The sequence below is a fragment of the Enoplosus armatus genome, chromosome 14 (genome assembly GCF_043641665.1).
Source record: "Enoplosus armatus isolate fEnoArm2 chromosome 14, fEnoArm2.hap1, whole genome shotgun sequence".
In the NCBI taxonomy this organism is placed as follows: Eukaryota; Metazoa; Chordata; class Actinopteri; order Centrarchiformes; family Enoplosidae; genus Enoplosus; species Enoplosus armatus.
This window is the reverse complement of record NC_092193.1, coordinates 11,378,238-11,522,416: the sequence shown is the minus strand read 5'-3', so window position 1 is coordinate 11,522,416 and position 144,179 is coordinate 11,378,238. Positions and strand designations below refer to the sequence as shown.

Sequence of the window (144,179 nt, the reverse complement as noted above, 5' to 3'; positions counted from 1 at the left end):
TGCATCTGTTACTAGTCTATCTTCTAACCATCCATGCATCTTATCTGTTTTCCATCCATACATCATTTATGTAGATCAGCAGCTATAGAAGCAGAGTTATGTTTTCAACAGCAATACACAAAATACTCATTCATTCTTTAGTCTCTTACTCCGCTTGCTGAATTCTTTTTATTACGCTATAGGCATAATCCATGTCAAGCATTATGTGAAGTTTGTTTTTGTTTATTTGCTGATGGACATTCTACCATAGTGCCATGTACAGTACAGAGAGGAAAACAAATTCCAAACACACAAATAATCTACGTAGAACCAGCCCACCGAGACAATACAGGAAGGACTAAAGGACTGGCTCCACTTCAGCCGTCAAACTGCAACTTAAAGAGTGCCATTACTTCAGTTTTGCCTTTGAAAAGAAACCTTGGAGGTGAATCATACATTTAAATATTCAGCCTTCACAATTAGTCGCTAGTTTATGAAAAAGGTTTGTGAGGGCGTGGTTTTTAAAACCTGTTTATGACTAATGCACAGAAAAGATTAGACAGTAAGAGAGCAATATTGTATAATCTCAATGCAGTAGCCTCAGTGATCTAAATTAACATTTTCAATTTACAGTATATAGTATTCATCAGTCTAATCATTAATTAAAAAAAGATAAAATACTATAGAATGTTCACTAAGCCCAGCCCCCTTAGTTACTGTTGCTACGCCTTTCCACACATGCAGTTTACAGCAATATGGCAACACAAACACTCGAAGTACTAATAAGTATATTTTTAAATAATGGGTTCTCAATGTCAGAGAGAGGAGGACAAAAGCAGCATGTTAAAACCCTTTAAATGCCAAGTATCTGTCTTATTACAGCCCCATGCACACCACATCATGTTAAGAAATCCAAAGCTCGACAGGTGCGCTGTGCATAGCTACAGTTGTTAAGCTGTGATTGGACAATCGCTTAGGGGAGGGGGTTTTGCAAATCAAATAATACCACTCTTTATGACGTTTCAGTTTACTGGCTTTCTTGGACAGAATTCCTGAAACCCCTGAAGAAGTCTTTCACGAAACATGAAACCAAGGTCATAAATCTCCATGAGAAGGTCACTTTACTTCATAGACAGTGTGGTAGAGCTATAGTCTGTGGATTTACATTTTCTACTCTTCCTTGTTGTGGGTGTAAAGACTCAGATTGCCAGTAAAAAAAAAAAAAAAACCTAACATGCCATAAAATAGTTTTATCATAAAATAAAAAAGTTGCCCCAAGTCTTGTTTGGATTTTAGCTCTTGCAGTGTAGCTTTTTGCCTCGAGTCATAAAATAATTTACATTTATATATATTTTTTCACTATAAATTTTATTTTCACAGTTGGAGCTTGAACACTTTGTACTGTGAGCATTACCATAATGCTTAGGCAGAGCCACTGACAATTTCATGATAGATGTCTTTGTAAATAAAAGATGGTATTTTACCTAACGGTGAACATGCACTTCCAACCCCGTACATTTTGATCTGGATCAAGAGATGACATTAAAATATTTATGATGCTGATGAGACATTTTGGTTCTCGCCAAATAAAGTTATTACCATTTGCTTTAATTTGTCACATTCTCTGCTTTCAAAAGGGTGCCCCAGGGCATTCAGGGCTTGCATATCTCTTTTCCAAGGGTACATTTATAAAAAATAAATAAATCTGAAGTGCACCTTTTAGTGGGAAACCTCTTTATATTTTACAAGAGCTTTGACCAACAGCTTTATTTTATAAATCGAATTACACAGCGTCCTTGAATGTTGATGGTAGCTTTTGCAGAGTGGGACAAATTTAAAATAAATGCAAAAACCTTGCAGCATGTTAGAGTGTAGCACTCATTTAAGTGTTTGTTTGCAAAAGAAATCCATAATGAATACGTTCATTACTTTACAAAAGCAAAAAATACAATTTCCTTTCATCAGTTGTACTCTGCTATACATGCATGTGATGGTGTGCGGAAGAAATAAAATAGTGATTGGGGAGCAGGAGGAAGAGGTGATGGTGCTAGTATTATCATGACCGGCCTGTCGCTACGTGTGGACAAACTGTGTGGGGATGATGGGGGACAAAGGAGGCGATTAGTTGGACAGAGCACTCGTAATACACTCTCGGGGGACCAGTAAGTCAGGCAGCTCAATGCTGCAGCCAGGTTCACTGAGCAATTAAGAGAGCTGGGAGAGTCAAAGTGGCTTAGCCTGATGCTCTGCAGCTCTGTGCCAGTGTTGAGAGCACAGAGGGTCACTTTCAACCCCTATCAGTCCACCTGTGTGTGTCTTAATGCACCCATCCACACTGGCTAGACAAGCCGAGAACAGAGCCAAAGGGACAAGTGGGGCCAAAGCAGTACATGGGAGGAATTATTCTCCCCTTTCCCCATAATTGTGTCTGACATATCCTTTGGCTTCTCTCCCAGATCACTAGCAATATATATATTTTTCTTTATACCCTTGTTATCCCCGGCTCCTTAATGAATTATTTATAGTGGGGAGAGTTAAGGGGTAGAGAGGATTTCCCTCGGAGTAAACATACCAATAAAAGGAGAGATGACTGCAATAAAATGATATGGAAGGCATCATTTGCCCTTTTACCAAAATGGGTTTCAGAGTATTATGATTTTTTAACCATTTTTTAACTTCAAAAACAGCCAAACTCTTCAGCAACATGATTCTCGGGGAGTGAAATTGTAGAAACCTTGAATCAAAGAGCTGCATTAGTATTGCAGGGGTCTGAGTTATAAACTCCATCATAATTAATTTGTGATGCACAAACAATTGATCTTACTGTAATAATCCTGGCTGCTGCATAAACGGAATCGATTAAATCCTCTTAAATTGCATTTTCTAAGGCAGTTTGACCTCCATGGTAGAGTAAGTGCAAACATAGTCATCAAGTTGCTACTCTCGCAGCAGCTTTCTCCCAATTTTAGTGCAAGTGTCAAATATTACCCATGACTACCTGGCAATCAGAAACACCAATAAAAACCATACTGTACTGGAAGCATTTTAACAGTGAGGCCCCAGGACAATACTCAAAAGCTGTTTTTCTGATTTGTTTTTGGGGTTTTTTCTCCACCAGTCCACAAGACAAGCAAGATTACAAGAATGAAGGCAGTGATGCCTTGAGGGGAACAATTTCCAACATACCAGCCGCACATTCATGAGCACTCTCTCACCTGAAGGTCCTCAGAGAAATCTGTGCTCCAATTTACAGCTTCTGCAAGAATGTGAGAAATAACTGTCCTGAAATGAGGAATCAAGCTCTTTGTTACATTTCATTAATTTGGAGAAGGAACCATCAGCTTCATAGAAAGATTGCAGGGTCGAAATTGAACAGCACTCAATGGCTCTCCCTCTCCCTATGCATGTTCTGAAGTCTTAATTTACAGTCATTAATTTTTAAGTCCTCTCAAAGATTTTCACACATGTGAAGGTAAATTATTCTCCCATAAATGAACCTGCATGAAGTTTTTGCTCATTGAGACATACTTGCTTGCAGAGTTCTAGTGGTTCAGAATTGCAGGAGAGGGCAGAGAGCCTGTTAATTGAAGTTGTACATAATAAAAGACCATTCATTCATTAATATTTTATCAAAGAGTTGTTAAATTGATGCCACTAATAAGCCTTTTCCATCACAGCATCGTAGCAATCCTGCAGACTACACCAGTTGTGCCGAGCATAAGCCATCATTCATCATGTCTTACTGTGCTCTTAAAGCTGGCCTCAAGTCTGTGACAGAGTAATTAAAACACTATTGCCACTGAGCACTGCAGGTTTTACTCACAATTTCCTCTGAAAATTGGCTCCAGCCTATACTGTGTACAGTGTGAAACCTGATTACCATGTTTTCTACGAGTTATTGATATTCTTTGAACTTTAACAGAGTGGTGAGGCGTTCAGCAACAGTCTGCGGCGACAGTTTCAGTCCTCAAAATGTTCAGTTCAATCACTGTCAGGCGCTACAAATGCCTGGTTTGTTGAGGGGGTGGAAGCCCATTAGCAGTTTGTGAACAGTACAAATTGAATTTAAAGCAATGACTTTAAGGATGACTTAATTATAGCTCCTGGTTAGAGTCTGCATTATTATACCTCGGCATGGGTAAAAAAGGGTTACATATACAGTACTCAATTCATCTTAAACGCATCAACCAGCATGCTAAATGACCCAAATCGAACACACACCCACAATGGGATTGTGCAGCCAACAGGTGCATGCATGAATGTACAGCAGTTGCTCAAAAGAGAAAGAAAAAAAAAACATTTCAAAATGAACACAGAAAGAAGTTGCACTTGGGGCAAATTGCGGAGGACTTGGATCCTAGTTGAAATAGGTGTTTACAACAGTCTATATTTACTTGAGTCACTGCTGTGTTGCAACCCACTCTCCATAAGAGGACATCAACAGCCACTGCATTGTGTAGCAACAAAGCATTATATGTGTGTACTACACGGTGTGCAAATAAATGCGTGCGTTTGTGGGCTGCACCTGCTGTTATGTTGCTATGTTGTTGATCAGTGTTGAATTAATTGCTCATTACACTTTACCCACTGAAAAAGGTATTACCTACTCAGCAGCAAAAATAATGCATTACATTACTTGTTAGTAGTACTTACTTTCGGTACTCAGTCCAGCTCCATCAAAGATGCCTTTAAACAAATCCAAAGCTTCTGCACCCACATGTGCCATCTTTTGTATTTTACACATGTAGAAATATGAATCGAGACATTGTGGTTTAACAAGCAGCCCTGCAGTTTGGAGGTATTTACTGACCATCCAGCAGCAAGCTTAGCCCCGGAGACTGCAATCAGCTCTCCAGAGGAAACAACCTCAGCAGTGCAGTTGCACACCCTCCACCTCTAAACAAAACTAGGTGACTGCTGAGCGTAGGCGCACCCCGTGGCTAACATTAGCAAACCAGCTAAGAACACACAACATGGTGGTGTCCACAGCCTTTTTTATTTATTGTCATTTAATGGTATGAGTGCATTCAGTCTAGTGGGGTTATACTGAGGACGGCTGTGATAACTGCTTGTCTGATATATGCGTAAACTGCAAATTTCCCATCTATGTAAAATCAATTATTATTTAGTTTGGACAAATGGCCCTGCAGTGCAGTTTGCAAAGCGAGACATTGTTTATTTTGTCTACACACAGAGAGATGAACACATCAAACAGCAACGATTATTATTGTTATTATCAAATGTTCTTTCTCAATACTGCTGATCGCCATGTTTTACCTAAGTTACCTGAGGATAAGGTCATGACAAATGTGATGTTTTCCAAAGAGTCATTCATCTAATCTGCCTGAAATCAGAGCCCCCATCTTTAATTAAGATGAAAGCACTAACCAATGCCTTTTTATATTTACTACACCAGTGAATATGCAGGTTAATCCAAGAAGGGATTATCTCCGCTGACTGAGAGTGACCACTCATGTAATAAACAAGTAACAAGTAAGGTGACTCAGTTCCAGAGGGCCTGTTGAGTTGAGCCATAATAGTCAGTCCCACTAAGCCATGTTAGGAAATGTCCCCATCATCTTTATTTAAAGTTTAATATCTCCAGGCTGTGTCTCGGGCCCGTTGCTGTTGACATGAAAATGATCAATGACAGTGGATCAACCCCATGGGAAGTGTAAGATACACATCACATGATTAATGGCTTTGCCAGCTGTCATGAACTATACCGGACCAATACAGTGAAGGCTTCATAAATCATAAGTCTTCTGACACATGAAGTTTTTGTGCACTTTATAAAAGCCAACATTTGGTGTGCTTTTCTTTTTCTTTTTTTTTTATTTATGCAGTATTCTCCAGAACATAACAGGATCAATTTTGCTTCCAATTTTGGCTGTTTTTAGTTACTGTCTTCTGTTGACAGTACTGCTACTGCAAAATGCCTCCAGTCTAATGATGAATTAAACATGAAATTTAAGAGTACAAATAAGATGTCCCTCAGGAAAGTCTGTCATGCGCTGTCATACGCTAATGAATGTCTCTTAAACCTGCATTAAGTGTTTACCACTAGAGAGAAGAGAGACTCCAAAACAAATTCACAGCAACACAGCCCTGATATACCATCAGCTTATCAAGTGCTTAGGGCTAAAGTATTAGTAGAAAATTGTCTGTTTACACATCCAATAGACACAGAGCAACATGGGCATCCCATTGGAGTCTTTTTTTCTTTCTACCTGTCAAATGTAAGCCTGATATTCACTCATATTACAGCCCTGATTTGGGTCCATGAATGCTTGAGGAAAATATCACTGGGTTTTCGTGGTCTTCTCAATGCTTAGATGTAAATGAAGTGAAAGTCACTAAAAGGAGCAAAAAGTTATAGAGCTGGTTTTTAAAGATGTTATCTTTAAGATTTTACTCCGGTTGATTTGGTGACTGGAGGCAGCAAACACTCCTTGAGAAACTACTTTGTCAGAAATACAGCAGAAAAGCAACTGGTTGTATCTGTTCACAGAGCAGCCAAATAAACTCATATTGTTTTAATAAATAATAATAAAGTCATTAATAATTGCAACCACAATCTGATATCATTCTGCACATGGAGCGAGTAGTTTTCCACACACAGTACAGTAAAGTTGGCTACCTTACTGAGGAGTCGGAGCTGTGCAGCCTGTTGTCTGCAACTCTTCATCTAACAGCTCACTGTGGCTGCTCCTTCATGTTTCATCACTCCCTGCAATATTTTTGCTAAAAATGGCAACATTTTTATTCTTTTAATTTACATTTTAATTTATTTATATATAGTATATATTTACATATATATTTTGATCAACGATTGTGGTTAGTACTTACCGCTGTGACAAACATATTGCATTTCTTGTGGCTGCTTCACAATAAAGGCCACCCCGTGTTTCGCTAGTTGAACGCTTTTAATGTGAAGCAGCATCAGTAGGAAATACACTGTTTGCATTAGCAGTAACTTAAGATGGCTCTGATGTAAAGCGAGTGACAGTAAACGGTGAGGCCGTTATCAGTGCTGTAAAATTACGCCACATTACATGCTGTTTCCTGTGAATCCTTTGTGAATGTGAAGGCAATTTGAATCCAGCGAGGGAATGGCAGACTCTGCCACTAACAGTGAAAACTACTGAATAGAGAGGTAATTACTGAAAGTAAATACATTGGGTGGCTATTTCAGAAAAATTCCAACCAAAAATGGGGTTTGATACCATGAAAATGTCACAGATTCTAACTTGAAAGTGAACAGCAGTACAAGCCACCCCTTCACATTACAGGAAGTCATTTGATTCAATGTAATCAAAAATATCACTGAATGGAGCTTTAACCGGTCTATAATGTTTCATCAATAGTGCTTTATATACCTTTAAAGAGCATGGTGTTAATTCCCCAAATTTTACTGGTGATTATTGGTTTCTAGATCCATCTTTATGTTTGTGTGTTTGTGAGAGACATTTTCTTCCTCCTTGTTATAATAACAAACTTCAGATGCTATTCATTTCCATTTTTTTGCATTTGCATTCCACACGAATCATTATGCTGCCATGTGGTCACAATAACTCTCCTTAATGGGTGTATTAGTAAGACAGGTCACCAGGGGTACAACTTGGGAATGATTACATATCCACCCACCAACCACCTACACATATGTATGCACAAGTTCATTACTCAAACATGCATGTGTGCGCACCGTCTGCACAGACAGCGAGAGGACAACAACAGGAGGTTATGTAGAGAGAGGGAATGAGAAAGGAGAGAGATAGAGGTCAGAATTAATAGAACTTTGAACCTTTACTAACACTGTACAATAGTGAGGCCATTACAATTATAATTATACTCATTAGCCTAATATCTTCTCCTCCATCCTGTCCAGGATGATATGCAACTCTATTGAGATCCATCAGCTTCATACCCATTGGGACTCTGTGAGCATATGGTGCATTTAATGATGTGGAAAAAGAATTAAATAAATAAAATATAACTTCATATAAATCTAAAATAATTGTTTATCTGACCATGCCTTCGGGAATGCATGGCATTTCTATCAGCACAGAAATATAAAAGAGAGAAGTTACTCTTTTTGTATTTAATTGCTCTCATTCTCGCACAAGCCAGCAAGCCCAGTTATCACTTTCCTATATACTGTATGCCTTGATTGTATTCATTAAATCTGTAGCTTCACTAACTGAAACCACAACATTTCTTTATTATTATCATGGTTCCCATAGGGAACGCCGTGGGTGATTGTTGCAGCATGGAAACGTAGAAGTTGGAAGAAATCCTATTGATAGGATGTTTTCTTGTTTTTAGGCTTTAAATCAGAGTTTGTCAAATACCAGCTTGTGTGAGCTTACCGGGTCTTAATCTAACAGGTCAACACCCAATGAAGAGCAGTTATTATCACTGACTGGATCTGCAGAAATCTTTGCCAATGCCAAGAGGCAGAAACGGAAAAAAAAACACTGGAGAGACATCACAACTTTTAATGAAGCATGTCAAAAGATATAAATGCAGTTCTGTGACCTGGTGAATGGAACAAGATAGCTTAAAATCTGTATGTTTACCACATATTTAACATCAGTGTATCCATGTCAGATGTCCATGACTCGAGTTTGGTGAACTTGGTTGGTCCTTTTTTCAGTTCATATTTTCACCTTTATATTTTTTAGAGGCTTGTGATAGATCTGCGACTTGTACTGGGTATATGCTACTCGGCCTCTTGGCGATTGCATGTTGGGACTGAATCCGGTCCTATTGGGACCCTAAACCTAAACTGGATAGGCTCTTATAGAAAATGGATGGATGAATGGATGCAGTGGAGTCTCCCCGGAGAGAAGATGTATCTGTTACGAGAACGACATGCAATCTGTTTCCGTGCAGGACTACAGTCATTTCCAAACATAAAAGTGTGCGTGTTTGTTATATTGTTATGTTACGCAGGGATGGAAAGAGTATCAGAATATTTTACTTAAGTGTGTAAAAATGCACTTAGATAAAAGTAAAAAAAGTACCTCAGTTAAAATGCAGTCTGAGTAAACATTACTGCAATACATTTTTAAAGAGGAAAGGAGGGTGGAGTGAAGGTAAAGAAAAAAATAGTATGTGATGATGATGTTATATGATAGAACTATTATATTATCCTACACATCACACCAGAGCCCTCATGTCCAAACCAACAATACATTCCTTTTCTATAGATCTATAGATACACTTTGCTGTATCTATAGATCTGATTATCAGCCTTCCGTGTAGAGAACAAAACAAAAATGACCGACAATAAATAAAAAGAGCTATGGACACCACGGCGGGTGCAACAAGCATTATGAAGCTATAGAAATGAAACAACCTGCCACTTCTTATAGAATCAACAGCAGAATGAAACACCACCAAGGCAGACAACAACACAGAGATGTATAAACAAGAAAAAACCCACAGCAGTTACAGCAAACACACAAAAAGAGCTGCCGTGTTTGCACATGTGGTGCACACGCGCACACAACGCTACGTTGCCTAGCAACGCTGACATCGTCCTCTGCACAAAGAGTTACAACCATCACAGCGAGTTTGTTGTTGTACCCACCTGTCTGAGTGTGTCTTGTGCACCGCGAAGTCCTCCACAATCGGTGTAATATAAGCGGTCCACTCTGCCTGTCTGTCCCACTGTAACCAGTCCACAATCAGCCTGTCTGTCCCACTGTAACCAGTCCACGCAACCTTAACTGTGAACAGCAGAAAGACCTCACACAGCTCACTGAAGGTAGAAGTCACCGCTGGAGGATCCACCACGGGCAGCTTAGCATTTAGCATGTTAGCCAGACCCAGCATGCACCTGTTAGTCAGACAACATCATGGGTGTGTTTGATTTGTTTCAGGTTGCGTGCTCTTCGGGTGGTGCATTAAACCAGTGACTTATTAAGGTATGAATTACAATGTTTGAAATAAAAGATACTGAAGTGAAAGTAAAAGGCTTGCTAGTATTGGCCTTACCTGGAGTTGGCTTTTTGTAGCAGCCAGCAGATACTAACACAGACTGGTGGGAAGGCACCCAAAATCTTGAGATACCCCGACTGAGATAAAACAATACACAACAATGTTTTTCATATTTTCTAATGTCCCCCACATATGAAATGGGTTCTTGTATAAAAATATTTCACTGCAAAAGAAAAGTGGTTAACAAACAGAAGTACAATAAGCAGAACTATTAAATATGAAGGTGAATGTATTAGTTTACTTTTAGGCAGCTTTGGCTGGGATTGTATTGAACTTTACAAACCCATACAAACACAAAATGTTCCCTGGTCTATTTGTTCTTGCTCTTTTGTATGCAGCATGTCACTCATTGACATTGTCCTCGGTGACAAAATGTGTCATGTTTGGGCACTCAGGAAATGGGCACGAGCAAAACTCAGTGCACGTCAATCCCACTGAAAGGCACTGGCATTTTCTGCGGTCACTGCAGGTCCCATCACAGGTGTGTGATGTTTCTGAGCTCTTGTGGAGCAGCTGGTCTCAGGAACAATGGGGCCTCCATGGATCTGTCTTCTCTGACTGTCCAGCCTTTTCCAATGAGATTCAGAGAAGTGCCTTTGGAAGATGGCTGTGACACCACACTGCTGTCTGATACATTGCTCTCAAAATACGTTGCTTGAAAGCATCTTCAGTCGGGGGGAGTTGTGCCGTTGATGCATCGGTCGTGGATGCCAAAATGTATCTCAGCTGATCAAGGCTAGAGCATGGACTCCCTTTCTCTTTTCTGTTTTGTCCATACAGATGAAGGGAATATTGTCTTGCTACAGGCCATGCTTCTTCCAAGATGTCAGATAATCCAGAGTTTGACATTTCTTGTAAATCACTGAGGTGGGTCTTCAGCTTCAGCTTTTCCTATACAAGCTACTTGTGGTGTCATGCAGGTAGACTGAACTCAAGGTTTCTGTGAAATAGCATAGATTGGGACAAATCTTTCCCTTGGGCCATGTCCAGAGTGCATGTTGACAGTAGATGATGCAAACATCCCTTTGCTTTCATAGTAGACAAGCCAAACAAGTACATCTGTGTCATCACATTTGATGATAAGACGAGAATGTGACTGCCCAATGTGACACCAATCTCATACCAGCCTCCTCCTCATCACTGTATAGGTCTAATAAACCTTCTGCCCCTGACTGGCTGAACATCTTGACCTCTTCATCATAGTGCAGCCTTGCATTTCCTATAATAACGTATGTAGGTCTCTTGAATTGATCTGTGCGTCTTCGTTTCCTTTTAAGGTCTTTTATTGATGGGGAATGGTCGAATCTGTCAAAGACTATGTTGACACAGTTGAAGCCTTCCTTCCTTTTAAGGCAGCAAGCGTCCTCCAGATACTCTCTCCTAGGTCGCCAAATGTCGGGGAGATCCTGCAGAAGGGCCATGCCATCAATGATGTTCGCAGATGGTTCCTCTGAATTTGGTTTGCTGTATCTCCTCAAACAGCCTCTTAGCAAAGTCAGCCTCTATTGTCTTCCTCGTGCATCCATCATCATTAAACACAGGGGGGGCAGCAGCATGTTGTCGAGACATCACAGTTTCCATAGACGCCTCCCTCTGCTTGCATACAGCAAGAAGCCTTCAGAAGCCTTCAGAAGAGCACATCTGAATCCATCGTGTGCTGGCCTCAAATTACTTCTTCATTTCTATGAAAGTTGCACGGCGTTTTCTATTTTCAGGGTCTTATGAGCTCCTTGATCTTGTGGATTTCGTCAGGCGTTCCTCAATAAAGGCTGTGTTTTGATTGCACCATCTTGGAGGAAACATGAAATCTCTTTTTCAACCTTCTCAGAAAAACGCTGACCTCTGTCCATTCTGGATGCTCCGTGTTCCTGATGGGCTTTTGAACTTTTCTCATCAGTGTCACAAAGGCCTTTTCTCTCTATGTGGAAACAGAGTTTTATGGACATCATCTCTCTGTTCAGCGACAGTTAGTATTCTTTGAAGACTTTCTACCTTGGGATTCTTGACATAGGGAGCTTGTTTCTAATGGTTTGCTACAGATAATACAAACATTTGGATCCAATGCCTATCATAAATTGCAGATATTATCACATTCAAACTGCAGGTGTTTTGTTTTGATACTAGGCAATCAGTGAAGCTCATCTAACTGAATCCACCTCTTCACCTCACACCCCCAGAGAGACAGACAGCTGGCCACGCATTATACACAGACATTAAAAGCTACAGCTGTAATCCTGACTTACTTTTCTCCTTGAACCTTTCCCCATATGACAACCTCATATATTCAAAATATGACTGTCAACTTCCGATCAGTTTCTGACATAAGCTTACACATACATTACAGCCATGTAGCCTATACAGGTAAGGATATACTTGGTTTGCTTTGATGTATGAAGGTCAAGGAATTTGTTTACCACAGTTATACCATAGGTACAGATATACCATATTCTGCCAAGAAACTTCTGTGATACTACATAGCTCAAAATCTGTCCTCATATCTTACTATCAGTACACTAAACCAGACCCTTAATTGAGGCAAAAACTGTCTCCATGAAAGTTTGCTAGACATGATAATATATTCTATTTTTGGTCTACAATGGAAGATATCATGTAGAAATAGATACTGATTAATGAGACCAGAGGCTGGTTACTACTGTTCTACAAGTGAAATTATGACTGCCCTGTTCTATATCTATTCTTTGTGAAGAATGTTTCATACATTCATCAAAGACCTTCATATTTTATATTTCCGCTTATTGTACTTGTTTGTAGTACTGTATTTCCTCAATGCAATTTGCATTGTGTGTCACAATATGTGTCAATTGAATCATTTCTGTAGTAAATAAGAACATCTCAAAAACTAAAGCACTTTTGGGGGTCTTCCCTGTAGCCTAAAAGCACAGTGTCGGCACACAACAAGAACACAAACATCGCAACAGACAATGACGAGCAGGAAATAGTTTTGTGAAGTGTGCTTGGTGAGGTGAAGTAGTGATCCCTGGCATCTCAGCAGAGAACCACCTGGTAGTTGCATTGAGTTCAGATTGAGAGGAAAACTGTCTTCTGGCTTGAAGTGCATCTTTGAGGCCAAGAGCTAATATAAAGAACAACCAACAAAGGGGTGGGGGAACTCCAAGCAACGATGGCAAGCGAGAACACTATTATTCCTCCACAAAGCGCACTTATTTCATCCACAAAGCCACCATGAAGCGACATGATTGGACTCTTTCAGGTAAGCTTTCTTATGAAAAGCAACATGAGGAGAAGCAGCAAGTGTTAACTAATGAGCAGGGCATCCCAATAACCTGAAAGCTTATCCAGGATAGACCACGCTGTGGCAAATGGTGCTCTGGATGTATATTTCAGCCAGTAGAGTCATTGTGAGAGTGCAATTTAAGTTGTATGCCCAAACTGGCTTGCTCTCAATTGATATAAAACCCGAAATGGATTTTGGAAAAAGTCCAATTTGCTGTGGCGATGGGCATATTTATTTCCTGTGAGTCACCACCTGCCTTGCATTCTGTTAGTTAGCTTCATGCTGTCCACATTCAAGACATATAACCTCACCAGGAAACTGTGATCTAGATTATTCTGAACAACTGGCTTTATTGCTAAAATGGTCAGTTTATCCACAGTAGGTTGGGTGTTTTGGACACAAACTTACTCCCAATTATTTTTGAAATCCCAGCTCTTGACCACCCACAACAATCCTCCATGTGAGGAATGTCTAGGAATTTGGACTTAGCCTTCTAACAATGAGAGGTCTTACCATCAAAGGTTTGTGAAAACTGCAAAATGAAATGCTGTAATTAGCACAAATATGTGTCCAGTGGCTGACATTGAAGACAGCGTTAGTGAGGAGCCAGGACACAACATTCCCATTAAATGTCTCAGGCTGTGAACAGCAAGGCCTGACCATTTAGCCCTTTTTAATCAGAGATCCCGCAATACTGCTGTAAAGGTGGCGCCGTATCCAGGACTTATTATACATCCATGTGTCTCCCCAATTCGCAGACATTTTCGGTTGCTGTAGGTTAGCTGCTTCTTCGTCTTCCTCTTTTCTTCTTCTTCTTCTTCTTCTTCTTATTTGAGTTAACTGCTAACAGCTGCTAGCTGCTTTTTAAATCCCCCGGTGGTTGGTCGCACACACAACACGTCATCAAAACGTCACACCTCTGTCCGTCCTGCTAGCTCCCCGATTCTCCACAGACGTAAATTTGGCTCTGTTACTACCTCCGCTGCAGGCTTAACGGTGTTCATACGTTTTATACAAAACAGCGAGGCAGAATAACGGCGCAACGTTCCAGCCTTGAACAGGCTATATAAAAGGGGCTTTTGATTACACCAGAGCCAGGGACAAAGGCAATCCAAAAAACCTCCCTTGCCATTATGATTAATACTGTGGGAGCCGAGGTTCCCCTGTGCTTTTTTGATCATATCAGATAATTTCTGTCATGGTGGCTTCCAAAATAAACTAAATCAATAAAACTGAAATGGAAATATAAAAACACTGCAAGCCCCATTAGGCAACATGGGAGGAAAGAGAGTACAATCTCGAGAGATGAAACAACTCTCATGGGACACTTGACTTTGGAATCGGCAGGTAATTGGCTTACAATGTTATATAAATTCAATGAACATATATTTTACCATTAGTGTATTCCAGAAGCACTGTGCAAGTTAATCCATTTAATCAGGTATGTGTTAAAATATACTAGCACATTAATTCTAACAATCAGATGACTTTAAAACATCTAAAGAATTGTTAAAAAACAATGTTTATAAATTGAATATTAGCTTTTAAACTGACTAAAGCCACAGTTGGATATGTTTTTGTCCATGCTGTGCTTGACTCTGTTGCAGGCAGATGAATGAATGAATAGAATTATTCCTAGAAGAAGAAAAGTATAGATGGAGGTTCGGCTATAGGAGGAGATGAAAGCAGGCCTTGTTGCTTTTTCCTAAGTTAAACAAATGTCGGAACAACATGGAGTTAAATGTAACAAAGCGAAAGAGACATTTTTTTCAAAAACAACATGGATATATAGTCTATTAATGTATGTGTATATATGAATTATATATTATAAAAGATCTCACTCTCCTCAGTTCAACATTTTTGTTGAAAAATATGTACTGCTTACATTTTCTCACAAATCCATAATTAAAAACTAAATGTATGCATAATTTCCCCCCGGTATAAGTGCTCATGCTTGCTTTAGCTCTCTATAAATTATGAGCTTAATCCATTAAAAGCATAGACTGAGGCTGATGTCATGAAGCTTGACAGTTTAAGCTCTTCCTCTCATTTTACAGATCGACGCTGGAAAGCAAGTGACCACTGCAGCCTTATTGTCAAGATGATGAACACGCCGTCAAGAGATAATACTGAAGTGAGATGAAATGTGTTATGTTACTGAAAGAAGGGTTCTGGCATATCAAGTGGTGCTGTAGAAAGATTACATAAAGTCCCCACGGCAATTAAGAAACCCACAATAAAGTAAGGGGTTTGGATCAGAAATTTGGGGTAAAAACAGAACTGCAAAAACTTACTTCATTGAACAGAGTTTCACTTGTTCTCACATTGTGTGCTACAAGTGTGTTGATTGTTTTCATTTTACAGTAACAGCTCAAGATAAGAAATTATGTAGTAAAAGCTTACATTCAGTACATTCAGTCAGATGAAAATGTTCGTACTGTATTGGAACAAGCTCTTAGCCCTGAAAGCAAGTGACGTTAGGGAAAATTGTACACATTAATAATCCCTGAGCTGTAATGTTACCTGGGCAGATTTCTGTGTTAATGGACAGACCAGCAATGAAATACCGAGGTGCTACGAGCTTTGGTAAACATGTCTGTGCTCACAAAGTTGGTCTTGCACTTATCAATGCAATTCACCAAGTTATTATTATTTTACATTATTTTCCTCTGGTTTAAAGAAATATACAGCTTATATTTACATTTTGAAATGGCCTCTCACTTTTAAGTGATACTGCAAGATGTGAATTTTCCTCACCTCTAGATATGAACTGATAATGAGTAAAAAGAAGTATGATGTGTGGTTTAGTTTACTGTCATTCAGATGTCTTTTCCAGAGTTCAAAGGATGAGCAGTCATTAACAACACTGCTGGAAGTGACATCAAAAGTACAGTTTCCTGTTTTTGTCTAATTGCTTCACTTAGATGCTGATTTAGAAATACAAAGTAGTAGCCTTATTAGTGCGTCTATTAACGGTAAATAATGTAAGGTATTATGAATCTCTGAGTCTTTAATAACACAGAAGATTGCAGACATCTAAATCAACTGCCCCTTTTTCAAACTAGACTTGAAAATACAATTTATTAATTCAAAATTACAGACAAATTAAAGTTATTCCCATTATTAGTTTTCATTTTAGTTGTGTTCATTGTGTGCAAACAAATAGGACATTACTTCTCAGTTTGATTATTTAAAATATAACGTGAATTGGACTTGTGTGCAGACTGAGTAATATTAGGAAATATGGTATGTTTTTTTTTACAGGAACTTGAAAAGATGTTATTTGAAATGGCTCCCTATTGTAACAAACACATTTTTATCCTTGTTTATGGATTGTTTAGGCGGCTCCTATATTCAGTTTCTAGCTTTCACTGTGGTTTTGTGAAATGTGTGCAACTGTTTCATCATGTTTTCAAATTAAACTGCCTCAGTACTTATACCCCACCGTTGCAATTGATTATTGCTTTGTTGTCACATGCTGCATCCATACCTACTCTTTGATTACTCCATTTGCTGCCATCTTTGCTGTAAAGAGAAGCTGTGTGGTGCACTATTTGTACTGTGTATTCATCACTGACTTACACTGTAATGTACAGTCACAGACAGAGTACATGCAGGCAGCCCTGCAAGGATGTGGTCAGGTAATTTGTGTTTCACAGAGCGCGAGCCACAGGAATGAATGAGGGGGAGAAAAAACAGTTAATTGCAGTGAAAAATGATCTGTGACCATTCTTCTGAAAGCAGACACACAAAATTATGGAAGAGGTGTCAAGGCTAAAGCTTTGGATTGTTAACGCTGCTGATTTTGGTGACCATACTTCACCCACATGTGGATCTCATTATAAGAGACCTTGTGGTTTTGAAAAGCAATGACCCTAACTGCTTGAAAGCTGTTCTGAATCAGGGACGAGGAAGTATCCTTCCCCAAAATGTTTATTTTGCCTCTGCTGTGCTGCCTCCTCTAAAATATCTTAATTCGGTCATCAAGATGCTCTGAAACCCACACAGCATATACAATTACTGAATACATTAGTGTGCAACATCTGGAATCATTAAATTCCACTTTTTTTTTGCGGGGCGGGGGGGGGGGGCGTGGGGGGTTTGGTGAAAGAGCCGTTAAAGTAACCAGCGCAGTATAAAACTTGAAATAAGTTGGCAGGTGGATGTGACACGATATGTATGCTAATCACTCTTCTACTGTGAAACATGAATGAATGTGAAATATGAATATGGAGGAGTGCCATCCGCACCTGCTGTTTCAGGACACCTGGCCATTACGCTGCCACATAGCTGCTACTTAAACAAAGTTTCTTCAAGGTTGCTTCTGTGTTATACCTGTTCTTGCAGGCTGCACATCTTCATTATTGCTATTTATCATCACTAAGGCTGTTATCTTAAACAATATGGTATTGTTACCTATCAGAGGATGAAAAATCCTTATCCAACATTTCTTAAGTATAAAACACATATCATTCTCCTGATTCCATTTTCAGAGGTAAGTTCATTATACAGCACAGAAAGAAATGCTACTTTTTTGCACTGAAGCATAAGCCAGTAGCTGAACGTATTTATTTTTTTAAACGAAAAAGGAAAATAGACTTTTATATATTTTGTTTGATTAAGAATCATCCCAGGGGAGCTGTACAGCTTCTCACTGCCCATCATTAAACAGGCAAGCAGTGAGAGGATCAGAAGAGTTAGAATGAAAGCTTAAATCTTGAAATAATTATCATCAATCTGCAACTTTTAAGTTTCCACAGCGGAAGCTCACACTTGTCAGTATCTCTCCACACAAGGGCAGGTTAGTATGCAGCAGACAGCACTACTGTATGCAGTGCACTGTATAACCACCTTGTTATTCTCTGGTTTCTATAATCTCTTCTGTTTCTAAGTGCTCAAGGATGAAAGGATGGGCTTTTTTGGAGGAAAAACCATTTGATGATGATGGTGAATTATTCATTTAGAGAAAAGAAATCATTTTGGCCCTGGATTTAGACACCACAGAATTCACAGTGCACTCGCCAGGACAATAAAAGCACAGATGCACATGAATGCATTCCAAACAAACACACACACAATGCAAGATGCCGGAAACAAGGACCATGAATGCATCCAAATACCCCCCTCTCTCCCTAACCCTGGTGGAATATTTTGTCATTACTGGCTCTTGTGTGAGCGAGGATGCAGGAATGCAGCATCCAGTAAGTGGTGCCCTATAACCAATGCTGGGAGAGCCCCTGCTAGCCCAATGTGTTCTGCTGGCAATCACAGCCCAGTGAGTCACGGGCCAGTGGAAAATGTCAGATAAACATCGCACTGGGAATGAGCTTCCTCCCTCTCCCTCTCTCTCTTTCTCAATCTCCCTCTCTCTCTTATTCAATCTCTCTCTCTCTCTCTCTCTCTCTCTCTCTCTCTCTCTCTCTGGCAGAATAAGTGGTTTAAGAATAGCACTAGAGATGGAGCTGCTTATTTTAAGTGACACCATGAGAGTCAAAAGGTCAAATGGAATATACAAGGTTAGAACAGGCACATACGGTGCTGAGTAGATCAGATGACAGAGGTACATGCCAGGGTGTGCTGTGGGTTTCGCTCTGATTCAAACGCCATGCCGCATGTTATTCTGTGTCACCAACATCTCCGCTGTCATTCTCTATTATGTATTATGCAATAAAGGAGGAAAGTCTATAAGAAGCATGGAGGAACTGAAACCTGAGTCAGTGCTTAGGGTTCTGCTGCAGAAGCACTGTATTAAGACTAAGCTGAGACTTTGGCTTCTTCTCAACCATCTCAATTCACACCTTTCACAGAAACATTCACAAAAGCTTGTTGTAATTTCCTGTGAGACCTTGAAACACACAGCGAGGAACAGCTCTCACTGCAGGCTGGTATTGTAAATCACATGAGGGCACCTCAGACATTTCATTTTTTGCCGAACATTTCTCCGCTCATCGACCGGCGGGAGCAAGTAGCCTGTGAAACATCTCCCCCAGTTTCATGACGTATTACACAAACGCTGTGCTGCGCTGCAAGTAGGACTTACACCTTGCAACATTTTTGTCAGATATAATAGCTTTTTACTTGTTAAAGAAGAGGATATAAAAAATAATTCCCTGACTTCCAAGGTGTGATGCAAAGTATCTAAGTGCATTTACTCAAGTACTGTACTTTTGAGGAAGTTGTACTTCACTTGAATATTTCCATTTTATACTACTTAATATTTATACTCCACTGCATGTGGGTGAAATGTTTTAATATTTTACACACAAAACCCATATTAGCTTATTAAATATGATGTTTAGCTGCCAACAGCATATGAAGCAGTTCTTCAGCACTTCACCTCAACCATCATTTAAATGCTGCCTACACATCGATGCATCAGTAATAATAATTTATCAATATAATATATATAATATAACACTCAAGCTGACATGTTTGGGATCTTGAAAGTATGGTGGGTTCAAGGATTTAAGTAAAACATCTGTATTCTTAAAACTATACTGAATAAAAAACTTTCCCACAGCTTGAAGGTTCTGTTAATTTGGCTTAACAATTCTTACCCCTTTCCTGAACTTTAAAAGACTTTTCAAAGCTACATTACAGGTTATCCTTCTCCCTTACATGATTCTTTTTCAGTCTTAGAAAATGAAAAAGTTTTCTGTCCATTTACCACCTCATTGTTGTGCTGACAGGGTATCGTCCAGCCCTCTACTATATAGCTGCTGCTGCACAGAGCAGGGATGAGCTACTGTAGGTGCCATCCAGTTCTTCCTCCCTGGCATTCACTTGCGGTGGCAGCCAGTGATCATGGCAACGGCGGGTCTTCGGTGGGGCCAGACAGGTCTAGACTGGTCCAAGCTGCAGTAGTCGGCTGGCTGCAGTGCTAAGGCTCTGTGTTTAATTAGGCCCATCCTGCTGAGCTGCTGCTGTTTATTTCCCCTGTGACACTCCGCTGATCTCCGCTGAGCAGCCAGAGAAAGAGAGAGAGTCATTGTGCATATAATTGTGCAAAAGCACCTATACTCTAACTGCTATATAATCATAAAGTTACTCACACATACACACTCACACCCCAACGCAGCACAGCAATACTTTTGTGTGACCTGACTACTACTCTGCTACATACACTTTCATTTTCTGTCGAATTTCATTCTGTGCACACACAACCACTTTCGAAAAAGACAGTATAGCAGCTCATAGTGCTCAGCCAGCGATCCTCTGGTCTTAGCCTGCACTCCCACATTATCTCTCTATAGCATTGTGCTAGCCTCACACGCCTCTAAAAACCACCTCAAAACTACCAGAAGCTCAGCTGACAAAGTGCGTGCTCAATATTAGCTTTGTCATCATTCGGACACATCGTCAAATGATTTGTGTGTCAGGGGAGAAAGTCAATCATTAAAAGACTAGTTCGACATGTTTGGGAAATACACTTATTTGCTTTCATGCTCATGAGCTAGATGAGATGACTGATGCCACTCTCATGTCTGTACGGTAAATATGAAACTATAGCCAGCAGACGGTTACTTTAGTACTTCAGCAGACAGAAAATCTCTTCTTCTTCACCGTCTTTTTAGTTGGCATCCCAGCCAACATAATCGAAGGAGTGGGGCAGACACAGCTGACCAAATCATTATTTTACGGTTGCAACGTCACCTGAAAAAAACAACATAAATACTGATGAATATGGGCGTACTCTTGGAGCTTTTGTTACCTTTGGACAGAGCCAGGCTAGTTGTTTCCTCCTGTTTCCAGTCTTTGTGCTAAGCTAAGCAGCTGCTAAGGGTAGCTTCAAATTGACCGGATGGTATAAAAGCATATATGGGGTAAAAGAGGGGATGTTTCTGTGGCATTTGCTGCCGCACACATTTTTATTAGAATGTAATTGTGACACTTCTTAAAAATGAAAAGCGAACACACACATTCTCTGTCTCACACACACAACTGAAAATGGAGTGCATGCCATATTGGGGAAAGGGCAATAGCCTTGTCTCTCTGGTACAAAAATCAATCCAACAAAAGAAACAAAAAAAAGCAAAAGCCCTGACAGAAGTTAAGTTGGGCCTGTGAGTTTCTCTGGATCCCTGCAGGCCAGAGACTCCACTGAGTTCTTTTAAGCATTAGCTGTTTAATTTAAGTGTGGGTCCAGTGAACTGGAGGAGAATTACTGTTCATCTCTACTGGGTCTCTCCGCGGCAGAGAGAAGCATCAGGTCAGCACAACGCTGCAGCCAAACGCAGAGACAGAGATAGATGGATTGTCAGAATACCTCAGGACCAAACAGCTCATACTGCAGGACACGTTTTCCATACATGCAATTTAAGCTGCTTCACTAAACAAAACTGAGTGGAGCAAAGACACAAGGACAGAATACTGTGTCCGCACATATTTTCCTGCTTTTTACTTTCCTCATTGTGTTTCAGTGGCTGCAAATTGGGAACAATCTGAACAATTGGAACACATGGCGTGTTAGAAATCAGTGTGAGTACTCTGGCACCTACCAAACTGTGAAAGTAGGACTGGCTAAGCAACCATATGCTCTGTGCCAGACCCTTCTTGTTACACAGTAACTTCTTCACACACAATTATTTAGGGGAAACATGATTGATTTCCTGCTTTTAAATATGAACATCCACTGATTCATGCCCTCTGGTTGTAATGTCAGGCTAACCTGCAGCTTGATGTGGAATGAATGGTATCTAGGCTGCTTTCCTCACTGATAACTGTTAATTTAGATGTTTAAGTTAACACAAGTTGCATGTGAATCTATATATTCAGCTCCAGGTGTTTAATTAAACACAATACATTTTGTTTTCTAGTCTCTGGCAGGCAGTTCCCTTGGCCCGCAAGATAAGAAGAGAATATTTTCCTTGTTAAATGGAACAATTTCTCCTCTTTAGGCTAAATATATGTGAAGAATTATTCATGAGACACACTTTTATAGTATCCGCCTTGGCTTGTAATTCATTGGCCACATGGTGTCATTGTGTCTGGATGATAAAGTGACTGAAAGCAGCAAAAAGGACATCCAGGGATTCCTTTGAAGTGCACAGCTGTGCTCATATCAGTTGTATGTGAAGTATAATGAGGGACCTCCTTGTCACTGTCACCTGTGATAGACTCATCAGACTCCAAATCACAGGGCTAATGGAGAGATCGCCCAGCAGGATACAAAGGAGAGATATTGTTGTATGAGGTTACAGTGGCGCCTTAGCATTAAAATGGGATGCATAATGGAGGATTTATTTATGGTGTTAATGTATTTGAGAGGAGCTCATTTGTCTGTCACCATGTATACTTGACTGGAGAGGACGAAGATTAGCTGTGGAGTCAATGTGACCTTTCTGTCTGTCATTCCTCTTTCCTTCTCACTGTCTGCTGCACCCAGCTTTGGTATTGTTTCTCAGACCGCGCACACGGAGTGACCACAAACTCGTATTAAGGAAGGTCTTTGGCAGCAGCAGCAGCAGCGTTTCTGTGCGATGACAAAGAGCAATCTCAAAAGAGAGAGCGTTTCTTGATCCAGTGCCTTAGACGAGAACATTTGGAGAATGCCTGAAGGAAGGAGCTGATTGCTGTTGGTGTTTACTTAACCTGATTAAAAAAATGCACTTATCACTGCACACGGATATGAGAGCAGTTACCATTTGGAAAACGTGAATCCAGCCCCTTGTAGTGTTTGTTTGCTTTAGCCTGTCTTTCCCAAAATGTAATAAATACAGAGCAGATAAGAAAAAATGAGATTCATGCTGAAATGGGTTCACTGGAAACAGCTTTAAATGATCAGAAATAACAAATGATAAATAATGTAATACCCAAGGTAGTATAATGATAGTGTTTTATTACACCCAATTTATCTATGTTTACATAATGCTTGGGAAGACTCTTTGAAAGGCAAACATTTGTTTAGCGCCTTGACAGGCATCAGAATCCGAAGCCAAAACAGATTCATAGCACAAAACCTTCTTGCCAAATGTTTGTAAAGATTAGCCACAGTCTAACTGGCAGTTTAATTATTTTTGATTGCACATTATTAGCAACGCTCTCAGTACACATTTCTGTGTCTCTTGCTTGGCAAATGAGTCCCATTGTTGATTTCCTTTTTCTCCATGTCACCAGAGTTCAGAACAACACTGTTGGCATTGAGAATGATTGGAGGGGAAAAAAAGAGAGAAGTGACAGGCTTGAGCAAACAATCTCAGCATGATCAAAGCTGCTGAGTGGAAGAGAACACTGTGTACAATGATTGGAGAGGGGCGGGAGGAGGGCAGTGTAGTGAAACAGATCACCTCAACACAAAGTTTCTCTGACACTGCAGTTCATGGGATGAAATTGGGGGGGGATGCAGTTACAAACCATTAATCATGACTACCACACTAATGTCAAGCAATAGCTTTGTAGCCTATTGTGTAACTTTACAGCAAGCTATAACTGCATTATAATTAAACAGTAGCCCATATTTCTTCAGTTATCGTATTGTGACCTGAGGCGTGACAACAGCCAGTGACAATAACAACAAAACAGATGTAAGATGTCCGGTCATCGCTGTACATTGTAATCAAACTGACAACCTCCATTTTGTATCGTGTTCACAATCTGCCTACTTGCACATAATTACCACATTTCTCTCCTGCAGTGAGCATCGCTGGTAGGAGATGCATCCCTGTAGAGGGAGAAAGACGTGTGACATCCATACCCCCACCAAGCACTGTCATTAGACACTGATTGGAGGTAAAGTTCAGCAGACGACTCCTGTATTAGACTTAATGGCTGGCACATTGGGATGAGGTGCCGATGGGGAAAGGGCAGGTAAAAACATATAATGGGGTGGTGGAATAAACTGCAGGCAGTTAACGGGTGGTGATTTGGTTAGCCAAATTGTGTTGGAGGCTGTAAAGCTGTAAATAAAGGTTACTGATGTACAGTATGATGCCATCCTCTTCCTCTTAATACAGAAGCTCGAAGCTCTTCAGATTATTGCACACAGGATCTGTCTTGGTGGTGTATTTTTCACACACATCAGTTAGGGTTTGACTAATATGGTTTTGTAAAAGGCAATATTTTCTCATTTTGCTAAGTTTGTTTACATCAGTAACATTTATAAGCACTAAAATATGCCTTTATTTTGTATCGTGATCTGCTCAGAAACACAATATATATACATGTATTGTTTCATATCTACGAGTGAATCATTTCAATCATACACGTGAGTACAACTTCAATTTTTATGACCCAAAAATATGGATTTGACCTTTAATATAGAAACTCAAAACATTTGCGGATTATTATTTGTATCCTAAAACAATAGGTCAGATGAGAATTTATCATTCAGTGTATTTACCTGAAGATTCGAGTCATAGCAAGTTGAGAAAACCTTACAGCTGGGACACTAAAACTCATTGAAGCATTGAAACCTAAAATAATATCAACAACAGCAAGAGAAAAACATGAATGCATCCTCATTATTGTGCCATAAATACTGAAATAAACACTTCATCGTATGCATTATATTAGGGATATCAGTTGGGAATATGAGTATCAGTTTAATCATCAACAGAATAATGTCTATGACATAAGGATTAAACACGTTTGTTACTCTATTCTTCATTCAGTCTATGGTCTAAGTTTAAATTCAGTTGAGGATTATGCTGTGTCGTGAATGCACAGTAGGTGTGCTTTTGTGCAGATGTGTGCGTGTGTGTGTATACATCGTGCATACCAGTCTTGACATAAATGCATATAAGCTCATTTTCAGCGGACACTTCTGGGTCAGTTCCTTGGCAAGATCCTAATCCAATCTGTTCCCTCTATGTACAATTAAAAAGCCGCTGTGGAATATCGTACTGTGTCCCAATTATATTTCTCCAAATGTTCCCGGCAACATTTCTGCAGCGTACGCTCCCACTCCTCCCACTTCTAAGTTTGGGTGACAGGCATCTGAAATACCTGGTTTGTCTGTAGAGCTTTTCACAATGCCCCAGATCCATCATTGCAGGGCCATTGAGGCTCATTGTGTGCATCCATTAACTGTATCTATGGCATAGCCTTACAAAGGGCCAGCTTGAGGAGGGTCACTGGTGCGTGGGCCTCCGCCATCATAAATCTGGTGCAGTCCAGAGCTGAACCTCCCCTGTGCTCAACTAATGGCGCCCTAATCGCTGGTACCACTTCTTGGGTGGGAAGAAGGCATGTGTGTGTGGGGGGTTGGGGGCTTACGAGGGGACGGGGTGTATAAAGCACTCCTCATTTGTTTCCAAGCTCCGAGACCAATGAGCCCTAACTAATCACCCGGCTTTTTGTCTTTTCCATAAAAGTGTTTCTGAAGACACAAATTAGCCAGCCGTTTTAGAGACACTTCCTTTGTCAAGATATTGATATTAATCATTGTCTTCACACTCACTCCAGCACAGTGTTAATATCCATATGAATAAAATATAGACTGTGCTCAGGGGATGGTCAAACCCCTTCTCTCGCTTGCATTTTGGATGGATCTCATTGTTCCTCATTATTGAAGTGGGTCAGTGCCTCTTCACCTCTCTGCTCACCTGTGGAAAAACATATGGGTTTAGAGAGACCTGCAATATTAATGCCCCCATAAAGGGGGCCCCAGGGAGGACCTTTTCTGCAAACCATGCCCTGCCATAAATATAGGTTTATGTTTTGTTTCTGTACCGGAAACCAGCTCCATAAGCATTATAGTTATAGTAATTTGTTCCCCTATGCCTGCAGACAAGGTTTTAAAGGCATTACATGATTGTTTACAGCATCTACAATATTAAATCCTGTGAACATATATGTTGTTGTCAACATTCATTACAATGTGTAATGATTGCTGCCTAATACCACAGCACTAAATCTTAACACATTATAAGCATAATTTGTAGTATGTTGCAATATGATACCCTGAAGCAACTCATAATTAGAACAATGTGGAAACGTATTCATTTAGAAGACAAAGTTCAAGAAAAAAACATTTTTCAACTCTCTCTTTCACTTGCTGTGACGCTGTGTGAAAACTGGCGTTTGTACCAAAGTCACAAATTGTTAACTTGTTTAATGTGTTTCCCTGTGCTCTGAATGCTGAGCAGTATCCCTGCAAGCATTGCCATGCAGGTACAAGTGTCCCACTAATTTGCCTGCAGGGCCCTGGGAACGGCTAATTCCCCCGTGCTGTATAACATTGTCTAAATTGGGTTATTTTGAGAGAGCTAAGCAGGATATATGAGAAGATTCTTTAACACCCAGTATCCCACAGTTTGTCCTCTGTAGAGTGGGCAAATAATGTAAATTGTTTCCTTTGCTTTTTCTTTTTTCTTCTCTCCACCTCCAGCTTTGTAGGCAGCTCAGTCAGAACATCTCCCACTGGAGTCTGTGGGTGTCCTCTCAAGTAAAAGGAGCTCCTATTGGTTTTCCTACCGCAATCCTACCCACACACATCCAAAGGTTCCCCTCGCTTCGCCAATCAGTCCTTGCAAGTCTTGGCAGCCATCACAGTGTCTGAAACACAAAAGAAACGTGTCCACCTTAATGCTGTCCCTCTGGTGCAGGGAGACGCAGAATGCTGGTACTGGCAAAAAGAGAAGAGCTGCTTAAGGGCCCCCAGTCTTCCTCATTCTGTCGTATGGTGGATGATCAAACCTCAGAGGAAGATTCAAGTCAAGTGCTTAGAAGACAATGGCTTCGTCCTGCCAAACACTGCAGGGTTACTGGTGGAATGTAGCCAGTCATATTCTCACATCAATTACACCATTTAGATAATAGACCAGTGCTTGATGTCCAATCAGGTGTTTACTTATGAAGCCCTGGCAAAGTGTTCAATATTAGATAAACAGATCTGAAATAAATAACCACATGAAAAATAAAATAAGATAATAAGAAACTATTCTTTCTCAACTCATTATTTTCAGTGTTTTTTGTTTCAATTTTTGTTTCAAAATGCATAATATTTTTTCATAATGTTTTTAAAGCATTTGTCCCATTGACAGTTTTATTATATGTCACTTTTTATTTCATAACACCACTTTTCATTAGGTCCGTTTTTATTTCATAGTGTCTCGTTTCATGAAAATGGTGTTGTCACTGCCCCACATGCCCCCTATTTCGCATGGTCTTAAGCATGTGCATGGGCATGTCTCAAGCAAGTCTCAACTACTGCTACCAAATTTAGCCAATTAGGCCTGCAATTCTGAATCAACCAGTTAGAAGTTGCTGCTCTAAACAAACACAGTACACAGACACCATGACGACCCTCTGCTTTTATTTAGCTGAACAAGGCTGCACATGCAGTGCCATTTCTTGCTATATGCAGACTATGCGGTTGTATAGGGCCCCCGAAGCCACCAGGGGGCCCCCAAGCTGCCATTTAAGCCTTTTTTATTTATTTTTTTAGAAATTAAAAAAATGATCAGTCTGTCTTGGTAGCCAAATGCCCTTTTGTGTGTTGAGTGAAAGCACCTATATGCTCAAAATATAGGGTATACTTACGCGCTGCGTCTTGTGAGCAAAATAGGGCCCCCAAACAACATTTTGCATAGGGTCCCAAAAAGCTAGAAACGGCCCTGTGCACATGCTAACAACCGAGCTGTCTAACTAACTAGCTCAGGATGTCCCTCAGAAAAAGACGCACAACCCCGTGAAGAGCAGAAAGACAGGCACTGCTAACAGTGGCTCTTCACTTTGATGCACAGTAATACATCAAGCTTACACCCGAGCCTTGCAAGTTACCCAGCTAGCTAGGTAGCATGTGCAGCCTTGCTGAGCTAAAGTGGTACGTTACTGTGTGTGTACTGTGTTTACTTACAACAGCAGCATTTTTAATCAACAAATACTTTGACATTGTTATTGCTCTAGGCTCGCTAACAGGAGCTAACGTTGGTAGCAGTTGTTGATATGATTATCTTAATGATAATTTATTTCAACGCTCCGTATCTTACTTGTTTTAGAAGCAGAGATAATTCTAATCATGTCATTTCAGACCATTTAAAATATGTTGAAATGTTTATTTTGCTCTTGTAATACTATCATTAGCATAAACAATCGAAGTGACCTGTCATGATCCTTTATACCATGGGAAGTGTGTGGGTGTCTCCATATGGTCAATTGTAAGCTGTTTGGAGATACTTTAACCTAACACCTACAATTTGGGAAATGCGTTTCACTAATGCACACATAAATGAGTAGTGTTTTTACATGTAATCATAACTAAAAGTATTTTCAATGATGCACTGTGTTCCTTTCTCCTCATGACATTGTGCCAAGGGTTTAAGACATTGTTTTCTCTGGTGTAATCTACAGCAACACTTTATTGTCAGTGAAGCGTGTGTAGTAATACACCAGAGAAAGCCATATCAGATATTCATCTGAGGTAATTTCCAATGTGTAAACATGAATGTCGTCCTTGATAAGGTTGCGCCCAATAGTCCAGCAATGATGACAGATGACCAGCGATCCACCCGTGTGTTATTCAACGCTCCTCCGAACGTGCTCATCAGCTGCAGAGATTACCATTCTGCTCAGGTCCTTCTTCTTCTGTGTGCCAGGACGGAAAAGCAGAGGCTCTGCAAAATATTAAATACATATGCAAACAAGCAAGCAAATAAATAAATAAATAAATAAAGAGAGATATCCTACCTGTTGGATGTTGTTTGGTAATGATTTCAGGATCACTCATGCGTACAGTGTGCTTTATTAAATGGAATTCTTACAATGTACTTAAAGGAATTTCACTGTGTGCATTCGTTTTGAGATCAGATTATCTGTGGTGTTGTACAATGGCTCATTTTGGAGCTGTTGGAGATTTTGTCAAAAGAGATTATATGATTATATGGGTAATCCTTTTTTATGTCTCTCTTCTTTACACTAAATGTACCTAATGAAAACACGGAACAAGCAGGATCATTTCCCCAGAGAACATTTTATAAAATATTTGAACATCATTCTTTCTTTCTGAATATCCAATTTTTTTTCTACAAAATTCACTGAGCGTCCTCTTTCCTCCCAAGCTCTCATTAGCACAAAATGTAACTGACCTGCTACTGGAAGCCACAGTAGGTCTGAAGAGCTATGACAGGTCTCAAAATGACACCAGCATCTCCATAAGAAAAATCCACGTTAAACTCTGAGGGGGTAAGAAATATCGACTCACTGCTAAAAACCCACTGCAGCACAATGAAATATAAAACCAGCCGTATGTCAGAAAGCAGACAGAAAGAATAAAACAGAGATGCAGGTAAAAGAGGGAATCAGGTGAAGGACTGAGACAAGGTTCACCTCCTTCTTATTATAAGGTGTGATTGATCACAGTATCATGCCATTAATGGTGTTGGAGCTCACATCGCGGCACCGGGATAACAAGGTCATGCTACCACATTATTGTGTAGTGCTTTTCCTCAACAGGGTGGCAATATCCGCCGCTTCTGACTCTTTTTTTGTGATTGGGCTATATAAAAATTTTGACTCACACTTCAAAATCTTTTCATTCCGATTGACCTGTTTTATTGTTACAAATTTGGATCCTTTACTATATAAAAATGTGGTTAGAAATCTTTTGAAAGCCTATTTAGCATATGAATGCTCCATGACTCGCTCCCATCCAGCTACAACTAAGGAATTATTGGCTTTGCATAGTCATTTCATGACTAATGTGCCTTAATGACATCTCTATGGTTCCTGTTTAAGACACTAATGGCCAGTAACGGATCTCAAACTCTGGCGTGTTATATTAAATTAATTATTGATCTAAGCCTCATATGCAATTGATGTCTAAGTCCTTGGATACCTTGTTATTGATGTATTTTCACTAGGGTTGCACAGCGTGTCTGGAGCCAAAATGCATCAGGCTGTGGAGCTTGAAGCAGACACCCATAACATGTACAGACATTCTCAGCTGCAATGATGCAATTTGTAGTTCATATTGAAATGAGGGGGGAATCAATGAAACATACACGTAGAGTTTCATTTACAATGACCGGCTCTGGTGTCAATATGTGAGGATAATGAGCTGAAATTGTTGTGTTCTGTATAAATGGAGGGCATCATTTCCGCCATATTTTATACACTTAATTAGAATGAATTTGCGTTATTGTTACAACACTGGCAGCCTAATTGAACAAGGAATTGTTGATGTACGGGGATTCATGAGGCCATAAGACATCATTTGAACGATGACCACAAATATACTTCATTTTTAAAATGAATTAACAGATTAATAGATTGTGTCATTTGTTTATTTAACTCCATGTAACCCTACATTTAATGTTCAGGCACCTAACTCTGGAGCTCTGTTCACACACTGCACTGTACGTACTGCAAATTTGTATTTCTTGGCTGTCTTGCACTGCTGGCAGAAACAACAATATTCAAAAGGCAATATGAAAAGGCATGCTGCCGTTGTTGTTTCTTTGTCTTGTGCATTGTTATTGCTTGTGCACCTGACCAAAACCACTTCCAGTATGTTCTACATACTGAAAATAAAGTGGTTTCGGAGTTCTGAGTTCTGTGTTTGGGGCTTTAAAGCCATGGAGATGATTTATCCATCTTGGCAGGCATGCATTTCTGCTTGTTTATAAACTGAAGAGTTTATGGGGTTCTTAGCTTTGGCACTGCCGTCTTCATCTGTCTTTGGGTGCTGCTTTTCTTTCACAGAGGAAATCTCTATACGGCAGCAGGAAAACAAAACATCTAAACATTGTATCTTGAAGCCTGTCTGTGTAGGGGCTTTAAGAGACAACCGGACGGGGCTGGCAGCAGTTTTGGACAATACTTTACAATAAAACAGTTTGACCAATAAGATAATATAAAACTGCGAATATAGATAACCTACCAGAGTGGTAACCTGATTTTTCCAGGGCTGCAATCATTTCAGCTTCAGTATCATGCTGCACACCGACCTCAGCACTGTGGGAGTGGGCCTCATCTGGCCTGTCCATGTATTTGTTTGCCCATAATACAATTCTCCTGTGCTACAAACAAGTCAAGTGAGGCAGTCCTCTCACTGCTTTGGTTGAGGATCCTTCTTTGCGCTTTCAGTCAATACTGTTCTTTTTCTTTTTTAGGGTGCTAAAAATACTTGTGTGGACGAACGGAAAACAAAAGAAAAGAGAAAGAAATGCATATTCTGTTGCAAGACACAAAGCATCCAAGGAATGTTTATGAATATTGAAAACTTTGGAGCAGCCACAGTTTTATTCCCATTCTCATACTCCCTTCAGTATAGGGGTTATTAAGGTGCAATTGTAGCAAGGTAACAAAATAGAAAGGTATTTCATGGATGCAACCTAAAAAGTAATTTAGCTCTATAACGTGCAGACTGTATACCAACATAAATCTACCTCTCTGAAGATTTCATCTAGTGCAGCAGCAAAACTGGATGTATTTTTTTCTAATCTCTTCCATCCACAAGAGACATGCAGATGAGCCAAGGACTCCATGGCAATAAGGCCCAATGTGACACTTCTGAAATCTCCCCTGAGTAGAATCTGTGCTTGGACTTTGGACTTCTAAAGGACACAGCTTGTAGAAACTTTCTCTTGACAGAGAGCAAAGACGTTCCCAGTATAAGCCACCCTGCTTTTGAAGCTCCTCTCCACTTAGAATTGAGGGTAAAGGGTCAAATCGAGAGAAGAAGGCATTTGTAAAAACGATGGCCTGAAGAGAGATTAGTCAGCGTAGGGTGAAAACTCATTTAACATCATCCAGTCGCCGTGTAAATCTGTTTTTACACCTTTTGAGAGCAGCTGGGGCAACATCATATTAGCACGAAATACCAGTTTGAGCTGTTTATTATGTCATGGGAATTTTGTCAATTGAATTTGAAGTGTAAAAAGGATTAAAGGGAGCTTATAATCGCTGCGTTCATCACTACTTAGCCAATCACAGCGGATGGTTTGACATGTATATGTCAGAGTTGACTAATGATTTTCAGTGGCTAATTCATTGCTATGTTACAGCAATGAGCTGTAATTCATGTATTTAGTGCATTTTACAGATGACAGACAAATAATAGGCTGATTTGATTCTTGAATTGATGTATCACATCATAGCATTCTTTGACAATGTGTGAATGAAAGCTGATGTTCTCTAGACTGTGTTGCTGAGTTTTGTTCCTGCCTGGCTGATGGCTTGTCACTCCAGCCCTCGGCTATCCATACGAATGGGTGACTACAATAGAGTCAGTAGACAGGAAAGTCTGGCCTACCCACTGGCCTCTTTTCTCCTCCATATAGACAATAATATAACGACCCAGTTGTACAATCAGCAGCACATTGATCTCGGGGCAACCTAGCTCTCAGCACATTTATTAGCCACTGATCATGGAGGTCCCTCACTAGTCAGCAGCAAGACCACAAGAATGGCAACATATTTGTTCTCATTGGAAGAAATTATCTAGCTATTGTGTGGATGTGGCCAAGGGACATAAAGCCGTAATGACAAGAGGGTGACGGAATGTCAAGTGTTTAAAAGCATGAATAAATCTAAAAGCTCTCGAGGGAGTCTTTGTTTGCCCTCTCTCTTTCCTTGACGTTTTTTTTGTTCTCTCCATTTTTGCATGTTTTATTTCACAGGAGAATACAAAATCTAGAAGTATTTCTCTGGAGTGCGCAGTTGCCATTTGCTTTTGCTTAATGTAATTGTTCTGTTTTTTTTCAAAGTCATTTTCAGGTTGTGATAAAGAAGTTAAGTGCATGTGTGTGTGTGTGTGTGTGTGTGTGTGTGTGTGAGGAGGAGAGAGAGAGAGGGGAAAAGAAACAGAAAGAGAAAGAGATGGCCTGGGTGTCTGCATGGCTTATGATTACATGTCCTTTGTGGAGCACATCAACCATTCATGCAAAAGAAACCACAGCGAGATGAGAAATTCCTTACGTGCACTCGCAGGCAGCAGAAAGTGACATTGAACGTTCATATACAAGCTGAAAATCTCATGCTCAGCCGATATGCATCTTACGAAAGAAAGAGCGTTCATCATTTTCATCTGAGTGCGCCCCGCCCGAGCCACCTCCCCTCCTTCCCCCTCCCCACTTCTGTGACCACGGTGTCATGGCTGTGTGTGGACTGAGAATAATGGTAGGATGGGACCTGATAAATGAGAGCTGATAAATCAGTATCGCGAACAGAGGCAGAACAATATCTGCAGAAACAGAGGGAAAGCCATTCGAGGGATATCTGCCTGCAGTCAGTGAGAACACAGGGAGCTGTAGATCAAGGCTGGATATTGGTGTGATCATGGCACAAAAAAAACCTGGGACTCAAGAACAGGTCCTTTTCACTCTCTGTGGGTGAAGCAATCCAAACAAATTGATCTAATATTACACTTAGAGGGCAACAGCGTAGAAATGAAATTGATTGATTCCACACAAGTGACTAGGCCACATACACAAATACATTAAAGACGGCATGTGCCCTGTGTGTGTGTGCGCTCTCTGTCATCTAGCCTACTTACTTATTCATTCGAAGGTAGCATGCAGGGGCTGGGAAACCATAAGAAATATGCTCTTGCTGCTGCGGGCCAGAAATTTCTATCGATAGCCTGGGTAGCATCCATCTTCCCAAAGTCCACCAAAGGTCAGGAGCAGCATAACTTAGAAGCTGGTTTGCATCGGATTCTAGTCTGTATTCTGCATGTTTACTGACAGTCCCCCCACGGAGGCTGGGTGGCTCTGTGACACTTGCTCAGCCATCCACACACACTCACAGAGGAGCTGAGGATGGCTGTCTTGTAAATCTGCGATGGTGGGGGGGTGTTGGTAAAAGCATTGTTTCACAGTCAATAAAAGGGGCCCTGGGGTGCTTGTAAGAACAGCAATCTGCAGCCATTTTCCAAAGAGAATATCATGGGAGTACTCGGGGGTTATAAATTGAGTTCCTCCTCATATTTGGAGTTAATATTTCAACTAAAAACTAAAACAATAATGTTTTAGTTACTGCACATATTGCAGTATCTAATGGGATAAGATATGGAGTCACTGGAATGCAATGTGCACATGAGAGCCAGAATCCACTCCAGGATAGACAACAAAGCCCACAGTGCTAGCCAACAAATGATAGCACATTCATTATTTATTTATCGTTTTGTATTCCTGAGGTGTTTGCTTTTTTTTAAATGTGCATTTTGTATGTCAAAGACATTCGCATCAACTGGCAGATGAAACCAATGTCATTCCCATCCAACTTAATTAGCTTTGCAAATAATTTTCTGCATATTTAAATTCCCTTGAATTACTATTTTTATCCATTTGTCAGCTAGCTAAAATGTGCAAATGGGATTCTATTTTGAGCAATTATTTCACCCATCCTTGCTGGGCCATATGGCAAATAAATGATGGAAATATGCTTCTCACACAATAGTCATTTTAATTACTGCTCAGTCAGTCAATGTCAATGATTATAATCCTCAAATTACATTGTCCTTTAACTTCCCATATAATATATTCCAGCATCACTCTAACTGAAGCAGACTGGGTGTTTAACAGTCTCTAACACTACATGTCTATAAATGGTACATAACTGTATGTCTGTATGGGTGTGGATAGTGAAGGAGCTGTATAGCGGCCGCCTTTATGTCCTGGGCTCTCTTAGATTGCCAGCTTTCCTTCAGGGATAATCCATGTTGTGAAATTGAAGTGCAGTGCTGGAATATCAATTCTTTTTTTTCTCCCCTGCTGAGGGTTAAAAAATGAAACAGGACTTCACTGCTTTGTGGATATGAACCCGTTGGAGCAATCTGAAAATCAAGATGATAATACGGTGGGAGCCTGTAGAGGAGTTAAAGCTGGGGAAGAGGCAGCATTAAGAACTGGACAGATGTACACTGTAGCACCATGCTGCAACTATAGAGCTATTCATCTTTTGTGTATGATTTATAGGAATAGTTTGACATCTTGGGAACTATGCTTATTCTCTTTCTGGCTGAGAGTAAAAGATCAATACCACTCTCATATCTGTCCATTAAATGTAAGGCTAAAGCCAGCAGACCGTTAGCTTACAGAGCCGAGCTAGCTGTTTCAACCTGTTTACAGCTACAGCCACCAGTTAGCTAGTTAGTTAACAGTTAGCTTACAGAGCCAAGCTAGCTGTTTCAACCTGTTTACAGCTACAGACAGCAGTTAGCTGGTTAGTTAGCTTACAGAGCTTACCACTACAGCTGGTAAACAGGGTGAAAGAGCCACCCTCTCTGTCCGAACATACCAAAATTCACCAACCAGCACTTCTAAAGCTCACTAATAAACTTTAATTTGAACTAAAACCATGCTAGCGATAATTCTTCTCCCAGCTAAGACTGGCAATTAACCACCGTAAAAATACAGTATCTTCTGACTGAGCCAGGCTAGCTAGTTTCCCAGTGTTTTCAGTCTTTGTGCTAAGCTAAGCTAAAAGGCTGCTGGCTGAAACCTTACATTTAATGGACAGATACGAGAGTGGTATCGATCTTCCTATCGAACTCACTGCCAGAAAGCAAACCAAAATGTCTAACTACCCCTTTAATGTTGTAAAATTGTCCTCTGAAAGTATGTCCTGCTTGGCTGCACAGTTGTTAACTTCGGGCAAATGTAGGCCACAAAAAGGATTTGATGAAGCCCTTTTGAGATGCTGAGTCACTAACCACATCTGTGCCTGTCTAAGATCAAAGCAAAGAAAGTAGTTAGGCAAAGGTTTAAGTGGTGTAACGCTTCTATTAGGGAAGCAGAAACAAAAGGAAATACATTAAAACCAGCCGTCTGGTTTGAAAACCTCAAAGTTAAAGGAAGTGATTTGGCAAAGAAATCCGACTCAGTTTCAGCTGCAACAACACCTCGAGGTCAGACAGTTTGTTTAACGTTTCATCCGGCCGAGCAACGTAAAAATTTGTGTTGCTTCTGGTAAATGGAGTGCGTAGCTATGCATACTCTGAGATAAGTGATATGCACCAGACAAGGTCATTTGAAAGAATAACTCCTCGCCTCATGCAGGAGGATGTATGAAAAATACAGGTGTTCTTAAGGGGTACAGGATGCGGAACTGATTAACACAGAGCAGCTACACTGATACACCAGCTGAAAAACAAAAGGCAGGTACGGTTCACTGGTTATTCTCTAATAGACATTCATTGCGTTTTGTGTGAGGACTACAAAACCAAACTTGCTCTTGTCTAATTTGGTTGAATTAATAAGCCATGTCCACATCTATTCAACTGGGTGCAAGTGGTGGCTCTGTGAATTACAAGTCCCACAGCAATAGAGGAGAGAGGGGAAAGGAAGGGCAGGTGAAGGCTTAACGGCCACCGTTCCGCGACTTTCATCATCCAAATTCACCGTGCAACGTGACGTCTGAACAGATCGTTACCGCTGCTACCACCACATACAGTACACACACACACAAACACAAACACACTCGCCATTCTCATCTTTATCCTTCCACATGTCCCGGGAGTACAGATACATGCTGAGTCCCTAGGGGCAGTTTTGGAGGCATTCTTCATTTTGAGGTCAAGTCCAATCTGACCTACAGTACTTTACAGTACAAATCCCTGATAGCAGACAGGTGCTGGATGGATTTGGCATTTCCATGAGCTTTTGACCTTGACTTGACTTAGGAACACGCAGATAGTGTTACAGAATGAGCTCATTGTTTACTTCTTAGCCTGCAAGCCACACAACTTATCATTTATGGACGTGTATGGGCTCAAAGCTTTTTGCTTGTACACAATGTGTGCAAACAAATAAATAAGAGTATAAATGATTTATTCACCCCTCTGGTAACGTTTTTTTGTTTAAAGCTATTGTCCTTTGAGATAGATTGCACAATCGCAATCTAATTAAGCCTCTGCAACAATGCTGAGTTTGAGCAAAAACAAATAAATAAAGAGGCAGTTTTTAGCTCCAAAATTAGCATTTTATTTGGATGGTTGGGGTCAGAGATGTATAATTTGTTTTCCAGTACACATGGTTATCCACAAGGCTTAAGTCCAAAACCTTTTCCAGTCTTAAAGCTGATTCAGTAATTAGTGCCTAGCATGTCATCCCACCCCACCCCTCCCTTTTTGGTACAAATTCAACAGTTGTGCTGACAAGATCACTACTTTTCAATTTTTATCAATGTGTTTTTTTTATGTTTTATACAAAAAACTCTCTTAACTTCTACACATTTAATGTCACCCAGATTTTTATTTATTTTTTTCACTTTGTAAATAAATTTGGGAAACAACATTTTTCATTTTTGTTGTCATGAAAAGATAAAAACATGCAAAAAACTTGAATTTGTAGTCCAAATTAAACATTTACAAGTCTGGAACCTTTTGCACTTCTTCATATACTACATCAAAAGAAAAAGATAAAAGAAAAAAAAAACATTATGTACACACATCTTTTTACAGTGAAGTAAAACTTGAAAATATCAGATGATGACTAAGGCAAATGAAGTGTACATAGATTAGACCAAAACAGTTTTTTTTGTTGTTTTTGTAAAATACTACATCACCTCAGAAAGAAAAAGAAAAAAAATCTGCTACAAAAGTATGATTCATAACTCCCTTTATTTGCAACCAGCTGCATAATTTTAATTTTTTAGTGAAAAAGTCTAGAAGTCTAGCGTACTGTACAGTGCTGCTCTTAATTGTTTTTCTTTCCATCCAAGCTAACAGATGATCCTTCATTTCTTCGTCTTTGTAGTTTATTTAAATAATCTTCAACAAACAGGAGCATTGTGTAACCAAAGAAAAAAAGCATGTAGAAGCATACCAGAGTGTAACATACTTTGTTTGAAATCACTCCAAAAGTCAGTACCATTAAAGCCTTGAACATAAAACTAATCATTTAGATCCAAAAAAATGTACAAAAAGGCACATTATATCCCAGTGCTTCTGTACTGTGAAATTCAAGTGTAACTGAGCGCATTCAATACCAACAATCCAAGTGGTGACAGTCCACCAGTGTTCCCTCCCACATCCTCCATAACTGGACCACAGCCTATGCCTAAGCTTTCAACAAGCATATGTATGCGTAGACTACAACAATAAGCCTAGGTTGGTTGTTTTTGAAAAAATTTCTGAATCAATGTTTATTTTTTGTTTCTTTTCTGTCACAGTTCCGTCACTCTCTTGGGGAATATCAGAAGCTGTCCATGTCCATCAACAGGAAATCTTTCCTTTTCTTCTTCTTTTTTTTTTTTCATCTTTTCATCCTTCAAAGAGTGGCTGTGTGTCTTAGTCATCACTTCCACCGTACATGTCTGCCAGTTTTCTAAAGCGAGGCCCCCAGTCGTTGAGGTAATCGTAGTCCTGGTCGCCCCCGCTGCTGGAGGAGTTGAGGGAGCTTAGGGAGCCAGCTGTGGAGCCGCTGCCCTCGTAGTCGAACACTAGCAGGGAGTCGTAGGGAGGAGCGGTGGGGTCGTTGTCTGCTGCCTTCAGTCCCTGTACAGAAGAAAATGAAACCACGGTTGAGAAGATTATGCCATGTCTGCACACCAACACTGTCTGCAATAAGGTCACAGACTTGTAAACTCAACTCCCTCCCCCCTACTGCTGCACACAAACATACTAATCTGTCCTGAAACCAGTCAGTGGTTCCACCTCCACTTGTTCAGGAAATAAGATTAATCAGGCACTAGTGTTCCTGTGAGTTTCCTTTGTGTTGTGGTTCAGACTCTCCTGATGTTTCTGGGATGTAGGATTATCTGCTGCTTGATCAAAAGCCAAGATGGAGCATGGGCAGCAGCCTCAGATGACTGGAATCACCCCCCCCCCCCCTCCCTTTAATATATCATATTTATCTGACTCCGGCCTAAACAGTGGCAGTAAGCACTGAGCTCAACCGAGGCAGATGTGAAAGGAGAATGTGTGTGTGTGTGTGTTTCCCACTCATGCGTGTCTCTATGTGTTATCTTGAGGCTCATGGTGCTGGTGGGGGTAGTTCCATTTTGAAGATTGTGCTCGACATTCCTAGAAATCCTCATAGCGTCATGAGAGGTCCTTATGGATTGTTATTGATTTCCAGCCTCATTCCCTAACGGGACTCGGGAGACTTGATGGATTGCTAATCTAGGAGTTGAGATGTGCTTTGGCCGTGAACCACTTTGGATCCAAGCCTGGTTTCTCCCTCTCATCGCCACAACTGAGGTACCCAACAAATAATAAATGAATTAACAGAAGTGGAGCAACATAACATGGAGAAACGAGACCTCAGCTCATTGGGAACTTGTCAAAGATTTATAGTTTCCTCTATGCTGCCGTTAAAGCGCTAAAATGCTCTCAAATAAAAAGATGGATTGAATTAAAGTGCCTGGGCACTTAGCGATTATTTTCCACTTGTTAGCTTTCGTTAAGTATTTGCTCAGGGCTGTGGTGCTGATAATTTGGTGGGAAATATGACAGATGGATCGTTCATTACAATTACAACCATAATTGCTCTGCTGGTTATAGCCCCCTTCATCTACAACCAAAAACCCACTGGCAGTTTCATAAGGTTAGTCGATCACAGAACTCAGCCTCGTAATTTCATTATAACTGAGTCATCCACTGTGTTGGAGACAATCACGACTCTCAGTGAAATGGTGAGCTGACCTCACTTTTTGGAGTCGCTCTGTCCCGCAGATAACAAAAAGAGATGCGTAATAAAACCCACTGGTATCTATCTCTATTCAGAGACAACCTTGCTGGGGCTGAAACGAGGCACTATGCAAAACAATGAATGCAATCGCTTCAGCTTTGTGGGCCCGGTGTCAACCTGTGACCAACTGAGGTCATGTCAAGTTGCTGCTAATGTATCTAATGTTGCCCCCCCCCCCTCTGTGGGAAGAGACCAGGAGCTGACTAACAGACCTTTGTTTGTCCGCCTGTGAGGTTAAAGTCCTTATGCTAAAACCTATGCCTCATTTTTTTGTCCCTCTAATTTAATTAAGAGCCACAAGCTCCTGGGGCGTGTGCACATTACAGGATGGAGATCAGACCCCCCTCCCCCAACCCCTCTCTGTCTCCCTGCTCCTCTGGCAGCTAGCCCTTATCAGTTGGGTCAGATTCCAGCTCCATGTGAGTGCTGGAGCTACCATGACTGAGCTTTAGCGACAGTCAAATCTGGGACTAAAAACAGATCAGCATTGCCTGGTTGCAGTGAGCGTTTTCTGGGTCAGGACGCTCAGACTTGAAATGTCTCAAAGGTCTTGTGAGAACATTAAAATAACACGCCTGATGAAGGATGGTGTGCATTGTGAGACTGTTCTTTATTGAGCGGTGCGAAATATTAAATTTCACTCGGTATCAGCTGTTACGACAAGTGTATTAGGTGTGTTCATGACACACGGCGAGAGTGAAAATGAGCGGCGCCTGGGTAGAGGGATCTGAGAGATAGATGGTCGGGGAGCAGAGCTAAAAGAGCAAGTTCTAATCTAAAAACATGGGCACCATCCAAAAACTAGGAGAGAACTCCATTTGTAATGCTGTGAAACTCTTGTCTGTTGGAGCTTGTGAAAAATACATGACTGCTCTTTTCATTTTACATTCTCCCTTCATGCTGGAGTCAATGATGGCCTCAGGCAAACGAGGGCACTCTGAACAGTGCACTCCGATAGAAAACCAATGTATTGCCTCTCTCATCTCCTATTTCTATGCTGACACATCTATAACTCTGCTTTGGTGGAAAGTGAGGAGAAAAACAATTATATCTAAGTGAGTTAGCATCATGTACTTTTTTGGGCTTTATGCATGTCTGAGCGGATATGTGTAAGATGAGAAAAGTTTCTACTTGCTGCTGGAAAAAGATGAAAACAATTCTACTAATAATTGATTCAATTTGCGTACTTTCTTTTTCTCCCACTACAAGGCGACGCACAACTGCTTGATATCGAGTCATATGAACCAAGTTGTTTATTTAGACACAAGTTTATTATAAGAAAGTCATTCAGCTTGAAAATGAAATTCTAACTTTGTGACAGCACTGATCCTTTCATTTCGGCTCTTTTCCTGGATGCAACACAACAATCTGAGTTTTCAATAATTCTGCGGTGCTGCTGCCGGATGGTGCGTTTACCTCATTGATGAAGTCTCCGATGTCTCCAGGGTGGGGTGCTGCTGACCTCATGGGGTACTGTGGCTCAGGGTGGAGGGGTCTCTCGTCTAGACGGCGGATTCCCACCGGCTTGATGGCATCAGGCTCTATCGTGTCCGGCTGCTGGAGCTGACTGAGGTCGTAATCCTGGGGGAACACGAAAGACAGATGGGAGTTAGCTGAGCAGCGTGACGAGACCCCAAACTGAGTGTGATTATTTAAATAGGTAAACACATCCTGTGCTGTACGGAGGAAGACGAGTTCAACTGAGTGGAGAAGATTTTAAAGTTAGAATGCAGCGGAAAGAGTTGAGGGGACACGAGGGAAACTTTAATCTTCTTGTCTGTGAAGCACAAGCCCAGGGACACTTTGACACATTAAAAGAGCCAGCACTGAGGGGGTCCAGGCTGAGGACCACATCATACGCTGCTGAGTGTTTGTACTTGTGCGGCGTGCTGCAGGAAGGATGTGCAGGCGACTGTTTTGCTCTAATCAATGCCCAGACACGGGATGGTGGATATGCATAAGCCATTGCTAATCCTATTAACATTACCAAGGCAACCTGAATGGCTCGCAGTTTGTGCAAAGTCATGGGCAGGGAAGGAGGAGGAGGAAGAGTGAAGAGAGAAAAAGGAGTTAGGAGAGACAGAGGCTGTGGTGAAGAGCAGAGCTGAGCTAAATAACTGGATGGTATCACAGTGACAGGAGATATGATGGAGAAAATGCCATTTGAGAATCAGGGTGTGTGCCTAATAAGCGTGCATGATGGATTGTCCCTCTTTAGAAGATTTTCGGTAATCCATCCATCTCTAATATCCCCCTTCAAAATTGTCTTTGCTCAGTTGCACATGTATCTACACACACAGACGCTCACTCCCAGGGTAAAAAAAAAAAGAAGGAAAAAAAAGGCTGCAGACGCTCCAATGTAAAAATAAACATGAGAATAAATATAAACCCTGTGATGATGCACAAACAACCCAGATATACAAACATGATGAAGCACGTGGGCACTTGACAAACACCTACTCAACTCCACACTAATAAGTATCATCTCAAATCTAAAACAAACACATTGATTATTCATGTGTAATTTGATTTCATGGGCAATGACAGTAACCCCGAGGCTAGCTGGAGAAGAACTATGGTCGTCGCACATCACGCAACAACGCCATCCATCATCTTTGGTCCATTTCAGTCTGACTCCTGTTTGACCTTCTCTGAGGTCACGCACCGGAGGGGTCAGGAGTTGGTGACGGGAATTGCAACAGAGCTGTATAATGGCTGAACTAAGCAGGAAGGTCTAATGACATACCAGCCCCTTCAGGGAATTGACTCCTCACACGTACACAGGCCTGGTGAAATGGCTGCCCCTGGCACTCATGACCCACATTCAAACACAGGAGACTGAACACTGCTAAGCCTTATACACTTCATCTCTTGTGTGCAATTTAAAAACAAAACTGAGTTAATTATTTTCATAGTTTTTAATTCCAACAGGGCAACAAACATGAGAAGTCAGATGATCATGCAGGTTTTAAACAAACCCCAGTGCTTAGAGAGGAAGAGGAAATAGAGAAGGACATTTAACTCATTGCCCATCTATCACAGTTTACAGAGGGTACAGGTAAACGTTTGACCTTCGTACGTAGCGTAGTTGTGAGCGCACACGCGCGCACGCACGCGCACACACACACACACACACACACACACACACACGTATCCTGTGCAATGATGGATTATTACCAACATGTTGGGTGTGCTCACTTTCGGCTTCACCTCCAAATAACGCATTTTGTATTTGATAATCTGGCTCAAGTGCTGGCTTGTTTATAGCAAAGAAATAGTTTGACATTTTGGGAAATTTGCTAACTTGCATTCTTGCCAAGAATTAGATTAGAAGGTTGATACCACTCTCATGTCTGTCAGTTCAATATAAAGCTGTTATCTTAGCTTAGCACAAAAACTAGAAACAGATGTGTTACCTTTAGGCAAAGCCAGGTTACCTGCTTCCCCCCCTTTCCAGTCTTTGTACTACGTTAAGCCTCATATTTACCGCATCATCTAACGCTCTACAAGAAGGCGAATAAGCGTATTTCTCATAACTTCAAACTATTCCCTTAAATATAACCGCTCATGAGTTGCCCTGTTTGACTTAGTTCGCTGTGATCCCAAATCTTAGCAATCACTTCATTTTGTACAATGTTATAATAATTGAAATAATGGCCAAAAGTGCAAAAATAAGCCCCAAATTGTAATAAACCAGGATTGTCCCGAGATGATATTAGAGGTGTTACAGTTCCTCTGACATGTTAAAACCTTATCTCTAGTGACAAATACATGAGTAACTTATCTGCATAAACAGGTCTGATTTGTTTTGTTTCACTTACTGCATGGGATTGAAAAACAAATCAAGACACTTTTCAAAGCAGGCCTCCAAAACCACACTGTCTAAGGTTAATGTGCATCAGATTATTCTGGGGTCATTTGAAGATGCAGATGACTCATCTCCGTCTTACATTTCATTTGTTTCACCTGTGTGCAACAACTTCTCAATTTGCTATTATTTCTGCATCATTTTTTCCCATGTCCGAGGAGAGCGGCCTGATCAGCTGTCTGCCTTTTGATGAAATGAGTGCTTCACAAACCAATACAAACCAGGGCAATGGCAGCAACAACTAAAATCATATACTGTGAGAGCGCCCAATGGTCTGACACTTCAATTTCCTCCCCAGCGGGAGATAGGGAGAACAGAGGTGGGCATTATAAAGACCACATCGCTGTGAAAGTAAGGGACATTTTTTACCCAACACTGACTCCCCCGATTCCGCAGACAAGACCATTTTCTCCTGGCACCCTGCCCTCCTCAGCGCAACTCAAAATGGAAGCTTGTTTTCCCTCAATAAATTGCTGCACTCGCTTGTTTGCCTTTGAGGGGTTTTATATCATGTTTCCTTTTCAACGTGTTCTGGTCCAAAAGTTTGAGCATTTTGTGTGTGAAAGTGAGGATGTGAATACACAAGTGGGTGCACTCCCTCCTCCTAATCACTAGCTGATGTGTAATGGCTTTCCAGTCATATTGTTACCTTAGACAGAGCTTCATTATTGTGCCACAGCAGATGTCTATCTCCAAATGACATCAGCTTACCAATTACAAGTCTCCGAGGCTAATTTGGCACTGCGCTGGGTCAGACCGGGGTCTCCTGCTCTTTTCTGCTATAGCTAAGCCACTGGAGCACTTCAGCCAACAGCAAGAATACAGCCCATTTGGTATATTACTGCCTTTGTTTATGAAATGATTCCGTTCTGCTAACAAGAGGTCATTAGGACAATTGAATTTGTGTCTGTGTGTGCGTGATCAGTGCAGGGGGGTGAAGAGATGTGACTTTATTGATGCCTGTGGCATTGCATTTCTACTGTGCGTGCGTGTTTGTGTGTGTTAGGGTTGTGAAGCGGGAACCAGTTCCAGCTGAGGAAATAGTTCCAATATTTCCAGAACTGATTGGATCAAAATGTGTTTGCCTTATTGATTCCAGATTTCGATTTCCAGCTCTTTTTAGGAAAAAAGGTCTTCCAGTTTACAATGAAGACTGTTTTACTCCTCGTAGTGAGCGAATGTGGAGCAGCATAATGAGCAGGACTGAAAGTGCATGTGTGCTTGCAGGAAGAGTCCAGGAGGTCCTCTTTGTCCTTATGCTGCTTCAGTTATACAGAAACTGCTACTGTGCTGCATATTGTAGATGTGACCTGAATGTTTCTCTCTAACAAAGACCACACACTCGCCCTATGTCACCCTTTCAAAAAAAAAAACACAGTACAGCTTCAGGGTATGAAGGGCTGGGTGTTGTTGTTGTTGTTGACATTTTCCTATATTAGCACCAAAATAATACTTTTTCTGACACCTAACTACCTTTTAATAACTTAGTCCTCAAAGGTTGTCTAAACACAAGCAGGTGTGCAAGAACTTTATCTAAACAAAATAACATTTGTGACGGTGCGGGCTGTATGCACAAGGCTAGGTTTCAGAACCTCAGCACCGTTTTTGACACTCTGCTATGGAAACATTTTGGCCAGTTCTAAAAAAGTATTGAGGTTTGATACCCGGCCCTGATGATGTCTAGAAGCTAGAAGAACAAAGGTAGAAACAATAATAGTCCAGAATGTTTGAAGATTATTCCTTCTAAGTAGTGACTGGAAGTAAAATGGTTTAGGGCTATAACAGTGCATGAGATATGATGTTGTTGAGGGGGTAAACAGCCCCTGAAAACTTGGTTTCAAAGTGTTTCTCCATAACTGTAATTATTCTTGTCCAGTTACATAATACTCAAAGTTAAAGTTCTGAAAGAAAGGTATTATTTATTATGAATTAAACACTCAAAACTCCAGCTTATCTGCATTGCCAGAATTGTATGGGTTTTATCAGATTTGATTGACAATGGTCTGGCAAGATAAGCAGACTCCCCCACCACTGTTATCAGTTTCTGATTCAAATGTTGCTAAATCCCGATTGGTGCTCAGAAGTATGTGACATCTCACCCCAAACCAACGAGAAGAGCACAGACAGACCTTTAAATAACCAAAGTGTTTTTACTTTGGCAAAAAACAATGTTTGTTAATGTCTGACACCATCGCTTACAGTAAGAGGCAGACAACAACAGAATTGTCTACACTTTAGTTTATGTTTATCACATCATTCTCACCTGATCCTCCTCTCCTCCACCTTCCTCATCATACTTGAGAATGTTGTCTCTCACATCATCCTCTGGATCGATGAGGAGCTGCTTGGCCTGACGTTCTTTATCGCGGCGCTTCATCCACACCACAAACAGCAGCACGAGAACTGAGAGGCAGACAGAGAGACATCTCATATTACAAAACATAATAACTTACATATTTTCATACAAATGTAATCGGATCTGATGTTTTAGAGCTTGGACGAGGGCCTGATCAAGGCTATCTTTTTGGTAATCCTACAGTAATCTAGCAGTATCTCGGATCATGTTTAGCTGTCTTTATAATCCCTGCGTGTGTTTGTGTGATGTGCTGTTTGAGAGAGGCACTGAGACACTCACTGAGGAGGATGATGATGCAGAGGAGGATGGCGATGATGGCACCAGTACCCAGACCGGCAGCCATGATGTGCTGCTGGTCAGTGCAGTCTCCGTTGATATCGCACTGGCACACTTTAATCCGCAGATAGGAGGTGTTGGACATGGGCAGGTTGCCTGAGTCTGTGATTATGATGGGGATCTCATAGATACCACTTTCAAGGAAACCAATCTTCAGGCTCATCTGAGCATAGTCGCCTGAGAGACGAGGAGGAGAAAAGACAGAAAGAGTGAGTGAGTGATCCACGATGGCACCTTGCCAGAGCAAAGACATATGAAGTCGTGAGACCAGAAATTAAGTGTGTTTAAAAAATAAAATAACACCTCGTTTCTTTAGCAGAGGAGTCTTTCAGAGGGGATTAAATCAAAACTCTGAATAGTCGTTTGTATAGACCGTGTTCACAGTACGATTACACTCCTATTACCACAAATATGCAGCACCAATTCCTACCTGGAAATTGCATCAGCATATCTAATCCTAAACATGGTCAGGATTTAGATTTGGAGCTTATAAATTTACTGAATACCTTTTGATAATGCTGCTTAGGCTAAATTCCCAGTAGCGATAATCCAAATGCCATTATCCTATTAAGATATATTTGCTGCTTTTCAACTCACACTATCTAATAGCTAACACACAACAAATTAGTTCTTCCACTCATGTTTTTTTGTTAAAATTAGCATAAACAATTAGTGCCTGCTTGGTAATGTTAATATAATATTATACTGTCTGTCCCAGCTCTACCTGACCCCTCTGCAGTGAGCTATTTACACATGTTTCCCAAGTGTTGTTCAGAGGGACCACAGATCAAAGTCTCAAGCTTTAATTACCAAACAGACGGCTAAATGTTATATGTATATTGTTAGATATTTTACAGTTTAAATGCCACTAATTGGACAATGCTGTAAAAGGCTCATCTTCTCTCCTTTCAAATTAAGGCCAGGCCAACAAGCTGAATCAACACATCAAATATGTATATTATATATCAGGGTTACTGATGTGAGTGTGTTCTGTGTCTCACCGCTGATTCTCGTGATGGTCCAGTTTCTCCTAACATCAGAGGGCCGGTGGGCTAACTCAAAGGCGAACGGCCCAGCATTGGGGTTCAGGTCTCCATCAAGTGCAGTGATGTTGATGGCATTCGGCTCTGGCTTCTCACATACTTCTGCCTCCTGAGGGAACACCTTGGGAGCGTTGTCGTTGATATCCAGCAGGTAAATCTGGAGAGTACCTGTGCCACTTGCTGGAGGTACACCTGCATGAGCCATAAAATGACACCTACTCAGCACATACATATTTATGGGAAAAATGGGATGTTTACAAAATTTACATATGGATAGGAATATATACTATTGAAACGCCATCTCTCATTTTGCAGTCATTATGCAGTACACAGAGAAAAGCAGTATGAAGAAAAAAAAAAAGTATGGAGTTTATTCTTTGGGTCTCATGCTATAATAAGACACTCTAAACAGCTATTTACTCTAGTGGGAAAAGACCCATCCAAACTGCATACTGATCTGAGAATCTAATCTCAAGTGAGGAGGTAGACAGAAAGAGGGAGATACCAGAACATTTGGGTAGTGTGTATATGTGTATGTGTGTGCCCGAAGAACGTCTTCCTGACTAGGCACACGGGAGGGGAATACTAAAGCAGACAAACAGAGCCCACTGTCGCTCCTCTCAGGCTCCTCTATGTATTCACTCAGCTAAGAGGCTTTTTTACCATTCAGGCCACGCTCAAAGGAGCTAGTCATCCAATCCTGACCCATTAATGCTGAGAAACCTCTTTATTGGTAGAGTTTTTAAGCCTATTGGCCTAAGCTATGCTCCGCAGAACAGGGTAAACCTGAACAGAGGTAAATCCCCCCAGTGCAGAGAAGAGGTGAATATATCCACAAGCTGGATGGTTCTGGGATTGCTAGCACATTAACCTTCAACTATGGTGGTCAGCGCTCCAGACATGCCAAGTGCCTGGTACAAGGGTGACCTTCAAGGATGGAGGATGTCTTTGTGGCTGTAACTGAGACATTTCTTTTCCAACAGCTTCAGTGCGTTTGTGCACTGGCTTCAGGTGAAAAACATCACAGAGGTAGTGATGCTAGGTGGAAGATTGACCTTTGAGAGGTAGGCTGCATTAGACATCCACTAGGCTTCCTTTTGAAAAGGCAGCATTATCTCCTCCTGAATGCTCTAACAATAATGGACTGGAATAGAGTGCTTGTGTAACAGCCTGGCTAAAACACCTAGGCCGTGTAACCGGTGCATCACAGGAGCTCAACAAGATATTTTTGGCAACTGCGGTACCACTTGAATGGTTACATACCGCTGTCAGTAGCCAGGAATGTTGCATTGTACAAACTGTTCTTCACAAAGGGCGACTCTCGGTCCAAAATGGCAATTGTTGTGATTCGACCGGTGTTCGGGTCAATCCTTAGCCAGTTGGCAGGATCTGAGAGTTTGGAGTATCTGATGGGAGGAAAAAAAAAGAGGTTTACACAGTGATTCATAATCCTTACTATTCACTTTAAGCTGAATTTCAAGTCAGGAGTTTTTCTACAAGTTTTTTTAGGCAGTGGGAAAGTTGAAATAGGTTCAATTTTGTTTTCTGCAGATGGAAATCTTGTTGGTGAATTTAGTCTCCATTTCCAGTTTGGCATCTCTTTCTTCTAAAAATGCTTTTGTCTTCATTTGTTTACACAGAATAAATATTTTAGACGTCGTGCATTTTACATAATTAATCCAACTTTTGAGAGCAGCGTCACAGGGGAGACCAGCCTGGCTCGTTGTTATCAGTAGCTCAAACTCATTTGTAGGACAAACCGTGGAATTACAAAGCTAGCTTATTTCACATGGACTGTTTTCAAGCAGATAAACTCTTCCACGGCCAAACAGCTGTGAGGCAAGCCGTCTGATGATGAAAAGGAAAAAAATAGGACTTGTTCAACGAGAATGAGATGCAGACATGCTGTCTGCATAGTGTTATATGAGCAGGAATGATGCAGAAAGTGGCCAGGGTGGAGCGTCATCTTAAACTATCATGTCACTCCTGTTTCACACATGGAGTACTGTGTAATCAGTGATTAACCTACTGGCAACCTCATTGCTGTTGTTGCCAATCATTTTAGCTAAATGTGTGATAAAACGTGTGATTTCAACATCTGTGCTGTTAAAGGGAAAACAGACACCTTAGGAAATTAATCTAACTTAACAGACTGGAGTCTTTCTTCAAGTCTGTTAACTGGACTTCCTTTGAAGGTGTGTAACGTTTCAATCAGACAGCACTCGACCACCTCCTTTTTCCTTTTTACTGTAAAATCTACCTGATGCTTTGCTGCATGAAGCGATCAGGGTCCTGCGCAGTGAAGGTGGTCAGCGTCGACTCAGGCATCATCCCCTCCTCCAGTTTAATGAGTTTGGGGTTGGGCTCGAAGTAGGGACTCTCGTTGACATCTATCACTCTGATGGAGACAGTGGCGGTGGACTGACGAGGGGAGTGGATGCCTCTGGCCAGGGGAACCTCATTCCTCGCTTCCACTGTCAGCACATACGTCCTACTGATTTCATAGTCGATAGGCTGGAAAACCGTAAGAGAGTGTATATAGAGCGTGACTCATACATCAAAATGCAGGAAAAAAATCACACGAAATCACATTGCATCTTTGGTAATATGAAACTTTGTGAGAGAGCAACCCAACGAATTAAAGCTTTTTCTTCCTCTGCCTGAAAACTTATTGTGAAAGCTCACAATACGCAGTGATATGAGATAAAGAGACTGTATCCTTTTGTGACCAGTTTAAGGGTACAAAACAGCAAGAGAGCTGGCGTAAGAGTTTCATTTGAAACGTGTTCTGAATTTTTAAGTTGTGTCCTAAATTTTAATGATGTATTACTCATTTAAATTTACGCTTAATTAAAGCTGAGAATTTGTAAGTAGTGCAGCTCTTACTCATTGTAAAAAAAAAAAAAAAGTAATATATGTGACAAATCTGCTGCAGTGATCTTCAGTTTTATCAGTACTAGTCCCCTGAGTGCTTTACAAAAATGGATTATTAGCTTGCTCTCTTCATTAATAGGGAGCAACATAAGATTCATCTTCACTTTTATCAAGTTCAATGTATGTTATAAACATACCCTCACAGATCAACCAACCCCCGAAACAAAATATGCATCTCCAAGGGATTAAAGGGGCGGAGTTTGAAGAGGAGGCCTTACCTTGACGACCGTTACCAGGCCCTCGTTAGTGGTCGGATCAGTGGGCACAGAGAACCTGCCGGTGGGGTCGCCCCCGGTGATTTTGTAGACAGCATTCCAGGCGGGCGTGTTGGGCTGGTCCTTGTCAGTCACCGTCAGGTTGGCCACAATGACATTCACACGGTTTTCAGGCACCTCGCCGAAAAACTGCATGAATAAACCATGAAGGTACAGAGCAGCGAGCTGTTAGTGATACTGCTGTGGCAGCAGAAAAATACACCGGGCCCAGCCTCACACAGCACAGCAGGACCAATCTTGGGTAAATAGACATCTAAGGTAACTTATCATGTCGTCATGGTCATCTCATCCCCTGTCCTCCCCTGATAGCGCAACAGTAGCATTTCAAATTTCAGTGATTCGCGAGCACAGTAAGTGCCTCTTTCACTCAGGCAGACATCCCCGTAGTTGCATGTGTCAACATTTGGAGGGGGATGTAACACTTCACGCATGGCTGGCTACTTGTATATCTGTATGGCTTCGGAAATGCTGGGCAAGCAGAACTAGGTAAGTGAGCAGAACTGACAGTTGAGTGCATATATCCACATTGGGGTGAAATAGGGGTCCTTGTGGTGCTATCCTTCCGCTATTGCTGTGTTGATGTCTCAGATATGATATTGTTTCTTACCGTCTCAGCAGTAAACTCTGGTGGATTGTCATTAACGTCGGTGACTCTGATGACAGCGGTGGCCGTGTTGGAGAGGCCGTACATGGGGTTGCCCTCCATGTCAGTGGCCTGGATGATCAGCGTGTACTGAGGCACTTTCTAGAGGGAAAGGGAAGAGAAGCAAGAGCAGGATTAAATCACAATTCTTTGATCTTTGAACAATTGAATGAATTCTGTGGCCATATTAGGTAAACCTGTGTGATTTAGTGCACTCCGATACAATACCCTGGTAATAATAGCTATGTTACCTACCCTATCTGTTACTCTATGGTAGGATTTATTTCTGGACTATTGTTTGAGATTGCGATAGACTTGTGTCCCTACTAAGCTGGTAACATCAGTATTAATGTGTTCAACAAAAATGAAACAAATCCGATCTGGCTAGCTTCTTAATTAAAATGATTAATGGTGAGTTTTGTTTATATAAATCTCATTTATTCTCTATGGGCTATGTGTATTTGCAAGTGCATGTATGAAACTTGCACCTCTGCTATGTACACCATCATGAAGCTAACAAAAGACTCTTTTCACATTAAAAGCCACTCAGGTGACGGACCAGTTGCTAGGTAATGAGAGTCGGGCAAATTACTTTCATGGTGGCGGCTGGCGGACATAAAACGGCGGCCCCAGGGCGGAAGTGATTGAGCAGCCACCTAGCCAGATTGCCCTCACTAGAATTGCACCAACTGGCTCCAGCTTTCTATATTATTTTATTTATTTTCTCAAACAGCCATGCGATCCAATTAAATGACATGAGTAGTGGCATTTATAGCACGGGAAAGAGAGGAATAAAATGCAAGTAAAGCTTCTGCTTCAGAGACAGAAAGACGGAGAAGGCGAGAATGAAGGAAGGGAAACATTTAGCTGCTCAGTGATGCACGCGGCCTCCTTGTAAGAGTAAATAAGTGTGAAACAGCCTAAGTCCATTTCTACTTCTCATTTAGTTGGTAATCAGCAAAATTCACTTTGGCTCATTAGTTCTCAGACAGTCTGGATATTAGCAAATATACTCAAGCTGCGTTTTGTCATTATATTTTTTAAAAAAATGCACAGCCCATTTAAATTAACATGGAAAATGGATATGTATGTTATACATCTACAACAGGCAGCAAATAGACGACTAAAATGTATTTATATAATGGATGGCCGTGCTAATGAAAGTCAATCACTTTATTATAAGTCTTCATTCACAAACACTTAAAGGGAAAGGCAAAAACATTAAGGTGTATGAAATCGATAGAAAGTCATAAACTGAAGTATGAGAAGGTAAAGAGAAAGAGAGAAAAGAAAGACCACAAAGATAATGTGTCACACACCTCTCTGTCCAGGCCTGCCGCCACTGTAATGATGCCTCCTGTTTTATTGTTGATGGTGAACATGTTGGAAGTCGGACTCTCGGGATTCTGAGACAGGATCTTGTAACGCAGCATCCCATTAGCTGTTTTGGGGTCATCTTTGTCAACAGACGTGACTGTCATAACAAATGTTCCTATGGAATAGAAAGACAGAGATCAGATGCAAATACTTCATACTAAGTCATCTCTCCATTTCTTTCTTTTTTTATTGCCAATCAAAAGACAGAAGTTGAGTGCAATATTGACACTACAAGATTTATAGCTTTGCAATATAGACATCCAATATTCTTTCTTGTGATCTTAAAATACCACAGACCGCTTTAATACAGCAGAAGTAAAGTTAACAAAGCGGCCACCCCGGGAAGGCCATCAATGCTGTTTGATCTGCTAACACTGCAGCAGCATGTGAAGGCGGAGGCTCAGACTACAGGCGATCGGTTGCTCATACAGTGTGATGCTGCGCTTGGCTTTAGGTGCTACGTTACCTGGCTTGGAACCCTCTGGAACCGTGCCGTTCCAGATCTGATGAGTGAACTCGGGTCTGTTGTCGTTCATGTCGATCACATTGATCACAATGTCAATAGGGTTTTCTACCTGGTTGCCGTTCAGGTCCACTGCATGAGCTCTCAGCTGGAAACACAAACACATCTGGACTGTAGAACTGTTCAAGCAAGGACGATTCTCAACTGTGCAAACAATATATTGGGACAAACCACAAACTCGATGTCACCCATTGAACTGCTGTGATAATCAACCCTGCTAACCATCACTGAAAAGGTTGTACTGTATGTAGAAGAGCAAACAGTTCAGAAAATCCTCTTTATTCACATCAGCGTGACCAAGAGAGGAATTCCGTTTTTATAAAGAACACATTTTTCCCACAACTAGCTCCATCATGTGCAGGGCAAAAGAGAAACAAGTGATTAGATTTAGTCAGATACCTGCCAGAGTCCACAGAAACACAAGAGTTTTAGCTGCAGTTTTCTCTCTCTCTCTTTCTCTCTCTCTTGAAACAGATTCATTCTAATTTTATTCAGTTCTGTTGCCTACACTGGGTCAGCACAGGTTCAGTTCTGTTTTACGAAAACAACTCTGATCTGCTGCATTTTTTTGTACTTCAACTGCATCTTTCCTGCATACAAACAACTGCAAGGTTGAGGCCTTACCTTCGACTTACTGATACATCAACATTTTGATCCCACTCATTCCTGCTCTCAAATAAATAAAGGTAATACAGTACATTTTGAAAATACACAGGATGTGAACAGTATGCAGCTTAAATTGAACCTTTATGGACATTTGTGAGGGTTTTTTGTTGTCAAAGTCTTTTGTGACCTTCAAAGATCAAGTAAGTAGACTCTGATAGATTAATATGTTGAAGTCTGTCATTTCATTCTAACTACAACCTTGTTGCTTGATGTCTTCCAGTTTGTGTTAAAGCACATGAAAAAACAACATTAAAAACTAAGATATACAATTTAAAGACCATTGCAATTTAATGGGAGAACCACTAATGAATAAAGCAGCTCTGAGGAAGCTGGAGTTTATCATAATGTATCTAGCACACACTTCACTTCACTCAAAAACATCACATTAAATCCTTTAAATTCTCAGACGGATAAGTCAGATTTCCTGGGAGACCCCAGTCTTTATTGAGTCTGAGGAGACTGTTAAGGCTACACATGACCCTTGAGCACATGCCAACTGGCAGGAATGTACAGCACCGCCAGAGAGAACACATTTCTCTTGATAAAGCAGGCTGGAAACACCACTTGCAAATGATAAGGATATCTTTAAAGAGGGTTTTTTTCATAAACTGTTGTGTCTGACTTACATGGAAGTTGGGGATGTGCTCTCGATCCAGGGGCTTGTTGACAGATAGCTCTCCAGAGATCGGGTCGATGATGAAGATGCCGGTGGGGGGCTGGTCAGCGCCAGGACCTGTCACACTGTATCTGAGGGACCGGTTTTTGTCGTGGTCCGACCGGATCTGTGGGTGTAATGAAAGCTTCAAAACAATGCTAACAATACCCGGACTAATACTAGATTTTTGAGGTTGAGGTCATTTCTGATAATAAAATATCGACTGATATTCCTTTTCTTTACATTTACACATAACATAAAAAAACATTGCCACACAAAAAACAAGAGCCCTTAAATTTGGTGATTTATGTACTTAGAGTTTATGTGTGTGTGATTACTTACTTATTGGTGGACATATATACCTATACCGATTTATCTGCAATAAGCAGATGTGGTCCAATTGGCCAATTTATCTAGTACTAATAATTACAGAATGCATCAGAGTTACATTTTATCAATTGTTAGTTTTTAATTATAAATTGTTTAAACAGTAAAAAAAATATAAAAAAGTACCTCGAGCCACAGGAAATGTCTTAAGATGTTTTTTCCTGATCAACAGTCAAATCCAAAAGTATTCAATACCCAAATCCCACATTTGAGAAGCTACACTCTTTGTTATTCAATTATTTATTAAAGTCGCTATAAAACTTCCTGTTTACTGACTTGACTTATTGACTTATCGATTTATCTCAGCACCAATCAGTATTAGTATTAAAAATGGGTTGCTGTGTAAGTAAAAGAGTGCATATAAAGAGTGTGCGTGTCACTGTAGTATTGAAGATATGTCTCGGCTGTGCTGTCTATCTTGTTTGCCATGTAAGCCGAGACCCTCTGTGCCTACACCCTGGATCCATGCTGAGCAAACAGAGTATTTCCTCATCCTAATATCATCCACGAAAGCCCAGAAACATCTCTTCTAATATGGCCGGATTAAATATAATACACACAAATAGCCTGTACAGGACTTAACACTTTGTAAGGAACTAAGCTTAATATGCTGAAAAAGGATCTACTTCTTAGCTGTCCCGAGTATTGCTTGTCCTCTGTCAGCCACCCACACCCATCCCTGACCAGAGAATTGATGCAAATGAATTGGGCATTGTGTGTGTCCTTGAGCCATGATAAAAGGAGTATATATAATATCTCAACAGGCAACAGAGGAACAAATGTGCGGTGAGCACTTCAGATATCTCTCTGCTTCTAAATAATGCCAGGTTACATTTGTACCGACTTCCCCCTGAAACAAAAGATAAATAATACAGCAGAAAAAAGGAGCCCTGACCTTTAGCAAAGTGCTGTAAATATGAAGCATTTTGTTGAAGGCATAAGTCTCATGTCTGTGACCCTCTGAGTGGGAGCTCAGGGCAACGGGGACTTACAAGGTTGTCATATCAAGCAAAAGGCACTTTCTTTGAAGTTATGAGAGTGGTGTGTGTGTGTGTGTGTTTGTGTGTGTGTGTGTGTGTGTGTGTGTGTGTGTGTGTGTGTGCTTGGGTGGGCTACGTTACCCGGACAAGCTCTTGCGGGAATGGGCCTCGTGAGTTCTCTGGGACATTGATTGGGGGGATGACCCAGTCTCTCTTCATGCGTTTGAGTTGGCTGTATGCGTTTCGCGATGGAAACGCTATTTCCTTCAAATCCTTGGACATGACTGGAGGGACAGCAACTTCCTGGGCCTGTGAAAAGGAAATGATTGAGTTCAAGAGCTGGGTAGTGATCGTATCTAAGCAGTAAAATATGAGTACATGCATTTTAGCCACGCTAGCGCCATGGCTCTCTGGATGGCAATGCTGGTTGGTCAGGCGGTCCACCACAGACTGAAATATCTCAACAACTATTGCAGGCTGACCGATGACTCTTCCCTTTTGGTTATACAAAAGGAAATTGATGTGGTGATAAAAGGAAACAGGCTCCCATTGTCTGCAAAATCCAATAAGCTCTTCCAAATGTCATTTAATAACTATTCAAAATGTGTGTTCAATCAAACAATCCATTCTTTTGTGACTTTCTTTGTAGCTTAAAATATCTACAGTACAACATGCGATGATATGCCTTTGAAGCGCTTTGGTGTGGCAACGGCAGCAGCCGCACACCGCCAGCGCCAGTTTGCTTTAAATGGCAGACCTCTTCTTATGTCCTGATAAAATGCACCCACACAGACAGACCAGCTACCATAATGGATCTGCCATCCTCCTTCGCCTGTAATGAATGAGATTTGAAACAAAGGAGGATGGTACCTGCAAGCCAGACACTAAACACACAGATGGCTAAAATTGCCTATGCTGCTCCAGAGACTGAGGAGACTGAAGTAGTGCCAGAGAAAGTTAAAATAACCTTGAACAAAACAAGGCAGGAAGGAAAACAGAAAAACAATATGTAAAATGTGTCAATGTCAATGAATGATAGCTTGGATTTCAATGGCACTGTCATATCCCTTGAAGTATCTTCCCTACTGTTGCCTGTAATCATCTGAATGTTGATTGGTTGTGAGGTAGTCAAGTCCTACAAACTACTACAAAGTGTCCTATGCAAACACAAATTAATTACCACTTTGCCACCTTATAACGTGACCCATATCCCACACTCCTCCTCCTCTAACATCTGGGGAGCTGTCGGAGAGCTTCCACTAATCATGTTTGAAATCCGATTATACTGCTTTCACACATTGGAAATGCAGAGAGGCAAGAGGACAGATAGCAAAGGAGCATGCTTCAGAAATATCTATTACCCTATTAAAATGGGCTCGAGTGAGAGCAGTAATTATTTGCAACCTGTGTCTGGAATGATGAATGGTACGGTGGGTTTGTTCAGCCCCACACACATCTATCTCTGGTGCGCTGGTCTGCACCCATCCACCCTTTCTGAACCCTCTCCGTCTTCTGACTAGGAGTCTACTTCAGAGTCCAGGAGAGTGTTAAGCTGAGTGATGGCCTGAGTGTTTGTGGGTGCGTGGGAAGGATTAGGCATGTGTGTATTTGCCCTTTTAGAGAAATTCTCTCTTAGACACTGAAACGTTTTCTCCTCACGGACTGCGGTGGAGCCGAGGTTCTAATCGAGGTGGAGATAGTGGGCAAGAACACTCTCATGTTAATGAGGATATTGTTTGGTTGTCATTGATTAAAGTGTTTCCCCAAGGCTGCCGCATTCATGGACTAATAAAAAATGTAATCACTGATGTGATTAAGAGATGCGTGATGATTCATGACAATAATTATGCTGTGGGGAAGACAAGCGCTTGTGACCTCATACACGTGCAATATACGGCAAAGTCAATCCCTTGATTTCATTACGGACAAATCAGGGCAAACCCAAGAGCTTTCTGCAGATACAGATCAGAGTTTGGCTGCTGATGATACATCTGATAATTTCTATACACATGTACATCCAATGTGAGGTTCTGACTTTTATTTAAAAACTAAAAACCCTTCTGAAAGTGAATGTTTACCTGTTTGGGACAAGTATGCATTTGCCTTTGACCAACTGACAACAGTGACTGATGGTATCATTAAAATCACATACCTGCAGGAGTCCCTATAGTAAATGAGTGTCAGTGGCTAACGATGGTGTTTTGGAAAGCCATGAAATCATTACCGGCTACAAGTTTAATTTCAGCCCAGCAGACCACTGCACCCACAGCACTGACAGTTAACTACACATAACTGTCAGTATTAACTTTTAATCTGCACCCACATAAAATATGACACCCGCCTTTCCTGAGATTATCTGCTGTGCGGCACATTTAGAAATGGCCACTTGTAGCCACTTGCTAAAGTGTATCACAGGGATACAAAAGAAACGCACATTGGTCTTTGTAAAGCAAACATGATTACCGCATTTGGGGGTGTTCATTAAGACACCAGAAGGCTAATGATCTGAGATCTTACAGCAATGATTATTAACAGATGCACATAAAGGCTCACTTATAACCCTGCAGATTGGGTCAGGATAGAGAGCAGCACACAGAGTTGAGAATAGCGTGCATGTGTGTGTGTGTGTGTGAGTGTGTGAGAGTGTGTGTGTGTAGCATCACTCCTGTAAGTTTAAAGCAACAGATATTATCTAATTGAGAAGGATCACATAATCCACTGGCACTGAAGTTAAAACCTCTACAATAACACAGCCTTTAGAGCTTCTTTTCATTTCCTGGTTACAAAGCAGACAGATAGGACATGTGCAGTGCTTTTTTTGTGCACTTCCTCTGATCCTCAGCCAACCACAATGTTGACATATGAGCACATGGTCATTCTAACTAATTGCAGATGACTGCACAACACGTCCAGCGGAACGGTGAGAGCAGCACTCTACAGCTCAGACAGATGCTTCCCGTCTTCCAAAGCACTGAAAGAGGTGCGTCCCCTTTTGGATGATAAGGCAATAACCTCACAATCACAAGGCATGCTCACTGAAATCAACTTTACGAGGAGCTATTTTGCATCTGCTCTTGCTACCTACTGACCGTGTTGAGTATATGTTTGTGCTCCTAGTGAATTGACACATTAAGTTTTAATTAGCAAGCATCCATCCAGTCTCTCGGAACACCTGCTACAATTTAGGGAACTAGCCATCTGTGAATGTGCAGTGTACCTAATAAGCATAAGTTATCTAATGCGAGGGGAGAATTGATCATTCCACCTTTCTATGGCAGTAACATCAGTCAGACAATCCACAAACAAATCAGAAATGTTATGGAAGTGGTTAAGGTATATTCACCTGCTGGCTGGAGTGTGTGGAGGGCATCAGTCTGACTTGGGTCACCCATTGCTGCTGAGAGGTGGTGTCACTGGCCTTGATCAGCAATGGTGATGCAGGGAGTGTAGAGTGCTGAATGCTCCTGGCAGCATAAACTACTCCGTCTGCCTCTATCCGGAAGTCAGATGGGTTACTGCATTCAAACCGCACCAGACCACTTCGGCCACAGCCGACAAACCTCACTGCAAGAGACAAGAGACGGACAGATTAAGTAAAACGATTAGCCCAATGGTGACAGAGAAACCTAGAAAAACAAACTAGAGTTGGAGACAAAGGAGGTGGAAGACAGACAGAAGGTTCACAAAGGTTTTCTGATTCTCCTTCTCGCTCATACATTATTCACTTCAAGCTGTGCCCCAAAGGTATTGCTCAAAACAGGTGCAGTGGAGGAGAGAGTTAGAGGAAGAGAAAACTGAAGAAAAAAGGGAAGTGTGCCCCTTAAGGGCTATTAAAGAAGAACCCTAAAACCCAAAACATTACATTTAAAGCCCAGTGTGTAAATTAGACTGTCTAAATGCCCCGCTGTGTTTGGGTTTGAGAAAATATATACAGCATGTATAAACGTGTTTAAATCTGCTAGAGAAGTCTTATTTTATTTCCAGCTCCGCGGCCATCGCATGCTAGCTTTGTCCCCCATGACATACAGGGATGCCTTCCGCGGATGACTACCGATCCTCAGCTTCTCAAGAGACGGAAGTAAGTGCGTGTGATGTTTATTTCATCAGCATGTTCACACAGAAAACTGAAACTCACACACGCACGCATGCATACACAGCAGACAGGTGGCTCATGGGGGCTCGAGTCCCAAGTGTGGCAGTGGTACAACACCAGTTCATGTTACGAGTGAGTGACAGTACAGCACAGCACAGCCTACGTAGCTCCTACATGTACACACACACACACACACACACACACACACACACACCTCAACACCTAAGCGTTTCACTGTGTGATCCTTTTGTGTGTTTCTTTGGCAGCCCCCCGCCCTTTATGTTTATTGAACACAAAACAGCAGATAAAAATTCCTACCGGCCACTGAGATCACAGCGTTACCATATATTGTTTGTGTGGAGGCTCTGCTGGTGCTGCTTTGAATTATTAAAAGAGATGTGGAATTACTTAACAAAAGCCTTGAAGGAGGGTGCCTAATCTTCCTTTGTGCTGCTACCTTAGGGACCCACTGATGTCTTCAGAGTATCATCTGCACTCGCAGAGTGCATTGGGTTCCTCTGGGCTTGGGGAGAGGATGCAGTAGATCAGTTCAGGCTCTAAAGGAAGTCATAATTTTAACCCCCAGGCTTAATTTAATAGTATCACCCAAACATGTGCCATCAATTGTCCTAAAGTGCACCACACCCTACTACTAATAAATCTCTCAGTGATGACAGTGGTGAATTTAACACTTTTCTTGCTGCTTGTAACAGCAGATGTTTTCAGGTAAATGCCCTTGGTCCCAGCACTGACAAAGATGGACCTGTTCTCTAAGTGAGCAACTAAAGGCAGAATGGCTGCAGCAGGGAAAGGAAGGCAAACCGTCCTTTAATAAAGAAAAACTATTATTGAAAAGTGAATGTGGCTAAAGAGAAGAGTGGACAAATCCAAATACCAGCGCAAGCGCCCTATACATAGTAGCATGTTTTCAAATGTGAGCAGTAGATTGCAAGTGAAACAGAGAGAGAGATAGATAGATAGAGAGAGAGAGAGAGAGAGAGAGAGAGAGAGACAGAGAGAGAGAGAGAGAGAGAGAGAGAAGGGAATAAAAAATATGAGGTTGCCTGAAGAAAGTTTGGAAATTGACATGCAGTGTAATCACAATGTATTCATCCTGATGAATGAAAATGTAATCTTGCTCTACTTTATCAAAACCCAAAGGGAGAACAAATCTTCTGCAAGGACCATGTGCTGCATTCCATTACAGCTACTGCTAAAAGATTTAAAGACTGACAAAACAAGAAAACAGCACTGCAAACTGGACTTTTTTTTACCTGAAGAATTGCAATTAATCTAAATATTTCTTAACAGCACGCAAGGTGAAACAGTATTGCAGGAGTTCCAATAATGAAGATGGAAGATGACAAGATCTTTCTTCTGTACTAGAATACACTTGATATTGACCATCTCCTTCCTGGCTGCCTTTGTTAAATTACCCTTGACCAATTAGTTTTTTTTTCTCTTTGAACCTGGCAAAGCTGACATCAGATAGATGACCTTCTCTCTCTGAAGGTTTTGCCTTAAAGCCAGCCGCCTGTAAACTCAAAGCCTTCAGGCAATCACAAGCCAGCCCAAGTCAGCAGATACTCAGACAGAGGTAGAATACAGAGTGAGGGACTGTCAAAATAACTCACAATACAGGAGAAGACAGTCCATAGATTTAAGAATCTCACTTGGGAGGTGGGTAATGTCTCGCTCACACTATTCTGACTATGGTGCTAATACTATATAATGTTATTCAGCAAATGTAAAAAGAGCTGAAACGATTATGATTCCTCAATTAGCAGAAAATTAATTGCAACTATATTGATAATTGAATAATTTTTTGAATCAAAAATATAAAACCAGCAATATATACATACATACATACACACACACACACGCGATGGTCATTTCTCACAAATGTCTGACATTTTTACAGACCAAAGACCAAGTTATATATTATAATAATTCATTTGGAAAATAACCAGCAGATTATATGATAATGAGAATAACCATTATCAATTATTTAAATAAGTTGAAAGAAAATTCCTGGGGGTATGAGTTTGGGAATCTTGTTAATGGTTAAAAGGAACTGTCAGATGTTTTAGTCTACTTCTGCATTCTTCCAGTAGCACTACTTCGGTCACTTCCTCTCCCCCTCTTATTTAGGGGCATTCCAGTCAGCATTTTGTCAATAAGTAGTAACAGGAAACCACCAATGTAACACGGATGTGTCTGACCTTAAAAAAGTAATTTATAGACTATAGATGTCAACCTGGCTCAGCTAGTTTCATTCCAAACATTTTTAAGTAAAATTTTATGCTACTAACTCACTATTTATCACTACTTTAAACCATCACTAAATGCATTTAAGGTGCAGCCCATGTGTTTCCATTCTCTGTCCTACTGACAGTGCACTTGACAGCAGCATTCCCCCTGCGAGTTATTTTAGCCCAAGCCTCTTGTTGAGCTGAGCTCCATCTCTTTAACATTGTCTGAAATTTGGCCATCAGGACACCTCTGAGAGGCCCTTCAACAGTCAGCCCCCACGGCAATCACTACACAAACTCCCAGCAGGCACGACCATTTCCAATGATAATGAATGAGAATGTCCAGCATGTGTCTATTCATTTATCAGACACACTCTGGTGGCTTATAAAACCACAGAAATGTGTAGAGTGGCACCGCTTAAACCCTGGCTGCAGCAACTTATCTATATCTAGATGCATTGGCTCCCCAAGGTACAGAGCTAAAACAGATCTTGGCTGCCACGCCCTATCAGACATGTCGTCATGGGCACCACGATAAAGGCCTTTGGTTTGGATAGAAATGCCGATGCAGCAGAGGGGGACTGGGGGTTGGGGGTTAAAAAAAAAGAGGGGGAGGGAGAGGGGGAGAAACAGGCCTGTCAGCAGAAAGGCCTGGCCAACTAATGCCCTGCACCGGGGCCCAAAATTACCTCCAACTCAATGATCCTATTCACAGCTTAGATGCACCCCCCCTCACTGACAAGCAACACAAAAACCCCGGCTAACCTCTCCGTAGCGCCAGAGTGCCTCTCTATTGTCTGCTCCATCACGTGATAACTCTAACTCAGACAGACACAAATAGTTAGAGAGAGATAGGGAGAGGCAGAGAGAGATACATTTAATTTGGAGTGTGGAATGTGGACTCCGTGGCTGCACGGACGCAAAGAAAATGTTCCACAATATCAGCTTTTATGCCAGCCTGCCAAATACACTGGCTGCAAGTGAGGAGACTGAAAGTCCCTCTAATGTGCCGCAAATGTGACAAGACTGAAGCCTCTCATGTGAGATCATCCCAATATACAATCATTCATTTCCGGGAAGTGAGGTCGCTGACAGTTGAGAAATACTCAGCAAAGGTGTTTTATCAGTCGCTGTGGATAAATGCAGACCCAGACAAATACCCGTGGCAATCCCCCCCACCCAACCCTGGCAAATGGTACAACACCCCTGACAAAATGCATTATTCACAAATGAATGTGACCAGGTTTAGTACAGTGGCCTGCACTGGCGATGAGACAATGCAATATGAAGCAGAGGCTCCAACTGAATGTGCTGTGTGAGACATCCATGCCAGCACCACTGTTTATAAGATCCTGTTAAGCCCCAGTAGAGCTCGCACTCTGGTACCTCAATTCAAACTGCTGTGATATGAAATTCTAATCCAGTCCAAAATTGGGGATAACACGCCAAATTAAGGTCAACATTCTCTGCATGCAGACTTTGTGCCCGACCACAAAAATACCCTTCACAGCATATTCTGTAATTGCCCAATTATTGCACAAACTGCTAAAAGCACAATACACTAATGCTTTTTAAACTAAGATGGCTGCTTGCTATGCGTAATTGTACATGCATATATTATTTTGTCTCTGCAACTGTACTTCTTTTTCTATTGCCATCATTATGAATGCATATTCTACAGCTTCGAGGCTGGTAAGCGAACAAACGCTATTGTGCAACATATTACATCCTATTCTTCACACTAATGGCTATTTCCATATAGATGCTTAAGATGCAAGATTATTGTTTTTTTAGTATGTCTTCCAATGGAAAATTATTGGTTAGTTGCTCTCTGATCTGATGCAATCCATAAAGATGCATTTACATTTTTCTACAAATGTATAAACTATGGATATTTAAAACTAGAAATTCAATAAATCTGGGGTTGTGACAGCATCATCAGTCCCTTTTAATAAAGTAACCAGACTTGTTAGAGGAGCAGTGGTGGTACTTGAGGTAATGCTATATCATTTCTAAATATCCATTTATTTAAAGAAGCTGAGATGCAGAGATGGAGGTATATTTCTGTTTTCAGAAAATAGGGTACTGTTTGTAGCTGAAGCTTGGATCTGGGAATGATGATACTGCCTTTTGCCAGACTAAGCCCTTGAAGGCGTTTTACTAATGCACTGCACTTCAAACGCGCAAAGCATTCCATGCATTTATAGCTGGGCCTAAAATATGTAAAGGGATTTGCATGAAAAAAACATGCAGTGTTTGTACTCTGTTCAGTGTCTCTAGCAATTAAGAAAACTAAAGAGGAATTTCATCAGAGCATACAAACATTTAACAAGCAGCTGGCTCATTTTCCTAGCTTGATTGCAGTGACCATTCCCTCAACACTTGGTTTGTGTAGTTTATGCATATCGTTATCGAGCTATTTTCCTCCCTAAAACTGCTGCCTCAATTAGAAATTTATGAAGAGGCCCTCAAAAAACGTATTAATACTACCTTCCCTACACTGAGAAATTTAAGTAGCATGGAAGTCTGAGCGGCTATAGCCATATGAGCTTGCTCAACCTCAAACAGAGGTCCCTTTATCTAACAAACTGGCCCTTAGGAGAGGGAAACTATTCTCATTTGTTTTGACGTATTCTCGCTATTCTTAACACTTGGTCATTTGCTCTCCAAGGGTACCACAACCATGTTTGACAAACTTTGTATTTAAAAAGGACAATTCCAAGGTAAGCAGAACCCCCACCTGGCAAAGAGTTAGCTCCATTTCCTTCAGAGTGCCAACGCTTCTGTTCCTGTTGCGTACAAAAGGTCCTCTGTTGTGTCTCAGCAATGATTAGACTCAAGGAAACTACCATTACCGTCTCTCCACTGGCTCCACTGCCTCTTGCCTACACATCAACTACATGCTCAGTAGATACCTGCTGAGTTCTGAGTGAGCAAAGAGCTAGCTGAACGCAACCGGCTGCTGTGATCTTCCTAAACTGACAATCAGTAAAAGCCTCTTATTCCATTGGCAATACAGGTTTTTCTGCAAAGAAGAAAAAAATGCATGACGACAGTTGGGCTCTTTTGAATAAGTAATATCTGACCTTTGAAAATTAGCAATTTCAATGAGTTAGTAGTGAAGGGGAAAGCGCAGGGGGACATCACAATTATTCTCAGGCCTTTGTTGGGTAAATGAAATGATTCTGTGTTTTCCAGTACAATGACAGCTGAGTATTGTGTGGATTACTGTGTCACTGGAGCCAAGAGCTGATAAGGCTAAGCTACATCCTTCTGCAGTTATCAGTGCATAGCTACTGGGATTTTGTTCAGCGAGTTATTGAGACGAGCGGTTTGATACGGAGGCTTTAGTGGGGTATTAAACTGACCACATTACCAGGATGTCAAACTCTTAACTCTTTATGATGTCTTTCAGAAAAGCTGTGAATGCTGACAGGTGAAGCTCATTATGAAAAGCATCATATTTATATGCTGGTAAATACAACTAAAATGACGATAGATAGATAGATAGATAGATAGATAGATAGATAGATAGATAGATAGATAGATAGATAGATAGATAGATAGATAGATAGATAATCCATGTTTCACTGTCCTCCTTAAAGTTCAAAGGACAATAATTGATACTTTTATAAGAATGAAACTTAATTACTGTAGATTATGATGGGGCTAAGTGTTAGGTAAATGTGACCATAATGCCAATGTAGTCTCCTGTCTCTAAATCTCTAAGCCTATAGTCTACAACGCCCCTGTAGAACCTCTCAGATGTAAATCGGAGTTCTACGAAATGAGGCATTGAACTTCATAACCATAACAGCTATTCTTTGACCTTCCTTCTGTCCTCTCATAAAAAGGTTACAGGGTTTTAATTGTTCTCTATACCCTAATTCACCTTCTGACTAGTGGCATTGGTCACTTTGTTCAATCTACAAATGCTTTCATAATTAACGGAGGGGAAGAGAAAGGGGTGGAGAACAAAAGCAGGTAGGGATAAAATTAAGTAATCTGTGTGAGGTTGGAGGCCGGAGGCAGGTTGAGACACCGAGATGTCTTTTAGAAATCAGACTGTGAATAATAATCCATTTAAGGTGTCCACATGCATCACTTTTTATTGTTTCTGTATTACAGAGGTCATTCTCTGGCGACCATACACCGCAGTAATACACATTTTAGGGGATGCTCCACTGCACGGCACATCCATCTCTGTTGTGCCCCGGTGCTGTTCCAGCGCTGCTGCGTCGCAGGCATTTTCAGCTGGACAGAAAGTTAACTCATCTCTGAAGCTCTCGTTGGGTGAGAAATAACCATAAATATTAAACATCAGGTATTGATCTCTTTCATTTATTATGCATCCGCTGTGATGAAAACAAGAACGTTAGTTAAAAGAGGTATTAAGCACAGTCAGATTCACTCAGACACATTAATTAAAATTAAGTAAGAAAACCACATCCATTTAATGAATTGAATTAAGTCTGGCTCTCACAAGCTTATATATGTATATTGCCTATATATTTGTGTATGTAATGAGGAATTTGCTTAAATCAGATGAAAGAGCTGGTAGTATACAGGTAAATCTTCCATAAATATATCTGAAGGCTGGTGTTCATAAGACGTCCAAGACAAAAGACAAAAGAGAAGTATAAAAGCAAAAGCAAAGCAGCCAATGGCTACGTCAGCTGATCACTATGAGCCCCTTTGTCTCTGGCTCTAAGCTGAGCTGATGTTTTCTGAAGAGGCTGATCACGAGGGCCTGGCACTAAAACTGCCTCAGTGCAACCTGTAATTTGACATTATTAGGTCCTTTTGATCTCAAAAGCACAGACTCAAAGCTATTTAGTTCTTCCCCTTGATCATTTCTGTCAAAATACCATCATAAAAATCAAAGAGACAAAGAAGGAGGCAGTGACCGGTGGTGAGGTAACCTTTGCTGGCATGTTCACTGGGTCTTGTAAGACTTTTTAATCACAGCAGCAGAGTGGGTCCTGTCTGTGATTTGTTGCAGAGAGAAGAAACACAGAAATATATCTCTCTGGACAGAGCTGCACCAATCATTGTTCCACGGGGACAATCGTTATCCAGGGATTTGGGTGGAAAAACAGAATAGGTGACTTATGCAATGATGTCAATGTGCCATTGTGCCTTCACTAAGTGGAAAACTAATAGTGTTAAATCATGCATAGTTAGGCTATAGGCTCCAGCTTCACTGTCTCTAGCTGTAGTGAATATCATCTGTCAAACACTGCTGGCCAGTGTTAAGGCTCAGCACTGGCACAGTACCTCTCGCATCTTAACTGAGCGAGGAGTGCATGTTTATGGAAATTATATCAACAACCACTTAAAGGCTGTGCAACAAGATACTCACTTATTTTAGAAAGAGAGTAGAACTGTCATCACTACAGAAAACACACGACTGGTGTCTCTGCGGTTGAAGATGGTTGGTGCCAGACAGAAATGCACCAGTTATTGTGCAAATATTGCATGTTTCAGTAAAGGGTGGAAACATATTGTATCAATCACATCCTGACAGCTCACATATTTGTCATTCGTGCAGTGAATGAGTAACAAACGGAAGCTGTGTTTTTAGCCACATTTCTGGCATATGGATGGACAGCTGAGGAATGAATAATAGTACGGGAGTGGTTAGAGACATTTCAACACATCTTTTTTATATACTTTTTTGAGAACTTTATACTACAGTTCTTTGTGAAGCATACAACTGTCAACCTTTAATAGCCACCTTTCAGCAGCAGTTAAATATTTGATACTAAAATATTAGGTGGAGTATCACTATTGGGATGATGACAATTAAGAATAAGAATTTGATCTTGAATACAGTCATAAATGCATGTATCTTGGCAATATATCAGATTATGTTAAACAGTTAAGAGACAGAAAGACACAACCACGGGGAAAAAACAAACCAAACAATTCATTAAAACTTTGATTTGCACTGGACAAAGGTTGCGCAAATGAATGTTCAAGAAGACAAAGCCATTTCCCAGGAGACCACTGAGGAAGCCATTTGTCTGTTTTCAATATTTATAAAATTAACACAGTTGTTTATTAGGACGTGATTAAATTCCGACAAATTGCCTAACCTCCTGTGTCATTACTTGATATGGAGTTCATTTAATGCTGGATGGAGGCAGATCCAGCCACCGTAAATAATAACCATAATGTGTGAGAGGGGTAGGCGCCCTCTCTTCATATGTGACACGCCCCATGCATAGCATTACAGCAGCACATGGTTAATAACAATCTTTAAGACTACAAGTGCTTTCTGTCGGGTAATAAATGTAACCATCTTGATCGCCTCACTATATTCAAACACATCTTTCATTAACTTTCATTACATGGAGAATAAATGGATTTGTGTGGAATGACCAGCCAGAACAAACACACTGGGGCAAGGACATCACGTGATATTCAAGGCAATGTAACAGAGTAATATGAATAATATTCCAATTTACATGCACTACTTCCCACTATCTGTTTATTGAGCCATATTCACACATTCACAAGTGACTAGAAGTCGAAGCTGTCTATTACAATGGGTGTAAAAAAAAAAACGTCCTGTATATTAAAACTATATGTAGAAACGTAAGTACAACACGAAATAGGAGGGCAATTTTATTTCTATGTTTAAAGGATCTGTGCACAGCACACAAGAGTTCTTGATTGATACCTCCCTGATGTTCCTCTTTTTTAGCTTTGCTGCGCTTGTTAAGAAAGACTTTAATGATTCTTCTGAGTACATTAAGTTTGATGACTTCAGCAAATGTATAGAAAACGCCCACTGTATTTAACCCGAGGTGAGATCTAATCTGCCAAACTCAAACACTCCAGCAGACGGACCGTGACTGGATAGAGTTGATATGCCTTTATGCAAATTAAATTTCAACCATTTTCTTAGCAATAATGACTCAATACTACTTAACAAGAAAGTGATAGCTAATGAAAAAGGCATGGTTTGCGCATCCTCTTTACCTTCATAGGGAATAACACTTGTGCCTGCTTTGCATAGCTCTGTTGTCAATCAAACCCATGCAAATGACTAGCTCAGGTAAAGACTGATGCGGCTCACTGCATCCAATTACAAACCTAGCCGCACACACAAACATGCTGTTCCTGTTCACTTTTTCCCATGCACACATGGATGCGTGCGCGCACACACACACACACACACACACAATCTTCCTTTATCCTCCTGTGTGCTCAAAACAGAACTGCACAGCAATTTGAGCCAGATTCACAAAAATGAGCGATTTTATACAACACAGTGTCTGTAAAAAGAACAGACATGGAAGGATTTGATGCACTCACCTACAGCTTTAAGATGTAAAATAAAAGCTATAGATAAATACATGGGGATCTGGGACGAGTTCTGGGGCCATTATGTCATGTGTTGCACAGTCTTAAGTTCATGCTGAGTTTTTGAGAACAAAGCTAATGGAATTCCTGCTTCTCTGCTTTTTTCCTTTGGAGAAGTTGGGGCACGGGGAGAGACAAGGAGAAGGCATGTGAATCCTCTTTGGCTGGGAAACAAAGCGGCAGACAAAGGAAGATGAGGCTGACAGCCTCTGGAGAAGACTATTATACTGTAAGATAGGAGCTGCTTCTGCGTCTCTCTCGAAGTAAAGAAAAATGATTTACTGATTTGTATACATAAAAAATATATACTGCATATTCTACCCTTCCTGCTTAAACCAGCCTCTAAATTATACAAATGTACATTCATGTGGTATTAGTTAAAATATTCCCAGAGGGATGGAATACGACATTTTAAATTTCAAAGAAAAGAATTATGAGAACAAGGAAATAACACTCTTTTGCTGAAGAGGCCATGAGGACATGTAAATGCTTCTTTTTCAAGCTAAACAAAGCAAATGAGTCACTGTAGTGGGCAGACCATTACAGTTACAGCTACCAACAATTATCCTTTTACTCACTTGCCCTATGCCACACACCACGAGACACTCTCTCTCTCTCTCTCTCTAAACCCCTTCATAAGAGCAAAACAACATATGGGAAAACCCAAGGCTGTAGAGTCTCTGGGTTTAGAGACCTGCCTCCTCTGAAAGGTTGGGGAGGAGAGAAAATGTAAAAAATGTAAAAAAAAATAAATAAAAAAATAAAAATCCAACCTCAAAACAATGACAGCAAGGAAAGAGCAGCTTCTTCAAAGAGAGGGATTAGGGCAGCTGCCAATACACAGGGTGTGCGCGTTTACCATCGCACGTTTGAATCAATACGTGTCAAATTCTGCTTGAAACACAATTAGCCTGCGCTTAAAGAAAAAGACGAAAAATACACAGAGGGAAGATTAAAGACAAGCCCAATGTTCCTCTCAAAAGCTTTCACATTCAACACATACACAGCTTTTCAGGCGCATGACAGCTTATTATGTGCTGCTCCAGTCGAAGAAAGCAAACACAGAGGAAAGCATGCATTTGTATGAATTTACAAACGGCGTCTTAATGTGTCAACCGAGCTTATCCCTTTGTACTGTGTTGGTTTCCTGGAGATAAAGCTACAACTGACATGCTGAATGCATCCCGCTCTAAACTTACTTTGACCTGCTTGACCCTCCTCCACACATAGTTTGTGCTCAAAGGAGATCAACTGAGTGGAATAGAAAAAGGGAAGAAGGCCAGCTATTCTACTGATGGATGGTAGTATAACATCCATCTGTGCAAAGCAATTAATGTCTGTGTCTCAAGGCTGAATGAATAATATTTATAATATATAATGGATAACACAAACTTGTAAACTTGCAGTAGACAAAGAAATCCATTGTCCATAGAAATTGATTGTGGCCAGTTAGTAGACTTTGAGAACTTGAGCTGTTTATTAAGAGTTGGATGGAAAGTTGGTATGTTGGGTGGTATTGATCCCTGTAACTGTTTTTTTTTTCTTTAATGCAGAAGTTCAGCCTCTGACGCTAAATGCGGCATCAATTTGTAAGAGAGACACATCTTTCTATTAAGGCTGCTCACTTTCATATGCATGACTTCTTTTTTATTTCTGAGCAGAAGCAATTTAACACAATCCAAGCCGATAAATTGACACAATACATTGGAGTCTCGCATTCACATAATGCAACGCGAGCAGCATTAAACTATTTGTTAATTCTAAGCAGTTTTCCATTAAAAAATGCCTGTGGACTGAAAAATGTGTATACACATCTGCAATCTGCAAAGCTAAAATATGGATTTTATATACAGTTCATATACATAAAGAACGTGGTTTTCCTCATGTGAGCAAAATCTGTGTTACACATTACAAATACAAATGGCTATAACAGTCTCGCAACTGTAACAGTTGCCCAGAGGAAATGCAACATCAGGTGTGAACAATTAGTCTTGGCATCAGTCCAGCACAAGGAAGCGTCCCCTTTCACATGTAATATCTGTGTTAAGGGAACAGTAGAGCATTACCATGTGGGGAGCATGGCTGTGTGACTGGACTCTGTGAGAGGAGAGCCCTCTTACTCCCATGTAATCAGCTGAACTGAGTGGGTTCAGAGAAGGATCTGTGCAGCTGTGCTTTATTACAGACACAATGAGTCCCAGATTAGGGGAACTGGAAGGAGGGAGGGAGGGAGGGAATAGAGGATAACGGGGGAGGAGGAAGGGGGGGTGAAAATGACTCCAAACACATCTGTCCTCAGTTTGTCTGCAGCTATAACACCAAACCACAAGCATGGCCATGTACAAATCTGTCTCCGCTTGGAAAGGCCGCCTGCGGAAATGTTTCCAGACCTTGGGTTTTTAACGCAAGGACTCATGGGAATAGTGTGTCACCTCGCAGTGATAGCACTGTTCGTCAGGGTCACACTAACATCGACAGTGGTGGCATGAACACGCAGGTGGCACAAACATGTGAATCATTGTGGACAGCTTCTGAACCTGTCGGGTGGTCTCTGTATGTGTCTCAATGAAACAATCAGTAGTTTTTATTGTGACCCTCAGTTTTATAGTGAATGGCATGTGCTGTGGTCCTGCTGATTTTATTTGTCTATTTCTTTGCTTTAAAGTGTTACAAAAACAGCCTGATCTGTCATTAAGCAGTATAATTGTGGTACAATAATACAATGCTTTCAGGCCAGGCCTGACAGTGCATCTACAATGTGAAGTGGGCTTTCAAACTTCAAAAAAATGCAAGCGATCATGGTGCCTCCGCCTGAGTCACCCTAACCGACCCAGAGAGAGAGTGAGAGAGACAGATGAGAGGGAGGGAAGTGAGGTGCTATGTTTGGCCGTTGCTGTCCTATCATTCTGCTTCAGTGGAACCTCTCAGGCAAACAAAAAATGCAGGTTCACAGCGTGTTATGCCAGCAGAGGCAAGATTCACCAGGAAGACATCCCACTACCATTAGAGCTTACTGGAAAGCCTTTCTATCCCCTTTAGAAGAGCTTACGCATAAGGAGTGATTAAACATCAAACCACGCTGTTGCACCCTAATCCACCTCCCAATTCCTGATATGCCTCCCTGTTTGTCTTGCTTTCTTCCTTCACATATACGCAAGTAGAGACAAACTGATTCCTAACACTATTCAGAATTAATCCCACATAAAATGTTGTGTTTGAAAAGTGGTGGCAAGACTTTGTTATGCAGTTGAAAAGATTTCCCTTTGTTACATTTTACTTATTAACAAGAAAAGCCACAGCTAACTTCATGATGAAATGTCATTTTGGTTTTGACGGGCACTGATCAGCTTTTTATTTACTGAGGTAATTCAAAAGTTGGGGGAATATAAAGTTGGCAAAAACTGGCCAGCAGGCACATGGCGTAGGCAGGGTGCAGCACTGCTTCTTTGTTGGTCAAGTTGGAGGATTATATTGTTCCAGGGTCCTATTCTCTTGAAACCCCTCTGCTAGGCCTGCAGGTATAAGAATAGCAATTCCCGAGACTGGAATTGATCCTATTTTTTAAAGCGCATGAACAGACCAACAGGAAATGATGGGGGCCGCATCACTTGGTCTGTGGCTGGTTTTATTACTTACACCGCTTCTCATCTAAGGCTGTTCTCCCCACTTACTCACATGCCTCTGATTCACTGGAGTGGGCACAGGAATTATGTTTTTTTCACTAGCTTAATCTCATTACTTTCATTGGCTGATAAAACCCAGTGCTAAAAGTGAGCTTATTATTTATTGTTTTGAACAAAGTCTATCTGCACCAGGTGTGTGAGCATGCTCAGATGGATGCAGGGATTTAGACAAGCAGTCCAGGGGTGTTAATAATAATAATAACCTTTTATTTTTTGTTCATATCTCCTGTGGTCAGGTATGGCACAGCTGCTTATTAACCAATATGATCTCCTCAGCTACTCTATTTCCTCTAGGACCACACTGGACAGATACAGCAATATACATGGACACTCAAGATGTACGGCCTAATAACTCACATTATATGAATTCAATAACACGTGTCTATAGCCCTGCATGGTTGTTGATGGGAGCAGTAAAACAAACTTTAATGTCCCAGTGTGTTAGAACTGTTAATGATCAGTGCTGAGGGCAGATTGGCTGTAACTCACTGTCCATGGCCACCTCACTGCCAACGCAGACTGTAATTCTCATGCTAACACTGTACGTGAACATTGAAGAGATGTCCCTCCACAGCACCCATAAATAACATCCATGTGATGTTTTTACAAGTTTACCAGTTCTGTGACGTCAGCATTGAACTTGTGGATCCCTAAAACTCACCACATTGTCTGATTCACCACCCCCAATTGTTTTCTAAAAGGAAAGAATGACACTGACCACTTTTGAAGGTTATTTCTCAGCATGCGATTTGGTATCTGAGGTCAAATAATTAGTTAGAAGAGGTAGGGCTTTGGCAAGGCCAACAAGCACAGCAAAATATGGCAAACATGGCATGCTATGAGATCACAGGCTGCCGGCCAGCTGTGTCTGTTGATGCTGTTGAAACCTTTCAAGCCCCTTCAACATATGGTTTGAATCAAGTACATCAGTCAGACTGGGTTTTAAAAACAAGCAAAGGTTCCATGTATTTGCAAATGCTGGATTAATTAAAACACATCATAAAATGCATCTTGACATGTAGAAATGCTGACACTGTATTTATGTGACCACATAATTCAAAAGCACAATTCAAAAGAGGAAAAAAAAATACTTCGCCAACTGTTTCAGTGTAATCCAGCAACTGCTTTAGATTAAAATCTAAACAGCATTTAAAAGTGAGGTTCAGTCCTATGCATTTAAAAATCAAGGTTTTGATAATGTGGTGCTGATGTATCGAGACACATTTTCCACCTTTAAAAACACTGTGCAGGTGGGAAATATTCAAGAAATCAAAGTGGTTTAAATTAAATACAGCTACCATGATGCAGACACGCATTAACCAATCACACAGAAGTAAAACTTTACTGCATCTTTAGTTCATTGAGTTTGAAGGCCATCCTTTCTTCAAATGCATTATATAAAGTACATCACTATACTGAGCAAAATCAACATAAAAGCAGGGAAAAGGTGTAAAGGGGCAATACTGAATACTGAGAGCCATTAAGTCCAGCTGTGCAACTTCCATTACTGAAGTGTCAAAAAGGGTGCTGTTATATTCATTAGTCCTGCACACAAAGGCTGGTTTTCACTCTCTAGTTAAAGCAAACACAGCAAAATGGTAAACAAATGTTGCAGTGCTTTTCTTTGGAGCATGTTAAAAACTAATGAGTTACTCATTGGAGACCACTGTCCCTTTGACACTCAAAAGCATCTAACTTGTCCCCACTGTATACTGCGTTAAGGTTATAATGACAAACTGGATTGTTTCTTTGGTGTGAAATGTAAAACTTCTAAGACCCAGAAATGGTCAGTTGATACACTAAGATACAGTCTGGGAAAGGGCGTTGTCCATGAACCTCAGCATGTTGCTCCATCTTGTGTTACACCCCCCCCCCCCCCCCCATCCTTTGTGCACAGGGACAATAACGGCGTTGGGGGAGGGGGTTGCAGGGCTGGCGGGGGAGATCTGGTTACCTTCCCAACCACTGCCATAACAACATATGGAGGAAGCTCAGATACATGACAACAGGTCCATCTTCCTATATTTCTCTCTATGCTGTTTAGATGCCTCAGGACACTGATTGTTAAGCAGTAAACACTAACACACATACAGGAGAGAGAAGCGGAGTGCTAAGGCGGTAGTGTAGTAGAGACACAACTGAAATCTTGCATGCTCATAATGTCCACTTTAAGATTAAAGCAAGTGTCACATTGGCTCCAACTCACAAAAATCAATGCACACATATTCAAAATAAATTCTGTGTGCAGGACAATAATTGTATCATCCGTCTCTTTTGTATACTCATTTACATAATGTGGGTGGAGAGGGGTCAAAGATCATCCCCATCACAAATCCCTATGAGTGAGGACTCACAATGGGCAGGAGCTGAATGCTTTTAGCCTAGCGGCAAAGGGGAGAGCGGCTCCTCCCTCGGTACTGCGTTCCTCCATCCCTATACCCGCACCTCTACCACATCCCATTATTCACAGAGTTTAGCGTTTGAAAATAATCTTACAGCCTGCACTGTAACCTGAAGCGGTTTCCGAATATCTGTTTTCGACCAATAGTAAGGAGAGCTGCGGAAAAGAGGAAAGGAAACAGAATATGGCAGAAAAAAACCTTGTGAAACAAAGAAGGAGGGAGGGGGGTAAAAGCAGAGCTCTACTAGTAGCTGTTTTATTGTATCCTGGTCCACAGCAGAAACTGTGGGGCTTCTTTCAGTTGTCACATTAAAAGACCCATCCATCAGAGACAGAGCTCAGTGTAGTCCCCGCAGACTGGCAAAGAGGGGACACTTTCCACTGCGCTGGCCAACACTCCTAAACCCAGCGAGTGTAAATAAGATTTCCATTGGCACTCATTATGACCAGCATACAAACAAGCCTATAACATTCCACAGAAAAGAAAACAATGAAATTAAAGACATGGTGGGAGGGAGGATTTTTGCACACTAACCAAGCGTAGCTAAGCAGAGAGTTTACTACCTTTTACCCTGAACAACATTCAGAGGGAACATTATGTGTGTAGTTCACATGTATAGTTCATTCATCATTAATATGAGAGCATGGCATTATAAGGGCATTAAATCAGATCCCTTCCTTGAAAACTATAGCTGTTGTTTTCCGGTTGAGAGTTGAGCCTCAAAGAGTGCCGGAAGCCAAATGATTAAGTATGCAGGCTTCTGTCAAAATAACAGTAGATATCTGCAAGTGTCTGCAGCTGGGACGCTAGCAGATATTGTGTTGCATTCTGAGCTGGGAGGCTTGGGCAGGAAGGGGATAACATGACAGCTGTAGCGACCCGGGATACCAGGAAGACCTGGAAGCACAAACATTTGCCTTTCTGCCTCACTGGAATCCACATTAGGAGGTCATCGGCATTACAGAAACCCCCAGACGTGACCCCGGTGGCAGCTGTGCACGGGAGTTTACAGCCCAAACACAAACAAGAGATAGGGTGTTCGGAGAGGGATGGGTGCTGCCATGCATGTACAGTATGACACTGACACACGATCCCTGACTGTGCCTGGAGTAAATTTAATTACCATTTCATGACAGCCAGTTCCATGGAACCAAGTAGACATTTACGTATATTTACAAAATAAGAAGGGATGAGAAATGAGGCGAGTGGTAACATGAGAAACCCTATTTGCATCGTAAATCAATCAGAACAACATCACCAGGGTCATGTGATCTTCCACCAAACACTGAAATGTTTGATGTTGTCCTTGCACATGTCCCACTCAATCTGGCTAAGGTCTTCTGCTCAAGTAGACCAGTGGGAGCTGAGCTTTTAAGATCAATGTAACATATGGAACACGCCAAACTGAGAGGGAGTGGCGCCAAAGGGTTAGATTTTAACACGGACAGACAGCTGGTGCCGTGAGCTATGACAGCAGAGAATTCATATGGAATTCAATTCCCTTTTTTACGGCTGTAGAATTGTGGGCAAATTGTGGAGCTTCTCTGGTAAGAACATTATAGGGTTTTTTATGGGTCCGCAAGCAGAGAGCAGGTCACGTTAATGAGGGGCAATGTCCTGCCCATGCTCCTCCTCACTTTAACTGCATGCTGCCTCAAAGCCCACGTTGGACCCCTCAGACACATCAGGGACATCTGGCCCCTCCATCTACAAACATGGCCCTTAATGGGCAATTACAACGTCCAGGGCCTGGGAATATGCTTCGATTTATAGTTCCGATGTATCCAAACCCAGAATCCTCTGTCTATCATGGCCACATTAGGTTATATGAGACAGGAGGCCCATCAGACCTAATAAGGCTTATCCTTTCCAGAGGATGGCCATTAAACTCCCCCCCCTACCACGCTAGCTCAGCCATCAGTTCCCAGTCTAGTAAATTAAACAAATGAATGGCGTCCTCTGTATTACAATTAAAGCATAGAATAACATGAATCTATGAAGCTCATTAAAGCTCTACTCCATCTACACTCCAAGCGAAGCCCGGGAAAACTCAATTATAAATCATTTATAAGGCAGACGTCCAATTTGTGTATTTTGTTTCACCATTTCAATGTCAGGCTAATATTCAGTCCTACTATATGCCTGAGCTTCCTGGAAGGGACGGTAAGTGGGAGGCAGGTTACACAAAGCCATTTTAGTTGCCCCTGACAACCTCTGGCTTTTGCCAAGTTGAGCCCTCTTCATTTAAGTTCCCCTCTTCCTCCCTCTTTTTTTTCAGTTGGGGGTATCCTGCTTTTATTAAGTCCCCCTCCCCCTTTCGTTACAAACACAACCGCGTTAACCATGTCAGATCCATTGGAGACAGCCTGGGGAAGTCAATATGGAGCCGATAGATTCTCTGCTTTCACTGTGGAAGTCCTGAGGCAGGGAAGGCAAACACAGCAGAAACTATTGCGGACAGCTCAAAACAAGTGTAACAATTCTTTTAAATCTAAGGCAAGAATATATTTTTAGGGAAAAGCTAGCATTCTGGAAAAAAACTAAACAATTCAACTGCCATTTCTTCACACATTCAGTCCAGATCTATTCAGGTGTGACAGAGATGTTCCAGTAAACTGTTTTTCTTCCTAGCAATATACAAGTAAATGACAAAAAAAACTGCAAAGCCCCCATGCTGAAATGAAAAGCTGGACATGTGAGAGAAAAGAATGAAACTCTTTTCAGAGTGTTGGTAATCTCAGAGACACTGAAAAGAGGATTTTTGTACAAACACATTAATCTGTGTACTTTACTGAAGTGCTTGAGCAAGGAGAACATTCAAACGCAAGGCAGACAAAGAACAGAACAATCGGTTTTGAAATTCGTTATTCCTCCCATTTAGGTTTGGAAACAAAAATAAAAACACTGTTCAGAAATTATTCTTAGCAGTGTGAAATATCAGCTCAGGAGAGAGCAAGCAGATACTACAAAAATATATACAGTATCATGCCTTGTTTTCTACAGCCCTTTTTAGCAATTAACACCTGCCAACAGCCTTTCACCCTCCTGTCCTGAGCCGCAGGTGTGAGGAGACCAATGTGTGACCTGATAAAAGACACACTGCCAGTTTAGTGCCAAACAGTCATTTCCCCTCGCTGATAGGCCATTCTTTATTTAGCGTAGCCTAAGGAGGTACACTTAGCCACCACGCACACCAACACACACCGGCACCAACTCTAAAAATAAACCGTTACCACCAGCACAGCCCACTGGTCACACATTAACCAGAGCAAACAAGCTACTCCCTGCCTGATATCATAGTGAGTCTTGGAATTAAACGCATCAGACAGACAACAGGAGAGGGAAGAGACTGAACATGGCATTATGGGTGAAAGTATGAATCACCACCTGTACAGCACTATTTCTCCCACTCTTCCTTCTGCTCACCCAATGGCCGGAACTCTAGAAGTGACAGTGAATACTAACAACGCAAGCTAGTGTCTCCTGGGCTTCTGTACAGCAGGCACAGCGCAGAATCATAAATGAGCGACTTTGACAGAAAACACATAGGCTTATAGAAAAAAAAGGGGTGAAGGATGAGCAGCAGAGGAGGCAATGAATTTAGAGGTTGGGGGATTTTCGATATGACAGGGGGTAGTTATTTGCTGGCAGCAGCAAGCCCTTTACCAACAAAGGGCCTTTCATATTTCCTGTGAACAGAGACAGAGACTCCCATTAATCCCAGAGGGAGGGCTCATCTCAGGCTTCTCCTCCGCACATAAATTACTCTTCTTATGCCCTTCCTCCCATTACTGCTCAGTGTTTACAGCATAAAGAGTAAAGAAAAAGTGGAGGAGCCAGCAACACATATTTAATGTGTGAGGCCACACAGTTATGTCTGCGCTAACTCCTAACACATGTGCCAACATTTGCTTTGCTCCAAGCCACAGTCAGGAAGCTGCGGCAACCCACTCTCTATGTCCCTCCTCTCATTCTATCTCTTTATGTCTCATTTCTGTCCATCTTTCCTCATATGGGAGGAGTGAAAAAGCTCTGCCCAGCTGTCGCATTTTTGAGCAGATGAAACCCGCTCTGACGGGCAGAGAACATGCCAATCCCCACTTATCCCACACAGGATGGAGTTTAACAGTGGTGCACAGCTGCCTGTGTACACATGCTTAGACCCCTTGGTGGTCTGGTGGAAGGCATGATAAGCGGCTAAGGAACCATCGTCTCGCCTGTGTGGCACCCTGCGAATGGATTTGCCAGAAGTGGAGGAGAGAGAGATGGGGCTGGAAATGGAGAGAGAATGAAGAGAGAAAAATGGTAAAAAGAAGAAAAACTCTCCTTATGCATGTGCCCAGTATCTGGGCCGCCTTATTTCAAACAGACACAAATCAATGGTGGTGCAATTGCATTTTCCAAGCGCACTGCAGACAGACCAATAAATGAAGGCCAGGGATCAGAGGATAGACTGAGGAGAGACACTGCACTGGCTGTGGCCAAGTGTCATAGACTGCTGTTGCAGCTGTTAGCAGGGTTCAACACCTACTGCTGCACACACACACACCCTTTAAGGTCTGCAACAGCCCTGTTCATAAGTTGCTCAGCGTGAGGGAGCTCTGGTTGTTGGTTTGTCTGCCATTAAAAGCAACAATGGCCGCACTGTTTTCCTGTGAGATTGTACTGTGAGTGGAACAAAAACGTGAATGAATCATCTTCATAATGAGATGATTTGCCAACCTTATCACTCAGGATATTCATTTGCAGTTGTACTTCAACACTATGAATAATTGGTCATTTTCAAGTCTGAAGTCATAAAAATGTGGCAGCATCGCATGCTTGCATGTATATCCCTAGTCTAAAATTTCAAACACATAAGTGGATTTTATTGTACTCCGTCTTGTATCATCAAATATCTATTATTGAAAAGCTGCACTTTGCCTCCACACATCAATATGTAGCCTCCTGTGGGTCATGAATCTTTACTGTTTTGATTGTTTTATGTCTATGAAAAACCTCAAAATGCACATCTTCAGTTTATTCCAATTCAGAAGACAAGAATGTGTGACTATCTCAGCATTCAAAAATAAATAAAATTAATAAACAGCATAATAGCTCATGAATAGATATTCTCTTTCAATCAACTACCCAGTCTTTCAACAGATGTATAAAAGTACAATGTGTGCCAGTGTTGCCCACTACAGTCACACAGTATGCACAGTATAAGCCTGGTAAATGCAGAACAAAGCCTTGTTTGTGTCTTTTGACCTCAGCTCTCCTAGACAACACATTCTTGGTAGAACAGAGGGGAAACATTCAAACGGGTTCACCACAGTTGTTTTTCCGCTATTTATCCAGTAAGATCGCCTTTAAAAGACAAACTGTGTGTGCGTGTGTGTGTGTGTGCAGTGGGAGTGGGGGAGCTGCTTCAAACAAACACTGAATATTGAAGTAATAATGCCATGTCAACCAGGTGGTTTACGTTCTTGACAAGTCATCCACAGCATACTTTATTTAGGGCTGTTCTCAGCTGAAGACATTTTTTGTCGACTAAATTTTTTTTTTAATTAGTTGATTCAATCTGTAAAAAAACATTTGTTTCTCAAATATTATTGTCCCTAAAAAGTTTCCCTGTGTTCTAGAAATGAATAATGGCAAATGTGACAGAATATTTGACTAAAAATGTCTATTGACGATTGGACGATGGGGTGCAAACCTGGTGTTCATATTGAAAGTTTGTGATTGACAGCTTTATCAACCACTGACAGGGATGTTAAATTACATACTAGCGTAATGACAATAAAGAGGTAAAAGGAAATCATGTCCTTATCCATTACTAACACCCGTAACCACAGCAACACTAGTACAGTCCAACAATGGTGCCACCACTAGCTTTATGAAGTGTTTTTTTCAGCTTGGCTTGATTGCTCTAACAACCAAAAAGGTGTGATTTTATCCATCGGGTTGTTGCTATACCGACAGTGACTTCATGTGCTTTTTCCTCCTGACACATTTAGTACCTTTAAAGAAAGTGCTCAGTATAAAGTGCAGCATTTGGTCCCAGAGCACAAAATGGCCCACAATGGGAGAAACACCAGTGGAAAGGCAGCATCTGGATTTAAAAAGCGAGGTTGTTACATCTCATCTCTATCTCTATGAGTAACTGGCATCTTGCAAGGAAAAAGGCAACTCGCACCTCAAAGAGGAAGGAGGAGAACGCAAAAAAAGGCGAGCTATAACTATGATGTTGCCGACTTCTGGTTGTCCAATGCGTTTATAGCACATACTGCAGAATTCAAGGATACACACCTACAAATTCAGCTGAAGATTTCAAGCATTCACTTTGTTTTTTTCAGTATTTGGTGGTCCTCCCCTTTTATAACTGAACTGTGTGTGAACTTCAGCTTTAGAGTGACAACCAGATTTGGCTGCAGTATGATGATACCCTAAGTGCATGTTTTCCCCATCAGCTGGCGCCCACTTGTCCACAGTCCCCGCTCGAAGTATAAGCTTTTGCGATATGAAGCTTTTCAGTTCCAAAATAGCCCTCCCACTCATACGTACCCCTGTTACCCACGGGCAAAGATAATACTTTTTTTCCCCAATTTTCTACATACTGTACATTTTGATAAGTAGTCCACCTGAGCACACAAATAAGCCCCCCCCCCCCCCCCCCCGAACACACAAGTATGCATTGCATTAACAAACAGCACTCCCAAGCACACACAACTCTCATGCATTAGTCCTTTTACCTCATCCTTTGGCTATCTCGCTGCAAATAAACAAACACTTGAAAAATTCAACAAGCTCCTCTAAATTAATACTACAGAGGAATACTGAAGCAGCAGCAGTGATTTTTTGTCTTTTGTTCCTGCTCTCTAAATTAGCATATAGCTAAGGCCGCTTGAAAATCTAAATTATATGTATGAACGGAACAAATATACAATATTAACAATGTCCCTTAAGTTGGACGTCCCCTGTGACGTCCTCTAGTAACAAAAGCACTTTTATGGTTCTCTGTTGTATCTGTTGCTTATTTCCACTGGGATGTGATTGTGGTCTTATGTACAAACAATGCATCAGGCAGAGATAAGCTTCTCCAGAGTCAATAAAAATGGTTTTAGTTGAACCCCATAAGGGACCGGGTATGATTATAAACACAAGTAGTGGAGCTGGAAAAATAACATCATAGCATGTTGATCCAATATAAATGCATGCCTCCCTTGCCTCCCACCAGGTTTTACAGACTGGGAGCTCTGAGGGAGGACGGGGCTGAAATAACATGGGCGCAATCTTTTCTGTCCATGGCTCTGTTTCTCCGCGGTCCACACAACATTCTTTACATGCTTCATTTTATTCAAATGGTTCTCTGCCTGTTCAGCTTTCCTCCTTTGTCTTACAGCTACAAACGTACAGGTAAATTACAAAAAGATTTTTGATTAGAATAAAACTGCGAAGTCTGTCCAGCAGTTCAAATTGCCTCTGCACAAAAAACTTTGTCCACAAAATCCTTCATCTGATAATAACGACCCCAGTTGAAGATGTGCTGCTGTAATGTGTTTTGTGCTCCAAGTGTTAATCCTTCAGGCATTTCACGCTTTGCACCCTGTTCTGCCCCAGACACATTCAGGGGAGCATTATGATGTGTAATGTGTGTGTAACTGCTGTTTGTGCTCTCAATTTCTACTTTGGCAAAAGACAATTGGTCAAACTGTAAAAAAAAAAAAAGTAATGATTTAAATGAAAGAGAAACCTGGAGAATAAAGTTTCCCCTAGGTTTAATTCAAAGCCCAGCTCCTTAATAAGCTCAATTCATTTTCCTCCTGGGTCTGGCTCCCTCCATCACTAGTGACAGGCGTGAAAGGTCAATAACCTTGGCTCATAGCCCTCATATGGTTAGCAATGCCATAAATTAATGGTTGAGGCCGTTATTCCAAACTCTTCAAGTCACCCGAAGGAAGCTTATCTTCTACAAAGGTCACAGTGCTTAGAACACTTAGTGCGAGAGTGAAAGGCTGACACAGGACCTATATAAGATGGAGTGTATTGCACTAGGGTGGAATCAGCGGGAAGGTAGGTGGGATGCTGGTAAGCATTGGGAAACATGTTACTGTTGTCAAAAATCACTAGACAGGGCTTTGGCATTTCTGTAAGTTTACAGAAAAACATGCAACGGCTTCATTAAGTTATTTTTTATCTTAACATTGAATCAAATAACTCTCTGGAACAGGGAAAGGGTATACTAAATTTGCTTTATTTATTATGGTTAAAAACCACAATAAATGTGACCAGAAAATATCAACACCTCTGCACTGTAATGCAATGCAACAGCCCAAGAGTACTACCTTGAAGGTTTTCATTGAGACTACTTTTTCTCCCCCAAACACCAAGAGACCCTGCAGGCATGGCAATGGATTGTAGAAATGTATTTCTTCTTCCTCACCATCACCAACTTTTTTTTTGACTAATTTTGATCTCAATACAATTGAATACAATTAATCAAAGTCACATTCAAACTGTTATGCCACATGCATCTGTCTTAGCAAACCCATTGGTGACCATTTGCCAAACACATATACATTACATTACATACATTACCTTCAGTAAGAATCTAACCCCCTCCAGCCCCCGTCCTGCTGAGCAGGCAGTGCTACAGGAAATAAAGTGGCGACATGCTGCACACTCTTTAATGCCTCAGTAAATATCGACAGAGGCAGAGATAATATAAACTCAGACAACGCAAGCCGCAGAGCGATATGTTGCTCATTGCACACATAGTGTGCGCTCAAATGGAGACGAGAAATTGCTGCAGGTCAATCATAATATCCGTGAGGTGATGGGAGACACTGGTGTCAGCAAGGCCTGGTAACGGTAGATCACTTGAGACAAGTAAAATGGTGGCTACATATGTTTATCTGATGAGGCAATGTTCCCGATCACCAATCAAATCAAGATTAAACTAAAAGATTACATAAAAGTAATGTTCTTTATTTTGTAAGACAAGCAAAAAATAGAAATAACTGTCACCCCACAAGTCCGTGGAATGATATGATCCATGAATAGTGAATGGGACTCTGCTTTATTCATATCTTGTCTCGAGGCAGACGTGGACACACACAGAACAAGTTAGTGTGAAAAAAACCACAAGCTCCACAAAACCTCAGACAGCCATCTATCAAAAATATTACCAACACCACTAAAATCGCACATCACACTCATGACTGAAGCCATGAAGCAACCAAGGTCACTCCGAGAAACAAACTCAGTGGCAGAATGTAGGACTAAATGCTACAGTACCGTCCCTGCATTACTCAATTAAGTCACATCAATCATTATATAGAGCCAAGGGAGCTCCTCCATCTTAAAGCTCACATGTGATAGAGGGCTGGATGAAAGGAGGATGCATGGAGGATGTCACGAGATATGACCTAGCGACTCATCAGAGGCTAGCGTCCAGAGAGGCGCTTGTGTGTTGAAATTGAAGCCTTCGCAGGAACACAATAGTTGGCGTGGCCCGCAGGAGGTAGACGTCTCTTCCCAGGCAGGATATTGGCCTTTGTGAACATGGTTACAGTATCTGGGTCAATTAATGTGTCCCTGCTTCAAATTTCTCTTTTGTTGTCAGAGGAATAATGGTGTGTGAATTCATGTAGCCTCTTGAACGCAGCATGAGGTTTGGAAATGTGAGTTATGTGTCACTCGCATACAGAAAAAGGCTAAAACATAAGACTAGTTTTTTCTATTTTTTGTAGATTTGCTCAAATCATCTCATTAATATATTCATTTGAGTATTCGCTTCCCTGTTTGACCCTGTGCACAAAGACATTGTGTCTGCCTGCATTCTGTCGTTCAGTGCTGAATCTACATCTGGGCAGCCAGTGAATGCACTCTTGTCTAAAAGCAACAAAGCTGAAGCTAAATTAAGCTAAATGTATTGCCTTACGAACAAAAGATTTAACGAGAGAGAGAAAGTAGTGGGGACTGGGAGTGGCTTCTCCTCACATGCCTACCGATGGAAAACGTGAAGCCAAGGCTCTCTATACTCTCCTCTAGCTTAACATAATGAGAAAAACAGGCACAGCAGAGAGAGAAACTGTGGGCAACACCGAACAGGGGTATTGCACAATAAACAGCTGGGGAAACACAGCAAACAGAGCTTTCTTTGTAGAGACAGGATCTGCGAAAGAGATATGGAGTTGTTTGCTCTACCAGCCAAAAAAAGGCTGTCCCACGGAAGAGAAATGGCACTGAAATCCACAAATCAGTCCCTAGAAAAGTAAACAATTCACTCCATAGTGCTGATGTATTGTCTTCTAGGTGCAAGCTGGCATTTTCTTTTCAAAGCTGGTTCTAGCATTTCACTTGTGAAAAATAACACTAGCCTAGTTATAAAGAGGCATATATGCAGAAAGTCAGGTCAATACTGCTATTTATACACGGCCTCATTACATAGTGGGGTCAACTTATGCACTTCCTGGGTGTTCTTCACATTAAATAAAACACATCAGAACCAGTGTGCCAGCTACACATAACCAAAATCACTAAGAATGATTCCAGCTCCATCTAATGTCATGACCAACTACAAATAGAAAAGGATTGTTTTAGAAGAATAAATAAATCTTTTCTCTTTTGACAGTCTTTTAAATGGAAGCACACACATCAATTTAAAAACCTTAGCAATACGGCATCACGGATGGAGGGGCCCAGGTGTGATCTAAAACCAAATAACCTATAAAACCCCTCTAACCTTCACATGACTGTGTGAATGAGCAATACAGTGAAAGACCTGCCTTTCAAATCTGGATCCAGCCCCTGTGGATCATGATAGACAATGAAATTTTGATTTGGCAAATCTTGTTACACAAAACCTTGTGAAAAACAAATGACAATCTACATTTAACTAGTTACAGTCAGATTAAACAGCGTGGTCTGACTGCTGATTTTCAGTCAAATCTCGTGTTGATAGAGGCAGTCAACATCAATTAGCCTTTAGCAACAGCTAGTTATAGAAGTCTCTGTTACCAGGACCCATCTTCCTGACTTCCACACCACCACCAAGAGCCGTCTGGGTTGAACAAGCTAATTATATGCCAAGGACAAACCCCCCACACACTCACACAGGCATGAGAGAGGGACACCTTAACTACTGCCCAATGTCAGAGGCACACACTGTTAGGTGCCAATAGCAGAGGGCAGGGCCTGTAGCTGATAAGAGTGATATGAACAGAGGTGATGAGAAGCCATCGGGATAATGTCAGTCCTCTACAAAATTCCTTATCTACATTTAGGCATTGTTCAAGTACCTGTCTGCCTACAAATATGGAGGCATTATTTTCAGACTAGCCTTTGGTTTGGTTAAGAAAATAGAGCCTAAAAAGGTCAGACATAAATAAAATATGCCCTATCCTGTCATTTCACCTAGCACGCTCCAAAAGCACACCCACATATTAGCCACAGATGGGTGCACTTGCTTTAATACACTAACATTATTATTTCCCTTTTACGATATGGCCTTAGGACTGCAACGGAGCTGTGATCTTCTGACAAATGGCTGTGCTGGCCCCACCACTAGCACTAGACCAACTCCGCTTCCTTGTTATACTGTAGGCAAACTGCATCAAAGGTTACTTCCCATAACCATATACTGCCAAGATTCAATCTGCCGTCCCAATATGTGGTGGTTATCTAGGCCATGGCGCTTCCAGGAGAAAAAAAAAGACCCAGTGACGGGAGATGAAAATAAATGTATGCAGGCTGATAACAATAAAGAATAAAACAAATTCAACCCCAACCCGCCAGTGAGGCTTTAGCTGGGAATTGGAGCGCAGCCTTCATTACAACATATTGATCACAGCAAACAAAGACCCTGGATTCATTGATCCACTTCCAGAAAAAAAAGAGGGGGGGTGGGGGCAATGGACTGCTCTTATGAACAAACTTACAGTGAAACTGCTGCCTTAGCTTATAAAAATGAAGGACTGCTGGAATTTGAACCCCACCAAGAAGAGAGAGATGGTTATGGGTTGCTCTTGATGTTCCACAATGACAAAGAGAATATGTGAAACATGCAGCAGACGCTACACAATTAAATAGGGAGAGCTTCACAGTGTCTCATGTTGCTCTTCATTTTTCTCATCTGCTGCATTATGGCTCCGCTGTGCTCCAGGATCTCATCTTGAACAGGGATTTGAATATTAAGAAAGTCAATTTTTGGCTATTGAATTATTCAGCATTGGCACAGACATCAATGTAGACCTTGTACACCTCAAACACAAAGTTCTCAACGGCACACTCTTTTTCTGACACTGTGGGCTTCAGCAGATACTCTGTTCTAGGCTATTCCTCCAAGTTATCAACCAATACTGAAGATTTCAATAAACAACAGAGCTATATAAAATTGAAATTCTGCTATGTTCCAGAGACAGTCCCTTATAGTCCTTGGCCCATACCATGGGGGCCGTGATAGTTATTTACTGTCAATCAAGCTGTTGGGAGGAAAAATAGAAGCAAAACTTGCTTTGCTGACTGCCTGAAAACCTGTATTTTTTAAATTTGCCTTTGTCCGTTTCTCCAAGTGACAAATGATTGACTTCGTAGGTCAGAACAACATGAAGCAGGGGTGCCGTGCATTTGCGGCCTCCCTAGTGAAGGGTCAAGACCTCTTTGACTGGTCTTTCATTCATCTATACCTCACCAGGAAACCCCCCACCAGCCTCATCCCAAATATGTGGGTAGGAAAAAGAGTGGAGTATGTTGCCGAGCACTTGGCCCAGTTTACAGGAGGGGGTCGAGCAGGGTCACATCTCACCAAACACTGGGGCCCCTTAAACACATCTGAGTGGCCCCAGCTGTACCCAGGGCCATCAGAATCTTAACAGAGCGCAGAGAACCAGAACAACATAAAAATGGGTTCAGTCAGTGCAAAATTCAGGATTTCTCAAATACAATGTTTTTCTTGTCAAAAGGGTGAAATTTGGTTTGTTTAAAAGGTTCGCCTTAAACACACACAGCAGAGAGAGGTAATTATACTTAATGATAGATTAACTGAAAATTCAGAGGTATACATAGCTTTCCAGTCCATGTTCTCATTGCTGACGTTGACACTAATTGTTTCAATCACATTACTATTAAACTGGTCAACTGTAAATCTCATCTGTGGAGCTAGCTCACTGGACCCTCTTGACACGCTTACATTTGCAGCACTTAAACCAAGGCAAAAGCAGACTATAGACATGCTTCCCTTTCATCACCAGAGCTCGCATAATTGTCTCGAAAAAGAAGCAAAACACAGGGCTGTGGGGTGGAGGAAAGAAAAATGAAAGCAGAATAGATGGTTGGGGGTAGGGATGGCAGAACAGCAGCATAAGAGAGTGTATTAAGCTCAATTAGGCTTTTGGGCTTTTCATTAACCCAGTTTTTAGGGAGGGAAACCTCTGCTGAATAATGCTGCGTCTGACTCACTTTGCAACCCTGCTTTAAAGGCCTCATCTGGAAAAAAAACTGCACAATGTGTGCCAGCTCTCCAAAGCCACCAGAATTCCATTAGACACCCAGAGGCAAACCACCCGCAGCCACAGCCTACCTGAAATTAATTGCAATTTAGTAAAACAAGTCAGTTTATCATGCAACTACACAAGATAAGCGGAAACACTGCACAAATGTTTAAAGACTGCTTTCATCTGTGTGATAAATAACTATGTTTGGCCATTTCTCTCCACTCAGTATCAGGCCAGAGCAAATATTCCAACCTTAAAAGCAAGGTAATATAGACCCCAGAGGGTAGACAATGTGTAAACCTCTAACCTGATGTGGTTTTGCATCTGCAAACAATGAGCGTAACCTCCCTTTAATGGATCATTGGAGAGGAGTTCTCATAGAGGAGTAATTGTCCTTCCTGGTTTTTCTCTGTGCTGCTCTGCCAAGCAACTTTGAAGAAATGCATTTTAACAAATGTATTGAAAATCAATGGGGCATCACTTGGAACAGCTAACAGTTAAAGTCTAGTTTACGCCCTCAGGAATGTCATTAAATCTTACAATCAAATAGCTATGTTAACTGGTTGGCCACAATTGCCATCATCAAATCCACAGGATGTCTCTAATTTGGCGCATACAATGTCAGCTGTTTACATGTGAACTGCCACCATTTCCAGGTTTTACAGACCTCAGGATGTGTATTCTCTTAATCAATAACAAAGAAGAGACTGCAATTAGATGCGACAAAGATATCTATCAGCTCACCTCCGCTGCGTCTCATGCATACTCTGGGGTCAAAAGCAATACAATATGAGCAAAGGACTCATATTACTGACACCTTACACAATGTACTGATAGTATTACACAGACATTCAAGCAGATCCTATTTCAAATAAGATAACTACCAACTAATACTTCAAGGAGTTTATGCATACTGGAATTAGCTGTAATTTACAACATGACAAAGTCTATGTGTTCTGTTTTAATGTGCTCAGACTTTCAGGATGGTCAATAAAATGACTCCAATAAGATTCACTCAATGCTTTCAATGCACTTTCTATTCATTATTGAAGGCCTTTCAGGGTACAATTGACAAAGTTAATGAAATGCAAGGAAACTTGAAGCATTAGCCTGCTACATGCGGCTATAGAGGCATCAATTTGAGAATACCCTCAGCTCCTGGTCAAAAACAATATCCCAAACCAGCATGATGACAGCAAAGTTGAAAAAGTTCGGGCATACTCTCCACACTGTGGGGGCTTTGTCTTTCAAAACATGCCACAGGAGCTTTTCATTAGAGAATGCAGTTTCATTAACATCATCCCACGCTGCTGAGCCCTGCTGCATCACAATGACACAGGAGTGCCCCTCTCTGTCAAGGAAATCTCCACAGAGCAACAACTCACTGGGGGAGGGGAAGGCAGAGAAAAGGGGGGGAAGGGGGGGGCAAACAAAAGGGAACCTGATTACCCCCGGTCATGGCTCATCCACAAGCCAACAGAGGGAAATCCATCACCTGCAGGATCAAACAGAAACTTCTGCACAAGGTAAAGCCCAGTGAAAGCTGTACCCACCCATCTAAGCACTCGCTTCTCTCTCCCCTTTCTTCTCTAGTCATTGCTACCTCCCCCTCCACCATTCTGACTCACACCACCAGCAGCATGCAAGTTCTAGGCACACACTGTGAAATCCAACACAAGTGAGAATGTTTTCTGGTCCAAATGACCTCAAGGCTCTCACCTCTCTAATGGCACACTGGTGATATATTCTAGTTTTTATTACTGTCTGTAGGCCGGCGTACCATTTCACAGTAGCTGCATCCTCATTTTGCCAATATTAAACTCTAAAGAGGCAGTATTGGTCATGCCTGCTGCAATGTAATGGACTACTGCAAAAAAAAAAATCATTATTTTCGCTTTCTTGTTTGCACCAGGTTATATGTTAGAAGAATTATAAACCTACTAAAGCTGGGTTTCCCACAGTTTCTGGAACAACATTTTGAAAGATACTTAAATTGCTGTTATTACTGCCATTGAGTGGGCTTAGCAGTGTAACACTGCAATTGGCCTCATTACCATATGATTCTAGCCGGAACCTTTAGGCATAGAAGTGTTTAAAGTAACAGAGAAATACTTATGAGAGCATATGATTCAAATCTGTACTGAAGTGATGTTAAATTATAACATCATACTAAATAATAGTGTATGATAAGGGAAATGCACCAGCACAAGGTATTGGATGTTTAATAGCTAGGTCATTTGCTTGATTCAAGTTGCATAAGTATTCTAATCTGTGTGAAATTGATTTTTATTCATTGCAACAAGAAGTGTCCCCAGTGCAATCAACAAAGTTTTCCTACTGCCAGCACTTAATATTCGTCTCAACAAAATGCAAATTGCAAAAACAACAAACTGTTTAGCAACAATGTATGATCTAGCATTTAAGTAACACTCTGCTTATGTTTGTGTCTGCGCTGACAGGACAAACACAGCATGTAAGCAAAACGAACAGAAGCTATATAAAGTTGAACCACATTTGAGCTGGTTTACAAGTAAAACTACACGACTCACAGTACCACACAGCTACACCGAAGCTAATTGTTTAAATATGTCAGGCTTGTTCTGATCCTCCCCGAAATGTAACACATGGAGGCAAGCACGCACAACTGATGCACATGCTGACACACACACACGCAATCAAACATAGACATAACAAGCACCCGGCACAGAACAGCGCTACGAATATTTCACTACTCACCGTTGAAAAGGGGCTGTCCTTTCTCTGTGATATCTGGCACCACAACCTTGTATACATCTTCAGAGAAGCCTGGCCTGCATGGTGGGGTGCCCCTGCCCTCTGCTGCAATCTGGGGGGGAGGAGGGGGGAAGGGGGACAATGAGTCATAAATCAACCTTCAAAAATGCACTCTGTTGCCTCCAAAAAACCTCTTGGTCGCGTTCCGAAGTCTCCGCAGTTGTACAAAAGCATCTGTTGTTTTTATAGCAGGGACCGCAATTAGGATAATGAGGCCAAAAGGGTTAAGCATTAGCCAAAAAGCATGGCTAGGCAAGAACAAGCTCCATTTGTCCCCCTGGAGGGGCCCAGGCACAGGGTAAGGTTATGACCAACTCTCTTGACCGGCCCCCTCTGATCAACACACTGCTCTGGACAAACACTCCACTTTGAAGTACAGGAACAAGGGAATAAAAAGTAAATGCTAACGATCCACTGTTGAGGGAATAAACATTTAAGTGTAAATGTCTGAATAAACACAAAATAACAACTACTGATGTCTAAAGAAACTGCAAGGCTGTGACTGTGATCAATATTGTGTTTTTTTATTTGGCCACATTTTGAAAAGAAAAACTGCTGTGCTTAGGGTGTGAACACAAAAGGTTTTTAGGAATAATAGAGGATGTTGCAAAGAAAAAAGAATATCTATGAATCACTGGGGGCTGATGTTTCTTTTCTCGAATTTAGCAAGAATGAAAGAAATCACTATGCTAGAAATCGCTCTGGTGTCCAGGCATGTCCAAATATACCCCATCACACAACCTCGGCATTGGTTCAGCTCCTAGGAACAGAGGCCTGGCCCTATTTCGTTGCATGCACTCTCAAAAGAATGTAAAACGAGAGGAGCCCTGCTGAAAAAGAGCATTGTGGGTATCCGTGCCACTTGCCATTCTTAATCAGAGGAATTTAAATGGAAAACGCTTGCAGAGAGAGAGGGGGGAGGAGCAGAGCTGGAATCCTTGCACGTTACAGCAACGGCACCAGGATATACATTTCTAGACACAGACGCCAATGCTTTGCAACAACTACTTCAAGTGCCAAAAACTGTATTATTTAACAATGTGGCCGCCGTTCTCTGTTGTTCAGGGGGCACAATTTTATCAAAGTAGCCACATAGTCAAGAAAATAAATTACACTGCCAGTTCCCAGCCTTAGGGTTGGACAACAATCATTATCCCATCACTGTTGCATGTAGTTAGGCTATACATAATCTGTACTACCAGTATATTACAGTAGGCTACTTTTCATTGTTGTTCGTAACGGCTTTTTTTTATTTTTTACCAGAGAGGCAATTAACTTGCCGGGGGACAGGGACACGCTGCAGCAATCTGCATAAATATTAAACCTAAACTAAATATAACCAAGTGAGAACTAGGTTAATGTGGGCCTGTATCGCCCCAACTTCCAGACAATAAAAGATTCAGCTGTGTGAACTCTTAAATTGGGCTACGTCATTGCAAATTCTTATTATTTTAACGGTAATAATTTAAACGCGCGTGGTTTTTAACTACACAGCTAGCATCTCGTGAGCATGCGATGGAAAGAACCGTTAGCCAGTAATTACCTGTCGTGCTAGACCTACTTTATCCTTAATTTTTTTTTTTTTTAGGTACATTCATGGCACTGTGTCCAAACTGCACGCCATGTAAAGTGTCGTGTCGGAAGCCTAGCAGCTCGACCAGGACTCGTAACTCAACAAAATCGTCTCAGAACAACAAGCACCTAAACTGTCCGGTGTAACTCGAAAACAGCTCTGAAATTACATTACCTGCAGTCCTGCCAAGACCGCCAGCAGAAACAGACCGCTGCCCTCGTGTAGTGAGTACATTGGTACGCCCGGCGACTGCTTAATTTCCTCCCTTCGGAATCCGTGTGAGAAAAAAAAAAGAAATGAGGAAAAATAAAAAAAAAAGAATATCCCTCTTTGCTCAAGTGTGGCCGCGGTGGAAAAAGGTCCCTCTACGACAAAGGCAGCAGCAGGAGCGGCGGTGGCAGCATGTAGCAGCCTCCTCCTCTATCTATCCAGTCTGTACTGAGGGAGAGCGCTGCCTGGTACTGAGGCTGCTGCTCCCTCCCATCCAGTCCAACAGAAAAACAAAAAGAGCCCCAGCCACTAGTCTATAAACCGCCCATCTCACTGTCTCTCCCTACTGGTCACATAGCCAATTTCACTGCTGGGACGGAGCGGGGTCCCTTATGTTAACCGCCATCCCAGATGACAAGAGTATTACAATATTCACACATAATAGTTATGTTCATTCACAGTGTGTGGTAGTCCGTGTCGAGCTTATGGTGGTCTTATGTTACATTGTAGTATATACAAATAAATATATATATATATATATATATATATATATATTATTTTTTTGTTTTGTTTTGATTTTTCTGTAGCCTATTATATTGGATCTGTAAAGTATTTTAAATGTAGAGAAATGCAACAAAAAAACGTATCATGGTTTAAACTACATGATATCAAAACCAACCAATCATGATATGGCTCTCATAGATATCACATAGCTGCCTTCCCAGTCCAAATTAAATTAACTCTCAAAAGACAATGTCTCAACGTTTTCAGATTACAACACCCTGCAGTGGTTTTCAACATTTTAAGGTCAGTCTGAGGTCACCATTTTCTTGGTTTCACTGACTGCACATTATATTCAAATGAGACTCTCCCCTGAGACTGACAGAGACATGCAAAGAAAGGCAAATTATTAAAACAGACATTGCTGTATGTGAATATCTTACAATTTATCATACTTACCACTTGGGCTTGTCAGTGTTGTAGTGTACCATTTTGAAGTTAGGTTTGAAGTTATACACTGGATTGTATGTATATCTATATTGTTTTTCATTTGAATTCTATGATTATTAGCTCCAGACTCCTGTGAGAAAAAAAAAAGCTTTTTGAATGTCATGGACATTAGTTGTTCAGGGTTCAGTCAGTTGTCTCTCAGTCTACATAAAGGGTTGCCCAGACTCTATTGATCATTAGGTGAGAGATTTTGATCACACTGTCTTAGATAATTGCTGTTTACTGCAAGTTTGATCTTAAGGATTATTCAATGTCGATGTTTTAGTGCTAAATCTGTGCGTGTTTCCTTCTCTCTCTCTCTCTCTCTCTCTCTCTCTCTCTCTCTCTCACACACACACACACACACACACATATACACACATTGCTGCCAAATAAGCTCACTGTTTCACAAATTACGCTACCACTGTGGAATTTTGAATTTTGCATTCTAACCATTCATCTTCACTTAAGTCTTGAATCCGTAAGTAAAGCTTTTTTTTCACGTTTCACTAAAATATGCAATGAATAATTCCCTTACATTATCTTCTCATGTGATACTGCCTGATGAAGGTTAAATTACCTCGGTTGTGCTGCTGACACCTAATTAACTATCAAGAGATAGCTGTATGGAATAAATTGCATCTGTGACACAGAGATATTTCAGTTTGGTAGACGAGAAAAATACTTATTCCATCTCCAAATAATAAACAAGGTCTGACTTTCGGTTCACCTCCTCCTGGGCAATCTGTTGTTTTCCAAGTTATTGGCGTTTTGAGGTGCATGTGAGTATGTGATGGGAGCGATGCTGTTCCCCTCCTCCTACAAATCAAACCATCCGCTCCTGGGAGTGTGTTGTAATCCTAAACAAACAGTAAGCACTTTCACATCCTACTTACAGTCAGTACACACACACACACACACACACACACACACACACACACACACACACAGGAGAGAGAGGGCTGAATAGTTTTTGAAAGTGCTCGCTTGACTCATGTCACTTCACACTCTTGTCATTGATTAGCACGCCTGATCATCCATGTTTTAAAATAATTAGACTGTCTCTTTGGTGGAAATGAATGCAATTAAAGGAAGAAAGAAAGTGCAACAAAATTAAGATAACGTACTTAGCATATTAAAGAAAGACTGCTGTGGTCATGCTTTCCCACAGCCAGCTATTAAGAAACATGACAGAATCATGTTTTCACCAAAGGCAGTCACATTCAATGTGCACTTCTTTTGTTTGCTGCGGCAGAATTGGGCAAGAGATCAAACCGAATGACCTGTTGATAATTGATATCGCATTTTGTACAAATTGTTAAATTTATGTAATCTAATCTAATTGAGAGTGGGATCAAAATGCCCCATCTCTTTGATTAATGCAGAGGCGGTTATCTTTCATCAGTACTTGTCTAGGCAGGGAGGGGAGGAGGCGTTAGTGGGAATCCAATTTGGACTTGGTGCATTCAATCAAACAATATCATGTTGCATGATTCATAAAACCAATCTGAGACCCCCCGAGAACCCTGTGTGCAGCATGTACCTGAATTTGGCGTGCTCTAAAAAGTGCAATCAAAGGGGAAATTTACCATCAAGGTCGCTGTTCAGTCCATGGTTAATATATTCTCTGGCCTGTGCTGTCTGTGTGTAGACAGATAACACTGGTTTCCAGGCATGTGTGAGGCAGCTGTATGATGCATGTTGGCCGTGGCGCTGCTGACACTGCGGTTGACTCTCATAAGCGCAAGTGTCTGAGGGCTGGTGGCCTGGAGGAGCCCTTAATTCCACACCTTTTACTCTGCACAATTGGATGCAGCGTGGAGCATTGCAGCACGGTGGCCTTGATGGCACTGGAAGAAAAATGGACGAGGTCAGCAGCACTTTCACATCCGTGGCACTTCTTCATGCTGACTTTGTGTTAATACAGGACTATCACAGTTCACCCTCCACTCCCACACACTGTAATTCAGAGCTCAGTCTTTTCTGCTGAAAGCCAAATATAGATGACAATATTCAGTGACACACATGCATGCAGCCTCTTGCTTTTGAATTTATTGGCTGCTTATGTAAATTGACAGAGACACAGATGTAGTATGCATTCCATCAGTGAGGGAGAAAGTATTCTCTCTTGGTATAAACACATATCTCGACCCCTCTCAACTGTTGGCTTATTACCTTGTCATTGGCAATCCCATACATGTCAAAGGTTGCTTTGGAACAAATTAGTGAGTGGAAAGGAGCAACCTAGTCCTCAAAGCCATTATCAATTCCAATCAAGCTTCATTGTTATGCATTCAATAAAGGATCTCCAAGGGCAACAGTAAAGCTCTGATTATTCTCCTCTTGTGCCAAATCGGCTCATTCAATCTTTTATGTCATTTGAACAATGGAGCCAAATAGAGACGTGCATGTAGGACGCAATAGGATGCACCTACACACATACGTGTAAATGTATGTATGTATGCTGTGCTTGTGTAAATCATGTGTGGTTACTTGAAGTTGTTTCCGGCTCTATTTATTCTGGCTTTAGTATTTTATAGCAAGGTCACTGCATGTCATCCTCCACAAATATAGTTATAAACCTTAAAAAAGGATCTGATTATATTGTATTGTATGCAAAGTGACAAACAGTGACAGAGACATGCAAGAACATTTCAGCTGAGCGCTTTCTCTGTAATTTCTTGTGAAAAGACATGTCAGTAAAGCAGCTTGGTGCCACCCCCTTGTCAACAAATAAAGGTAAAATGCTGTTTTGCGATCTCTGGCAGCGGCTCTGGCAATGTCTATTGAGTCACAGGGCTCATACAAGTGTGTGTCTGCCCCAATTTAGGGATTGTAGTTTTTGCTGGGGGCCACATCTGCCTGCTGCGTGCTGGTGTGGCACACAGATCTAATAGTGATTGATTGCCTGATTAAGGCAAATTGTGTTGAGCTCCATTGCAACCCAAGGAGAGAAGAAAGCATCTTTAGTTAGTGATGGAATAAAAGTGTGGCTATTGATTTGTAATGGCACATGTGTGCAAAAAGGCACTCAATTATTCATTGTTCACTTGTTATCCTGTATTTTTGTTGAAACAAAATCTATCCAAAAGGTTAATTTTGATTAATTTCAATTCAAAATTGTATAAACAAATATTCCAAATGAACTGAATTTGTTAAAAAAAAACCCAGCATATTATGGTTTATTCAGTTGTACCAAGTATGTACCGTACTTATGATACTAAAACAATCATGCGGTTCTGGGAGGCTGTACTGAGTATAGTGGTGCTTTGAGCTAAATTATATTGATGATATTGCTAACATGCTGATGTTTATCAGGTATAATGTTGACCATGTTCACCATCTTAGTTTAGTGTGTTAGCATGTTAACATTTGCTAATTAGTACTAATCACAAAGTTGGCTAAATGAATGTTTGTACCAAAGTTAACTGCAATCCATCCGATAGCTGTCAAGACATTTTACTTAAAACCATGATTATCAACCGCATGGTGATGTTAGAGGGAAAAGTCAGGGAAGGATTCATCGTCTGGGACCACGAATGTCTGTACTAGCTTCCATGGCAATCCATCCAATAGAGAGATATTTCAGTCTGGACCAAAGTGGTGGACCTGCTGACAGACCAATATTGTCATCCATAAAGCCAAGCAGCGTGGCTTAAAATGTTTGAAATGTTTAACCATTCAGATTGCTATTGCTAAGACACAAAACAAGACAAAAGGAACTAAATGAGTTTCTCTCTTCAGAACTGAATGATAAAAAAATAAATGGCTGTGATGTTGTTATCTGAGTTTTCAGAGCGAAACTGGAAAGTTTTGCTTTAATAAATAGCTTTATCTTTTATACATGACAGCTTAGTTGGTCAAGCTTGCACACACACACACACACACACACACACACAGTTACTTGCACTTATAAGTGATCCCACCAGTACACAATTTAGTGTTATTTAGAATCAGTCACATGTTTTGAATCAGTGCGCAGCCATATTCCACATTGCATCAAACAAGTGCAGCAAAATCACAATGTGCATAACTAGACAACATCACCTCGATGACAAGCTCATCTCGTGCAGGGTGACCGTCATTTTTCGAAGTGACACATCACAATTTGTTTTCAGTCTCCCCTTGCTGTTGTCTGCATGAGCAAAGCCGACCAAATCATCATCACAGCTTCCAGTGTGCAGTATTCCCACCATAACATTCAAATATGCGGTATACATGGAGCTCTTTGCAACCTGAGTGCCTCTTTGGTGCCTTCTGTATTTGAAGTTCAAAATTTATTTCCCCTTATCACTATTGATCTGCAAGAAGACAAGGTCTCTACAGCCTGTACAGGTCGTGACAGCCTGGCCTGTCTGATTTAGGAGTGGCCCAACAGCCTGTCTGAGCACAGGGGCCCCTGGATGGATTTATATGAGAGCTGCTGCTGATCCACCACCATCCTCTGTCTCACACTGGGCTTTCTTATCAAGAGCTTAATTTTGGAGGCAGCCAGGGAATGAGACACTGTTTTTTCGTAATCACATAGGTAATAAGATTAGAGGTTACTTCAATAAATGCTTGAGTTTTTGGTTATCTTGATGTGTTCAGCGGGGAGAGTTTAGTTTTCACATTTATTAGATTGCTTTCATGCAAATGGTGGAGGAGCCTGATTACAAAAATGCGCTAATAATTACTGTGGGTTTACAAAGGTGGCGAAGGGCTGGCTTTGCTCTCTGAGTTTGTCAGATGGCATAAAGAGGTACAATGTGTTAATCAAAAGGATTAAAGTCATAATGAAAAGTATGATAAATAGCTAGCTAATATGCCACTATATATATACACACGACAGGTTTACTTTATTGTGCTGGAATTTAGCCAGTTTATCTAAAACATAAGTAATATTGTAGATGAAAAAGCATCTAACAGAAAGCAACAAGAAAGAAAGAACATCATTTTTTTTTTTACAGTATTGTTGATTTGACACAATATACTGTGTTTTAATGAGATTAAAACATGATCCTAATTCATGATAATTGCCATAGTACCTATTCCAACACACTTGCCTGTGGGTATTAGTATCTATTTTTCTTCCCTGTCAATGTGAACTGGATTATTATCTGGTGCATAATGCCATCTCCACAGCTCATTAGCAGTCAGCAGGTTATCAGATGCTTAAGATGCTGTTTTCTTTCATTAATTTGGAAAATAATGCTGCATTTAAAAAAAAGATCCGATAAAAAAATCCGATAAAAATAAAACATCTGCATAACAACAATTTGGCACGCTGGAAGTGCATTGTTGCCGTCTGTCGTGATCCTGTCCGATAGCACCCAGTGACGCATTTCCACTGTTGACTTGCCTTCACGTTCAGTAAAGCAAGGTCCTGCCAGCCATGTTAACAGTTTCAATTAAGAAAATATGGATTATTTGAAAGGAACATATCTTATATTTGAGGTTTTCATCCTTGTAGCATAGACAATGGGTCAAACCAATAAGCAGACAGGATTTATATAACTTACAAGGGCATTTGCGGGCCAAAGCAGCAGATGTTAGTGGCAGGTTGCTCAGAGCGAAGGGTGCCTCATTTGGCTCGCTCAGGAGGTGATCATGAGACATATTGCCTTTACTCTCGCCCTCCACACACATGACTGCGCTCTACCCTCGCTGGGGAATTCAGCAAGACTAATATGAAAGGGTCAGTAGGAACATCTAAAGTGAACAGTTCTTCAGTATTTCAGGTGTTTGTTCATTCCTCATAGTCATAGCAGAGCTTTATTTGCTTAAAACTGAAGCAGAATGATGCATCAGTGTGACTCCCACAATCCACACTTAGGCACACAAAGCATGTCCCACACAATACTTTTGAAACTCCCACGGATTGTGAGTGAAGCTGTCTTCAGATATGTCGATTTTAATATCAGTTTATGCACCGTTAAACATGAAGAGTGTTCTCTCGCGTGTCAGCCCAACAAAGATGTTTGATTTACTCTCAGGTATTTTCACAAAAAGTCTCAAGGATGACTTTTTGTCTCAGTCTGTGCTTTTTTAGCTGCTCAATTCCTCTCTCACCTTTCTTGGTGTCTAATTGGGTTTCATTGATTTACTCCTCCATGATGCTGGCTTGGCCAAGTCTCTGCTGACCCTGCAGAAAAATATCAGCCGGGCTGTCTAACAGGCACTGTTCCGGCTACACACACACACACACACACACACACACCCAGCACTCCCAATACAAGCAGTGAATGATTGTGTCAGTGAGCTGGAAGTGAGTCAACCTGCCGCTCCTGTGGCCCTCACAGCAGAACTCTAGATTAGCGTCGCACTGAAACAACAAAAAGCTCTAGGGGGGGTGTTTGCACCCACTGCTCATGGACTCTAGTACGGCTGTAGAGGGGAAGAAGTGAGGGGGGCAACTGGCGGTCGTCAAGAGGCCCGAGGACACAGCCACTCATCTGTGTCTGAGCAACCATGTGTCACCTTGAGCTCTCTGGAGGAGGTGTCCGGACACAAACCTGCTGGGCCAGACGGAGTGTGAAGAAGGAGGCAGAGAGGAAGGCAGAGAGGAAGTGGAGCTAGCCGTCCAACTTTTCATATGCGACAACTGTGACTCAGTGGATGAGAAAGAGCAAAGCAATAACTTGACGCAAATTCGAGCAGATAGCGAAAATTAAAAAAAGAATACATTCACCCTTTCAATTCTGCATGCAGCAATAAAGAGGATAAGAAGAAAAGGATACAATAAAGACAGAGCTTTGATACCAACTGTGTCCTCGTTTCCTCCTCTCGACTCCTGTCCCCCTTCTGCCATGCATTATAAACGGCTGATTATGACAGTGACAGCTCCTCAGGTGTGCAGTATGCTAGATTTGTTATTCAGCTCACAGGCATTGCTGTCCCTCCCTCTTACCACCTGCACAGACGCACACACACACACACACATATATGAACAGAAGTCCACACACGCACACACACATATGAGCAGAAGTGCACACACACACACGCGTGTACGTATTGCTCACAGCTGCTGTGTCAGCGGGACTCTGGAGCCAGAGAGAAGGGGATATTACATGAATCAGCCTCACACAACTGTTGTATTCACAGTGCTATGATCCAAATTCCCAATTTAAATTGGGCTTCTATTGTTTGATTTAGATTTTCATGGGGCACTGATGTTTTCATGAACTTGGATTTGTTTAATGTTGGAGATATTATTACATTTTAGTGGACAAAACGGGCAGATTTGCATTCCTGGTGCACACTGCAAAGACAACCTAAAACCAGACCTTACAGCAATTTTCTATCTATTAGAGCACTGTGGGGCCACAAGGCATGTGTGCAGTGTGACTTAAATTATAAAATGTCTTATATCTCATATCAGGCAGCTATTCGAAGTAAAAAAAGGTCTGATAAACTCACTGCACAACCAGCACCAAACAGCTGATAGAAATAGTTAGCGACTAGCTGGTAGAATAATGCAGCATTTAGCAGCTAAAGAGCCCGACTTTTCCCTCAGGAGTTGGTGAAGACCATAACTGAGCTAAATGGAGAGTGAATATTAGATGTACATTCATCAGGTGGCCAGAAAAACAACTGAATGAATGCTAATGAATGCTAATGCCACTCCATCTCTGCTGGATGTGTAAATGAGCAACTGTTTGTTAACACGTTAGCCAAAATTACTTTTTATGGTAAACATATATCAATGTTGTGTTTACAGCTTGTTTTGCTGCCCCAAGTGCCCCCCAAAAAATCAATTAATATTGCTTTAAGCCCAAATGTTCTGCTTAAAAGACAAATCCACCCTAAAACACAGTCAAACAGTCACTGGCAAAATATGCCTTTTCTGAGCTTTGTGGTGTATTTATGTTGTTGTGGAAAACTGCCCAGTTATAAACTATGTGAAGTGAGGTGAGATTTTTCTTGAGATTTTTCCAGAGCTGCCGCATTTTTAATGGTAGAAATACATTATGGCAGAGATGCTTCTTTAGAAACATCAATCCAATCAGAGAGTAAGGACGTTGACATCCTCACTGGCTAGGCTGTAGTACTGAACCCGTATTTACAATGCTTCTAAATTACAAACCATAAAACAACACTGAACATCAACAATTGAATATATACTGTATAAAAGTATCCAACTGGGGAATTTTCCCTTGAAGATTTAGTCGATAATACAGACCATCTGCTGCTGTAAACAACTCTCATCATCCTGTTGTCTTCTCCTGTTACAGTGTTTTTAGGATAGAAAATGCGCGAAGATGAAGATAAAAAGATACTGTGTAAAACAAACATGGTGAGTAGTGATAATTTCAGGGCATGTTAAGAAAAAAAAAAAACATTCCCAAGGTGATGATATTGAGAAGTCTCCTCACATGGCGTTGCTTGAAATGCCTGTTATTTCAGCAGTGCCCGTGGCTTAGCTCTCTAATTTGCTCCAGCTTTGGCTTCACTCTACCATGTAAATGCAATCAAGTTGCTGACAAAGTATTTCTGTTGGCGGAGCTGCCGTCTGCCTTCTACATTAAAAAAATAAAGAAATAAATACATAGGAAACTGATCTAAAAATAGAAGAAAATGTATCACTTTGCCAGGCCTCGCTGTGGGAAGCAGAAACTTTTACAGGGTTAGGGCTTCACCTTTTAAAGTCACATCGATTTCATTGAGGAGATGCTTATATTTGTGCTGCAGTGTTTTTAGCCTAATCTAACTTGACAAGGTTAATTTTGTGAGGCCCAGTTTATAGTTTATAGTCAGATTGCTGACCTTTTGACATGCAGATTCACAGTCAACTTTTAATTAGGTTCCATGCTCACTTCATTACTTTGCTTTTCTAATGCAGGCAGATTGCACACTGTAGATATATTAGACGTGATGTAACCTGAGTAGGTTAACCGAGCAGTGCACCCCCTACATTAAGACTGATTGCCCAGCCTTACACATGAAAAGGTTACATCAACCTTCAATTAAAACCTTCTTCACATTTCTCATACTATACAGAGAACGCTAATGTAAATGTTAGTATAATGGTGGCTAAGTCAAGAGCTGAAATGTTAATGCCCTGGTGTCTAATTTACTTTGTTTCCTTGAGGGTCAGAAATTACTCCTCATAACCGCATCATTACGCCCGTATTTCACTTCTGCCTTCAGGGCCAAATTACGTTACCTTGATTGGAGGTTGCTGTTACAAAGTTTCAGTTTCATAGGTCAGTACTACATGCAGAGGGAATCAATATACAATTATAATTGAATGTGTTGACGCATTATTCTAATCCCATAAGCACCACTCTCGACATTGTGCAAAAGAAACACAGGAGGGTTTTTTTGTTCCGTTTGCTTGTTTAAAAATTACTTTTTAAATCAGAGACAAACATAAAGCTGCAGAAGAAATGTAGATATTACGCTATGTGTATGACCAGCTGTTAGTCAGGACCGTGGACACTCTTGGCTCGACGGCAATGAACCTTAGGGACACTGTTTGAGCATCTGTTGGCGAGAGTGCCAGGGCTCAGGCCCCTTAAAATAAGACTGGAATTGATACTGACAGAGAAGCTCTTATGAATGTCATGGGCTCCTGAATGCGATGACAAATTGTATTGTGGGTAGAGTTTAGGATTCTGGTGACAAAGTGTCATCTTGCATTAGCTTGCGGGAGATTGGCGGATCAGGCTAAACAAGGTGGCAGTGAGGTGGAGAGAGGCAGTCAGCAGATGAGACTGTTCACTCCTGACAAGCTTACTGTACGCTGTTCGAGCACTGAGTGGAAGAGCCAACTGTAGCCAAGCGACTTTTAAGTTTCTGGGTTTTGCACCGCTCACTGTGAACCACATGATTTCCCATTTCGCCAGTGCCATTTCTATTTTTTTATTAAAGCTTTTTTTGGGGGGGTAGACACAAACATATAAACGGCGTATGCCTTTGAAATCTAAAAAAATATTTTCAAACCAGTGCCTTCATGTCACACAGAAACAATCAGATAAAAGCTGAAAGCGCCTGTGCTTATCAAACCTCCCCATCCACAGTATAAACTTGGAACAAGTCTAACATTCAGGCTCCCCACGGCATCATGTTGGAATCACAAAATATGATGGTAGAATAGAGGAGGAACCCAGCTGAGATTCACCACTTCCCATTACCTGCATGTTATTTTTAGCCATCCTTTGAGCAATTCTGGATAGGAAAGTAACTAAAGGTGACTGTGCTTGCATAGATTTCAACCTATGGTCTACTCCATTTAATGCCAGCTTTTAAGAAGCTCAGAAGAAAACATCCAGTAATATTTGTATTCTTTTGGTCTCTCTTAGGCTCTTACTCTGTTTTTCTCTCACTGTTGTTGCCCTCCACTCAGGGTTTATTTCTTTCAGCTTTTATGCTGCAATTTACCTTCTGAATGTCATTACAGTTAATTAAAATGTATTTTTAGTTTGTCTTATGCTGTTCAATTGTATTAAATTAATGTGCTGTTGTTCTACATGCTGTGAATCACCTTGTTACAACCTGTATTATTACTTATAGGATTAAATTTATTGATTTCAAAGGCATGTTATTTCTGATGCTTAATCCCCTTAAAATATTTTGTTTTTTACAGCCTTTTACTGTTGTACAATTTGTCCCCCGGGGATCAATTAAGTATTTCTGATCTGATTCTGATTCTGAAGTACACTGATGAAGTCACACAGGTAGAGAAGCACCTTTGTGGCTTCCTGTCCTCATCATCTGGCTCCTGCCAAAGCTTTGAGCAGAAAAGCTGGACACCTTTGTTGTCCTTTCCCAACCGTCTCTGGGATTTAGGGAAAAATATGCAAAAAATGTGGCTGAAGATTTGCAAAGTCTAACGTAAAAAAAACCCCAACCCACTTTATTCTATGCCATGCATTACTGTGTCTCGTCTACTTCTCTAACACATCACATACCTCAGATGTGTTCAGCCCGTCACTGGGTAAAAATAACAAATGCTATGAATAGGATGCTGCAAATTGTCCTTGCATTATTACGATATTAATTTGATTTGTATTACCACTTTACAATTTGAAAGGACAGTGTGACATCTCCCTGCATGCAAAGTAGGAAAAAACATGTTATCTTAGCGTTATATTACGTTAGCTAATTAGATTTCTTATTCGAATACTAACATGTTAAACAGGCTTCTCCTACCAGTGTCCTTCATGGGCCATACTCACATTTATGATTACCATTAATCCTGCCAACAGAGTGGAAACATCTTGCTGTCTGTGTATTGGCACAGAGCTCCTCAATCATATCAGAAAATAAATTGGTGTTGATCTATTGATGTTGAGCATTTGGGCTGGAGTCATTTCCCAATGAGGGCTGATTTTCTTTTGCCAGTAGCAAACAAAGCTGTTGTTAAACGAGCTGAACAGATGTATTAATAAATGGCCACTGTGCAGTCAAAAAAACAAAAGCTAGTTCCAGTAGCATATTCTTGATTATTATAAGACACTTAATAATAAAATGCCACATCTTACTTCATTTGAAATTATTTAAAGTCCGTCTTTAAATGCATAGATTTGTGCCCATTTGTGCCTGCTTCTAATCTCCATTAACCAGCATTTCATCCAAAAATAAATCTTCTATAGCGACTACATCCACACGTCTGAGCACAGGGTGACAGAACCTACGAGGCAAATTGAAATATTAGTTGTCAGTAGTATTGATTTGTTAACATCTCTGGAGTCGTTGACCCATGCACGCCCAAGTCCATGCACTTCCTCTTAACTTATGAAATGTATGTTTTTCAGGGTTGCAGGTTACAGCAAGAAGAACAAGGTTTCCACATATTTATACACAAATGAATGTATCGTTGTTAGTGTGAATTTGACGAAAACTCTATCAACATCATACTGATCTGTTGATGATCCGGTCCAGTCGGCACATGCAATGGTCTGCTCTTCCTTATCGCTCTGTTAAATGGGATATCTATAATGCTGGCACAATAACAAATTACCTAGTGAATTTGCATACTGTTGTTGCAGCTGACGTCATTGCTTCCAATTAGCACTATAAGAAACCAATAAGAAACTCGCCAGCTGACATTTTCATTCACAAACTCTCTCTCTCTCTTGGTAAAACATGCCACAAATAGAGAAATTAGGTGGGCCCCATGCTTGGCCTCTTTTAGCCTACAGGGCTGCCCTAAGATGGAGCACTGCTGTTAACTGCACAGGGGATTATTTCCCAGTTGGGGAATAGTAATAGTTGGACTTAGACTTCACAGGCCTATTGGAATTCAAACAATCCAACATTGCAACAGTATAGCAACATTTTCCATTCGCTTTTGTTTAGATGGAAAGTTGAAATGACCACTTGCACTGCAATAGAGTGGAAGATGAAGAAAAGCATATGAATCAAGATACTGTAAGCACAGCATGTATTTACTATTCTGTAGTTCTTATACTCACAAGCTCCAGATGTCAATAGTTGTTATCAGCCACACATCTCCCTTTACTTCCTTGAAATGGTGGAGCTATGTAATAAAACAAGAAGGTCTGAAGTAATCTTAGTCAGATAGGCTGAATAAACACATAACACATTCAAACCCCACCCCCAGCTTGACTTCACTCAAGTTTCGCCTGAAACTACTTCAGTGATTGTGAGATTTCACTGTGGAGTTGGCAGTACTTCAGTTTCACCCAGCGATATCTCTAAAGGCCTTGGCCTGAGTGCCTTTACTGAAAATGCTTTGGACCGGCAGTGACACATCCTCCCTGACCTGGCATTACCCCTGCTAACAGTCACATGTGTTTTAGCTCAGTGTGATGACAGTAGGGGAGTGCAAACAAAGACAAATAAGCAGTCAAAGTACAGTAACACAACCCAGGATACATTCTTCAGAAGCAAGGGAGTGTCCTTTATCTGTAAATGTTAGATTAACGCAAGTGTAGTTCTTTTGAAAAATAAAGAATGACAATTTATTTGGATAGCTCATGCTCAAACAACTGGTGACAACTAACAGATGTTTAACAAGGTGGAGGCGCCAGGGGGACACTGGCAGCCCCTCCTCCCAAAAAAGAAAATAAAGTCATAAATAATTATCATAGCATCAGCTAAAGATTTGAATTACTTAATACAAAATTTTGTATAAAGTATTGAATTCATTATTTTTGGGAGGTAGAATGACAGAGCGGAACTTCAAATCGTGCAAATTTGTCCACTGGGATGATAATTAATGTAGCAGCACTGTAACACGCCGAAAATTGAGTTAGCTAGCTAACGTTACCTGTCAAAATAGACATTAGAACATGGGTTTCTCCTGATCCAGTACTACAGTTCTGTTTTAGGGAAACCAAGTACTGCAGCAGCTGGGGAATAAGTTGTCGCCAAAACAAGTGCAAGAAGTGAGGAAACTGAGCCAAGTTCAGACGGACACCTGCGCCCGCAAAGCTAGGTCCTCACCGGGCTGGCGCTGGTCAGGTGCGACCCGCCAGCCCCCTCCTCCTTCCTCGCAGGATACTGATCCGCCAGGAGTGCTGCCTGCCACCGCTGGCCTCGGATGATTTTGGGCCTGATAATAAGTCTATTTACAGTGCTACCCACTCCTTTCATACAAAGCTAAAATGCACATATTTGTGCACGGTGTAAGGATAGAAACAGTTCAAGGCAGAGGCTGCTTAATTGTTTCCCCTGCCATTACCTTAGGCATCAATGGAACCAGCTTTCACTGTAACGTTATTCCAAAACGCTTTAAGTCTTGGTAACTCCACAGTCACATGTTATATTATATTTCCACACTGAAGAACATTTTCATTGAGCATTGACATGCCATACTTCACACTGGGAAAGTGCAGCTACAGTGGCCTGAATGAGGGAATGCCACATACTGTTGCTACACATTCCTCTACTTGCTATGGTATTTTCTGTCAACATTGTCACTGTCCATGGTGTTGAATTGTTGAAGTAATATGACAGTGATGCAGCTTTTGCTTTCTGTGATGTGTTGAAGCTGGATTTTATTTTGTTGCCAGTGGTCTCAGTGGGACTGAAGACACTGAATATCTATTGACTATATCTCACATAACCAAGAGAATCACTTCAACCGATGTAGCCTTTTTAGTGACACAGGCAGCCATCTGAAGGGGAATACAGCATCAATATTGGTCTATTCAAATAAAGGAGAAACCAACATGACACCTCAGAACGATAAAACTAATGAAAAACACATAAAATATGTGTATAAAATATGTTTAAAGGCTCTTGGGATCTCGCTAATATCATGGCAGCAACGGTGAAAAAATAGCTCAACATAAAATATGATATATTTCTGACACTAAGGCGGCCTATACAGACAGAAGTGGTAGTTTGAAGCATTTTCCATTTAAGGATTATATGAAAATGCCTTGCTTCTGTTCTCACACTGAATATCATCCTCATTACACTCAAAAGACAACATAACAGCAAGAAGGAGCTAATTAACAAATCAGTGGAGTTTTGCATTTGATCCCTGGTTTTAATTTTTGTTGCTGCGCTGGGGATTATGACCTCTCATTTCTCTGAGCAAAGATTATGTTGAAAATACAGTTTTCACAAAGAGTTGACTAGGGTTAATAAAATGTCAAAGTACTTGGAGTGGATTAGATTTATAATGAATGGACCGACCACCCTTGGATACAAGAAATGCAGTTAATAGGTATATGCGACTTATTCAAAGGAGCAGAAAAGCATTTTGATGCCTAAATTTAGTTGGGCGTGATTATCATCAAAGCCATTCTGATATAGAAAACAAAAACAAGAGGCTGATTGTAGAAAAGGACTTTTTGAAAGAAAATCAAAGCATCCTTTGGTGTCAAACTGTCACTGAACAGCACTGCATAAGATGTTGCAAAAAACTATGTTCCCAGACTAAAATGCGAGTATCGGTGCTGTTGTCACATGCAATGACAGTTGGGATCTAGAGGGAGCTATCATGAAAAGGATATTGTTGTTCACCTGACATGGGAAATCTACTTGCCTAATAAGTGATGTGATTAAATTTCCTAAAAGAAGACGCATTCGATCAAGACTTGAATTTCTAGGAAATAAAGGTTCCCACCTCTCTAAAACAACAAAGCAATTTTCTGTCTCATCAAAAAGGTGGAGCAGCATTTTGCAGGTGTTTAACATTTAGTAGACAGGGTATAAAAGGGGATCACACTGGACTCATTTATTTTGTGCAAAAAATGTGATAACACTAAAAGGATGGCAAGCATTCAGCTTTTTTTTTTACCCTGGGAAAGAATGGGACACAAGAGCGGAAATTGGGCCTTTGATGCTATTGTTTTTGTGCTGATTGATTTAGACGAATTTACCCTGAAATATAACATAATTAGCTCACAAGGGTTTTTGCACATTCACTGCCATAGCCAGGGCGCTCCTCTCTGTAGGGAAACTAACTCTGCATCATTTACCACTTATTGTACCTGCGTGTTAAAACCACTAAAATCAGATATTATAATGGTACTGCTGTACAGGAGGCCGAGGAGGTTTTTCAGACTGCTGCTGAAGAATTAAGGTGGTAATTACAGAGACAAATCGCTTGAGCTTATCCCGACTGTGGGAAAAGAGGAAAACCAATTTCTGAACACATTAAAAGAGTTTCAGCACACACATTGCATGTAGGTATCTCGTTTGAGGATATTCTATAGTATTATAGGACATTGAAGACATTTAATTATACAATATAATAGGTATTTATCTGGTAGTTTTATGACTGACCCTTATGGTACTAGTTTTAATTACTGTATTTGTGTCACTTTCATTTTATCTTTAAATTAGTGAAATTAGACTCAAATACTGTCATATTATTGGACCGTAATCAGCTCGGACACGTTTGTTCAAATTGAAAGTACAGCTGTGAGCGTCACCTTGCTCGTCGACAGAGAGAAAGAGTTTAGAGGTTGAAAAGCAGCGTTACATCATTCTCGCTCGTATGCAAAAACACAGCCGGCAATAGCTTTTGAGCACTATGTTTTAGAATGTTTGGTTAAATCTTGAGCAATTTCATGGTAAATTTGCTGTAAAAACACAGAAATCAAAGGTTAATCACCGAGCAGGTTGGTGTAAACCATAGTACTTACTTGACTGTGCAGGCTTCCCCCTTGAAGTAGCGTTATCCTAAATTATACTACTCAATCATTTGTTATGGCCCCCTGGCACTCTGTCAGTTTGTGAATCTGCAGAGACTCTGCCTACTTCTTTTCCTTGTGTTCTTCTTGTTCCACTAAGGACATAATGTTTTCAGTCCCATTTCTTTGTCTGTTTGTTAGCGCATCTCAAAAACCAGTGCTATTCAGTGGTATTTTGTGAATTTTGTATTATTAAAATGTATTTTGTTCAGAATTGTGGAACCTTGGACAAGTATGCAGTCTTTGAGTGCTTTTTTGGTTATAATGACATTTTTCAATCAGTAGGTGTTCGAGTTTGCAACACGATGGCCAATCCAAGGAAGTAGACTGAAGTAAGCCTCTAAGCTTTTACCTCTCACCAAATCAGTCCTTGTTATAATGTTGACCACAACACACATTGCAAAAGCAGACCAACATTATGTGAAATCATTAGCTGTAGGAAAATCCCACTGAAACTATATGACAAGCACAAGTGCAAGTGCATGCTCCTGCAGAAAACATATTTGGCAAGGGCCAAATCATTTTTGCCGACCACAGGTGCAATCCTGACACAACATGGTGCAATCTTAAAAGGGCTTGAGCAGGACGGTGCATATTAGACAGAATACATGCCAGACGGGTGGAGCTGGAGGGTGCTTTAGTAATGCCCGCTGAAACAAAGCCAGGCTTTCAGTTGTTGTCCAGATGCAGACTCCCAAAGCACAAATTTACAGAACTCCCAATATGGCCGTACAGCATCTCAAATGTGTTATCAGGGGCAAATGAATGCCACTGACAAATTAATTCTGCAGCCTGCAAGGTTATAGACTGTGTCTGGCAAGAACCAGCTTATGGCAACACTGGTGGCACAGGTTCTATTTCGTCATGCTTGTGGAACCCAATGGCAATAAATTTGAAATGGCGACAGCTCTGCTCGCTAGTGTTCGAATATAAAGTGACAGCCTTAGTACGTCATCAGGCATGTCATTTGTGTACATAACAGATAGTACATAATACCTATGTTTACCCTGTAGCAGCTGTGAACACATACTATTTGTTGAGTGGAACAGCATTTTAGAGGAAATGATACATTAGAGCACATATCATTCACTACAACTGCTTATTAAGTTAAACAGGTCATATATGTTGTGCTCTGACAAAGCATATCCAAGGAGGTTTCCAATGAGTTTTGTGTGGTCAGGACGCAAAGACAATTTCACCAGATATTGCAAATAAGAAGGATAGGCATTTCCAGAGTCCTTATTAAATACGTAATGCTGAAACTTCCAGTTTGTGCATTTTTGAGCATAATTCTCTCTGAAATGACCTTTTCAAACAGTAGTCTTGTTAATTATAGATCAAATATGAGGAAGAGAGGTCATGAAATCTGTCAATAGAAAGCAGCTTTATAAGGTTGACTGAAAAGGTCATTATTACAATTCACAAAATACTTTCCCCTCTGAAAGTTGCAAAATGGAGTAAATCTTGGTATAGATGAAACAGCTGCATCTTATATTATATAATGCAATGGTTTGAAATTGAAATGTGTTGGCGTTTTTATTCTTTTTCACTGTAGTTCTGTAGGTCTTGGCTCTGTATTGTACACTCATGGTCAAAGTTGATGATAAAACGTTTGTATGGCATGGAGTGCTCTGCCAATATGTCCTCGCTGTTCAAGAAGCTCAGGTTATCGTTTGAAGTGTGGGACACTATCAGCAAATACCTCACTGAAATTCAAATGTGGTGAAATGCAGTAATCTTTTTATGGGGATTTAGATGGAGCTGTTTGGAGTTGGGGCTTCCTATTCATTTATTCTGTCACCATCGAGCCGCTCAGCTGTATTACCGAATTGATGCACTATGACAGTCTTAAGCTATTTTTATCTCCTTTCCCCATCATATTGAGAAATTACAGCTGATATACTGTAGAAAAGTCATGGATTTCCAACCGACACCACCTGAAGTTGATATAGCTCATAACACCGCCTAAGCCTGCGTATTGAGTTTTGTTCCTCTGTGACCTGTAGATCAAAGTAATGGACTATTGGAGGGCGTGCGCGCCAAACTAAAGAGGCTTGAGCTACTGAGCACTTTAATGGTTTTGGGCAGGTTCTTAATTATAGGACAGTTTCCCCTGAGTGATTCCTCTCTTATGGTAGAGCAAAGCAATTGTACATTTTCATCTGATCAATACAATGAGGATGTTTAATAAAAGGTACATGAACGGGCTCCATCAAATCAATTATGACACAATTATTCGACGGGCAACGATACAATGCATTAGCCTAATGTGACAGAGAGAAAGTTCACACAGTCTCGTTACAAAACTATTCACTCCAGAACTTTTTCAAACTCTGACATGGGTGTTATTGACAGCACATTTCAAGTACAATTGCCTTCTAATTCAATGATATGTATTATCGTTGCAAAATGATATGAAGAGGTCAGTGCTCTCAGCTGGCTTCTTTACTATTGAGTGTAGCCTGTGTCCTCCGCAAGCCGCTCTTGAAGGTCTGTCCTTGTTCTCTCTGCTGTTGTGGGCATCTTGCACGAATGCTCAGATAATGGTCTGATGACTTTTTGTTCCAACAAGTTCAGCGGGTCAGGCGTGTCATCCATTTTGCTTTGGTCGGAGCTGGTATTGATCTGTCCTAAGTGTAGCTTCTTTTTCTCTCTTAGGGATTTCTGCAGCAGTGAGAGAAAAATACTCCTCTGCCTACTTATCTGGGCCACACTCGCCACACATCTTACATCCAGACAAGCTGTAAACATTGATATGGTACAGCAGAATGGTGAAAGGCTGAGGCATTGCAAGTAAATATTTTTGCAGCATGGTACCACAGTGAAATAACATTGACGATATCCACCGGCAAATTGCTAAAGTTCTGTATTTACAAAAGCCGTACATTTTTTGTTGCTCTTGTTTACCCAACTTCTTATTTTGGATCTGAAGTTAGGAGATCTCAAAAATATATTATTATTATTGTCAGCAGTAATGGTAGTACTGGCACACTTACATTGTAATATTAATAAAATTGCAATGAGATTTAATGAGATAACAGAGCATGTTATAATTAAGTGGGTAATGGAAATAAAGCAAAGTAAAGGTATACAAGCAAAATTTTGATGTAAGGTTGCTAGAACCAGAGAATAATAATAGAATGATAGACTTTTGACAATAAGAACAATTTGTCAACGTAGCTGTGAACATCAGTTGTTGTCCAAGCACCATTGGAACTGAGTGCTGTGACACTGACAAAGCATTGTTGCTTTTCAACTTTACAGATTTGCTTAAAATGCTGGATTAAGATGTATTTTCTTACTTCTGCGAATATGGGGCTTTGCATTCACAAGTTACATTTTAATTTGTCAATCCTTGCTGCACTCCTATGATTGATTAGCCTATCAGGGAAAAAAAGCAACCATAGAACACTTTTGTTATCACTTTCAAGTCCCCATCATTATAAGCAATATTGAATTTAAGCAAATGTGCCAAATGCTAATGATCAAAAACTTTGACAAATACTTAGATTGTGTATAAAAGGGACGTTCTCGCATTTTGATCAGAATGAGGTGAAGGCCTGCCGTTCATGAGTTTGATTGGTTTAAGACATTCAAACAACCCACAATGCTTTATTCACCTGTCAGGTAAAAATAAAATTAAATGTAAAAACATGGTGTTGTGTCATCAGAAGATTTTTTTAAATTCTGGTACACTGTTGCCATGTTTCAAAAGGGTTGGGCATACACATGAGGCTCCCAAAAGAGTATGCAAAAATCTGAAGTATGCAAAATTGTTTAGTAGTTAGATAATAACAGATATGCTTCTTATGGGCACTAAATCTCAACAACCAGGTCATTGTTCAACGGCTACATCAGTGATCAGTTGCTACCACTGGTACTAAATTTTCTGAGACTACACTTCTAGCAAGCGCTTTCATCCAGCATGCCGGGCTATGAGGGGTGAGACATTTCTAGTTCCTATTAACCATTCTATAATCGTTATGTACACCATGTTTTGTGACCTCTTTTGAATACCCAGTCCTTTCTCACACAAGTAAGGTGCTCAGTCTTCCTAAACAGACTGAATAATTTAGTTTTTTAAGTGGGACTGCTCTGAAATCAAAGAGTGAGCTTGTCTGGAGTGCTGAAGTGCCTTCTGTATGACCATGTTAGAACTGCTTTCTGTCAACTCCGTGTAGTGTGCTTAAAACTCGTTTTGCAAGCGTTTCATCAGTCATGCATAATTTTTCTTTGATGCACATGGCCGACGACAGTGAGGACTGGTAGCCTGATTTTAATGACTGATCACTGAGTGACAAGGTTTTTCTTTGCCTGAGAGATACCTTAGGTAGATAGCCTTCTAGCATTTAAATTGCTCTACTGTTTTTTCTTTTTTTTTTCTTTTTTGCACCGTGTCCTCCAGTTTCTCTTATTGGATCCCGTTTAATGAGAAGAGACATGAATAAGATAAATATATAAAGCAGGAGCAAGATGTGTCTTTACATGTAGATGCCATATTGCTTGAATCCATTTTTGCTTGCTGAATGTGTTTTTGATATGTAAAATTCAAGCATATCATTATGTCAAGCAAGAACTTCAAGCAATTTCAGTAACACGGGGAGAAAGGATGTGTTGCTGTCACCGCGCTCAGAGGTGAGCTAGTTGAGACAGTCGGCTCACTCCATGACTTTGAGAAGTTCTACAAGACCTCATCCAGTCACGCTCTGGTCTAAGCTGGATGTGAACGATTTGAGGCAGACAGAGATATCATCCATCAGCCACTTCACCTGGGCCTAATGGCTTGCCGCAGACAGGCATGTTTGTCTGTGTGTTTGATGTGTGCATACCACATACCCACCTACTCTTTTTATGTCAGAATATCAGCAGGCAGCACAGTGTCAGGGCTCACAAATGGATTTTCTAATCCACTTGTTTGCTGGAAGTTCTTTCAACCCCCAGTTTTGAAACCCAAGCCAAAAATGTACTTAAACACAAGCATTCCCTTAGACTCCTGTCTGTCTCACCCTCCTCACCCTCCCCCCCGGCTGTCACTGTGTGTTTTGACTGGCTAAAACATTTCCGAGGCAGAGAGGAAGAGATGCAGGCAGGAAAGGCGAAGGACATCAGGAAAGCTCAAATAATGAGATGTCAAGCAGGGCAGACCATAATTGTTAATTACATTTATTCCAGTGCTTTTGGAATGCAGCCATGATGCTTTCAGGAATATAAAGTGGTGTCCTCAACATGTTCCAGGTTGAGCCTTTTAAATGGGTCTGAGCAATCAGTCCTGAAATTCAATAAGTACTGCCCTATTCCAATCTACAGACAGGCCACACATGGCCAAATAAGGAACAAAGACAGATGTTTAAAAGCAAGATAGATACAGTCTCAACAGCATTAAACTAAACGAAACGCTGGCTTTGTTAAAGTGGCTGCCGAACCTGCCAATGTGCTATTAGTCTACTCTGACATACACAAATATGTTTCTCCATTAGAGAAGAGTTTGAGCTGCATGGGTCGCCAGGACAAGTCCTAATAGTTTGACATAGTGTACATCAAACTGTTTTATGTCAACTGGAAATCACTCAGCAGTGTTTACGTTGACTAAGCCATGTTTGCTTGTTCTGCTCTTGAATCGACACATTATGTGACCTTTCCCAGACTTTTTACCTCCACTTGAACTCGTGCTGCAGGGCAGTGATAGTCACTTTTCACACAACATCTGAAGGCAATTAAAAATGTGCTGCACAGTTCGACCAGTTAGTGAAGTCTTTAGTTCACGAGTGTCCCTTCCTGCAGGCGCTCTGTGACTCTGTAATGTCCGTTTTCTCATCTCCTATCAGAATAATAGAAAAGTTGTTTCTTGTTAGAGCTGGCTGAACATCTTGCCAGCCCCGGTGCCTTAATTGAATTCTAAAGAGAAACTGTCAATCATTTTACTTCTCTGTCACTCCAAATGCGTTGTTGTTGCAATAAAGACATAAACTCAGGAGAACTACAAATAAGGCTCTGTTAGGAATCAACAACTTCTTTTTACACACATGCACAAGCACATCCTCTGATGTACATATACCTTCACAGTTTTACTCGCCACCCCCAAACCATCTGCTGTCAGACATTGGTAATTAGTTTTATGGTGTTCTTGGCAGCCAGAGTATGGCTTCACGATAATTACCCTTTTATTGTTTTTGTATTCTATTGTTAATGTTGTTGTTGTTTCGTGGCTTGTCCTAATTAAAAGTTTGGAGCTTCGTGGAATTAACACAGGCTGCCCTTTTTGTCCTTCTAAATTGCTTATCCTGCAAAGCTAACATTAAAGGAAGTGATGGATGGAGTGAGGGACGGGTGCAGATATGGTGTGGGACGGTAAAGTGTCTCAGCAAAGGAATAGACTAAATCCTCTGGACTACAAGCTGTAATGATTATGAGGTTTCCAGGTTGCTGGCACTTTTCTCTCAGAGGAGAAACTATCATTATTATTTTTCTCCTAAAAGTCTCATCTTACAACCCACCAAAGTATTTCAGGTGGTGGAAACAACCCACGTCTCCCCCCTTTTCAGATTTCTTTGGCTTTCCTCTATTTCCTTCAGCTCTGCCGTCCCCTGAGTAAAGTACAAGTCAATATTCTCCCTGCATCTCTCACCGTGCTGCTTGTTTTAATGGCTTTTAAGCTGACATGTGGTCAGAGCTGGCTTTCACGGGCCTCAAATGTGTTGTCTTAGTGGTCTCCGGTGCTGAGCTTTGGTCATCGTCGCCGCAAAATCCACTTACACACAACCCAATAAGCTCTCACATTCAACAGCACACATTAACCTGAAGTAAAAGCTCTCTAGATTAAATGGAAGTCTTGTCCTAGAGAGGAGAAGTCTCCCTATGGTATCGACGGACACAAACCCATCTTGATCCTTTGGAAATACAATTCTTCATTGACCATATAGATATATATATTTTTTATATTTCAACTTGGCATTAGCTTATGAGTAATGTTAGACAATGTCTATGTTTTGGTTTACCAAGTGCAGTTGACAACTTATACCTGGTTTGACTTAAAGCATAGATGACGTTTACATGTAATAAAACTTAAATTGACTACATTTTCTTTTCCCGCAGTAGTGTGTTTTACCCAGGATTTTTGTACAATACAGTATGTCACTGAGAAGAATTTGTCAGTTGTGTATTTTTCCTTGATTATTAAATCACAGGCTCCAGAGAAATGTTATTTCCATTTTGCTTTCAGCCTTTCGTTTTGCACAATTGCCATCGGCGGTGTGCTGTGAAGCAGTAAGGGGTATGTGTGATACAGCCTGAATGACTGATTACTAGATCTTTAGATCCCAGTTTAACCAGGAGTTTGGCAAAGCAATCAAAACATTTTTTTTAAGTTTTCATTTTTTATCTGGCTCAGTCTCTTGCCGCCTCCCCCTCTCTGTTCTGCAAATTATCAAAAACAGTGCAATACGTCTGTGAGAAAAAACACCATTTTCTCTTAAGTAAAAATGGACAGAATGACTTATGTCTGTGTGGCACACAGAAAATATTAAAGCTGCATTTTCAGTCAGACATAACACACGTCTGCCCAGAACAGTGAAAGTCATTAGTGCATTTTTCTTCATGAATTGGTTGAGATCCACACCTTTTAACTACAACGTGATGATTGAGGCATCAGCTGTCACTTGTACTTATATCTGAACATCAGGACAGCCTTAGTGATGCTGTAGTCAGTAAAATATTTGTCTTCTCAAAAAAAGTGGCCACACCATTTTAATCACTAAAATATTAAAGCAACGCACAGTGAAAGTAGCAAGAAGGGTCTGTACCAACGTATGATTAGCAACCTCTTTTCTCCTAAGGAATAGCCAATTATCATAATTAGATAGTTGCAAAGTATGTGACAAATGATGAAAAACATACAGTAAATATTAATAAATGATTACTGGACCGTAATCTGAGAAATGAAATACTTGCTGTGAATCCTATTCGACCTTCTGTGAATTTGATTATGCATCCCAGATCCTTAACACAAATTTATTAGAGAGACGGTTATTGCTTAAGGTTAGTATTAAATTGGGTTTGGTTCTTCTTCTCTCTGTTGAACAGGAAAACATGAATTTATTTGATCATTTTCATTAACTTTTCCCACATTTTTCTTCTTCCTAATTACCCAAGTTTAAGTTTGCTTTTACATTACGCCCTATCGCTTAGCCTAAATGTCACAGTGTTCCGTATTTGCACTGGCTAATGACCTGTGCTGACAAGAGAGAGGAGGCCCAGCTATCTCTTTATTTAACACACGGAGAGTAATGATTTGCACTCAGAGGGGGGCTCTGGTGAGGGCCGGACATCTCAGTCTGTGTCCTTTAATAGGGCCTGTCTCCAGTGATTAGGGATTGTTGACGGGAAGTTGTAGTGCCCAGCACCAGACGGAGCACTCAGTTTCCTTTTCCCTCATTTATTACCACCTTCCCAATCTCTGCTCACTAGAAATCACTAGCCTGCACACACATGCACAAATAAACACACACAAACTTTTGCTCATTATGTCAAATATCAGATGGTGAAACAAACATTGTCAAGTCATGGGGGAGAGCTTGGCTGCCTTTCCCTCCCACGCCTTCAGAAACTTCTGGGTCTCAGGGCCACACTGGCAATCACACTCCAGCTCTCTCATCATTACACCATGGTTCACAGCGCAGCATCAGTACTTTCTATCCTGAACCAGGCTGGAACCAAACTAATTAGCCTGTCATCTCTATTCTCTTGTCTTTGAGGCTGCTGGATTTTCTGTGATTAGTTTCTTCCATGTCATTTCTAAAATGGTTCATAGGGCCGCAAACTCTTTTCTGTCTGAATTAATCAACAGTGTCTTTTCTTCTTCTGGTAAAAAAAGAAGGCTAGACCTTGAGCTAAATGTAAAAAGATGGCTCTGTCTCAAAGTCTTTTCCCTCCAAAAGACAAAGAGGCCTAATTCTTTTGTTCGGATGAGGACCCTGACTGTGACAGTCAGCTCCCCTTTTCCTGTCTTCCTCGTGCCTCTAGAGATCAGACCCAGGTTCACGCAGGGCTCATACCACTTATTCACTGGAGGTTGTAATTGACCTACACCTTTCACCTGTGCTTGTACACAAACTGTACAATCATAGTGTAGCAGGTGATGCATACTGACTAGCTAGGTCTTCCTCTGGGTGACAAAGGCTAAATTAATTTGTATGAAAGTCAAGGATAACTAATGGGCAATCTGGACAAATAACACAATAAGAGTCCCATCATTCCACAGTAATTCAAACACACAAGATGTATTTGATTATATATTCCTGCCAAATGCATACTCATCCCCTATGCAAAAGGGGACCTAATGGCATACTAATGCACAGTGTTAGCCATTATGCATGAACCGTTTCAGCCTAAGCTACCATGAAAGCCAATCAAACCATAGCCTTCCAAATTCCACTGTGTGCCTTATTTTTCAGAACAGTTTATTCTTCTGAAATCAGCAATTAATTGCTGAGAGTTAATTGCAGACTGAACTGCAGATGACCTCTACTGCTCTGTTGCTGCAGTGTGTCCGCCCAGAGAGAAGAGTGTAATAGATGTACTAGGGAGGAAGGATGTGCTCAGAGGATTAGTCGAGGCTCTCTCTCCCGGCAACTAAAGCTGGCGTGTGATTTTTGAAGATCACACCTGACCAAAATAAAGAAAAGCTGCGGAAAATATATTTTTAAGGTTGTATCCATCAGTATGGACAGAAGTTAAGGCACAGAGCACAAAGCCTCACTCTTCAAAGGAATTCTAAGCTCTGGAAATATGACCCAGCTTTGTCACCATCCGTCATACATGGTCATTAACCTGTGACTCATGGCAACCATCTACCAATCATCCTTCATCATAAATCACTTTGTCCCATGAAACAATACCATTTCTACACCTTACAATGCAACCCCACATGGGAGGAAAGAAATCAAAGTAGGCTTTCACATCGCCCTGTGAAAGTGGCCACGGAGCTGCTGCCGATGGTTGCATAAGCAGCTCCAGTGCACGAGCCCATGTTAGTTGATATGGGCTGGCCCGTGTGCATGCTAGCCACAGCCTTAATCGGCTATGATTATAACTAATGGCTATCAGGATGTACATTTTCTCCCCAGCAGGACAGTGCAATTAGGATCAAGCGAATTTAGAAGCTCCTCAGGCAGTCCCCAAACCCTCTTTCTCTCGCAGTCTTTTAGTCAAGCCGGTGAAAATGGTGTGTATGTACAGTATGTTTGTGTGTGTGTGAATGAGAGAGAGAGAGTCTGTATTACTGTGTGTATAACACAACGTGCTTTATTTATATGTGTTCAACTTGGTTTTTATTCATAACAAAAACGACATTTTGATTGTTTCTTTTGATAGTTAACTAAACTCATTTACCACAACCAACACTAATATCACCTTTTCTCTAGAAACTTCAATATGACAGCTTTGCAAAAAATCCTCCTTCCTTTGTGAAAGTGATAATAAATCAATGGTGACACTGTCACAGAGGCGTTGATTCTCTATTTAAATTTTTGAGGCTGCAGGATATATTGGCGTTGTATTGGATTGATATACTTATTATATTATTATATAGTATTTTGTTTCCCTGTGTGTGAAAATAGTGATGGACACATTTTAGATACGCTTTGGACGTATCCCTGCATATCAACAGCAAGTGTGCGAAACATGCAAACATGTTTTGTAAGGATTTCTGCAAATTTGTTGATCATAGATGACTGCATTATTCATCAAACAAGATTTGCCTCTGGTAACTCTCCACCCTGCAGCTTTCCAAGTTGTTTTTTGTTGGTATAGCACTGAAAACATCTATCGCTTAAAATCACATCTGGCTTTCCAGACACTGTATATTGCCCTGGGCCAGTAACACCGTGTGATTCAGATTGTGTTTAGTTTCAATCAATTACAGTGTGTTTTGGTGAATAGATGAATAAAACCAGTATTCTATTTTAGAGTCGGCATGCTGCATTTAACATTAAAAGTATATGGCTTTGTTCCCTATATGCTGCTGGTTGCCATGGTTACTGGGATCTTACAGTCTTATTTTACAATAAGAAGAGGTTTTGGGGTTTACTTTCAGCAGTATCTCTTTCCTGCTTTATACTTTTTGTGCAAATGAAAGAGCACACATAAACATATTCTCATGTACACACGCATACACACATTGTGCTCGTCAAATCAAGCTACGTCTCCATGGAAACTAGAGTCGAAAAAAGAGATTGCCTTAATCACTTGATAAGTAGTACAAACTCTGCTCTCGTCTGGCCAAAGACATTCACTTTCCGATGTGATTTCAAATTCAGCATGTGAAATATGTGAAGCCATTTCATTCTATTACCCAGAGTTATACACGGTGACATGCGGGACAGCTCTCCAATATGTTGTACTTGGGGTTAATTAAAAATGTAATGGTCAAGTCTGTATTTGTAATAGAGCTGACAGGAGCTCATAATTCATTCAGATTGATTAGATATTAAACCACTGGTCTGTATAACCAGTAGTCAGCGATGGCTACATGGAACGATAATCCCCAAGCAGTGCTGATGATGTCCATTGCTCTGATTGGCACGTGGATGGAAATCTAAGGAAGCAACAAGAGCTTGTTGAAACCCTTATTCACTTGACACAGATTTTTCTTTTTTATCAGTGTAGTGGATGCTTCATTACTTGAAAATCTTGGTTCCAAAACTGGATTTATTTACTGGATAATCTTGCATTGATGTCATGATAGGATTTTAAAATAAAATAATGCTTTAATGGAAATTAAAGCATTGGCAAAAGTTCTTAAAGTCTATAGTTTACTGTCAGCACAAAGGAATTAAAGCTTTAGCTTGAAATGAATGTAGTGGTTGATTTGATGTTTTACCTTGTAGAAGTTTCATTTGAGAGAATCAAAGAACTTGCAGTTTATGAAGTCACCGCTTAGTGATGGTGATCTTGATGGTCTTTTTCCTTGTATTGTTAGTATGCAGGTGTGAAGTCTGTCTCTCATGAAAAGGTAACAAATGTGATTTACTGCTTTATATGGGCGCACAAAAAACAAGCCATGATTGATGTGCCAGTTTCAGGTTCTCTCTACCCATCACTAAAAGAACTACACAGGCTCTATCTGTGTTTCCCATCCACGTCCCCTGAGGCAGTGCTCTGATGTGGCTGAAGTGAAGAATTATCACCGTGGGTAAAGACGGGCACCTGCCTACTGTACCTGGACTTCACTGCATTTCTTTTTTTAAATTCTGGTGGTATTTATGTGCATTAAAAGAGGGGGAAAGGGAGAGGAAGAAAGAATAAAAACAGGAAGAGTGAATTTCTCTTTCTCACATGAACCAAATCTTCAGAGCCTTGGAAGAAATGGATAATGAGGTTGGTGTGAACCTAGCACCAATCTAACAGACGAAAATAAGCTCACACAAAGGCTGAGATGATTCTGCATATGTTTCACACTTACTTACTTTTTACTCACCTTATATTAATTATAACACCTTTGAGATTTGAATGCAAATATGCAGCATACAGCAGAATGCATCCATTCCACATGTATTTTGTTTTAAATTACTATAGCTATAGCTATTAGAGCTGCACCGATTATTCAATTTATGGATTATTTGATTGAAAGAAAATTAGTTGTTAACTATTTTGATGATCGATAAATTGTTTCAGTAATTTTTCAGGCAAAAATGTAAAACGTTTGCAGCTTCTTAAATGTGAGGATATGCTGCTTTTCTTTGTCATTTATGATAGTAAATGAAGAGTCTTTGGGATTTGGACTGTTGGACGTCACTTTGGGCTCTGGGAAATTGTGATGAGCATTTTTCCAAATTCTTTGACATTTTATAGACTTATAGATTAATCGATGTATCGTTTAGTCTATAAAAGATAATCGTTAGTTGCAGCCTTAATAGCTATTATAATTCTATAACACTTTTACATACATTATAATTGTCTTGTGAAAAAGGCCTTTTTATATTTAAACCATCGGGTCTGATAAATCAGAGGATCAGATGTGGAACTTTAGAGGCTAATGTTAATCCAACAGTAAATGCTGTGCTTTCTTTTCCTGAAGGCAAAAGAGAAATGATCATTTGTTTCATGCAAACACTAAACACATTTTCCTCTGTGTCACAATGATTCAGTTGCGGAGGCTGACACCCCTGAGCAGACGGATCTCCACTGGTACTGAGTCATGACAAGTATATCTCCAGTCAAATCTTATTTTGGTTAAAGCTGTAATTTCCCTCTGTCTAAACTCTGGAATCAAAGAGAGGAAATGTCAGAGGAAAAAAAACATCTGAGCTTCCTTGGATGAGCCTCGTGAACTTATTTAACGTTAACTTATTATGCAGATGTTGCACCATGGTCACTGAACTGGAAGCAGAGAAGCATCTAAAAACAGCCATTTTGCATGATTCTTCTATCAGTAAAAAAATACTGGTAGGAGTGGACAATATATTGATAGACCTTGTGGTTTAAGAGAAATTAAAATAAAAAAATATTTAATCAAGAAGTGAAACACATCTGCAGCACTTGAGCTGTAAGTGCTGATATCTGAAGAAGACAGACACTGCCAATTTGCTGTATCCTATGAATAACAAATTAATATAGGAAATAAATTATGCAAATAAATGAATCTGTCAGTCTTCATTTAGGGTGAGATGAGAGCATCAAGAAAAAAAAATGAAAATCAGATTTTCTGCAAAAAAGCCTCAGAGGTGATACTTTTGGTTTATGAAAAGTCTTAATGTAGTGAATTAATGAGCAGGGATGCTATTCTGTCTTTTTCAACAATCTGCTCAGTGATGTATTTTATGCTACCATACACAGCATTTTGCCTGCTTATAGCTTGTTTTGTTTTTTTACCTCAACTAAGTCATTTATTTGCTGCATCCCATGTTGTTAATGGAACATAAAATGTCCATTTCAATGCAATTTCATGATGGATGACTTTTAATAGTCAACATATTGTGAGTTTAACTGCTAACGGGTTTATACATGTTGATGAAGAAAGGTGAATTAAAGTTTTGTTATAACAATTGCAAATTCCTCCTAACCGTCTTGAACTAAATTAGATTCAACTTTAACAATCCCCGCAGGGAAATTGGGAATATGTTGCACAGTGTGGCTTAAATACTTCGATTTGTAAGGTGAATAGGAAAACTGTTGACAGTGTTTTTGCTGTTACTTATATTGAGATAGAGAGAACATTAAGTTGCAATCTTGAGAAAATGGATGAAAAGCAACAATGAACAGGCAAATTCAGGTTGTAAAGTCAAAATTAAAACTACATTTTAGTAAACAGATGTCCTTCTTCTCTTCTGATGCAGCTTGATTTTGAAGTGTGAGTGAATTGAATTTTTTTTTAATGAGGTTTTTATCTGACTACAAACCATTTTATCATCACACCATGATGACATTATTTGTAAAGGTTAATATGGAAATGTCAAGATACCGTTAAGTAGTCCTTTTTACTTCACCCCACTGTTATTGTCCCTTGAAGGGAAACTTATCTTACAGCAGGCAGCAACAAAACATCAATAACACAAAAGACACACTGCAGCAAAACACATGCACAGACGCTGAAAAACCTGCTGCTGGTCACTACAAGAGCAGTACCCTCAGCATTAAGACGTGAGCCCGAGATAACCACATGCAAAATATATGAGCCAACCACGGCCACTCTCAGAGGCTTTAAGATAATTTACCTTTTGTTACCTCTCAGAAAACAAATCTCATATTACTAAAAATATAATCCACTCCCAGGGGCTTTTTCAAGGTCTGAAAGGCATTCTGAAGATTTTAAGAATGGCTATTTTTGGCTGTCTAAAGATACAGGCAAATGCAGTCAACGACAGATGTTTTTCTCTACAAAATCTATCTGCTTCAATCCGGAGCACACAGTTCTGGTTATATTCCATCGAACTACAAACACATGATCTGCTATATAGTAGCAAGAGGACACATAAATCGTATGCGGTAATTGGTATCATGTATCCATATGGTCCGTGTTTTACATTTATCAAATGTGTCATAAACAGGAATGTATGTTACAGAGAATACATTATATCTTCTCCTCTCTCTTGCCAGTGCAAGGCTGGCAGAATAATGGTCATGAAACACAATTAACAGAATGTTTTAAAAGAGAGATAGAAATTATGCAAGCCTCAAGGCACACACGAGCACTTTAATACCTCCCTTGTTTCTCTTGTTTTACCCAAATGTGTTTTCATACCCACCATGTCAAGATAATTACAATAAGTACATGAAAAATTAAAACATTACACTGTTATTTGTGCAGTATGCACTGTATGATAATGGTCAACATCCTCTTTTAAGAGCCAGGCTCTTAAATGAATTGCAAAAAGAAAATATTCTGTTTTACAACCTCATATGTTGCCTGATTATTGTGCCTTTCTTACACCATGTTCTGATGCCTTCCAGTTACTTGTATCAGTATGCAGTTTTGAAAAGCAATTGTCTTTAGGTCCCTTCCCCCAAAACACTCTGAATAGCCTCAAGCAGAGATGGGTTTCCTTTAAGAAACAGGCCAAATAATATAATACATATTTCTTTTGGCTTGTATTTCAGTGCGTTACAGACCTCTGAATACACAGCCCTGCACCAACCTGTGCAGAGTGTGTGTAGCTCATCAACAAAAGACAAGCTACCGATGTGAAGTGATGGAAAAATATTTTATTAACCTCCTTGACAAATGTAATGATGTAAACCTGGCTACTATTAACCTGCACTCCCTGGCAGTGGTGTCTGAATAGCTTTATTCCGTGGAAATTCTGTCAAATCCAGTTTCCTTAGTAGGCCGTCATACCGCCTGGAGAAATATAGTTATCCGTCGACTCAACAATTGGTTGTTTTGATTGGTATTAGGCCAACAGCGCTGTCAGATTCAGGGATATAAAAGAGAATCAGAAATTATAATCCCACTTTTACAAGATTTTAAGTTGTCTAAACTTCTCTCACATGCAGACACCTCAGTGGATATGGACTATGCTGGGCCTCCGGAGCCCTCACCACAGGGCTTTAACAGCCTGCGCTTTGATGTGTGCTTAGATGGGTAGACGTAGAGAGAGGGACGGAGACAGAGAGGGAGAGAGAGAGAGAGAGAGAGAGAGAGAGAGATAGCAAGTGAGTATTAAGTTCAAGGCCAAGTTAGTTTGAATTTACACTTTCAAGCTTGAGAACGGCCTTTCAAAGAGAACAGCATTGAAGAAATGTCACTGGAGATCACATCAGTATTGAGGAAGTCTAATCGAGCCAAAGGTTGTTTTCATAAACCTTTAATTATTGATGTTCAGCAACCAACACTGAACACAATGAAAACAAGGGCAGCCTCATGGTGTTTTGCAAATGTAAAGCACACAGATGCATCAGACCTAAACGAAGTGGTTCTTGTCTGAGTTCAGAAGTTTGGACGGTGACTCACAGAAGTTTCATGTTGCAGAAGACTTTTTTTTTCTTGTGAAATGTTTCTATTAAAAAATCATTATCAGGACTAAATCCATGTTTCTTTTATATATCTACATTAAAACACATAAACAGTAATAATGGATGCGCAAAAGGCAGTGCAAGATATTTTCTTATGCTTTTGACATCTATTGAGAATCCAAACATTTGTGTATCCGCCATATAAAACATGTAACCTATAGATATTCTATTACTTTAAATAAATCAAGCACAATCGCTTAATATACATTGATCTTAGGAACACTGAGAGATAATGCATGAGCAACATAGGCAACGAGACTACACTCATATTTGTGGCAATATGTCACTGCTAGCAGCGGGACAGGGCTCCGAGATAGGAAATATGAGGACGGTGATTTTATTTAACAGCTCATTTAGCATTCATGTATAGTACCTTTAGCCCAGGATCCTAATGGCCTGTATCCCCCAGGATTTGTCAGAAGATGTAGGAAAATGCAAATACATCAGCAGGAAGTGCACCCAGCTCTCTCGGCATGGAGACAGATTTGATAGAATCGCAGTAAGAATTCGGGCTGAGGTAGGAGCCTTTAGCTGGTTTTGAGCTGGTTTTGAACTGTTGGGTAACACTTCGTTTGAAGTGGCGCACACGAGGCTGCCATAGCCCTGTCATAACACTGACGCACTGACAAGAACATAAATGAATCTTTATGAATCTTTTATGACTGTTGTGATTAAGTACCATTTGGTTAATAATGTCACTTTCAATGCAAAGTTTGCTTCTCTGCAACAGTTCTGCTATGACATTCTGACATTAGTTTAGAGGACATAATCTATCATGGCAGGCTTTACTAATAACGTGTTATTACACTGTCAAACGTTATTATGATAGTGTCAGTGATAGTTTCCCTGACTTCAAGTGATTTTGAAAGGACATATTTTGACTGCTAACATGTTATCATACTGTCAAATGTATTTAGTACGGAGTAATAACAATGTAATAACGTTGCCAAATGTTTTCACTCTTGTATAATGATTGAATTAGGTTGTGATGTAATCCTGAAAGATCTGAAATGCGAACTGACCGCTGCAAACATTTACTCTTGAAATTTTAACTGAGCCACCCATGTGTGATTTAATACACTTTCGTTCACGCTTAGCCACATGCATCCAGAGGGTGGTGGTAATGGTCCCGGGGCTGTTTGGTAACTGCGAAAAACACGGGAAGAACAATATTTTGTACACTTTGTGTAGTTAGGTAGCATCCTGCTATCTCTAACTATTCCTAAACAACATAACTTATTGTTTTGATCGTCTTCACACGTTCTCAGCCAGACCCCTCCCATAAAGATAGCTGCTCTCTCACCCACACAGATCATTCAATGGTTTTACTGATCAGGGATCAGATTATCGTGTCTGTTTGTGTATATTTTCATACAAAGGCACAAAGTAGCTTTCCAGACACACTCACACCCACATTCATCCACTCAGAAACAGTCAATAATTCAACAAATCTGAACATACATTGCCCCTCCACATTATGCATCCATTGCAATCCATTTAATGACATCTCTCTCTCCCGAATCTCCCTCCTGTCAACTGGCTGTGTGTTTGAAGGAGTAAGAGTCCGTGTAGTGTTGGCTGCACACATACAACTGCACACACACACACACACAGGCATACAGCGGTAGAGAAAACTCAGCAAATCCCATTAGAAGTGAACTCCTCCAGGGCTTTGCCCCCCTATTTGACAATTAGTTACCAATGGCTCCTAATGGGTTTACCACAATGTATTACATGGCACCATCTTACTCTAGTTACCTACCCCAGCTTTACCAGAAATAAAACAAACCACAACGGTTTCCTTTTGGACTGCTAAAACTGAGCTTCAGGTGCTGTAAACTACCATCAATCAAGTGTTGGTGTGTAATGTGTGGAAGCCCACTGTCTCTTTGTCAGCAGATGCCAGCAGGATCACAAGCAGAGCTCCAACAAGTGTTATTTCCAATTCATTGGGACTTCTCTGTACAGAGCAGCAATGCTGTGGGCGTGCTACTAGTTTTATCTAAGCAAAGACTCCCCTTTTGACAATCCTACCAATGTAATCACCTTTGTTTCAGGCCAGTTGGGCAAATTGCCGCATTGCAGTTTACATTTCTTTCCAATAGTCAGGAGGAGTGGGGATTATTTCGGTATAAATGGAATTTCAGCATTGAAACAAAGCTGCAAGAAAGGCAGTGCAATCCCATTGAGATTTACAAATTGACACAGTCAAGTTACTGTGTGTGACAAAGTTCAAAAAGTAATATATTTAATGACTTTTTGAGAGTGGACTTAAGGTAAGTTAACACAGTAAGAGTGAAAATAGACTATGAGCCCAGTACTTGACCAAATTGCAGAGGTTCCCACGGTTCTCACTAGCTGTCTGATAAATGAGAGCACACTGTGGGAGGTATATTAATCACTAAAGCTCAGTGTTGCTGTAGCAACACCAGGACACAAAATCCTCTTTGCTTTTATACTGAGCCCACCTGGCTAGTTTTTATAGGTCTAAGGGTCAGCCTTTAGTAACACAAGGCAGAGTGTTTTTTTATTGATACAGTACTCAAAGGATGAGCGTACGTGCACGTCTTTGTGTGTGTGTGTGTGTGTGTGTGTGTGTGTGTGTGTGTATGTGTGCGTGTGTGTGTGTGTGTGTGTGTGTGTGTGTGTGTGTGTGAAGTTCAGGCTGTGCCTCAGGTTTGTGGGTTTAAACCTTTTTTCTTCTTGTGCACATGCTGGCAAAATCCCTTATAAGATAAACACCTTCCTTTCCTGACAGATACCACACATTTTGTATTGCACCTTTAGAGTGAGAGCTACAAAAGAGAGCAGTGTGATAATGTTGAACGGCTTATTTAGCATTCATGTAAAGTACAGTTTGCTCTGAAGTTTTAAGCTGCTCCTGGGACAGAACCGAACCACCCACCCCTGGTCTGTCAACAAGGCAATTTAACTTCTCGCCACAGAAATGACTCTATGCCCTGATCATCTTTCATGATTCCTTATATGGTTATGAGTGCTCAGATGCTGATCCCAGTACAGTCAAAACTGACAAGTTTTCGTTGCGGTATGAAATGCTCACAGCTGTAAAGGCTGGTCTAAAAATAACCCTTCTGTTTCTTCTTTTTTTTCCCAAAACACTCTGCGCTTGTTTTGTCAAGTGGGAGGACCTTTACTTTTCTTTTCGAATGCCTGAGCATGGTCTCTGAGTTAGGAGCTTGCTCAACTTGATCCGCTTTTTTTTTCATTCCCACTGCCAATTTTCCTGACAACTGAAGCAGAATGCAGACAGAGAGAGAGAAAGGGGGGGTTTGAGGCTGACGCAAAAGCATGACAGTCCGTCTCTGCCCTTTGTAATGGCTATGCTCACCCTTTAAGCACCCCCCCTAGGACCCCCCCCCCCCCCCCCAGCCTTACCAGAAGAGGGTTTATCATCTGTGATGAAGTACCCATGGTCTGGGAGGAATCAGCCCTGGATGTTTATTACATTAGGTCAGTGTGTACTAATGGAGAAACTCCTACAGACCATGTCATCGCCACAGGGCAGCAGGGTAACGGATACGAAACAGCATCACTTCTTCCACCTCTCTCTCTCCCTCTGTTCCTCCTTCTTTTTTCACACAGACAAAAAAAACACACGCCCACGCAGGAAAGGTCATCCTCGATTAGAAAGCTTATTACAGTCTTTAGCATATGCAATTTATTTGACTGTGTATACTTTGAAAATAAATAAGCAATTATTATATTTTGTCCCCTGCTCACACACAATGCTCTGTCAGATTCCATTTATTTGGCTGCAACAGAAAATTTAAATGGTGGCCATTGTGTGTTTGGTGTGCTTGTGTGTGACGTGAGGACACACCTGCATATGTGTGTTTGTTAAGGTACACTTCTGGTGTTACAAGTGAGCTCACAGATCGAGTTTGGCACACAGTTTATACAGTTTGCAGGCACACTTGTTATTTTAACGTTAGTTCTAAGCTCTGATTGAATTAATCTGATAAGGTGAAATAAATCCACCAGCATCAAGCCAGTGTTAAATATGTAGGGAAGTAGTAGAAAAAAACCAGATTTGTACTCCAAACTATTGTACTACTTTAAGATCGTATGATGTTCAAAGGAGTAAGCTCAATCTTCTACACGTTTGTATTTAAAGCTGCTTGCTGAGTTCTACTCCAGTGCTCTGATGATGACTTTACTCTGACTTGCGTTGTTCAGGTGTCTGAGAAAGCATCAGCTGCCAACTCACCTGAGGCCCACAATTAGCGTCGAGCAGCTGCTAAGCTTTCTGTGCCATAACAATTCACACTCTGTGGACACAGACTGTCAGCCTTGCAAGATCAGCCACACAAAGCAATAAGCCTGTCTTCTTTCCTTCCCACTCTCTTTCACACTTTGTCCTGGATTTGTGAATGCATGTAAAGAGGCAATGCACCTTCTACTTTTTTGCTGTATGCTAAGTGCCAGCCTTCCTTCCTGGAGCAAGCCAGATATTAAAATGACTCTCATTCATTTTCATCAGAGTGGAATTGGATGAAAACAGCACTTCATTTTCTCGTTGACCCCCTGCAGGAAGCAGCCAGGCGCTGCCCGACAGGTATGCCTGGCCAGCGCAGCATCAATGGCTGTGGTGGCACCATTAATGAGAGACACTAGCTGTGTGTGATGTGAATCATAGAGAGTGCTGTCGCGTTTCCACGCTGTGCAAGGCACACTGTGTTTTAATGATTATTAGGGAAGTCAGAGAAGGCCTGGACAGATGGTTTCTCTCGAGGCATTCCCTGTTAGGAGCACCTGTCACAAGTGAAATCAGTTACCTTAAATTATCCACTCTACTCTAACCGCCCCAAAATCTTCATTATAAAAATGCACAGAATGGCAGATAGGGAAAGTAGATAAATGTTCCTCCTGCTGAATTCATCTTTAGCCTTTATGATATCTGAAATTCTTCTGAGAAATGTGAATCCATTTAGAAACCGCAGACTGAGTTAATATGGGCTCTGTCCAGTCCTGTGGCCCAGCTGTCATCATATTTTCAGCCAGTTATGTTCTACTTAAAACTAGTATCTGTGAGCATCCTGCTTTATTCAGAATAATCTTTGCATATAGGGGGCATAACACTGTCTCCACAATGATGTTCTGTGTGAATATGAATGGAAAACAAGCGCCAATACAAGAACACATTCACATGCTTGTGCAGTATATTCTGTCACAACCTGTATGCATGTGTGAATACCCCTGACACACACTCTGACTCACATTCTCACACACACAAAGATACACTGACACATAACAACATAATAACTTCCAGTGCCACGGTCTTACCAGAGGTCTTTGAGCAGGATGTGTAGGTACAGTAGCATTTTGTGCTTGTGCTGTACAGCAGGTGTTACTGTATGATTCAATGTTCACATAAATAAAGGTGTGGAAGTGCCTTCAAAGCAGAGCAGATAAAGGCACACCAAATGTGTTATGTACTGTCTGCCAGTGAGAAAATCCTTCCTGGAAGCAGCGCAGGTTCCTGCCTCAGTGCCTCTCTTCTTCTCCTTCTGTGAAAATGTTGTTTTTCTTTCGAGGGAGTGAAGGTGCATATCTGCTCAGAAAGGGAAACATGTTGCTACTGTACCAAAACAAACAGGATAAATCTCACCAGCAGAGGCAGTGGTGCAGAGACGAGCCTGACAACAGCCGCAGGGCCCGGCGACGACTGCACTCTGCCTAATCAAGCAGCCTTTTGAAAACGTCGTCGCTTTCATCCCGGAAAAAAGAGGAGGGTGAGAGCAGGGTTTCAGGTGGCATCTGAAACAATAGGGAAACAAAAGGAGAGTAAGATTTCTTTCTTTGAAAATGTTCTTGAGTAGCCGTTCTTCAGCCTCATGCAAAGGGATGTAGCAAAGGAACAAAATACAGCAGAGCGTAGGAAGCAGGGTTACAGGCTGTCTCGCAGAATAACGGACTTGATTCATTGCTGTGATCATTGAAAATGAGCTCAGGTGAACATCCACTGTTTTCATTTTGTCAGAGCCTTTTGTTTAGATTCTTCTTTATAAATGTTTTCTCCTGAATATGGTCATGTGGGCACTGAATGGCAGGCAATTAACGGTGTCTCTCTCTGACCTTGGCAAGGAGAAAAAGAAAAAACATTTCACTGAGCAGCTCAGTCATGATGGACTTACCACCCCTCAACCCACTGTGTAAAATGAGAAATCAGCAGCAAGGAATGCGTGAAAATACAAAGCGAGCTTGGGTGTCCAAAAGTCCTCTAAAATCGAACATTTTTTTTGTTCACCAAACAATAGCTTGTAATTATTATCTTTTTAGTTCAAAGCAGAACTATTTATGATCATAGTCAGACATTCCTTTCTTTGAAGTATCCTCTCTGTAAACATGAGAAAATGATGAACCGAAAAGAAATATTCATCTCCAACTTAAGAAAATGGAGGCTGATTACTAAACTCATCTGCACACTTTAGTTTATTTTCACAGCTTGAAGAGTGCTTCTTTCTTATCTTCAAGGTTACCGCACTTTAAAATCTTGTCGAAACTGTAACCTGTTTTAAAAAATGTCAAACATCAAACCATGTTTTTGCATTACATCCACTTTCCAGGCAGTCACACCTTTAGCTTATGCCAGACCAGTGCAAACTTACAAAGATTAACATATTCCTGTTTAACATAAAACATATACTGTAACTATTACTACTACTACTATTTAAATTAATCAAGTCTTTTTGTGAGACCATCATTCATTCATTCATTCAAGCTTTCATTCCATCTGTGTTTTCGGTTTCCTCCTTGTGGAGGAGGCGATGGCAGCGAGAGGGAATGACCTTCTACTCTTATTCTTTCTTTTTTTTGTTGTCTCTCTATCCAGTTAAGGGCCTCGTAATTACTGTTCTTAACTGCCACTGCATTTCAATGACTCTCTTTCAAATCAAAATAACTCGAGGTTCAAGGTTAAGAATTTATTATAAATAATTACATTAAAAGCGTTTCCATGAAAAGCGTTCTTCGTGATTACATTGAAAAGAAGGGAAATTTGAGGAAAGTGTTTGAACAACCCACTGAGGCTGAATGTTCAGTGTCAAACTGCATGTATTTGTCTGGGGGTATTTCCCTATTTGCTGCAGTTTTTCTGTCAAACATATAAAATAACAGCCCAACAGACAACCTTGGTCATTTCCCGCTGGGTTGTGCCAGTGTTCCTGTCTAACAATATGGAAAATATTGAGGGGCCCCGTACCTCAAACCACATGTGCCTTCATTTCAAAACCATTCATTGAAAACTTTGAATCAAGATGTCATTCCCCTCTCTATAACATTAGTAACTCAAGTCTTGTATCACAACACAAGAGAATAATACTGCTGACACAAAACACAAGGATCATCTTCTCCACATTGTACCCATTCGCTAAGGCTCATTGCTAAAGTATCTACGGAATAAAAGCTATCTCATACGCTATTTTACATTACTATTTTCTCATAGAAACAATTCAAATTGTGATTTTAATGCACAACATACACTAGGTTGAGTCAAGTGACCTATGTGTCAATGATACTGTGTAATTCCATTCATTTTCCACTTCCTTTTTGCAACGTGTCCTTGTGCTAAATGAAAAGACAATTACGTTAAATAGCTATTAGCAGTCATCAGCAATCAGCGAGTAAGTAATCCAAAGGAAACACTTCTGTTAGAATAACAGAGAGAAAATCTGACATGTGTACATGAGTTCGCCAAAGCTGAGGACTTAATGGAGGCCAAGTTTTCAGGTCCCAGCCTCTAGGCTCTGTGGTATCAGTGTCTTCATCAGTACCGGGGAGGCTGAAGGAGAGACCAGTGAACCTTGTCTGCCTTTCCACCAAAATCCTTCAATCTCAGCAAGCTTTCTAAGGCAAATTAAACAATGTTCAAATTTAGCCTCTCCTCCCTGAAGCAGAAGAACGCTGACTTTTCTTCTTTTTCATCAGTGCAAAATGTAGAGTAACAAACTCGCTGTAAAAATAAAAATAAGGTTCGTGTGAGGAGATGAAAGAAAAACTCTGGAACATCTGGCAAGCAGACGCTGGCAGGTTAAGGTAAACAGAGTGTCCTTTTATGGTAGTACTTCTACCCTCCACAGAATCAGAGGTATGATGTGGAACACCTTCAAAGGAGCGAGGGGCCAGCACATCTTGTTTCAATTTATCCTCTCACTGGCAGACATGCTCTTCGGCCATAACATACTCCCACAAAGAGGATACCGGGCATTGTGCTCGTACAATCATGCATTAATAGTGAGCCAAGGAAATGGGTGCATTCTCAGACACAAAAGCTTTTGTTAAAATTTGTGTTTCAGACTCATACACACACATACTCAGACATTCAGATATTCACAAACTCACATATTTTTAGTGTGACCTTCTGTGGAACCAGGGCGGGAGTAGATTAATTAGTTCACGGCCGGCCCTGAAAACTAGCCTCCTGCCAGACCTGCATGTCAGCCAGTACAACATCTGGCAGCGGGCATCTGGTGCCATACATCAAACTCGCTCCTCCACGTTCCACGCCCCCCACACACTGAATGTTGGCCTGATCAAACTAACTTTTAAAACTAACATTTGCTTTAAAGGGGGGTAAAAAGGGGACTGCGAGGTCCAAAGGCAGAGCAGGTTCTTGTACCTGTTTTTTAAAGGTCACTGCCAGTCCTAGAAGTGCAATTTTACTTATTCTTGGTTTTAGGGGAAATATAGAAAGAGAGGAAAAGAGTGCGTAGGAATGCTTGTTCATCCAATTTTTTTGTAACCAATTCCAACTTTAGGCTCCCAGCCCTCTTCACCCCCAGCTGCTCCACGCATCCCGCTCCTTGCCAAAGCCTTTGATGTGACGAGCTGAAATGTCACGAACCTACAAGCACTCCAACCGCTTAGAAAGCTCTAATGAACAGGATAAAAACACAACCTCTAAATCAATGAGCAGGCAGCAGCAACCCTGTAGCTGTCACACTGATATCAGAGCGGGCCTGCCCTCCATGCTGAAGCTGCAGGAGAAAAACAGGCTTCCCCTGTGATAATAGGTAGCAGGCTTTAGGCTGTTAAACTGGGTCACTTAGTGGTGCATGTATCTGTGGAGCTCTCTATATTTTTCCTCCTCTCCTCTCCTCTCCTCTTGCGTCCTTTGTGTCTTTTCTTCTCTCTTTCTCACTCCTCACCCTATAGACCTTTTTTTTTATTCCACAGAGCACCAACGCCCCGAGTACTCCTCTCTAGCCCCGCCACCCACAATCCCCCACCCCTGATAACAGTAACTACATTCCTCTCCCGTGATACCACCAAGTATTCCTGCTACTGGTTGTACAGCACATTGTAGGACTGCCATGTTTTCATGGTCATAAAGCAGCATGGCAGGCCTCTTTTGAATAGCGCTGCCTATCTGTCTGCCCCTGTGAGGTATTTCATTATCATGTTTCATTGAGTTTCGGCTCTCTCGTTCTGTAATGAGAGAAAGAGATTGTTACCTTTACTGCTTCTCCCTCTGTGCATGGTGCCATACTCAGTGGTGGAGTATAATTGAATGATTTTGTGAGGGATCAATGAGATTAGGGATTGTGTTTATTCCTCTGTCGCTCTGGATTAGTGGTGCTTTTATATCTGCCTTGAGGAACAGCACATACAGTACACACTTTGAACACAAACACACAAATCATGGCGGATACAGATAAACGTGCTGACAGGATAGCAAGATGGTGAGAATGCAACGGCGAGGTGTTGAAGCTGTAAATGTGCTTATCAAACAGCGAGGTGCCTCTGAATGATGAGTCTTCATGTTTATGTAAAAATACATACACACCTGTGTCTTCTTTGCATCTGGAGGTACATGCTTGTGTGTATCTTTATGCGCATGTGTTAGCCTTCGCTTAGGTAGTGAAGCAGCTTCAGAAGAGATTGCTGGGGGGATTTTTCTCATGGACTATATTCCAAAAGTGGGGGTAGGGTGAAGGAAAGCCCTGCAGGCCTGTCTATCTGCTGTTATGTGTATAAAAGGGTAGTTTGCTATTATTAACCTGGCTATGAATCCCGTCCTTCTACCAATCCACCAGTAATCCTAATAATCCAAGCTTGCGCTCCCATCCCTCTATAATAAGTGCCAGATGCTGATAGTACAGATAAACAGCAAACCTGTGTTTTTATCCAAGAAAAATAAAGCAGAGAGGCCCGCTGGAATCCACATGCTGTGATGAAAGAATGTGAAAACAGTGGTACACATAAGCAGAGAAAGTTTCTCATCAACAAGAGAGCCTTATGCAAAACCACTCATCCGAACAGATTCGTGTTTAAGTGGTGCGTAGAAGTGATTTGGGAGAATTTTGTAGCGTTCACCAAATTTCTTGTACTTGGAATTTTCTCTTCAGTGAAGGAAATTTGCCAGTGGTCCAGACCTGTGGTGCGAGCCATGTACAGAGAGAGTGCCTTTCTACACACGGGGGGGAAAACACTTTAGAGTTTAAATACGATACAGAAATCAACTAGGATTAAGAATAAATAGCTAAAATAAATTTAGTGCAAAATGTTCTGTTTACATGGTCATGGCCAATTTATTTAAGTCTTTTTCTTTCCTTTTCTGATTTTATTGGCATATTTTGCAGTCTTCAGTAGTTTGTAAAATCCTCTCACTCTGATGGCTGCCTCGGGGTGTGTATTCAGGTCTCTGTCCAGGGGAACATCTTCCGTTGCACCCGACAGTGTAACATCACCTGCTGAATAGACTAATATTTTACTCGTCTAGTATCTGCGGAACTGTCACGTCGCCTTGACCGTCTTCAGTCTAAGTCAAGGACTGCTTTGCTTTAGCAAGACGTATTTTAACATCTAAATTTATGTCAAATTATTCTGTCACAGTAGGGCGCTGCTCTGGTGACACGTTGATTACAGCTATACTATTAGTGTTTTCTAATTTCGAGACCCCTAATAGAACACTGCAACAATTTGTTGTCCTCTGATTTCTGAAAGCAGGACTTTAAGCTCCGCAGTGAAAAGATATTTAGCCTTACAAAAGAGGAAGTAAGGCATTGTTATTACAGAGCGACAAAGTCTGCATAGTGAGGACGTCGGAGTGGAATCTATGGGTCAACAAAATATTGAACTTCAACACGGGGGACGGCTGTTTGTTTCCTGTCTCCAATCAATTACTGTAGCCATAATGACGAAACGTCCCCAACCTCAATGAAGTACTCAACTTAATGAAGTACAAACCACAATGTTTCCCTAACCTTAACAAAGTACTTATTTTAAACTAACCAAGTGGTTTTTGTGCCTAGACCTAACCAAACCAGTTGTCACATCATTAAACGGATTTTTTTTCAGCAGTGATTTGTAACAGCTTTGGAAGGCACAGAGATATTATGTTGTCCTGCTAATAGGAAGCGCTTCAATGTGTGGCTCTAGAGGGCATGTTGTTTACTTTGGAGGAGCAGTTAAGAGGGTTTGGTGAATCTGACTTGTACGAGCAAACCTCACAGAAGAAAGTAAGACAGGTTTAGCTTAAGAATATAAAAATGACTCCATAAATGCCTTCCATGTTTTCCCCATTCATAAATTAGACAAAGAAACCACTTGAACATTTTGAACATGTCAAAACATTTTTACAACACATAGAAACGCAGCTCAGAGGCAAAAAGAGACAATGTACAGTAGATCTGTGACAGTTCAAAGGAATTGCTTGTGGGCTACTGTATAACATTATGTGTTACGCACACAAAGCTCTCTGGGTCTCACAGAAGCAGTGGAGCATTGTTCAGATGGATCTCCTCTGGTCTTTTTCGGGCTGCACAGATTTCTTCCACCATTCCTCAGATGCAGGACTGTGGTGCTGGAAGTCTAAAGAGGAGAGATCGTGAGCAGAGGGTTACAACAAATATAATGGATTTATCTGTTGATATAACCCTCCAAGAGTCAGGGAGTCATCATGCCGAGCACAGTTCGATGCACAACTCCCAGTAGATGATGAAGAGAGGTTCCTTTTACAAAGGAAAAGTAACTTTTGATTGAGGCAACAATGCAGGAAATAGAGTGAAATTTAACGTTGTAAGGGGCCTATAACCAGGTGATGCTATTCAAGTCACCAGGCTAATTAAAAGTAATTCTCTGAACTATCACTCATTGTGTGCGTCTCAATAGATGTTTCTGAACCGTTTCTTTTGTCACTTTTGACAGTGATTCATTTTCATTGGTAGGGTGAGTCGGCCTGACCCAGTTGTAGGAATGCTTTGTTTCCCTTTCCCTTCAGCTGAAGAATATGCTGGCCTTGACTAATACTCCTGCACAATACATTGAGGGCTTTTACACGGTGCTTGCTCGGGCACTATTCAATGATGTATTGTTATCTGTGTGACATACCAACAATAAGTTACAGCAGTTTTTATTCTTTTACGAATTCGAGGTTCAACTGTTCTTAAGAAGAAATGTGAATGTTTTCCATTTTTCTGTAGAAAGTGCAGCACAATATAGAGGGATTAGCATAAAAAATACACGTATTTCACTGGCGATATTTCAAAAGGAGCTAAAGACGACTTCGATGGTAATGATGAAGAGGGTAATAATGATAGTCGTGACAGCACTGATGTCGATGAAGATTAAACGGAGACACCATAATAGTCCCGTTGGTGTCCTAGTGCTAAATGTATCTTTTACACAACAAAGTGCTAAGCAGCGGCCCTCAGCTGGCAATGTGTTTAAGTAGCAACTGCATCTTTGTTTACCACCTCCCTCAGCACCCTTCCTTAGGAGACGGAGGGGGGGGGATCGATCATAGTAAAGGGTTTTTTCTCCCTGTGGAGAGTGAAGCCAGGGCAGGTGACATATCCACCCCCATCACACACACAGCACAGCACTCCATCACCTCCATCAGTCTGAACTGCAGACTCCTCATTCTGTACAATCTAGTGGTCCTTTACTTTATCTCTCCAACCAATCGGTTTGCTCCTGATCCTATCCCCTCATCCAATTTAAATTCTGGAGTCTCACTTTAACCAGTCTGCCCTTTTAACATCCCGACCGGTCAAATTAATAGCCACTACCTTTACATGTAACATCAGAGGGATTGGCAAGGGAAGAGGGACAAAGATGTGCTTCCTGCTGCTTTGCCTTGATACCTTTATGCAAACTAACCAGGCCACTCTGTTGCAGTGTCAAAAATGTGACAATTTTTTTTTCTTAGTAGACCTAAGCTCCATATTATGTTCATTAAAACTTTAATTGGTGTTTCATTCCTTTTTCACACATTCACAGTTTCACAATGTCTGATGCTGCTCACTCGTGCTAACAAGCTGAAATTACCTATATTAGAGACTGATAAGCCGCTGTACACTTAAGTCAATTTTGCTCCATTGCATCAAATAAGAAAATTAAAAATAAGCCAGATTTTTCTGCTTCCTGTTATTGTATGATCATATGCTTGATATTTTGAAATCAATCTCTTTTTCACAAGCATGAGATAAAACACAGGGACATTACAATTTCTTATTCTCTCTCTGCCATTTTAACCTCAGCACATTCAAAACCTAATTTACATTTACATTTTTTGTGTGTGTCAAACTGTGTTTTTTTTTCCCACTCAAGACAACCCATCTTTACTTTCAGGTTTCCTGGTGAAACTGTGACTGAACTTGAACAAACATCTCCTTTTGTTGAGAGGATGACGGTGGGGATGACTTGTTCACATGGTATCTCAAAAGCCAACACCGGTCCTGATGTCTCACTCTTCTTTTCATGTCGAATAATGGAGGCCCCCATTAGGCAGGGATGTGTAATTGCATGAGTCAGAGACACTAAACGGCTTCTTTTTGTCTCTCTTTGTAAGTTTGCGCGTCACACTGCTGAATACAGGACAGGGCAGTCTGCCAACTCCAAACTCTAAACTCCTCATTTTCTTTATCCGGTCCTTGTCTGTGTTTTTGTGTGTGTGAGTGTGTGTCCGTAATTATGTGTATATGTGCTCATTTCATGCCCATTTCTTATTTATTGATTTCTTTGTCTCATTATTTGTCTATTTGTCTTCAGTCCATTGAACCATTACTGCCATGATTGCCCTTTTGGAATAAATCATGCAGAAGGCTGTTAAGTAGTCAACCCACATACTGTACAATGAGGAATATCTCCGATACATATTGACTGAATTGTGATGGTTTATTAACACAATAAAGATAATTGTTATCGGTAATTGACCAAACAGATACAACTAAATAGGTTCAAACAGCTTCACAAAGACTAGAGGCATGCTAAGATTATTTCTGCAAGCATCAGATTGAGTGACTTTTCAGCAGGAAAACAAATGAGCTCATTTGTACTTGAAAGCCTCTTTTCAATATTACAAATTACTGGAGTAAAAATAACACTTATTCATGCATTTATCCCTCATGGAGATGCAATATACTTTCACAACCAGCATGTAAGTGGATAAGATGTGCTGCATATGGTGTTTTCCAATTTAAATAATTTTGCATACAATTTTAATAAAATGTAATCAGATAGCATATCGTAGAAACAATTCGTTTGAATACAATTAGCCACTTACATACAGTCGTAACATGAAATTTTGCATTGCAAATTATTTTATGCACCATTACGTACAGATGTTTACCATTTCATTACGTTCAGATGTTTGCAAAACGTCATTACAGCATATTTGTCATTTCTTTTCCCTCCAAACAACTTTTCTTGCGAATGTTTTGTCTACCATAATAAATCACAAGTGAACTAAACAAGTAGCCTACACACCTGCCTGAGGGCTCCGCAGTTCTCTGCCGATCCAACAGATACACGCAACAAAGTGGGGGTTCAAACACGGTCAACATTAATCTCTTTCAAAACCTCTTGCAGTCTTCCGTATATCATGTTACGTAATTGTCTGTCTCTACTGTCAGCAGGTTATAAAATGGGAAGAGTCATTTTTTTAGGAACCCAGACAGACCCAGACTCGTTGGGAGACGGTGGTAATATTGTCTGTTAACCTGCAAAAGAAGAGATGGCCATGTGCAGCCATTTCTTCCTGATACACCAAATCACTTTCTCCTGTGATGTTCTGCTCTCACCTCCCTCTCCCAACACTAATGCCACCATTACACCATAGTCCTCCACCAGTCAACCCTCATAGTGAGGACAGGTCTGACAGAAGTCCCATGCAGTTGGGAAATGACAGCCCCTCAGCTGAAATAAAAAACACTGCTCTGTTGTTGCTTATACATTATTAATGCGACAGCATTTCTCACTTTTTTTTTCTTTCGTGTTTCTCTCCTTTTTGGGGCATAATTAAAATCTCAGGAGGCCTCTGACTGTGCTGGGGATTAATCTCCCATGGCACATCTCCATCTGCAGCCTGGATCATCAGCCATCCCTCTCTGCATTAGCCCCCAGCTGTGCAACTGTCTGCCCAATCCAGGCCTAGCACACTGGATAGGGAGTGGGAGAAGAGAGGGAGAGTAACAAGAAGGTGACGGAAAGAAGGAGGAGTGGGTGTGTGTGTGTGTGTGTGTGTGTGTGTGTGTGTGTGTGTGTGTGGTGGTGGTGTTGAAGAGCAGCGATAAATCTTAATATTCCACATCAATTTTATTTTGCAGAGCTGATTTGAGCCTCATTTTCTCTCAAATGGCGATCTCCACTGAGATCTGATTGATACTAATAGCTTCTACAGCGGTTACATTTAGGGAGGGTAAGAGTCTTTTTTTTTATCGGCGCAGACAGTTGTTAGTGTGGCACCAAGTAAGATTGTAAATATGGCTCTCTTTCATGTAATGTAACTCTTGAGGGTGGTTAGGCTGAGGGATTTTCCTACGCCACCGCTGTCCATCTACACCTGCCCCGTGGATGTCCAATACTAATGAGAGGAGTAATTTCTTATATCTCATGAACACACACAAAATCTAGATAATTTTGCTTTTATGGCAAGCTTTATTTGTGGAACTATTTACTTGACAGATGGCCAAGAAATGACTTTAATATTTTCAATAAAAATGAATTAAGACGCAAGTTTTTTTGGGTGTCTTGATGGTCACAGCAAACAGCAATTTTCGTCACAATAATATTACACAATGACAATATGCTGAGTGTGGTACATATGTGTAGGTCTAGATTGAGTTTTCAAGTGTGACTAAACAGCATACCTGAAATGAGTAGTGCAGTATGACAGCAGTCAGTCACAGAGACCCATGGGTTTATAACTCTCCCAGGCTTTGGATTGGAACGGGTCCCGTCAACTAAATAGCAAAGTATTTGGCCGCCCCGTGGCCCAGGCGATTTAACGGGCCCTGGGCTCCAGCATGCAAAATATCGTTGATCCAATTCAGGCCATGCTCAATCAACCTAATTCTACAGGGGACACAGAGACTGGGTACTGCAGTGTGTGCAAGAATGGATTGCTCAACAAAGCAGCTTTTAAAGGTCGTGTTTTCGCTGCCTCCATCTCCTACAAGATCCTTATGGAGGGCACCGTTTGCAAACAGTGTATGTAAATTCATCACAAACCTCCGACTCAACAGTGATTTATGCTGTGAACCTGAGGGGCCACAGTTTGGACTCAAAAGTGTAAAATGCAGCGTGGCATCTCCAAGGTCCTGTTCGTAGCACCTTCACTCTCTTAAAATGACACAGACATTACAAGTATCTGAACTGTTTTGGAGTAAATGACTACAACGTTCAAACTCTTATTCCACGGTTTACTCCTTGCTTCCTTTTTGTTGTAGATGCAAAGTAATTACTTGCTAACACTGTAGCTTGTCACAAATGTATGCACATGTGTGCGTCAACAAGGTTTTTCTACTCCTTTTTGATTCCCTCATCTTTCTCATGGGGAGCACGGTGTCGTGCTTTCGCTTCTGCCATACAAGGAGACAATTATATTATCAGCGTGGGATCTCCGCTTGACAT

General features: G+C 40.9%; 1 protein-coding gene across 1 annotated transcript; it reads right to left on the bottom strand.

Moving 5' to 3' along the window:
- Nucleotides 1-38,102: 38,102 nt before the first annotated feature.
- On the bottom strand, nt 38,103-93,735 carry cdh2 (cadherin 2, type 1, N-cadherin (neuronal)). Its single transcript, XM_070919700.1, has 16 exons — nt 93,676-93,735; nt 91,872-91,980; nt 59,200-59,420; nt 55,998-56,165; nt 54,461-54,616; nt 53,112-53,256; nt 52,588-52,760; nt 51,233-51,370; nt 50,569-50,754; nt 49,677-49,930; nt 48,680-48,822; nt 47,375-47,608; nt 46,317-46,550; nt 45,945-46,084; nt 41,230-41,394; nt 38,103-38,618 (listed from the first exon to the last, which is right to left on the bottom strand). The coding sequence occupies exons 1-16, from the start codon at nt 93,733-93,735 to the stop codon at nt 38,412-38,414; spliced, it is 2,733 nt and encodes a 910-aa protein (XP_070775801.1). The 3' UTR covers nt 38,103-38,411.
- Between the last annotated feature and the right edge of the window lie 50,444 nt (nt 93,736-144,179).

What these genes read in the sequence shown, in the direction of transcription:
- cdh2 (XM_070919700.1), bottom strand. Translation starts at nt 93,735, where the DNA reads ATGTACTCACTACACGAGGGCAGCGGTCTGTTTCTGCTGGCGGTCTTG. An exon ending in AGGACAGCCCCTTTTCAACG is followed by an intron (nt 59,421 to 91,871) that starts GTGAGTAGTGAA and finishes TGTCTCTTGCAG; the next exon opens with TGAGGTTTGTCGGCTGTGGC. An exon ending in ATTCCTGGCTACTGACAGCG is followed by an intron (nt 47,609 to 48,679) that starts GTATGTAACCAT and finishes TGGCTCATGCAG; the next exon opens with GTGTACCTCCAGCAAGTGGC.